General features: G+C 39.4%; 3 protein-coding genes and 2 long non-coding RNA genes across 5 annotated transcripts; 4 read left to right on the forward strand and 1 right to left on the reverse strand.

Moving 5' to 3' along the window:
• Positions 1-392: 392 nt before the first annotated feature.
• LOC23687409 lies at positions 393-56,760 on the forward strand. The gene is made up of 7 exons (XM_021847108.1): positions 393-798; positions 37,373-37,572; positions 37,844-38,036; positions 38,104-38,375; positions 39,043-40,634; positions 55,362-56,298; positions 56,363-56,760. The coding sequence occupies exons 1-7, from the start codon at positions 613-615 to the stop codon at positions 56,559-56,561; spliced, it is 3,579 nt and encodes a 1,192-aa protein (XP_021702800.1). The 5' UTR covers positions 393-612; the 3' UTR covers positions 56,562-56,760.
• Positions 5,366-5,974, forward strand: LOC110676971. The gene is made up of 2 exons (XR_002500859.1): positions 5,366-5,628; positions 5,686-5,974. It is a non-coding gene; the product is annotated as an uncharacterized LOC110676971 (long non-coding RNA).
• LOC110676972 lies at positions 30,765-37,270 on the reverse strand. The gene is made up of 3 exons (XR_002500860.1): positions 36,907-37,270; positions 36,400-36,574; positions 30,765-31,366 (listed from the first exon to the last, which is right to left on the reverse strand). It is a non-coding gene; the product is annotated as an uncharacterized LOC110676972 (long non-coding RNA).
• Positions 56,761-56,840: 80 nt separating the features above from the next.
• Positions 56,841-59,132, forward strand: LOC5577542 (cyclic AMP-dependent transcription factor ATF-2). Its single transcript, XM_001656508.2, has 2 exons — positions 56,841-57,997; positions 58,679-59,132. The coding sequence occupies exons 1-2, from the start codon at positions 57,147-57,149 to the stop codon at positions 59,040-59,042; spliced, it is 1,215 nt and encodes a 404-aa protein (XP_001656558.1). The 5' UTR covers positions 56,841-57,146; the 3' UTR covers positions 59,043-59,132.
• A 5,744-nt stretch (positions 59,133-64,876) lies between these two features.
• Positions 64,877-100,637, forward strand: LOC5577541. Its single transcript, XM_001656507.3, has 2 exons — positions 64,877-65,084; positions 98,874-100,637. The coding sequence occupies exons 1-2, from the start codon at positions 65,076-65,078 to the stop codon at positions 100,542-100,544; spliced, it is 1,680 nt and encodes a 559-aa protein (XP_001656557.3). The 5' UTR covers positions 64,877-65,075; the 3' UTR covers positions 100,545-100,637.
• Positions 100,638-101,198: the final 561 nt, after the last annotated feature.

The raw sequence follows: 101,198 nt of genomic DNA on the forward strand, positions 1-101,198 counted from the left end.
GGTCAAAATCATAGTCACGAGGACATGTGCGCCTAATGCTAGAATTATTGTATTTGGCCGACAGGCCAACAGATGGCGGTAGTGTGCAAACGTCAAACGCGAACGAAAACGATGCGAGCGCTGCGGGTGGCGGATTGGCCACCTACCATATTTTTGAATCGACCGTTAAAAAGGTGGTCGATGGACAATGATGAGAGTGTGACGTCTGTTTGTCTGTGATAAGATTTCATTACAAATTTTAGGACCCAATTAGCGTGCACCGCCATCTCAATCCACTCAACGAACGTTTCAAAGCTTACACATGTGTTCACACGTCACACCCTGAGACGTCACACCTAATGTTTGGCTCACTCGTCAATTCGACCACGCAGTCCGCACCCCATTCACAAAATTTCAAACTCATCAGCCATCAGCGGCGCAAAAAAAGATCGCAGCAAGCCGTTCTCTTTTCCTTCCTGTTCCTCGCGTGTTTGGATCGCTTTTTAAATGTGTGAATATTCGTAATATCGTGAAATTCCAGTAATATTTATTCAATAATATCATTGTGCGTTATCAAGTTCAATCGTGTGTGATTTGTGTGAAAAATATTGTGCAAACAAATCCGAAAATAAAATGGCCAACATCAACTTTGATCAGCTGAACGGCCGACTGCGAAAGCGTTTGGATCAGCTGCGTCAGCACAAGGATCCGGCGGAACGGCTCCGCATTCTGAAGCGCTATCTGTCCCATTTTGTAAAGTTGGTTCAAACCGGGCACCATTTCGAGACGTCGTTCGGTGAACATTTGCGGCTGGTTGTGGTAAGTTTTGATCAGTAAGAGGAAGGATCAGGAATCGTTCCGTTTTTTGACCAAATTTGTCAGCGTAACATTCGAAAAGGGCCTATCTGCAAAATGTAAACAATCTTGAATTGTCATTATTCTAGTCAAGATCTACGTAAACTACCTCTACATTTTTGAAAGAACCCGCACAATCCATTTTAAGGAATGATTTACCGTAAATTTTCAAAGGACCTTACTGATAATAACCTAATAGTTGCTTACTGGACATTAAAGGAACTAATAGTAAATTTATCAAAATCAAATTTACATTTTTAATTTCTTTTTTCGGTTATTTGCTGTTTTATTTGCTTTCATACCTAATTGTTTTGGAATCCTGCATATAAACCTCAAGAATCCCTAAAATAAAAATAAAGGCAATAAACCTAACTAATCATGTTTGAAACTGAAATCAATGTTCCAACAAGGGTTTAACTGGAGGAGCATAACTAGTTTGAAGATTCGTGAAAGGTCCAATCTGCTGATGATGTTTTATAGTCAACTCTACCTTACACGACAACCGCAGTTAAAATTGGTTTTCATGGCTACCTTGATGGTCCCTTAGATCGCAGTTGCACTGGTTTTGTGAATAGAAATAATAAACCATAGAAGAATAATGTCGCTGGTGTTCCCTTTGTTCTCGCTCAGAAAGATGTTGGGTACATAAGTGTCAAACTGCATACATTTTCGCGTTGACATTTATAGCCCCGCCTATCTCCTCCAGCAAAAGATGTTCCTACGGCGACGCCAGCGACATTCTTCTTCTATGGTTTATTACTTCTATTGTTTTGTGTTATGTAACTCGATACCTCCCTAACTCGATGGTCCCTTCAATATCGAGTAAGGGAGTGTTGACTGTAATTTTATTGTTTTCAGTAAATTGTTATTTATTTATTTATTTATTGTAAGATGTTTAAAATGTTTTGTGCTAGGTAAAGAGTCGAAGGCAAGTTCAGCATAACTCAGCAAGGCTGGTAGCGAGTCACTTTTTAGTGACTTGGTCACTTTTTTGAGGCCAGTCACTTTAAAGTCTCTTTTTCGAAGCCATTTCAACTAAAGTCACTTTTTACGTCAAAAAGTCACTTTTTTCAACTATTTTGAGCTAAATTTTCGGGAGAAAATAATGGACCAGGCCGGTTAATTTAGGCTAAGTTTTAAGTTAGGTCATCACCAGAACATCTTCTTGTCGGTATCAAAATAGTGGTTCATGGTTTCCATGTGAAAAAAACGTGTAAAAAAGTTAATCTTTCATTGAGTTCCACGTAATTTGTAATGCAGGTCGGACTCGAATATCCGGGGACTCGATTATCCGAAATTTTAGACTCGATTATACAGAGTATTTTTTTATATATTCTTTGTGTTTAGTTTTTATGCATATGCATTTGAGATAACTTAGTATTGCAATAAACAATATGAATAGTTTAGCTGTTTTGAACGTAGGTAAAAAAGAGGGTTTTAAGAAGGTTATGTTTAGTGTATTTTTCTTTTTTCTTCTCAAGACTCCTAATATTCCTACAAATAATTTCTGGCTACGCCATTGCATCATATCAATAAAATAAACATGATTATATTTCAGTTATTTTATCGCAGATATTAATAACAAAGAATAATTATTCAATGTTCTATTTGAGAGTAAAAACTTATCATGCTTCCTAAGACAGACTTTATTTGCAAACCAAACCTTTAAAAATGGTCGGATGGATCTAAGCTAGAGCAAACCCTAAGGTTTTTTTTTACGTCGGTCGACGTCCCGCGTAAAAAAACGCGTTGTTTCAAAAAACGGCGTAAAACCGAGTTGTTTTTAAAAAACGACGTAAAAAAGACTTGTGTTTTTCGACTATTAATTTATTATCATTTTATCGTTTTCTTTGAATCGTTCATGAAATCTTGCATGCATTCTTCAAAGAAATGTGGGGCCTCCTCTTCTTGGATTTTTTGATTCACTTGGGCAGGAGGTTTTTGAGAGCCACAGAGTTTATACTTGACAATAATATGCGCGGTATTGAAGTATTTTTTATTCCAATTCGACCAACTATAACCCTCAATGTCAAAATGAATCATGAAAGTGTCCAAGTAATTTTGATTGAAATATTAGAAGATTAGTGCTATTAACTACTTTAAAAGAATAGCTCAAAAGAACAGCCTGTTAAACCTATCGTCTTTATGCTAAATGTCCATTCAGCCAAACGTACCTCCCATTAAACTTACTGATGGAAAAAATTCCAATGTAACTTATATCAACCATTTGTTCTTTTTAAGTCGGCGTTTGAAGGACGCGGTTTTAAGAAGTATTTTAATCATATTCGATCTTCTATCATCATTTTTTATTTGAAATATTGATTATTGCCCAAGTATAACATTTTCCGTAATCTTGATCTGGTTACATAAAACATTAACCTTATTAGGTAGGAGAGATTGGATGGAAATGTGAAACGACAAAAATTTTATTTTTTCAAATGTTCCAAATCGTATTGAAATTTACAAAATAAAATACTTTGGTGATACTTAGACCTAACATTTTGAAAAGATTGAAAATTTGTTAAAAAAGGAATATTTATGCAAAAATAAACTTTTCTGTTTGAAAAATTGTTGGGAATATCTTAAAGTTTTGGAAGTAAAATACAAATTTCCAAATATGGTACTCAACTAGATTTACTACCTGCAGAAGATCATATTGAAAATTCCCAATCTATTGGATATTGATCGTAAAACAGTAATATATTAGAATTGAAATAAAACTGATTTCGGTTGGATTTTCAAGTCACTTTTTCGAGAATCGAGAGTCACTTTTTAGTCACTTTTTTCTCAAATCTGGTCACTAAAATAACTTTTTTCGGTATCAATTTTTGCTACCAGCCCTGCATAACTCATATCCACGTAAATCCCCTACATCGGAAGGCCGGCTCCAAAGGCACGTTCCCCGCCAGTTGGGAAATTTGTGCCATCTACAAATCCCCTACATACTCGACGCCACGTGCAAATGATCTGTGGGAACATGTTTTTCAAAGTGATAGATAGATTCTTTTATTGGAGATTAGATTTTTTATCGTTTTTTATCCCCCGTTCGTGTTGATTCAAAAATTGAATGTGATTCGTGGATGCTCGTTTCGGGATGGATTAAGAATTGCAGTGCGTGCATTTTGATGGGCAGTGCTAAGTTACGGCTCAAGCTATTGTTCATTATTAGAGGAGCGATAGACTGCGGAGGATTTTCGAAAATGGAATTTGGTGAGTTTGTTCTGATCAGCAGCGCATAATCACAATGCGTAAATACTAACCATTTGTCGGCCAGAACGTCTACCGAACGTATCCTTTGGCACTACCCTTTCCATCAACATTCCACAACATCCCGTAACATCTATGAGAGGTCGTAGAGTTCTCTGCATCTTTCTTAAGTAGGTGTTCAATCAATCATCCTTTCCCATTCTCCAGCTTTCGCAAGGACGTGGCCAGGACAGCTCTCGATTATTGGAGGATGCGTCAATCTTGTCTAAGAGTTAGAGGTTAGTCCCAAACCTCTGACTTTGGTAACGGACGGGAAGGAGGCTACCCTCATACAATTGTCTAGGACTGTACCATCTACGAATTTGTGCGAAATGCTTAATGCTAATGCTATCTAAAAATCCCCTACATACTCTGATAAGTAAGCAAGAGCTGATTTTATTCAATTTTTTTTTTCAAAAGGCCTCCTTATAATCGGATACCTAAAAGCACCTTACTGAAAATTTCCATCAAAATCAGATTCGCCCTTTCGTATTTTTAAATGTATTGCTGTTTGCCATTGACGTGCAAATCTTGTCAAACTGAGCTTCAAATACACACTTAGATTAAATTACTGGGGTCGGTAAAATTTTACTGGGTTTTGGAACTACCGAAAAAGTCAGTAAAATGAAAACTGTCGCCACGCGTAATTGAAAAGCAAATTTCACCATGTTTTATTTTTTATCAGAGGCGTCGCGTCCACCTGTGCAACATGTGCACTGCACAGGTGGTCTAAAATTCATTATGAAGCAAATTCACATTTTACTAGATGAATGCTTAATTAGCGCTTTTACGAATTCTAAATATATGTATCTTCATTAAATAATATATATTCAAACGCGCACGCCAAAACTTGCGTGCAAAAAGTTTGTTGAAAATATGCGTATCAATGAAACAGCTAGCAACACGCAAATCAGAACCGGGAACGCTTTGCAAGTGCATGCTATTAAAGGAGCGATTTCAGTGTGGTAGTCTTCAGGCGATAGAAGTTGATAAAGTATAGGTAGCCAAAGCGTCGCATCTCTGCAGTGCACCCGGTGCTCATATCGCTTGGCCGCCAACAGCAACATGGAAACCTCGATCAGAAACGCTCTGGCACTGTTGCACATTTGCGTGGTCGTGTGATAGTGTTAGTTTTTACTGAGTGAAACATTATGTGTATAGGTAGCCAACGCGTGTCATAGCTTCAGTGCACCGAAAGCTTTTTCGCAAATTCCACCACTCTAGTCTAGTATTTCGCTCTCTCTCTCTCTCGCGCTACACAGTTTTGCTCTCATTAACTGTAGAGAATAGACATATAATAATTAGACCGCTATTGTCGCTGCAAATCGTGTGACAAACATCTAGTATGCGAATTTTGAAGATGGTACTCAAAGTGTCAAATTTTCTTCAATAGAACCATAGTAACCGGGTTTTAAAATCAAAATAAACATTGTCGCAATTATTGCCACCTCACGTCCGTGTTGTGTGTTTTCGTAAGAATCAGGTGCATCATGAAGAATTTAAATCCATATGCAGACGAAAGTCCCGTCTAGCCGTGTCCTTCGAAAGGTGATTAATTCCTCCATATACACGATAAAATACTAATCTAACTGCTTTTCAACTTAGGTTCCCCACAGTGACGGTGTTTCAATGGATGGCGTCGAATATAAGAAGTTTAAAATGCCTCTTGTCCCCACGGATTTTTATATTCTAACAGAGAGGAAAAATAAGAAGTAAATCATCGATAATAGATTCTGATAAGCAGTTCAACTGATTTGCCCGCAGCCGATCACAAAAGTTTGTGGATCGTTCAAGGATGAAAAAGGGTACAGGTTTTGTAAACCATAATGTGATTAATTTTGCTGCAAATAAATATTGTGATGCTCAGAGGAAATGTAGTTTTTGAGCCTCCAAACAATTTATCCAATTACGCAACTGTAAATTTCAGGTTTGACTCTGTCGTTTAATTCTTGGTCAAATATTGCTATTAGAACTAGCTCAGAAGTACACAAGCTCACATACAAGTTGAATCACGTATTGAGTCACACCAATGCTTGTTAAATATTTCCAACTAAAGGCATTTCAAGCATCGATTAGAAGTTTCTCTCATCGCATCGGTTGTTCCAGCAATTGAATATAGGATTAACTGGCTTCACTTGTCGCACTTTGCTTTTCAAAGAGTTAAAAAGAAAACAAATCAAAATAATGTTCCTTGACACTTTGAGTACCGGAGGAAAGCGTTAGTAGAAATCAAGGCTACTGTGGTCGATTTATCTCCATCACAACCAATGTATGGACGTAACAGCGCCTCTAGCGTTCTAATTCTAATATTTCTATTCTGTAGAGCGATCGGGAATCAGGCGCTTGTTTGTCAATGACACGATTTGTGAATAAAAACGGTTTTCAGTCCGTAGTGCGTGGAAAAACGATGGCATTGTTGGAGGAAAATAAGTTTGATGTCGTAGAGGATGTGCTAAACCGACCCTTTTCCGGCCGGTCAATTGAAGAGAAGATGCAGTTAGTGAAATTAAATACACCCCGACCGAAAATGGCAAACATGATTACCACTTGCGTGAGGAAAGGAAAAACCGCTCAAGAAAATTCAATACGAATTTGTATGAAACGAAATGGTTATGCGGATCCGAAAATTTAGATCGTTTGTTCTGTTGGCCCTGTTTATTATTTAAAAAACGGGTCAAAAGGGAATGTGGAACGGAACCGGGTATAACGATTTGAACCATCTTGGCACTGCTATCAAAGTTCACGTTGCGTCGCGCGATCACATCGACAGTGCGATGGCATACCATACGTTTGGAAAAGTACGGATCGACGAAGCGATTGATCATGGCAGGGAAGTTCAACGGAACAATCATAATATGTTAGTGAAGAAAAATCGCGAAGGATTGACCAATTTAATTGAAATCGTATGCTACTTGGCGACACATGGTTTAAGTTTTCGTGGTCATGACGAGAGTGAGCAATCTTCAAACCGTGGGAATTACCGAGATCTCTGTGCTTTCCTCGCGCATCACGACATAAATTTCAACGAATTTGTCAGCAAAAGTAATGTGTTCTCGGGAGCTTCCGCTACTACACAAAACGAGCTGATTATGATCATAGGCAAAACGATGATCGACGAAATGATTGGAGAAGTACAGGAAGCAAAATGTGCAGCAGTGATGGTGGATGAAACGACTGACAATTCCAGAAAATCCCAGCTTGCCACGACACTTCGGTATTGCTTGAAAAATGGTAAGGAATCTGAACAAATGTAGGCATATTAAATGACAACATGTTAACCTTTTCAGGGAGAGCCGTTGAACGTTTGGTACATATCGAAGACGTGAGTGATGATAAATCAGCAGCATCTATAGCTGAGCATGTCATGGAAACCCTGAACAAGTTTAAGATTGGTGCAGAAAAGCTTATAGCACAAACATATGACGGTGCAAGGGTTATGTCCGGTGATGTTGGTGGCACTCAAGCGCTAGTAAGGGAGCACTTTCCAAACGCCCACTATATTCATTGCCAAGCACATGTACTTAATCTTGTCCTTCTCCATGCATGCAGTAATCATCCTCAAACAAGAAAGTTTTTTTCAACGCTGTCATCTTTGGCGTCCTTTTTTTCGCAAAGTCCAAAAAGGGATAGCGAGTTGAATAAGTTCATACAGAAAAAGATACCCAACGTATGCAAAGTGAAATGGGCTTACAATTCGCGTATGGTTAACGTCGTCGAGAGTCATTATTCGGACATCGTCTCATGTTTAGGTGAAATGTATCTCGGAGAATGTGTTTGGGATGGCGAAACTTGCTTGATGACTAGGGGTCTTCATGGATTTTTGTTAGATTTTGACACAATATTTTATCTCAAAGTATTTTCTACGATAATTTGTTTTACCGATATTTTGTACCTTACATTGGAGTCTAAGGAGTTAGATTTTGTTGCATGTATGAAAAGCGTAAACGAGACGAAAGAGAATGTTACTAAATTGCGATGTGAATCAAGGTTTAATGAGATACTCTCATCGTGCTTTGAGACAGCGGGTGTCTCAAATGATCGTCGACATGAATATTCAAAATATTACAAAGTTTATTGTACTTTGATTGATCGCATATTGCATCAAATCGACGTTCGTTTCAAAGACCTCCATAATTTTCAGTACTCTGCGTTGCTAGATCAATCAAAGTTTGAAGCATATGATGAAGCATTTCCCAAATATTTGGTTGACAACTTCTGTGATCGATTTAAATCGCATGACAGAATAAAGCTAACAAATGAACTGAAAGTTTTGTATGTCAAAAACGAATTTAAAGGTAAAAGTGTTACGGAAATCGTTTCGTACATTCATGAGACAGGACTAGAAGATGTGCTTTCAGAAGTATTTAATCTTGGAAAGCAAATTTTGTGTCTTCCAAGCACTACTGTGTCCGTGGAAAGAAGCTTTTCGGTCTTGAGGAGGGTCAAATCATATTTGAGAAGCACAATGAATGAGGAGCGACTAAAATGGCTAATGATAATGTGCGTTGAGCAAAAGTTATTGCAAGATATGCAAAAACGAGTATGCTTTTATGATGAGATTATTGACAAATTTGCTAAAAGAAGTGACAGGAGAATTGCTCTAATGTATAAATAAGTCTAGATAAGACCCTTACGTGAAATGTATACGAACTGTTTAAATAAAGTAAAATAAATCAATTAAGTCGTTTTTAGTTTTCTTGGAAAAAAATCTCTATCAAAATTGTGTTGTTTACTTGTTATTTTTTTTTTTTTTGAAAACTGCATCTTTGAGTGGTTGGTGCACATGTGGCTGAAAGAGCCACGCGACGCCTCTGTTTTTTATAGATATATGATATAAAAAGAAAGCTCTCTGCAAAATTTCAGTGAAAAATCTCTGTTTTTCGATTTCTGACATTTTTTTAAAGTTTACTGACTTTTTCGGTAGTTCCAAAACCCAGTTATTTTTACCGAACAGATTGAGTGTGTACGGTAACAAAAACTGACCAAAGGATACTTAGCAACCATGATCCATATCACCGCCAACCTAGCAAAGAAAAACGAAGTTTGGCTTCGCCTTCTTAGTGAAAACTCTTGCCGCATTTGATATTACATCGAACCTCTCTTCTGTTATTGGCATGTTTCCACCTCAGGATGCAAGATTGCTTTGCTTAGCGCCCTGAAGTGAAAAATTCGCCCTGATTCTATCCCTAATACCTTTTCGAATATTATCCTAAAAATGTCCAAATTGCAGTTCTCGAAAACTCGAAATAAACCGTTTCCCTACACTTCCATTCTTTCATCACGCCTTTCCTTACGCCTGATACATAGGCAGTCTTTTAACCAAACCAGCAAGCCTCCCTGTCGTAAAAATTACCCCTTTCCTTCACCCTTCCCGCTTGAACTGGCGTTGACGCAGTGGTATATACGGTCTACCGTGGGAGCCAGTTGAATGCATCATCAACTCCTTCCCCTTCCCCTCATTGGTCTGCATTCTGACGTGGCAGGCACCATTGTTGCCTAAAAATAGAAGATCATCAGCACATACACTGAGGGTGTCTGTAAAATCCCAAGCAGTCATCTGGTTGGTTCCTTGTGTAAGTGCAGCTGATCTGGCGATACTGGAGTAGCAACCACGGGCGGCCAATCAAGCTCAAGCACAAGAAATAGAAACCGATCATTGTAGATACCCTATACGATATTATTGCGAGAAAATCTACACGTTCTACTCTGAACTTACGCGATTTTCACTTTTATAATGCTTGATTTTCACAGTTACAAAACAACGTAAGTAAGATTTTCAACTTTCAAAACCTACTTTCACCGTTCCTTTATGTGGAAATTGAATAGAACGGTGTATCATTTTATCCTTAAATCTTTGTGGGAAATGATAGAAACTACCAATTTTTGAGCGCGAGCTTATTGAATGCAAAATAATGCGAAATACATGGCGAAAAAATGTTAAAAAGGGAAACAGATTTAGAAGGCATATTGTGATGCTTTGTCATTGATTTCCTCAAAATCGTATGAAAGTTACTTACGTAGATATGAAAATGTAATCGAGAATTGCTGGATAAATTCCGTGGGAAATTACTGGAAGAGTGAAAATACCTCTGAAGCAAGTCCGAGAAATAAGAGATAGGGTAATTCGCTAATTGTTGAACGCTACCCAAATGTTGAACGATCTGTACTGCCCATAAACGCATAATTGTCCCATGTGAATAGGAAATCCAGCAAACATGGGACTGACATGCGTTTATGGGCAGTGTAGAAACCATGTTAAAAAAGGAAATTGAACCATTTTCAAACAGTTTCAATAAATTATACAAATTATTTTATAAGTTAGCTGTACTATTGGACACAATAAATTTAATTAGCACATTAATTTCTTAAACGAAATATTTATTGAAAAATTTTATCGGTAGGAGAAACGAAAATTCCAATTGTCTTAGAAAAAAACTTAAGCTGGGGCTGCTATGAAATAAGCTGTGTAGTAAAAGATACTACGTATATTGGGTTAAGCACCTATTCACGATATCAGTAAAAGTCTACTTTAGTTATTTTCTAAACATCCGTACAATTTACTCGTACCTTTTAATTACATAAAAACATTTTCAATTGCACTTTCGTTTCACGTACATTTTCCATTTGTTGAACACCAGATTTTTTATTTTCGTAGCAAACACCTATGCTGAAATGGGATATTGCATTACACAATATAGTATATAATGGTGTCTGTTGCAATGATGAAAAACGCGATTCAGCAAAGTATAATTAATAGCATCCCTGGCTATATCCTGAATCTTTTTCGAATTTCACTATCTTCACTATGGCATCAATGCCATCACCGTTTGTTTGTTTACATCATGATTAAAATTACGCATCGGCTGCCGATTTATCCGGAGTATAACCTCAATCTCGCGATTGATGCTGTAATGTCGAAGGTAATGTACATTAGGAGAAGCCGCTAAAATCTATGGAGTGCCGAAGGGGACGATTCACTTCCGTCTAAGCCCAGAGTGGTCAGGAAAAGTACTTCGCGGACCTTACCCTTTCCTCACAACCGACGAGGAGCGCGAACTTGCAAGATGAATGAATGCGGAAGTAAAGCGGTCAACATTTAGCGACAATCGTTCAACATTAGGATAAGATGGGTTATGTATGTGTTCAACAATTGGGTATAGAACTATCTTTTTAAATACAGTCATCTCTTCCTTTGCTCGATATTTTGTATCTCGATATCGAGTTAGAAAACCATAGTAAAAGTTGGTTTTCATGGCTAACTCGATGGTCCCTTCAATATCGAGTAGGGGAGAGATGATTGTATATATATTTTTTTATTTCATAATGGACATCACAGTGCCAAAATGTAACAGGAATAATGCTAATTGAAATCAAATAACATAAAAACGTCTTTCTTAACCGTTCAACATTTGGAGATTTACCCTAATTCCTAATGTTCTGAATGAAAACGAAAAAAAATATCTTTGGAAGAATTTTTGGATAGATTCTATCTATATTCCTATGATGATAGTTTTTATCTTTGTTCCAAGGCTGGTAGCGAGTCACTTTTTAGTGACTTGGTCACTTTTTTGAGGCCAGTCACTTTAAAGTCTCTTTTTTTAAGCCATTTCAACTAAAGTCACTTTTTTCGTCAAAAAGTCACTTTTTTCAACTATTTTGAGCTAATTTTTTGGGAGAAAATTCTTAATTTAGGCTAAGTTTTAAGTAAGCAGGGTGTCTACTACCTGAAAAATCCAGGAAAACCTGGAATTATCAGGGAATTTTATTCAACCTGGAAAAAACCTGGAATTATCAGAGAATTTCGGCTATACGCAGGAAAAAAACCTCGAACCAGTAATTATTATGGCAGGATATGTCCTTTTTGTAACACAACATTTCTTCAATCAGGAAAGATTTCGGCTGCGCCGCTGTTACAACTTGAGGTATTCATTCAATTCACTTTAAGTTATTTTTAATATTCCGAATTACTTGTTTAAATAAGGAAGTAGGACTTAGGATTGCTAAAGTGGGAAAGGCAAATACGATTCCCAGTTCTAGTTGGGTATCTTTCATGAGCATATGAAATAAATAATATTTGTAGAAAAAGATTAAAGCTAGTAAAAATAGTATATTTTCAGGTAAGCAGATCTTTTTTAAAGGCTTGGATACTATTTCATTGCATATCTCTAAAAAGTGTTTATTTTTAGTTAAGGTATCTAAAGACATTATAATCAATATGGTATCTAAAGTTACTTTTTTGCCATAACCGAGGAAGTCTGTTTCCCATGGTAGCTCCAGAGCTCAATTATTTTTGACGAACTTGAGGCAAACCGAACCAGAGGAATACTATGCATTAGTTTCTACTAGAAATCCTTTATAAGAGAGATTCGCGGAAGCTGACACTTCTGTCAAAGTGTGAGCCAATCGAACATGCGTTATGTTTGTTTTGAACTTTTCTTGAGAAGTAATGTAATTCGTTTGAAATTATTTCGGTAAAAGTAATTTTGCACGAAGCAAAAATATGAAATATTTTTCTATTTTAAATTTTTGTCAATTCAATTTTTAGTTGCTGATTGTAACGTTGGGACGTTTTTTTCTTTTTAAGCAAAATAATTTTGCTTTGAATTCGTTGATTTTAAGATAATATTTTGAATTTTAGTTTAAATTGAATTAACAGAAAAACGGGTTGACGTTTTTCTCTTTTTAAGTAAAATTATAGTTAGAATTGTTAAAAAACATTTGTAAAATTAAATAACTATTTGTAAATATCGACGAAAAGTATCTTGGATTTAGTTTTGAATGCTCATTTTGACTTTACCTCATGGGAACTTGCAATAGAAACTGCATGTAATTGGTTTGTGTCTAGGCTAAATGTATGCCATAAAAAGACGTAGTGAGTGCAGTAATGGCTCCTGAATATATGTAACTCATTTACACCATCTTGACGAACCTGAAGAAGCGCTAAGATCGCCATCGAAAGAGTCGTTGGCGCGATTTATAGACAAAAAGGGGATTGTTCAATGTAGATTTCTTTAAGCAAAAAAGACTTAAGCTCAGTCATTTCGTTCTTAACAAGGCTGGAGTATAGAAGTTATCGCGGTTTTTAAGTTTCGAGTTAGATTTTTCTGTGCCCTTCGTTAACGTACCGAAGGTAGTTTGTGTAAAGAGGTGAATTTTAAGTGAAGTGTTTAAAACGGTTTTTGTGTCTTTTGTGTATTTATAGTAAATTGTACGTGTTTCCGGTCCCTTTGACCGTGGTTCCGCGAATATTCTATTCGTTTATCCGTAAAATCGTGCAAAAAGGTAAATTTTAGACTTTTAAATGATTTAAATTTGGATTTTGACTAATTACGCCATTCGCGTTGGACTTTCCAGCGCTTAGGCGCTTTTTGTATTACGAGCTGGTTTGAGAGTTTCGACAAGTGGAGTCAGTTTGGGGTTTACCCGTGGCGTCTTCGGCGCCATCATCATCAAGCATTCGAGCTCGAGATCCACTAAGGCCCGCCTATAAGGTAGTTAAACGGAGGGAGGTGAAGTTCGTCAACCCTTCGAACGAAATACTCCGACGGTCGCCAAAAACCGTCGTAAGTTCACCTTACGCTACAACCCCGGTGAACGGAGACCGAGAGCGCGATCCCGTACGTAGCCAATTATCGTACGCCGGATCGGACCAAATCTGAAGGTGACGGGTTCATTTCATCGCGTGCGGTCAGAGCCCCCAAGGCAAAGCCGTGCGAAGGTACGTTGGCCTCGACCCTGAAGAGGCGGTCAAACCCCGGGAAGCACGACAATCCGTCGTTGCGGCTCTAGTAGCAGACCAAATCGGAAGCCTTCCGTCCAGCCTCCACCTCCTCCGCAACGTTAATTCGGCCATACTCCCCGAGCTCAGACCCTTCGTCGCTGCCGCCATCACAGCAGCGTCAGCGGACAAGCTACGTTCCCGCCATTGCTCCGAGGAGCGAACAAAGCGACGACCGTCCTTCGCCGGCAACCGCCGGATACGTCAACCGTCATCGAGTCACCGAAAATCCTGCGCAGGTACGTGGAAACCTTTTTCATGGCCATGATAGTTTCCCTTAATACCCGTCAGTAAATAGGTCCAACCCGAATGAGTTTCCGTGAATAAAGAGTAGTTGAAGTTCTGAAAGCTGATTGATTTTCCGTTTTGGGCAATTCGAAGAATTCACCCATTTGGCGCCCAACGTCAAAATTTCAGTAAAATTTTATTGCAGTTGATTCAATTGAATCGAAACACATTTTAGTAGCATTGCAGCATTAAATTTGAATTTCATTTATTTTTTTTATTTTTTTTCGGTCGAGTTTGAATTTATAGTACGTTGAATTAGAATTTTATAGTGGTTTTTATTTTATATTTTGCTAACTTGAATTTTTATAGTAAATTGAATTTTTTATAGTGATTTGAATTTGAATTTTTAGGTTAAGTAGCGCGTAAGGAATTTGAATTTTTAGGTTACGGTTGAATTCGGTATTTTACTTTCGTTTATTTTTTTCCTCTTTTTAATGGTACATTTATTTTTATTTGAATTGAATTAATATTGAATTTCATTTGAATTAGAATAAATTTGGGAAATGAGTGGTCCGTATATTTTACCGGAAGCCGAGCACTTGCTGGCTGACGAAGTGGATTTTGATTTGAAGCTTCGTGGACAATTAGTCGATCGTAGAGAGACTTTGGAGGACAAACAAAGATTCTTACGTCGGTTGTTGAAAGAGGAGAAGAAATCGAAAGTAGGGTGTAGAGGAAAACATCTTTTCAGAAACGAAATCGAAAATATAAACAGCAAGGTCCGGTTAATTCGCGCGGAGTTAAATAAAAAGTTTGATCGAGCGTTAATTTCAAGATTACGACATTATTTGATCCGTGCACAAAGTGCAATTGTGGAAAACGAGGAGGAGAAGACAAGTCAAATTGATATTTGTAGGAAAATAGAGGAAATTTTGAAATCTTTGATCAAAGAATATTTATGGAAACTGAGGAGGCGTTGAAAGATCCTGTTGATCCACAGCAGATTCAGGAAGGAATGAAAAATACAACTAGCATCAGTAAAGATAAGGAAATTGAAGATGAGGAAAAGGAAGATGAGTTGGAAGAAGAGAAGAAGAAGGAGTTAGAAGCAGAATGGAAAGAATTCATAGTTTGGAAGCAAGAGAAGTTAATTAACGAGGCTAAAGCGAGTCGTAGATCAAATGAAGATAAAGTGAACGTTGATGAAAGGCCACCGGAGAGTCATAAGAGCCGGAAGTCTCGTTCAGTTAGTAGAGATTCAAGCGAGGTTGGTGACAGACGGTCGCCGGAGCGCAATAAGAACCGAAAGTCACTTAGGGAGTTTGTGAAAAAGGATAATTTGGATAGAAACAAGGTTGATAGCTGGCCGCCGGAGGGCAATAAGAGCCGGAAATCACGGAGAAGTAATAGTAGAGAAAGGAGGAATAAATGCTTTAGTTCAGAGAGTAGTGTAGAACGACAAAGACGAGGAAATTCGAAAGGAAAATTAAGGAAATATGCGCGTGATGACTCAGAAGATTCAGATAATGGCGGTAGAAAATTGAAGAATTATCGGAAAAGTGACCGTCACAGGAGAAACCGCGGATACTCGTCATCATCAAGCGAATCAGAGTACAGTAGGAAACAATACAGGAAATCAAGAGTAGAGAATTGGGACCTCAACTTTTCAGGAGACAGTAGGTCAATCCAGGTTGAAGATTTCCTCAATCGAATTCAGAAATTGGCTCGACATGAAGGAGTCAGCAAGGATGAATTGCTCATGAACATTCATCGTAGATTGAAAGGAGAAGCGTATGACTGGTGGTTTACGAGAGAATCTCATCTCACCAGTTGGAAACGATTCGAGCATGAAATTCGATTCAGGTACGGAAATCCGAATAGAGATCGAGGAATAAGAGCACAGATAAGGGAGTTGAAGCAAAGGAAAGGTGAGACTTTCATTGCTTATGTGACGGAGGTCGAGAAATTAAATCAATGTTTGCAGCGTCCTTTTTCGTCAAGGACATTGTTTGAGTTGATATGGGAGAACATGCGCCCGCATTATCGCTCAAAATTATCGGTTCTAGATATTGAAGATTTAGATGATCTAATCGAGATCAATCACAAAATTGATGCGAATGATCCTGGCTTTTATAGGACAAACCAGGGCAACAGGAACGATCTTCATCATCTCAAGGTGGAAAGCGATTACTCGAGTCATGAAGATGAACCAGTATGCAACATGAAGTCTGGCCAACGGGGTGTTAAGCCAGCACCACCAGCTAAAGCTAAACAGGAAGCGCAGTATCAGAAGCCGTCGACTGACCGTGCTGCACAACAACCGCAGCCAAACAAAAGTTCAACTGTAGTATGTTGGAACTGTCGAAAGACTGGTCACATTTTTAGAGAATGCAGAAAACACATCAAAATGATGGCAATTAGCGAAAAGAACTAAAGCTAGAGTTAGTTTACATAAATTTCCTAGCCTTACAATAATTCAAATCTACTTACTGACTATGTAAATGTTAAATCTATATTAGTAATAAAAGAGGGATAGTTCGAAAGTTATAAGTTTAAAAAAAGCACTCACCAGTTTTTTTTCCGTTTGTCATCATTCGACATTCGGGTCGCCGGGATGATTTTATTGCGCCGTAGTGTTTCCGCTTCCGCGTCCGGTACGGACAGGAGTGTGAGAGTGGGAACACGGAGTGGTACGTCGCGACGTCCACTCCCACACTACCTGGGTACATCCCCGGGGAAGAAGATCCTCACTCCCGTTCTCGTCGCGCGTTGAGGTTAGGGTTGGTCATTCGTCGGACATCAGCGCCGTCGTGGATGCGTTGGACATCAGCTCCGTCGTCGCGTTGTTGCTGGTGGCTCAGTTGCTGGGTGACGTCCTGCGATCCTGGAAGCACTCCTGGGCGGACGCATGCCGGTTTCTCCGACGAAAAAGTTGTCATCCGCGTGGTGATTGCTTTCGCGATTTTTACGTGCGCAAACGTCTGCGCCGGTTTTGGATTCCCTCGCTGACGATCTGTAAAAGAAACCACAAAGCAATTAATTACTTACATAAGAGAGAGTAATACTGAATACTCCCCCCGTTTTCGAGAATTTCGGCTTGAATTTCAGAAAAACGGGTTGACGTTTTTCTCTTTTTAAGTAAAATTATAGTTAGAATTGTTAAAAAACATTTGTAAAATTAAATAACTATTTGTAAATATCGACGAAAAGTATCTTGGATTTAGTTTTGAATGCTCATTTTGACTTTACCTCATGGGAACTTGCAATAGAAACTGCATGTAATTGGTTTGTGTCTAGGCTAAATGTATGCCATAAAAAGACGTAGTGAGTGCAGTAATGGCTCCTGAATATATGTAACTCATTTACACCACCTTGACGAACCTGAAGAAGCGCTAAGATCGCCATCGAAAGAGTCGTTGGCGCGATTTATAGACAAAAAGGGGATTGTTCAATGTAGATTTCTTTAAGCAAAAAAGACTTAAGCTCAGTCATTTCGTTCTTAACAAGGCTGGAGTATAGAAGTTATCGCGGTTTTTAAGTTTCGAGTTAGATTTTTCTGTGCCCTTCGTTAACGTACCGAAGGTAGTTTGTGTAAAGAGGTGAATTTTAAGTGAAGTGTTTAAAACGGTTTTTGTGTCTTTTGTGTATTTATAGTAAATTGTACGTGTTTCCGGTCCCTTTGACCGTGGTTCCGCGAATATTCTATTCGTTTATCCGTAAAATCGTGCAAAAAGGTAAATTTTAGACTTTTAAATGATTTAAATTTGGATTTTGACTAATTACGCCATTCGCGTTGGACTTTCCAGCGCTTAGGCGCTTTTTGTATTACGAGCTGGTTTGAGAGTTTCGACAAGTGGAGTCAGTTTGGGGTTTACCCGTGGCGTCTTCGGCGCCATCATCATCAAGCATTCGAGCTCGAGATCCACTAAGGCCCGCCTATAAGGTAGTTAAACGGAGGGAGGTGAAGTTCGTCAACCCTTCGAACGAAATACTCCGACGGTCGCCAAAAACCGTCGTAAGTTCACCTTACGCTACAACCCCGGTGAACGGAGACCGAGAGCGCGATCCCGTACGTAGCCAATTATCGTACGCCGGATCGGACCAAATCTGAAGGTGACGGGTTCATTTCATCGCGTGCGGTCAGAGCCCCCAAGGCAAAGCCGTGCGAAGGTACGTTGGCCTCGACCCTGAAGAGGCGGTCAAACCCCGGGAAGCACGACAATCCGTCGTTGCGGCTCTAGTAGCAGACCAAATCGGAAGCCTTCCGTCCAGCCTCCACCTCCTCCGCAACGTTAATTCGGCCATACTCCCCGAGCTCAGACCCTTCGTCGCTGCCGCCATCACAGCAGCGTCAGCGGACAAGCTACGTTCCCGCCATTGCTCCGAGGAGCGAACAAAGCGACGACCGTCCTTCGCCGGCAACCGCCGGATACGTCAACCGTCATCGAGTCACCGAAAATCCTGCGCAGGTACGTGGAAACCTTTTTCATGGCCATGATAGTTTCCCTTAATACCCGTCAGTAAATAGGTCCAACCCGAATGAGTTTCCGTGAATAAAGAGTAGTTGAAGTTCTGAAAGCTGATTGATTTTCCGTTTTGGGCAATTCGAAGAATTCACCCTTTTACAGATATTTAGTTTTCCGTTTTCTGGTAGGTTGGCCTTTCAGACTTCCAAACTCCATTTAAGGTCAGATCGGGTTGAACGAGTTTAAGGTCTTGGGGTAAAACTGTTTGTGGGTCGAAGGTAAACTTTGAGCGTGAAATTAGGAGGTTCGTCAAGGTGAGAGAGAAGATAGAAAAGCCGTTCACGAGTCCCCTGAGGAAAAAGTCTCAAAGTAGTCGGGCAAAGTTGGAAACGACCGGTGGTCTCTCGGTTTCCGGGAGTGGCGCCTAAGCCACCGAGTTTAAGCAAAACCTCGTGGATTTTGAACGGTTACATGATGTTTTTAACTGTTTATTAGCTTGGATATGTAACTCAAAGATCTATAACGAAACAAAATACACTTTTTAGCAATGAGGAAGTCATGTCCGTGTTACAATATTATTCTCGACGCCGAGCAAAAACAGCACTGCTGGTCTGTTGCCAAATTATTCCATTTTACTTCCGCTTATCTCTCTATAAAGGATCACTAGTTTCTACAGTCAACTCTCCATAACTCGATATTGAAGGGGTCATCGAGTAAGGGAGGTATCGATTTATGGAACACAAAACCAGTGCAAATGCGATCCGAGGGACCATCGCAGTAGCCATGAAAACCAACTTTTACTGTGATTCTCTAACTCGATAAGGAGATACGAAATATCGAGTAAGGGAGAGTTAACAGTAGATTATGATTCTATACTTATCAAATTAATCCAAAAGTCAACTAACTTTTTGAATAGTAAAACTATTGGTCAGCAATCAGTTTACTATAGTAAAACAACCAACAAATTTTAAACTGATTTTGAAAAAATAGACCCCTTGAAATATTGTTTTTTGAATTACTTTTTATAAAAACGCTTTTTCATAAAGAAACTGTCGATTAAAGTCGTCGGAAATAGATGGTTAATCTGCTTGCAATGAATTCTGGTGCAACATTCTAGAGGCTCCAGAGAAACCTTCAGAGACTATTACGTAACTATTTATCCAGAGATTCCTTCTGGAATACTTTCAAAAAAAATTTTCGAAAAAAAATTGACATTTTTACAAGAAACCCTACAATAATTTCATTTAATTTTTCATTTAATCCAGGCATTTTTATAAGGATTCTCTCAAAAATTCATCCATAATTACTCTCCGGAATTTCTCAAAACTTACTTAAGGTATAATTGAATAAAATCTTTTCCAAGAATTGCTCGATGAATTGCATCTGGGATTCCTCATTAGATTCCTCAAGCTAGAAATTTCTCCAGCATTTCTTCAAAACATTTTTACTGCGGCTCAAACACTTCACTGATATTTTTTCAAATACAGTTTCCAGACCTGCATAGATTCTTTAAAATTTCATTCAAGGTTCCAATTATTACAGTTATTGCTCCGACCATTGATGGATTAATATGCTTTTATTATCATAGCAATCTATCAAGAAATATATTCATCAAGAATTCGAAAGATCTATCAGTTATCCTTGTAGGTATTCATCATTATAACTCACACAAGTTTCATCAGAAATTACACTAGCTTTTTTTTCAAATTCCTCGTGGATTTTTAAAAAAATTCACAAAAAATATGAAATTTTTTAAGTTTACGTTTTTTTTTTTTCGTTCGTGGTTTTTCTTTTAAAAAAAACAGATTTAATATTACTTGTCGTTATTTTACGAGGAAGTCTTAGAATGTGAATACCTTCCATTAAACTTACTGATGGAAAATTTCTTCCTTTGCCGGCGTTTAAAGGACGCGGTTTAAGCAGTATTCCAATCAAATTCGATCTTCTGTCATCGTTTTTTATTTGAAATATCGATTAATGCATACAAATATTGACCTTATTAGGAGGAAGAGCTGGAGTTGAAATGGAAATGTGAAATGACAAAAATTCCAATTTTACAAATGTTCCAAATTCTTATTAAAATTTACAATATAAAATACTTTGGTAATATAAAAGACACAAAATTTTGAAATATTGAAAATCTACTAAAAAGGATTATTTACGTAAATATAAACAACCCTGTTTGAAAAAACTCTAGGCGATATCTTGTAAATTTGGAAGCACAATAAAAATGTCCAAATATGGTACTCAACTAGACCTGCAGAAGATCATATGGAATATTACATATCAATATCATGATTGATATTGATCGAAAAACGGTATACTAGAATTGAAATAAAATTGATTACGGCTTGCTTTCCAAGTCACTTTTAGTCACTTTTTCGAAAATAGAAAGTCACTTTTTAGTCACTTATTTCTCAAATTTGGTCACTAAAATAACTTTTTTCGGTATCAATTCTTGCTACCAGCCCTGTTGTTCATTTATTTGCTTATAAAGCAACGCACCAAATGTAAGCACCCGTACCAAATGTACCATGTACAAAACGCTCATCAGGCCGGTACTTCTCTACGGGTATGAAACGTGGACGATATCCGAGGAGGACTTGCAAGAACTTGGAGTCTTCGAATGTCGGGTGCTTAGGATCTTTGGCGGTGTGCAGGAAAACGGTGTGTAGCGGCGAAGGATGATCCACGAGCTCGCCCAACTCTACGGCGAACCCAGTATCCAGAAATAGGCCAAAGCTGGCAGGATACGAATGGCAGGGCATTTTGCAAGAATACTGGACAGCAACCCTGCAAAGATGGCGTTCGCTTCGGATACGGTTGGTACAAGAAGGCATGGAGCGCAGCGAGCTAGGTGAGCGGATCAAGTGCGTATCTAGCGTGAGGCAGAACCGCGGATGGAGAGATGCGGCCACGAACCGAGTATTGTGGCGTGAAATTGTTGATTCAGTGTTATGACTGGCGACGCGTGAGCTGCAGGAAGAAACATCGCTATTGGACCGTTTTTGCCGCTTCGATGAGTTGATCTGTCAGTTAAAAGGAGCTGGAGCTACCGTATCAGAGTACGGTATGCTGTACGTCAGTTGTTCATTTTATTGTCATCGTTGAATAATAACGGCACTACGGCTATGGAGAATCTTGATGGTGAGGCGTCTGGTCAGCCTGTTCAACCTGTTCATTGAACAGGTAGACAAAAAAAAAAAAACAATCAAATTCAACAAATCTTAAAATAGCTTGAGGGTTTTCAATATAGTGTGGATTCATACGCAGTACATAGAAAGAGTAGCATAGCAATTTTCCCAAGGCGCCAACAACGATCGCGTAGTGTGCTGAGTTCTCGCACCATGTAAAAAGCTCGCTTGATACCCACAGCACGAGCGTGGTACTTCACTAAAGACAGCAGCGCAAAAGTTAGAGAGACATGCCGTCGAAAAACACTACTGTGCATTCAGTACTGCCACTGTTGAACCAAATTCCATATCAAGCGTGTGCTAAAATAAGGGCGTAAGTCGCATGATCGATTTCTCTTCATCGATCCCCTCTTCTGTGAATAAAGTTGACAAGATGCGGGTTTGGTAGAATTTTTTCACTTTAAACCGCTTGGCAGCGATGCAATCTTGCGTCCTCTGCATTCATACAATTCAAGTATTGCAACGCTCATTTTTAGAATCCACATCCAGCGACGGCGGTAATCTGCGCGCAATTCAAAAGCAACGTCAGAATTCAAGTAGGTTTGATTTTTTTTTTCGTTCTTCAAGGACGTGAATGTTTCAAATTAGCTAAATCTGAAACATTTGATGATCTTTATTATCACTGCGACGTATACCAACATTTTCAGTTATTCGCATTCTGTGGATTTTTCTTGTCAAGCACAATATACAAAACGCACATATTCACATATAAGTTGCCATGCCTGGCTACCGAGAAAATTTTACCTTTTTTTTCTAAATTTCTGCCGGATACACGATATTAATATGCAGTTGAGTAAATCACTGCAGTTATCTTACTAAATGCAAGGATGCATATTTGCACATTTATACATTTTATTATTTTTGATATGTTTTGTAAATGAAATGTGCAAAATCCAGTTAATCATCAATTCACCGTTTAAATAGGCGTTATTAAAAAAATATAGGGGAATAGCACTAATTTTCGACCCAAAGGAAATTCATTAACAAGTTTTAAAAGTAATTTCAACTATTGAAGTAAATTTTAACAAAAAAAGTAACGCCTGAGTAAATTTCAGATGAATGTGTGTGAAACCTGGAACAATGTCACGACGGATTCATTGAATCCAAATTGTTAGAAGTCCTCTTCTCAAAAATTTCTCGAAGTCCTCTCAAAGAAAAGTCTGCTCGAATTCTCTGAAGAATGTTTTCAAAATCTGATAATATCAAAGCAACCAAAGAATGTTTATAAAATCTTGATAAAATTACTTTTTGATGTATTTCATATTTGGTCTCTTGTTTATTGTTTTTAACTGGTCTCTGTTTGGTTCCTGATTAGTCTCTTACTTGATACTTGATGGGCTACAATTCGATACGATGAATCTGCGCCGAATGGGCTCGGTCTTGGGCCAATCGCTTCCAGTCGCCCTGAATGTTAAGTGTCCTTAAGTCCTCCTCAACCGCAAAAAGCCATCGTGTGCGCGGCCTACCACGAAGTCGGTGGCCTCGCCCGGGTTCTCTGTTGAATATTATCTTTGATTGTCGTTCTTCCGGCATACGGACAACGTGACCAGCCCAACGCAGTCTGCCGTGTTTATGCGCTTGACAATATTCGCCAGATGCCGTTTTCTAGTTTACCGCCGAGTATTGTTCGCAGCACTTTACGTTCAAACACCCTGAAAACTCTCCGGTCGACTTCCTTCAATGCCCATGATTCATGGCCATATAGGACAACCGGAAGGATCAGTGTCTTGTATAACGCGAGTTTTGTTTTCGTTTGCAGGCTACGGGACTTCAACTGGTTACGGAGCCCTAGAAAGCCCGACTCGCAGCTGCAATACGTCTTTTCACCTCGCGGGTAACATCATTATCACATGTCACTAGTGTTCCAAGATACACAAATTCTTCCACCACTTCAAACTTTTCACCGCCTAGCACCATTTCGCTACCACTAACACGTCCGGACCCTCGTTGACCACCAGCTGTCATGTACTTCGTTTTTGTGGTGTTGATCGTGAGCCCGATCCTCGCTGTCTCCCTCTTGAAAGGCACGAATGCCACTTCCACTGCCCGACGGTCAATCTCGATGATGTCGATATCGTCCGCAAAGCCAAGGAGCATATGAGAACGTGTGATAATTGTACCGCTTCTCTGCACATCGGCTCTCCTGATAGCACCTTCGAGCGCTATGTTAAACAGTAAGTTAGAAAGAGCGTCACCCTGTTTCAATCCATCTAAGGTTACGAAAAAGAATGGAAATCTATTGATCATGACAAAATAAATGATGTATCGCCGTTGTACTTTATCGTGCGAGCATAGCAACAACGATAAACCATTAGTCGTCAAGTCCTAACAAAAAACTCCGCTCCACGAAAAATGAGTCGCACAGCATGTGTGCTAACGATCAATTGTTCGCAAACCAAAGTCATAACTTTTGGAGGATTTTTTAATTTTATTCCACGATCTGCCTTCTAGTATGCCATTTCTGATCCGAAAGTTAATCGGGCATGGTTTGGGCGAAAAATTATGCCGTGAAGGCGTTCTGATTCATGTTGATCGCAACATGTTACAACATCCGACAAACAGTGCATCGGATGCTCCATATATCCTTACTATGCGCGCGAAGTGAGCAGTTCAAATCATACTTCTGCAACAACAACGGCCCTCTTAGACCATTCAAATACTATGTTGTTAGTCGCTAGAGGCGATTTTTTCCATCCTTGGTTACGAACGATGACGAAATCTCGTCCACCACCCGCACACTTGATTTCGATCCATCAAGCGTTGTACGAATCAGTCTAATCAGCTTCAGTGCGCATCGTACCTTCGTGTTATGCGTACACGAATTCTCTCTGCTCTTGGAAGTTTTCTTAAAAACTACCTAAAGCAATAAAACAGTACTTTTCAGTGCTACACAAACAGTACTTTTCAGTGCTAAAATTATAAACGGTACTTTTCAGTGCTACTTAAACAGTACTTTTCAGTACTATTTTTTCTACTATTGATCCCTTTACGATCCTTGTTTGGACCCGTGCCTTCGATTTTTCGTTGGACCCGTTGGCGAAAGCTAGCGGTGGTAATCCTTCTTGGACACCGTCTAGGGAAAAAACCTCTCGAAGGTCGCGTCTTTCTCGATTATTAACTAAACATGGTATCAACAACTAACAAAAGGAAGGGTGAATCTCTGAATTCACTACTTCCTTCCAAAAAAGTGGGTTTTAAAACTGTCACTACACGTGGCAAGAATGGAAGAAAGGACGCTTCCCCGGAATGCGAAGTTTCTTCCAAGGGTGAAATGAATAATTGTATCGAAATGAGCAATCAGTTCGATGCTCTAGACAAATTTTCCGAACACCAAATCGAAGCAGCCTCTAGCCCAGGCTCTTTGATTCAAGTGAGGAAGCAAAGAGTGCCGCCTATCGTGATCAGTTGTTCCGAATTTGGAGGATTTAGGAAGGAGATCTTGAACTCCATTAGGGGAATCAAGGTTTCCTTCCAAATCGCAAAGAAAGGAGACTGTCGCGTTTTGCCGGAAACTATTAAAGATCGTGAACTCCCCAGTCCAAGTAATCATTATGAAAAAGAGAACCCAATCTGGCATTGTTCGGAAAGGGCTTTCACAAGAATATTATTTAGTTCACTTCAACAAAAAAGAACTAAATAATATTAAAGCTTTAGAAAAAGCAAGAATTATGTTCGATGTCCGTGTGACGTGGGAACATTTCCAGAAACCTGGAGGAAATTACCAGAACCCCACTCAGTGCCGTCGGTGCCAAAAGTGGGGTCATGATACAAAAAATTGTCGCATGGATGCTAAATGCATGATTTGCGGAGGTTCTTCTCACGCTAAGGACGACTGTCCAGTGAAGGAAGATACCACCAAATTCATATGCTGTAATTGCGGGGCTAACCATAAGTCCAATTTTTTGGAATTGTCCTTCACGCAAAAGGGTCATTGAGGCTCGTGCCAGGCAGATGAAAGATAATATCCGTTACGATAACGGTCGTTTCCGGAATTTGCCTGGTAGAGTATCGAACAATGCTCATTTTTCAGTTAACGATCGCTTGATCATGAATCATACCCATCAGGAAGATCATAATCATGCTCATTCTCAAACAAATTTTAATCCGTCGGGTAGCCGTTCGAATCTTTCAATTTCGAATGTATCTACCCACGGTAAATCCTTTGCCGATATCGTAGCAGGAAATTCGAACTCCTCCCCTGTTCGATCCATGGGTACCCATTCTACTTGTTTCAAATCAAATGGAAAAAACCCTACCGCCACAGGTAATTCCGCTTCTTCGTCTACCGGAAATTCCAATGGGAAATCACATGACATGTCTGCCTCTGATTTTAATTTTCTAACTGAACAATTGAATCTAATGATTGATGCAATGTTCAAAGCCACCACTATGACTGAAGCAGTCCAAGTAGGTGTAAAATTTACAAATCAAATTGTTATTGGATTACGTTTTTCTAATGGATCCAAATAATAATTTAAATATTTTAAATTGGAATGCTCGTTCTCTGAATGGTAAAGAGGACGAGCTGTTTAATTTTCTTACGGTTAATAACGTGCATATAGCAGTTATTACCGAAACGTATTTAAAACCTGGATCTAAACTCAGAAGAGATCCTAACTTTTTTGTTTATCGTAATGATCGACTTGATGGGGCATGTGGGGGAGTTGCAATCATCATTCATAGGCGAATAAAACATCAACTGTTTTCATCATTTGAAACTAAAGGTTTTGAAACTTTAGGTGTTTCTGTTGAAACACAGTTAGGTAAATATACTTTCATAGCTGCCTATTTGCCTTTTCAATGCTCTGGGCAGCAAGTTAATTTGCTCCAAACTGACTTGCGAAAATTGACTCGCAATAAGTCAAAATTTTTTGTCATTGGTGACTTTAATGCCAAACATCGGTCATGGAATAATTCTCAAAGTAATTCCAACGGCAGAATTTTATTTGATGAGTGCTCTTCAGGATATTTCTCAATTCAATACCCTGAGAGCCCCACATGTTTTTCCTCTTCTAGAAATCCATCTACGATTGATTTGGTCTTAACCGACTCTAGTCATCTTTGTAGCCAACTGATTACTCATGCTGATTTTGATTCTGATCATGTCCCTGTTACATTTCAAATATCCCAAGAAGCGATTCTAAATCCTATCAGCTCCACTTTCAATTATTTACGAGCCGACTGGAATATATATAAAACGTATGTTGACTCTAATCTTGATGTTAACATTTCTTTAGAAACTAAACTTGATATTGACAATGCTCTTGAAACTTTAACAAATTCCATTGTTGAAGCCCGGAGCATTGCAATTCCAAAATGTGAAGTAAAATTTGAATCCGTGATTATAGACGATGATCTTAAACTCTTGATCCGTCTTAAAAACGTGAGGAGAAGGCAATTTCAACGCACTCGCGATCCTGCAATGAAAATTATATGGCAGGATTTGCAGAAAAAAATCAAGAAACGTTTTGCTCAATTAAGAAACAAAAATTTTGAAAATAAAATTTCGCAATTGGACCCTGGCTCTAAGCCCTTTTGGAAATTATCTAAAATCTTGAAAAAACCGGCATCGAAAGAGGAAAACAAATTATTACTAACTAATTGCGAAAAAGCTCAAAAACTTGCTATGCAGTTTGAAATTTAATTTAGGACTTACTAGTCCAATTGAAAATGAAGTTACTCAGGAGTTCGAAAATATTCTCAATCAAGAGAACGTTTTCGAAAATGCCTGGGAGACTGATTTGGAAGAAGTGAGAACTATTATTAAAAAATTCAAAAACTGCTCCTCAAAAGCTCCTGGCGATGATGGAATTTTCTACATCCTCATCAAGAAACTTCCAGAAAGTAGCTTATCATTTTTAGTTGATATATTTAACAAATGTTTTCAATTAGCATATTTTCCTGACAAATGGAAAAATGCTAAGGTTGTTCCAATTTTAAAACCAGACAAAAATCCTGCAGAAGCTTCTAGCTATCGTCCAATCAGTTTGCTTTCCTCCATCAATAAACTTTTTGAAAAGGTTATTTTGAACAGAATGATGGCCCACATCAACGAAAATTCAATTTTTGCCAATGAACAGTTCGGATTCCGCCATGGACATTCGACCACTCATCAACTTTTACGTGTAACAAATTTGATCCGTTCCAACAAATCTGAACGCTATTCTACTGGTCTTGCTCTTCTAGACATAGAAAAAGCATTCGACAGTGTTTGGCATGAAGGTTTGATTGTAAAATTAAAAAACTTTAATTTTCTAACATACATTGTTAGAATAATTCAAAGTTATCTGTCAAATCGTACACTTCAGGTTAATTATCAGAACTCCAGATCTGAAAGACTTCCTGTAAGAGCTGGTGTTCCTCAAGGCAGCATTTTGGGACCAATATTATACAATATTTTCACATCTGACTTACCTGAGCTACCTCAGGGATGTCAAAAATCTTTATTTGCGGATGACACAGGCCTCTCCGCCAAAGGACGAAGCCTGCGTGTCATCTGTAGTCGATTGCAAAAAAGTTTGGATATTTTTTCTTCATACTTGCAAAAATGGAAGATTTCTCCTAATGCTTCCAAAACTCAACTAATAATATTCCCACATAAACCAAAAGCTCTTTATTTGAAACCTTCAAGTAGACATGTTGTCACGATGAGAGGGGTTCCAATAAATTGGTCAGATGAAGTTAAGTATCTAGGGCTCATGCTAGATAAGAATTTAACTTTCAAAAATCACATTGAGGGCATTCAAGCCAAATGTAATAAATATGTAAAATGTCTCTATCCCCTTATTAATAGAAAATCAAAACTTTGTCTTAAGAACAAGCTTTTGATATTCAAACAAATTTTCAGGCCAGCCATGTTGTATGCTGTACCAATATGGACTAGCTGTTGTAATACCAGGAAGAAAGCTCTGCAGAGAATTCAAAATAACATTTTGAAAATGATTCTGAGGCTTCCTCCCTGGTATAGTACCAATGAGTTACATAGAATATCCAATGTTGAAACATTGGAACAAATGTCAAATACAATCATTAATAATTTCAGGCAAAAATCGTTACAATCTTCTATTGCCACGATTAATGCGTTATATGTTTAGGTTAAGTTAGGTTAAGAATATTAAAAACTTTTTTTTTCTCTTATAAGCAGGTGAAATCAACTCAGCTGTAAAAAAAACTGAACTGCTACGGCAAATGAAATGTAATATGTTATTAACGAAATGTTAATTAAATCTTAAATTTGTTTTACCAAATTAGGATGATAGTGTTGTCTAATAACACAGAACACCTAGATATAAGAAATGAATGTAATGTTTGGAATGATACTAATAAAGAAATAAAAAAAAAAAAAAAAGTCTAATCAGCTTCGCCGGAAAGTTATGTTCGGACATAATTTGCCACAACTCGTTTCTCTTCACTGAATCGTACGCTGCTTTGAAATCTACAAACAGATGATGAGTCTGCAAGTTGTACTCCCGGAATTTATCTAGGATTTGACGCAGGGTAAACATTTGATCCGTCGTTGATCGGCCCTCTCGAAAACCAGCTTGGTATTCGCCGACAAAGGACTCATCATACGGTCTCTATCTGTTGAACAGAATTCCAGACATGATTTTGTACGCCGAATTAAGGAGTGTTATCCCTCGGTAATTGGCGCACTCCAGTCGATGCTCTTTCTTGTACAAATGGGTAATGAGACCTTCCAACAAACTAGTAGGCATTTGTTCTTCCTCCCATATCCTCGGAATAATAGGGTGAAGGAGTTCGTGCAGTTGCTCACTTCCGTGTTTGAGAAGTTGGATCCGTTTTTCGGCTGCCCTTGTTTCCTTGTGCCGCTCTCTGCTCTGACGGGTACCAGACACCAGCCGGCTTCTAGCTAAGTTCTTCTCGTTCGTCATTCTCTGGCACTCATCATCGAACCAACCGTTCCTTTGTCTTCGTTGAGCAGTACTTACCACTTCTCGCGATACTGTGCTCACAGCTCCGTGGACTAACTCCCACAGATCGCTGAGGTTGACGCTTTCGTCGATTTCGCTAATCCGCTCTTCGAGCTTTTGATGGTAGTCCGCTGCTACACCATCTGCTGACAGGCGTTGAATATTGAAACGCAACGATTGTCGATCTTTAAAACTCGAAGCGGTTGATAATCGCGCTCGAATTTTGCTTACAACGAGATAGTGGTCCGAGTCGATATTAGGACCCCTGAAAGTTCTGACATCGATGACATCGGAAAAATGTCGGCCGTCTACCAGAACATGGTCGATTTGGTTGCAAAGTTCGCCATTTGGGTGTTGCCAGGTGCGCTTGCGGATATCCTTGCGTGCAAAGTAGGTGCTACTGATGGCCATCCCCCTGGTGGCAGCAAAGTTCACTAAACGTAGGCCGTTGTCGTTGGTAACAGAGTGAAGGCTCTCTTTGCCAATGATAGGGCGGAAGAAGTCCTCTTTTCCGACCTGCGCATTAGCGTCGCCGATGATAATTTTCACGTCGTGTTTTGGGTATTCTCCATAGGTCTTGTCGAGACATTCGTAAAACGCGTCCTTCACGCCATCGGGATTGTCGTTAGTCGGTGCATAGACGTTGATCAGGCTGTAGTTGAAGAATTTGAACCGAATCCTCAATACGCAGATCCGCTCGTTGATCGGCCTCCACCTAATAACGATGATGCTTCCCGATCACTATGAAACCAACTCCGTGTTCAGCTTTATCGCCACCGCTGTGGTAGATGTTGTAATTTGAATGCGGTGTTAGCGATTAGTCTCATTTTTGATCATTTTCAGTCTCTTTCATACATGTGATCCCTTCTTTTTTTTTTCTTTTTTCTGGCATTGCGTCTCTACTAGAACAGAGTCTGCTTCTCAGCTTAGAGTTTCACAGATATGAATTTATTGCTTTGTGGTCGGTTTCCTTGTTCATTGTTTGTAGAATTCAGCTTATTCTTATTTTTATGATTTTACAATTCCCGAGACCGGCGGAGGAAAAGTGAACTTGTATTAAGAGACTGATGAAGTAAAAGCGATCTGGTTAGGCTGGTAGTTCAGATAAGACTGAAGCTGTCTTGTTTATTTACTAATGATCAGAGCCCTTCGGCTACTTCGATTCGTTCGTATACGATCGTCGGAGGGACGACCGTCAACTGACATTAGAACGCACTAGGGGTGCGTAGGAAAAATACATCAATTCTCCCCCTTTTACATAGTTTAAACTTATCAGAACGTGAAACAATTCATTACAATAATATCATAATCACGAATTCAAATTTGGTTGATCGAAAACTTTTTTTATCAAGCTCGCAAAATTCAGTTATAGTAAAAATCGTCACTGCGATTAACTTTCTTCGTCCGTTTGGATCTCCGGGGCTCTATCTGGTTGGAACCTGATTCCAGGCGTCTTCTCTTGTTGCGTCCCCTCGGAGCCTGCTGCTGATTTTCTTCGCCAATAGGCGGATCGTTACTGGAGGGTAGTTCATCGCCGGCTGGCGGGTAGTCAGCAGGGGGCGCCATCGAGGTTTCCTTACTTGACTGCGCTCTCGTAATCCAAACGTTCGGCCTTTGCCACGTTGCAGACGGCTTACATGGTCGTATCTGCGTCCTGTGTGCCATGGTGACCACGCTTCCAATGCATATCTGAAACGTATTGCGAGAATACTTTTTAATAAAAGTTGCCTTAATCCATCTAACTTGATTGTGGGGGTTGTGGTTCTTGTACCACACGTCATCCCCTTCCATCAGATTGTCAATATCTTCTGTATTTTTCGGAATATTTCCGCTACGATGTTTAGTGTTAACATCATCATGTGGGGATGGTACGTTAAGATGTTTCTTGTAATGATTTCTTGGATCTATTAAATCTAAAAAAGTTTTTGGTTTATATGAAAATATCCTCTCCGATGGAAAATGTCCATTTTTTGTCAAATTATTGTTTCTAAAATTAAACAGAAACAAATTTATCTGGTCTTCCAAGTCTAAACACGAAATTTCAGGATTCATTAGGAATCTCTTGAGGACTTCTTTCACAGTTCTAACCAATCTTTCAGCCTGACCGTTACTGGCGGGATTATACGGTGGGCTTTTCATTACTTTTATCCCTTGCCTCTCTAAGAAGTCAACAAAGTTTCGGGAGTTGAAAGGAGGACCATTGTCCGAAACCAAAACATCTGGTAAACCAAAACGTGCGAAATAGGCGACCAATTTCTTTAAAACTCTGTTGCAATCCGTACCATGGGTCATCAATTCAATTTCAATCCATTTGGAAAAGCTATCCACAATCAAAAGGTAGGTGCGATGTTCAAAAAAGAAAAAATCAATGTGGATTCTACTGAAGGGCCGCGTTGTTGGAGTCCATTGGGACGATTCCTTAGATTTATGAGTTATTGTCATGCTATTACATGCATCGCATTCAGCCACATGTTTTTCTATGTCGGTATTTATACCGAACCAATACACAGTATTCCTTGCTAACTGCTTCATTTTAATCACACCAGAGTGATTTGCATGTAACTGCCTCAAAATTTTGGCATGGAATATCCTCGGGACAACTACTCTGTCCATAAAAAGAAGACAATCGTCCACTAACTCTAAATCTAAATAATTTGAAAAAACGTCTGTGAATTGCTTTTCCACTCTTTCTGGCCAGCCATTAAGCATAAAAAATATCACTTTTTGAAGGAATTCATCCTCTTTTGTAGCGTCAGCGATTAATTTGGAATCGATTGGAATTTCTTTGCTGAAGTTTATGCTTTTTATAACGTCTGTGTCTAAATCTTCGGGAACATCCTGTTTCAAAGGAAATCTCGAACAGAAATCTGCATTCCCTAATTTGTGTGAGGGCCTATAAATAATGTCAAAATCGTAAATCGCTAAATCCAAAACAAAGCGTTGCAGTCTTGTCACATAAATTGAATTTCTACCCTCTTTTCCGAAAATTCCCACCAAGGGTTTGTGATCTGTATAAACAATGAAATGTTGACCATAAAGAAATTTGTGAAATTTCTTTATGGTGCATACTAATGCTAAAGCCTCTAAATGTAAAATGGGATATTTCTTTTGGGCTGAATTCAGCGAGAAGGATGTAAAACTTATTGGTTTTTCTGTCTCATCTACCACATGAGCAATTAACCCTCCAAGACCGTAGCTAGAGGCATCTGATATTACTACAATGGGTTTCTTAGGGTCATAGAATTCTAAAAAGTTTGTGTCAATCAGCAAATTTTTGCTTTCCAAAAATGCCTTTTGACATTTGTCATCCCAAACATACTTCACATTATTCTTCAGCAAATTGTACAAAGGGTACAGTTTCGAGGATAAATTTGGTATGAATTTGTGATAGTAATTCAACAATCCAAGAAATGATTTAAGTTCTGACTCGTTTTTCGGGGCATTTGCCTTCTCTATCGTTGATATTTTGTCCGGACAAGGCCTAAGCCCTTTATCGCTAATAATATGTCCCAAATGTGTAAGCTCCGTAACAAAAAATTTGCATTTTTCAAAATTTACTTTTATGTTTGCATTTGCTAAACGTTCCAATACCAACAAAAGCTTATTTTTACATTCCTCTGCGGTCTTTCCAGCTATCAAGACATCATCAAGGTAGCATGATACGTTTTCAATCCCTTCTAGAATCTTATCCATTACCTGTTGAAAAATAGAAGCGCTTGAAGATGCACCTTGAGGTAGCCTATTATACTTATATAACCCTTTCATCGTATTAATCACCACAAATTTCTTGGACCTTTCCGTCAATTCTAATTGTGTGTATGCACCTTCTAAGTCAAGCGCGCAAAATACTCTACAACCTGCCAAGTTAGCAAAAATATCTTGAGAAGTAGGCAAAGGATAAGTATTCGGTACAATGGCTTTATTAATCGAAACTTTGCAATCTATTACCAATCTGATTTCTCCATTTTTCTTCATCACGATTATGATTGGTGAAGCCCATTCACTAGTATCAATTGGCGTAATGACCTGTTCTTTCGCTAATTTGTCTAAATACGCTGAAACTTTGTCCTTTAATCTATAGGGAACGTCATAAGCCTTCTTAAATATCGGAGTTTCATCCCGCATTACAAGCTCTGCTTTGAATCCCTTTATAGGTGTCGAAAAGTTTTTTATAAAAACATTTCCGTATCTATTTTTTAGTTCATCAATGGCCGATTCACCTGAGTTGTTAACTATGTTGTTAATTTGCCAAGAATTAGTGAAGAACTGTCTCCAATTTGAGTAAAACATGTCTAGCCAAGTTCGGCCAAAAAGCGGGTAAAAATCATTTTCACAATCAAGTACTAAAAGTTGCATTAGCGCTTCTTTGCCATTAAATTTTACTGAAACTGTAGCCTCCCCTTCAATTTTAAGTTTGTTTCCATTCACTACCATTAATGGCTCGTTATAATTTCGTAAAGGGTTGTCGAACTTCGAAACATATCGCCTTTTGCTTATGACTGACACAGACGCGCCACAGTCAACCTCCATTTCTAGGCCCTTGCCTTCAATATCTACTTGCACTAAACATGGATTGCTAATCTTATTGATGGATGACACATACATACATTGTAGATTACCTTCGTCACTATTCTCGTCATCATCGTCGTCTTTGGTTCGCATTCGCTCCAGCAGCTCAGTAATATGCCTATCCGCTGACGGTCCTGGCCTATACGAGTCGACAAGGTTTACTGCGTCACGATTCAAGTTTTTCAATTTAAAGCATTTTTTACGGATGTGGCCTCTGATTCCGCAAAAATTGCATACCATTTGGGAATAGTCGGGTCGCTGCCATTGCCGGTGTCCTCCAGAACGTCCATCTTGTGGGAAACTGCCAGTTTCACCTCCACGTCTTCCTCTATATGATTGCTCTATCTTCCCTGGAGATTTGAAACCTAATCGACTTTTAACCGGTCCTCTATTGCTGCTGTCTTTAACCCCATTCCCAAAACCTTGATATTTCCTTGATAAATTATAAACTTGAGCTATCCCAGACGCCGCTATTCCCTGTATCTCATTTGGCCTATTAAGTACCGCAGCCACCATACTTCAGATATGAAACCATTCAAAGGATGTCGATTCAAATTTCCAAAAGATTAATATTAAAGTTTTTGAGGAAACGTGTTTTTACTCGGCGTTTTGATAAGTGGACGGATTTGGTGAGTTTGTTCCGATTTAACCGCTGTTTTTAATTCTGGGCTATTTCTGTAGCATGGGGTTGGGTCACTTTATCTTCTCGTTTCAGAGAGCGAGTAATGGCGCTCAAACCAAAGCTTCTTAGCTAGGGCACAAGGTGGAAATACCTGTGTCTCATCCCTGGAAGACGAACACGCATGGAGTGACTTTAACTTTCTTAGCAACGTCACTCCCAACGATGATGAAAACATTACATTCACGCTTACACTCAATTACAAAAAGTATACTAAACTACACATACACTAAATGTCAATCCGGTCGCATCACTCGCTTATAGTGAATCCTAGACCATTACCCTTCCCATCATCCAACTCCTTGACATCTATGAGGGCGTCGGTGAGTCGCTGGCCTCTCTTCAAGTAGGTGTCATATCATCATTTTCCTTTCCTTTCCTCGTAACGGAGAAGATGGGCGTGGCCGGCAATGGAAATTATCATGTCTTTGCATCTCTGAATTCCGATTGGATAACTATTTGATCCAAAATAGTTTTCCATGAGTAATTGGAATAAGTGTTGTAAAGTTTCTAACATGACAGTTTTCAGTATGCAATCTACGAAATACTCCGTTACCACGCAACGCAACGCAACGCAATTAAGTACCGCAGCCACCATACTTGGATGCCCTATGTGTGATTGGTCAGTTGTTCCAGCATTAGCCCTCGCTACCTCCCATGTTGCAATCAACTTTTCAGCATTTGCCAAAGTCAACTTTTCTTCACTCAAAAGTCTTTGTCTCAATTTCTTGTCGCATAATCCAGCGATAAGGCGGTCAAGAATAGCAACTTCTTTAAAATTTTCAAAACCGCAAAATTCAGCCTGAAGCTTTAAATTCAAAATAAAATCCTCGACACTTTCATCAGGATTTTGGACCCTAGTACTGAATTTATACCTTTGTACTAAATCCGGTTCCGTTTTGTCTAGGCGATTTTTGAGTTTTGAGACAATATCATCCAACGCTGCTTCTTCAAAATTACCCGTAGGGTACAATAGTTTAATTTCAGCGAATATAACTGGGCCACTCATTGTGATGAAGTATGCCATTTTGTCTTCTTCATTAATTTTGTTCACCCGGAAGAAATATTTCATCCGGGTAAACCAATCATTAAATGATGTACCCCTACGGTAGGGTTCGAGAGAAAATGCCACGCTAGAGCTCATTGTCTAATAAAACAAAATTAAAAATTTCACACGAAAAATATATAAAACACAATTTGAACAATCAGCAAACAAATTGATTCGATAATAATTTTCAAGCAATAGGCAAATAAGTTAATTAAATGATAAATTCATATGGCATCAATATTATGTAAAATAAATAAAACAGTTGAATAATGAAAAATATAATAAAATGTTTGGAATTAAACCAAAAAGGAAGATAAAAATGAGAAATCAAAGCTATTAGACTTTCATACAAATTAAACAGAAGTAAAACACTTTTTCACTTCACTATTCGTGCAAAACAATAATAAAAAAAACAGAAGGACTCACCCTATTACCGAAAAACCTTTCCTGTTTACGGATTCACAAACGGCTACGGATCAGTCCCGCCGGCAGATTTCCTCACTGCTTCCAAATCCGTATCGGCGAAAGCAATTCCGTTGAATTTTGCTACTGCTTACAATTTGGCGGTTTTCAAGACTCCACAATAGCTGTGTAAAGAATCCTATTGTTCAATATAAAGAAAGAATACAGAATTAATAATGCTATTGTATATGCGATACAACAATGCTGAATAACAATTAAATTGAATCTGAAAAACAAATTATTGTTTTTGGACCACCCTATTGTTGCTGCAGCCCACCAAAATGAAAAGGCCTTTTCAGTGAAATAGAAAAAAACACAATAAAACGACGCCACCAAAACCAAATGGCGAATGGCGCTATGCTGATCCGCTTTTCTCTATAAATTTCAGCACTTTCGAAACACTTTCAATGTTTTACTTACAAATTTACCGTCAGCAACCACTGCAAAGCTATCAGAAAAAAAAAACTTCACCTGATATGTCGTTCACCCTGATCAAATCCACCGCTCCGGTGACGCTGATCCAATTCTGTTGCTGGCGCTTGTCCGAGTCCAATTAAAAAAAAAAAACTAACTCCAATTTCACGCGTTCAAATACCTTTTTCTCGTCGACACTTTACAATTCCCGAGACCGGCGGAGGAAAAGTGAACTTGTATTAAGAGACTGATGAAGTAAAAGCGATCTGGTTAGGCTGGTAGTTCAGATAAGACTGAAGCTGTCTTGTTTATTTACTAATGATCAGAGCCCTTCGGCTACTTCGATTCGTTCGTATACGATCGTCGGAGGGACGACCGTCAACTGACATTAGAACGCACTAGGGGTGCGTAGGAAAAATACATCAATGATGAGATATCAATAGAGTTACATCAAATAACGATTATTAAATCTGATTTAGTTAATTATAACTTATTATCAAATACCTTCTTTTTACTTGACCAGATCTATCTCAACGATCGCCGGGAGCAACCCCTGGAAGAGGAGACACTTGGGACGATCGTGAAAACCCTTTGCGTGATTTGCTGCATCGCAAACGTTTCGCACCAGACGGTGATGATTGCTCTCCATGGTCTGTTGGACATTTTCGAGCGGATTTCTTGCAAGGAAACCCTGGCCGCCATCGAGTATTGTGGAAATCATTTGTAAGTAAATTGTATTAATCATAAAGCGAAGTATGCACTTCAACAGAAAAGTAATCGCCTATCTCGATGCGTGGGAAATTTCTTGTAAGAAATGCTCAAGAAAAGTATTTTTCTTTGATAGCAGTACGCAGTTGAAAAGAAATGTCATTTCAAATGGAGCTCACTGTAGAAAATTTCTTGAACATTTCTTTCCGCAGAAATTTTTACTTTTCTTGAGCTAAACAGCATACCTAGCTTAAGATGTTATTTGTCATCATTTCCCTCTTTGTAGTAAAAAACTGATTGTCCAATTCAAACGATTCGGATACTACAAGATCGAACGACTTTTGGTGGAATTGATCTACATCACATCTTTGGCATTCAATAAATCAAAAGATCGTAAGAATTACGTGCTGGAGTTAGGACGGTTGATCGGCGGTTCTTGGGAAAAGCTTCTGGCCTGGAAGTCTATCGCAGTGGAGAAGGTACACACCGTATTCTCTAATCTGCGTGTTGAGATTTGACTTCTATTGTTCGTTTTTATATTTACAGGAAGTACGCATTTTTATCAATGAGATGCAAAATAGATATCCGATGTTCGCTGCCTATTCCGTTCCCGTTGAAAATTGCCAAATTGGAGAATATCGTTTGGAACAACCTAAAGACTCGAATGGCCTGTGGATGGACATTAATTTTAAACCGGCGACCGTAAGGTTTGCGGGTTGTTGTGTTGTGCTGGCCCGTGGTGGAACAAAACGTTTGGACATGAACGTGGAACTGGAGATTAATCACCGAAATGTGTCGAAAATTGATTGGAAGATTGAGTAAGTATAGGACTAGATATTTCGAATAAGAGTAGTGTTTGATCCGTTGAATCTGTTGCATGCTCCTTTGAGAACGAGCGATGACACCCAGATCAATTGTGTCCGATTCCGAGAGAAAAAAAACAAAGCTGCTTGGTCTTCATTGTACGCTACTATCTACTTACGTAGATATTTTCTCCGTTGTCATAAATTTCATTTCCTGCGGTTTCATCACCGTTTAAGCGTTCATTGAAATTTTGCTTTCATCTTTCGATCACCTCATGTTCGTCCATCAAGATGATCTCTGTCTTAACCCAGTTCATATTGGAGTGCGTCATGAAACATTTGCGTGATGTGTTGGGTTTCTGACAAAATTCTGCTTTACTTGTAAACGGTAGAACAACTCCATCTCCTGACACTACGCTTCTTTATGGCTCCTCCCGAATTTAATGAAAGTTATCAAATTAATCGTCGATGATAAGTTTTTGCAAATTAGTGTTATAGATCTTCCGAAATGTTGCCCTGTTGGGGCTGTCCATTAACAATTAACATTAACCCTCCCCCCTCGCACCATTTGTTCACACAAACATTTTAAAATTTGTATGGAGCCTGGTTATCCTCCCAAAACGACCACGTGGTTCATGGACTACCCCTATGATGTACCTAATATCAGCCTTATTTATTTCAGTAACGACAAACATCTACTTTCGATTGAGTATCAACGTATCACCTTTCAACCAGATGTACTTAACATCGAGCAGAAGGGAACCATAACGTTCACCGTTTCACCATTGTTTGACTGGGATTACCTAGTGAAAGAAGTCATTCCGGAAGTACGGCTGAAAGCTGATCGCGAAGATGATTCGGCCGTACAACCAAATATAACCAACATCGAAGGCTTGCTGAATGTGTCTCTGTTGGAGTCGGTAGTGTCGGGACCTGCCAACAGCCACAATTTTGACCAATCTCCTCGTCTGCGCGAAAATCGTGATGCAATCGAACAGCACCGCAATATGCGCTGCCAAATGTTGGACACCCCTAGCTCAGCTGGAAGCAACAAGGAGAACTTGGAGCCCAATCGTTCAGTGTCCGATGTGCGAGTCGTTCTGCAAGATGTCCAACGCTTGCGAGTATTCCAATCCCTTCAGCAAGACTGCCAACAAAGAAGATCAAGCCGCGCATCAAAGCAAAACTCGCCGCCGAAACGCAGCGTTGAAGAATCAGTTGATTTGCAATCGAATGAGGGAAAGAAGCGAAAACTGTTCGATAAGCAAACAGTTCCTGATGTTCTGAACGAAAGTGTCGACTCGCAGATCCAACGCAACAAATACGTCGAAAAGAAGTTGGTCAATACCGTAAAACCGATCCAAACGTTGGATGTAAAGCCGTTGGCGGCCACAGACAATATTCAAAACGCTTCGGATGTGCTAAACGAATCTTCCGCAACAGATATGATGTCCACCGAGGAATTAGAGCAATCCCTGCAGGCTTACATTGACAATAACGGGATTTTTGGCATTAACCAACAAAAAGTTTTGGACAAAAAACTTGAAAAGAACATTCGAAAGATAAATCAAATGGTTGAACGTTCCACCAAAAGGTTCTTCAAGCGGGAACCAACGGCAGACAATCCGTACGAATTTATCGATTCGGAGGGTAACAAAAAATCTGCCAAAAAGCAAGCAAACCGCAAAGGAACTAACTCTTCCAGAAAGCGAAAACCCAAAACCACCAACGAGAACACGTCGGCAAAAGCAGCCAAAAATGCCGCCAATCAATCTCTGCGCAACAAAAACTCAAATAACGCCGCAAAAGATGACATTAAAACTCCTACGACACCCGCAGAACCGATTCCACCACGAGCGTCGCTTCCTCGTTCCAAGAAACCTACGCTTATAGTCGATTTGTCATCCGACTCAGAAACTGAAGCCGTCGAGATAGGCAACACGTTTCAAAATCTGGACATTTCAACCATCGCGTCGGAAGCCAAATCGAAGCATCCACTTCCGTTTGCCAAACGACTGTTCGCCAAATCAACTCCAATCGATGGCGCCAGGAGCCAAAAACGTCCACTTGATGAAACGTATCCGCTCTCAGGACAAACTAAACGACAAGAAGCGGATCGCACTTTCTCGGTCAAGAAGCAACGTGTTCCGCTGTTGGAAGTGGATCCCGAATGCAATAATGGTGTCTTCATACGGCGTGACTACAAGAAGCAGCATCTTCCCGAAGCCCTTCAGCAGAACGTTGTCGATTTGCTTGGAGAGGACAAAGACAAAGGTAAGCGGAATGGGCATTATTATTTGGGACATTGGTCATCCTGAGTAGGGCAATGTGATCATACGGAACTCTATGAGCTACCCATACACTTCCGTGCAAATGTTTGGGATCCGTGGTCCCAAAAAACACATGTTTTTGTATATATCTCTGTTATTACACGCAAGCATGGGAAAATTCACTCACTCACCCGAACGCTACCGAAAAAATATCTGCAAAGTATCTGCTGCCACCGAATGTTTAGTGACTACCGAACGCTACTAGGGTGAGCGCAATCCCGACGAGTCGCAAACGATTGAGATAAACCGAAAATGCAAAGATATAATGAGCGGAGAGAGCACCTATTCGCTCTTAAATAGGAGACACGAAAGAACGCGTTCGCCATTCAATCACTGAATGCTTTCTGTGAAATGTACAGATTTTGCGTTCACTGAATCCTTTCGCCTTGTGTATTCCCAGTCAGTGAACGCTCTTCAGCTCTCAAACACGAATGCCACTCGTGCGGAATCGGAATGTAAAGAATAATTATTCGCTACAGCAATCGGATACCTTCGGCACAAGGAGTCGGTAGTGAATCATTCTGTTGCCGTTTTTGTCTAACTTGTCGCTCGGCGAACAAGAAGAAATTCACGCTAAGCCTACTCAACGCAGCGCATGTGTAAAAACTACACAGAATGAGGCAACCAGTGCAGGACTCTCTGGCTGAGTGAAAATTCTGTGTAACGGTGCGGCCATAGTAACGCGTCCGCGTCCGCGAACGCGATGCGATCAAAGGATTTCCTGTTGTTGATATTCTGCTTTGCGGGCTCGCACACGCGCACGCATCGCTCGACGCGTTTACTATGGCAGCGCCCTAAGTCGCACTCATGCTGTGTGTAGCCGATGTGTTGGCCTTCGGCTGTGCGCGGATCGATGGAAATGGAACTGTCAATCTCACCCGCGCGGCAGCAAACAGTTGGCCGTTGGTAAGATGGGGAGTTTTCTGTGATTTTTTCAGGCGAAAAGCCGGAAGATGGTCGCAAATGTGGAAGTTTTTTCCCCATTTGCTTCCGCTTCGGCTATTCGAATGAAAAAATCTCTGAAAACTTGAAAATTTGAATGTTTTTTTTTAATGTTTCAGAAGCAAAACAAAAATGGAAGCGAGTTCCGCATTCCAAGCGTTCCTCCTCTGTGCGCATTTCACTCATTCGGTTTGTTTACCACCGTTTGCACAAAACTGTATACAGCCCCCTTTGCACAGAATCTGTGCTGCATGAAGAGAGGCTGATTTTGTGTACTCGGCACTCATTTCTGAGCGTGACAAGTTTAGCGTGAAGCGCTTTGGAAATTGAAACACTCAGCTTGGTTGCAGAAATGGCAATCTCGCTCTTGACCGCTTACACGCTAAACTTGTCACGCTCAGAAATGAGTGCCGAGTACACAAAATCAGCCTCTCTTCATGCAGCACAGATTCTGTGCAAAGGGGGCTGTATACAGTTTTGTGCAAACGGTGGTAAACAAACCGAATGAGTGAAATGCGCACAGAGGAGGAACGCTTGGAATGCGGAACTCGCTTCCATTTTTGTTTTGCTTCTGAAACATTAAAAAAAAACATTCAAATTTTCAAGTTTTCAGAGATTTTTTCATTCGAATAGCCGAAGCGGAAGCAAATGGGGAAAAAACTTCCACATTTGCGACCATCTTCCGGCTTTTCGCCTGAAAAAATCACAGAAAACTCCCCATCTTACCAACGGCCAACTGTTTGCTGCCGCGCGGGTGAGATTGACAGTTCCATTTCCATCGATCCGTGCACAGCCGAAGGCCAACACATCGGCTACACACAGCATGAGTGCGACTTACACAGAATTTTCACTCAGCCAGAGAGTCCTGCACTGGTTGCCTCATTCTGTGTAGTTTTTACACATGCGCTGCGTTGAGTAGGCTTAGCGTGTAAGGAAGTGAGCGAGAGAAACGTAATATTCGAGAGAATGTTTCCCATGCTTGATTACACGTTGAGACTCCACACGCAGCGAACTGGACTATCGAATTTCATACATTTTGCCTTATGAAAGGTTGATCGATTATTGCAATACGAACGCTTTATGTACCGTTTTAGCATCACTTCTGATCAAGGCGTCGATTGGCGCGTGGTGTACGCTCGGGCCTATCGATCGCAAGGTTCTTGGTTCGATTCCAGGTTGCCGGGTTAAACGTTTTTTGTTTACAAATTCTGGTTTCATAAGGCAAATTTATGAATTTCAACCCGATTTCTTGTGGCGAACTTTCATAAGGGGTTCCTATGTTTATCGATAGTCCATTTGCCTGAGTGCATAGCTCATTCGAAAGGCAATAAGTTAAGGTGAAGATGTGCCGAAACCAAACCTCAAAAATTCAAGAGCACAAATTTGGAGAACCAGACATTCGTTTGAGCTGAAACTTAATCGATTGGTCACTCGCTTGTGGTGACCATTGGGACACATTGAGGAAAAGAGGGAAAAACCCGGGAATTACACATTACTGGGAAAAAATACGAAAAATACCCGAGAATTTGAAGAATACATCAGGAAAATATACATTTTGAATATAAGAATACCGGGTAGTTTCAGTTTCAATCACCATGGGCAAAAGGTTTATTTTTCAGGAGTTGCACGACTGTCTGTCGACTCGTAATCTGCATCAGGACTAAGTTGTGGTAAGTTGGTAGAGAGGTAGTAAACCATTGCGTCCCTGACCTATTTTTGCAACCAAATTTTCGTAATCTTTTGGCTCTAATTTCCGTAATTTTCGATCGATTTCAACAAAATTTCGACACAACACCACATAACTATTCAAGTTTTGTGGCCTGGAAAAGGACACTAATCCGATGATTGCAAACCCCATAATGCGACCAGCCGTTGCAGAATTCGCTCTCATTTGAGTATGAAGCACGATCAAAGCAAGCAAAGAAAAACATCCCATCTGTTGCGGTTCACGATCGTCATTGTATCGCAAGGTGTAACAAGTCTGATAAATGGAAGCAGCGAGCGAGAGCCCCAATGAGAGAGCGATGATAAAATCCATTTTTCTCGCTTGTTTACCGTTGGGGATAGGTGTTTTTCTTTACTGGCACGATAAACAATCCACGAACTTCCAATAGCAATAGTGTCCCCTAGGCTTGGAGCATGTTTAAAGGGGTTTTATCATGCACTACTATCCCCCCAATCTGATCAAAGTTGTAGCAGTATACGATAAACAGTCACTCATAATGTGCAGCATGTTATGATAGTTACAGAGAGCGATACGTGAGAGATTCTCTCAATTTTCTCTGGATTCAATCCCTGAATGCGACACATTAATCTTCAAGTTTTTTTCACTGGGAGTATGATATGATGCAAATTGAGTAATTTCTCGCAACATAAGGTTATTTACCAGTACCGTGAAACGGGGTGAATAGAAAAGGGGGCGAACAGAAACAAAGCGACCTACAGTTAGAAATTCGACTATTATGTAATGATAAACATTAAAAACCTCATGAAATATATTTTTTTTTATAAGTTCAATAGCAATAGAGTCAGAGTATCGATAGACTTCTTCTTCTTTCTATGCCAAAGTTGCCATTTTCGCATTCGTATATCGTGTGGCAGGTAATATGATACTGGGTCTACCCCGTTTGGCATAATGCCATTTGGCATAAAGTCGTTTGGCATAATAGTCGTTTGGCATAACAGTTGTTTGACATAATAGTCGTTTGGCATAATGGTCGTTTGGCATAATTTGAAAAAGGAAGTTACTGCAGTGTTAAGTAATATGCGGAACCATAAGATGCGTCATAAAATGTCATGTTCCTTTTTTTTTCAAACGGCAGGGAATAACTTAGGCGTTGGATACATTTTTGTTAAAAATGCGCTGTAATATCCCGGACATAATGACCCTGGAAGACATGTATGCTGGATTCTATCACACTTCCCCGAAAACCATCACCCCGAAAGTCAATACCCCGAATGGTCAAGTACCCCGAAAACCAATACCCCGAAATCCATTACCCCGAATAGTCCGTTACCCCGAATACCATTTCCCCGAATGGACCATAACTCCGAATTTTCTTGCCCCGAAAAACTCAAAATGAAGATGCGACAAATACATATTTTTTTTAAAATAATTGGTTGAGGTTAAGCACGTCTTCTCTTGTTCGTTGGAGGTCATTGTCTATCAAATTGTCGCTAATGTATATGACAAAAAGAATCTAAAGATTCGGAAGTAAAAAAACTCCTCCTATGACAAAGTGTTCCCTACTTCAAAATATACTTTACTCAATGATATTACATAACGGTGCTAGCCTGGAAGCCGCTAATGGAATACAATTTACTACTTGATTTTTATTTGATTCCGTGTTCTTGTTATCAATGGTTTATTCTTCTTTTAATCAACAGCTATTCTTTAAGGCTCAAAATCTCACTCACAGGCATGCACTTAATTTTGTGAGGATAGCTGTGTTCACAGATTCATTGCTACATTTTTCGAACTGCTAATAACGCTGATACCGCTGATACGCGGATTTCGTTTTCGCATGTTAATGTTAGAGACCTCTACCGCCCTATTTCAAAAGCGTTGATGGTAATGCATAATTGATGTTCAACATATTCTGGAATGGCACTAGAATATTATACTGACAACCATTTAAAAAATGCATCGGTAAAGAACAGCCGATGATAAAAGAAGAAAAATTATCACTTTCCAAGTGCAACTTTTGAACGAAAGGCCGATAATTAAAAGAAGGACGATTCTCTTGATGGAAGTTGTAATGCCTACAAGATTTAATACAGACAAGTAATGCAGGAGTTTATTTTCAAGGTCGCCTGAAGTCACTGTCAACTTTGATTTTTGCTCAAGACAATTGTATCAGTCGATTTTTTTTGGCAGCTATCGCTCAAACTTTAACTCATACAGTACAACTCAAAAGAACAGCCTATAACTCAAAGAGGGGATAATCATTGGTTAAAACGTTCACATTGGCATTATACAACCTCGAAAGAACAGCCGATTCTTGAAAGAATAAAAAAATATTGATAGAAATGTTAGTAATTATTACGCCGACAATTATTTTAACACTGCCAGGTAAACCTCGCTTGTCGTACATAGAACGAGAAAGATGGAATTTTTGGCTCAAATTCGCGAGCGTCTTTGAAGAATTTCTTAATGTGCATCACTGACTTTCGGGGAAGTGTCGCACTCGGGGAACTGGTTTTCGGGGTAATTTGCCATTCGGGGTAATGATTTTCGTGGTAATGTGTCATTCGGGGTAACGTTGCATTCGGGGTACTGGTTTTCGGGGAGATAGTTTTCGGGGTCATGGTATTTGGGGAAGTGTTATAGGACCGTATGCTGCAATTCCAAAATAGCTTTATTGGATATTGGTTTCCTTGAAAAATGAAGATTAGAAGTATGTCCTATCAATAACTGACAACGGAATGAACGATCGTGAGCAGTTTATCCACACCCCTTAATGGAAGGAATTTGATCAAATTCAATGTTTTTCACAATTATGTCAAATGGCTATTATGCCAAATGGTGGTTATGCCAAACGACCGTTATTCCAAATGGCATTATGCCAAACAGCTATTATGCCAAACCACTGTATGCCAAACGGCATTATGCCATACGGCATTATGCCAAACGGGTAGACCCTATGATACTCTATGCCCAGGGAAGTCAAGGAATTTTCCATTACGAAAAGATCCTGAACCGACCGCGAATCGAACCCAGACACCTTCAGCATGGCTTTGCTTTGTAGCCGCGGACTCCAACCATTCGCCTAAGGAAGGCCCCGATCGATAGACTGTTTTCAAATAAATTATTGTTGAGGACAACCCTATCGCGGTGTACTATGAAGTACTACGCACGCCGCTGGGCTCGCACTCGGCAGCATAACTGCTAATGTGTGATGCTGGAGAAGCGCATCAATGAATGATTTTAATGTGGTTGTCATCGTATTGTATCTGTGTACTTCAGTTAGTTTGTTTACGTCCCGTATATCGTTTTGTACTTTTAGCGTGTCGCAATAAATTATGTTTTATTAGTTACGTGCGCGTTTAATTCCCTGATGTAGGGACGAGTATAGAGAACGACCATCGGGGTATTTCCACGGTACAAAAGTGGCGACGAGAATTCGCGAGTGAGGGTAGTTTTTCCGTCGATAAAAACTCACCCAACATTTCGTCACCCGCGCGGAAGAAAAGAAAGTGGAGTGCGATGGCTGACGGTGATAGTGATCGAAACGGGCAAAATGGTGTTGACCCCCCGGGAGTGATAAATCGGCAGCAATTAAACCAGCCGATTATCCCCGCGCCGGCGGCTCACCAGCAGCAGCAGCAAATTTTCGTCCCCGTTGTGACTACACACCAGCAGCAGCAGCCATTCGTTCCGGTTTCTTCAGCTCCACAACAGCAGTTCTCAACCTTCCAATCCCACCAAACACCGCAAGCCCAAGTAAGTACCGATATGCTCATGCAAATTATGCATATGATGCAGCAATCGATGACCCAGAGTCAGCAGCAGCACCAACAGCTTATGGGGCAAATTATTGCGCAGCAGCAGCAGTTCCTAAGTAGCGTCGCGTCGTCAATAAATGTTCAAGTGCCACCCAATCCGGAACAAATCCTTGACTCCTTGGCCAGTAATATCAAGGAATTCCGGTACGAGGCCGAAAGTAATGCCACTTTCGCGGCGTGGTACTCTCGCTACGATGACCTCTTCGAAAAGGATGCTGCCAGGCTGGACGATGAGGCGAAAGTTCGCCTACTTATGCGCAAATTGGGTTTATCTGAGCATGAGAGGTATGTTAGCTATATCTTGCCTAAATTTCCGAAGGAGTTTAGCTTCGCACAGACAGTTGCCAAACTCAAAAGCCTGTTTGGAGCGAAAGAATCGGTGATTAGCCGCCGATACCGATGCCTGCAGATTGCGAAAAATCCCACGGAGGATCATGTGGCGTTCGCATGCAGGGTAAATAAGGCTTGCGTAGAATTTGAACTAGGAAAGCTCACAGAAGAGCAGTTCAAGTGCTTGGTGTACGTTTGTGGCCTGAAATCGGAGAATGACGTCGAGATCCGCACTCGTCTCCTCACGAAAATCGAGGACAACAACGACGTCACGTTGGAGCAGCTCTCCGAGGAGTGTCAACGCCTGTTCAATCTCAAGCATGACAGTGCGATGATCGAAGCTCCATCTCCGTACAACCAAGTGCAAGCGGTGAGGAAGTTTGGTGGGAAGAGGTTCGACAAGCGTGATCGCGAGGCACAAACACATTTTTCCAGTGACGCCGTCAAGAAGCCAACGTACCCGTGTTGGCTCTGCGGTGCATTACACTACGCCCGTGATTGCAGCTACAAGAACCACAAATGCTCCGATTGCGGCCAATTCGGACACCGTGAAGGTTACTGCGAAAGTGCCAAATCCCGGAAACCGGGAAGCAAACGCAAGAAGCGAGTAGTCTCGACGAAGGTGGTGGTTGTTGACGTGTGCAGCGTGCAGCAGCGACGCAGATTCGTTTCCGTCGTCCTTTCTGGAACGAATATCAGACTGCAACTCGACACCGCCTCAGATATCACGGTCATCAGCAGGGAAAGTTGGCAGAAACTCGGCAGCCCAGCATTATTGCCTGCAACGGTGAAAGCGAAGACAGCATCCGGCAACATCTTGTCGCTCGATGGGGAATTCGAGTGCGACGTCACCATCGGAGAAAGCACACGGCGAGAGCTCATCCGTGTCACCGGGAAACAACTTCAGCTACTCGGTTCCGACTTGGTGGACAGCTTTAATCTCTGGTCCGTGCCCATGGACAGTTTCTGTTGCCACGTGTCAGGCTCTCCTGCGTCACCCGCTGCACTCAAGTCGTCTTTCCCCAACGTTTTCAGCGAGCAGCTCGGCTTGTGCAGCAAAACGAAAGTTAAATTGGAGTTGAAAGAAAGTGTTCGACCCGTTTTCTGTCCGAAGCGTCCGGTTGCGTACGCGATGTACGATGCCGTCGACCAGGAACTCGATCGGCTGGAAAAGCTTAATATCATCACCCCGGTCGAATATTCGGAATGGGCCGCTCCGATCGTCGTCGTCCGCAAAGCCAATGGTTCCATTCGAATTTGCGGAGACTATTCCACGGGTTTGAACGCTGCGCTCCAACCAAACCAGTATCCACTTCCCCTGCCCGACGACATCTTCGCCAAGCTGGCTAACTGCAAGGTCTTCAGCCAGATCGATTTGTCCGACGCCTTCTTGCAGGTGGAAGTTGACGAGCAGTGCCGTAAGTTGCTAACCATCAACACTCATCGTGGTCTTTACTCCTACAACCGCCTCCCGCCGGGTGTGAAAGTTGCGCCTGGTGCGTTTCAGCAGATCACCGATACAATGTTAGCCGGTCTGGAATGCACTTCCGGCTATCTCGATGATGTTATCGTTGGCGGCCGAACTGAAGAGGAGCACGACCGCAATTTACGGGCTGTTTTGAAGCGAATACAGGATTTCGGCTTCACCATCCGACCCGAAAAGTGCACGTTTCGCAAGCAGCAGGTGCAATACGTGGGTCACATCGTCGACAGTCGCGGGTTACGTCCGGATCCGGCCAAAATCGAGGCGATTACGAAGCTGCCGCCGCCTACAGATGTGTCCGGACTACGATCCTTCCTGGGGGCCATCAACTACTACGGCAAGTTTGTTCCCAACATGCGTAAGCTCCGATACCCGCTCGACAATCTCCTGAAAGACGATGCAAAATTCCAGTGGACTCCAGAGTGCCAGAAAGCGTTCGAGCAGTTCAAGGCAATTCTCTCCTCGGATCTGCTACTCACACATTACGATCCGAAGCAGGAGATCATCGTTTCTGCCGACGCTTCTTCCGTTGGGCTTGGGGCAACAATCAGCCACAAGTTCCCCGACGGTAGCATCAAGGTCGTCCAGCACGCTTCCAGGGCACTCACGAAGGCCGAGCAAGGCTACAGCCAACCGGACCGTGAAGGTTTGGCCATCATATTTGCCGTCACGAAATTCCACAAAATGCTCTTCGGACGGCACTTTCGGTTGCAAACCGACCACCAGCCTCTGCTCCGTATCTTCGGCTCGAAAAAAGGAATACCGGTCTACACTGCCAACCGGCTCCAACGTTTCGCTCTCCATCTGCTGCTCTACGATTTCGACATCGAGTACGTGCCCACCCACAAGTTTGGCAACGCAGACCTGCTTTCCCGGTTGATCAACCAGCACGTCAGGCCCGAAGAGGACTATGTCATCGCGAGCCTCAACCTGGAAGAGGATCTCAGGTCAGTTGTTTCTAATACGGTAAAGGTTTTACCTCTCAATTTCAGAGCCGTCGCGCAAAGCACCCAAGGAGACCCACTGCTCCGCCAAGTCTACCACCACGTTCAACATGGCTGGCCCCAGTCAAAGCTTTCGGGGTCCGACATTCAACGGTTCCAAGTCAGGCAGGAATCGCTCTCCGTGGTAGATGGGTGCGTCATGTTTGCCGAACGGCTCGTCATCCCGTCGCTGCTCCGCAAGCAGTGCCTCGAACAGCTTCATCGTGGCCACCCCGGCATGCAGCGTATGAAGGCCCTCGCCAGAAGCTACGTGTATTGGCCCAGTTTGGATGCCGATATCGTCGACTTCGTCAAGGCATGTCGACAATGTGCGTCCGTAGCCAGATCGCCTCCTCACTCTCCACCGGTGCCGTGGCCCAAACCAGCCGCTCCATGGCAGCGCGTCCACGTCGACTACGCCGGTCCAATCGAAGGCGACTATTACCTCATCGCCGTCGATTCCTTCTCCAAATGGCCGGAGATCGTCCAAACAAATCGTATCACCTCGGCGGTGACCATTTCCATTCTCCGTGGTTTGTTTGCTCGGCTGGGTATGCCCGTTACACTGGTCAGCGACAACGGTACCCAGTTCACAAGCGCCGAATTTGCCGATTTCTGCGCCTCCAACGGCATCGAACACCTCACGACAGCCCCATTCCATCCACAATCGAATGGCCAAGCAGAACGATTCGTGGACACTTTCAAGAGGGCCGTGAAGAAGATTCGAGAGGGGAGAGGATCGATACAGCACGCACTGGACATTTTCCTGCTCACGTACCGCAGCACACCCAACCGGGCTTTGCCAGACCAGAAGTCGCCATCAGAGATCATGTTCGGGCGCAAAATCCGCACGTGTCTCGAGCTTCTGCGTCCTCCGCCGATACGTACACCAGTGCCAACGTCCGACGACCTCAAGAAATCGAGATCCTTCAGCCGAAACGACCCTGTTTACGCCAAGCTCCACAGTCGTAACGGTTGGAAATGGGTTCCCGGTACAGTCGTCGAAAAGATCGGAGACGTGATGTATAATGTGTGGATCGACGATCGCCGAATGTTGCGCTCTCACATCAACCAGCTCCGGAGTCGTCATGCTGCTGACACGACACCGAAGCCTTCCATCGGTCAAGCCACCTCTAACCAGCATTTGTTGCCGCTGGACATCCTGTTGAGTGCCTGGAATCTTCCCAGCCAACCGGCCGGCACGCCAACTCCTTCGCTTGTTCCGAGCGCCTCGTTATCGTCACCTACGTTAGCGCCTGTCTCCAGTCCCGAGCCTACCTTGCTAGGTTCCACGCCGGCCCGTGCATCGTCTACGCCACGACACGAGGTTCCGGCTGTCGCGTCCACCTCTTCATCATCAACGACATCAACATCACCCGAATTCGAATCCGCAATCGAAGTTGAACCGGTGGTAGATCTTCCTAGGCGATCTTCACGGACTCGAAGACCGCCAATCAGGTTCGACCCCTACCACCTATATTAAGAGGGGAGATGTTGAGGACAACCCTATCGCGGTGTACTATGAAGTACTACGCACGCCGCTGGGCTCGCACTCGGCAGCATAACTGCTAATGTGTGATGCTGGAGAAGCGCATCAATGAATGATTTTAATGTGGTTGTCATCGTATTGTATCTGTGTACTTCAGTTAGTTTGTTTACGTCCCGTATATCGTTTTGTACTTTTAGCGTGTCGCAATAAATTATGTTTTATTAGTTACGTGCGCGTTTAATTCCCTGATGTAGGGACGAGTATAGAGAACGACCATCGGGGTATTTCCACGGTACAAAAATTATTTTGCTATATTTCTCATTATAAAATTAAGAAGAAAATATTGAAATCTCTACCATTTTGACAGCTTGAAATATTCGCCATTTTTGCCGCTTTACAACATGATCAAAAATTGAAATTGTTTTTTTTTTATAATTTTTAATAATACAGGTCGGACTCGATTATCCGGGGACTTGATTATCCGGGATACGATTATCCGGAATTTTACACTCGATTATCCGGAGTTTGTTTTTTGAAGTTCTTTTTTTTCAATTTTTATGCAGAAATCTTACATAATTTGGTATTGCAATAAACAATATGAATGGTTTTGCAGCTTAGAACGTATTTAAGAAAAGGGGGGTTTGAAAAAGTGTTTTTTTGTGTATGCTGGCCAACTTTTTTTTTTCTTGTAAAGACCCCTATTGTTCCTAGAAAAAAAAAATTCTGGCTACGCCACCGCATCATATAAACAAAATAACAAAAAAAGATAATATCTAAGTTCTTTTATCAAAGATAATTTTTTTTTCTTAGTGATTCGATTATCCGGAGGATTTGATTATCCGGAGTGAAAAAAAAAATCAATAATCCGGATAATCGAGTCTGACCTGTATAGTTTTTCTTCATTAGGTAAATACATTGAGATATTTCTTTGAGATGTACTTGAAAAAGTGTTCATTATTCGTTTACAGTCGCCTCTCCACATCTCGATATCGAAGGGACCATCGAGATAGGGAGAGATCGAGGCAACGAACATTAATTCAATGAACACTAGATTGAAAATCACTCCGTTACTACGAAAATAATAAACAAACAAACTTCATTTCGAGTTTCCGAATTGTTCTGAATCGCTTAAATGTGGTCTAGGTAGTAACCTTTGATAATGTTCATATCGACATATGAAGAGAAAATTAGGAACAAAAATCAACAGGAACACATCGAGATATGGAGAGAGAAATCGTGCAATCGTATGCGTATGCAATCATCGACATAGAGAGAGATATTGAGATGTAGAACATCGAGATGTGGAGAGTCGACTGTAAAATGAAAAAAAAAAAGGATTGATATTTACTGCATAGTGTTCCTATTCGCCCCATCGCGGGGTGAATAGAAACATACAACTTTTTCATAAATCTCTGTACGATATAATTTTTATCTTTTAATAGCATTTGGGTCTCAGCAAAGGAAGAAGCGAACCATATTTGGGAACATTAAAATTGGGTTTTATCCACACGGTTCAAGTTTTACACATTCAAACATGTCGGAGAGTGTTTCATATCTGCCAATTATCTTTCAACTGCACTAATGAGACAACTCGTTTTGTTTAGGAAAAAATAAAAAAAAATAAATCATCAAGTCGAATTTTTCCATAATAGGTCTGTAGCCTTGAGGTTACGCTTTCGCTTCATAAGCGGAAGGTCATGGGTTCGATTCCCAGCCCCTCCACAAAAAACCCGTCCAGCCAACAGAAGACGCCTCACGGAGGACCGTGCATCCATCCTCCGTCAGTATCAGATGGTGACTGAGACAAATTGTCCCTCTTCGCAGGCAGCTAGCCTCACTAACAACAGAGCTCTCTCCTACCTACTCGATGTGAGAGTAAAAGAGTACACTGAACGAAGAAATATCATAGATTATGGAGGGTCCATAATAGGCACTCGGACAACAGTTTCCCGAATGCATATTTCGCAGGAAAAATCAAATGATTTTGTATGTTTCATATGCGTACTATGAAGTAAAAATATTGAACTTGTTGTTAGACTCCATAAAACGTATATGCATCTGAGATATCATTGCGGAAAAGCGTCGGTAATGAATTTCAGCTACTAAGGGGTCCATTACTAGCATTGAAACCCAAGGAATACATATTTTCAAACAATTTTCAAAAATAGAAAAAAGTTTCAAAAGTCATAAAATTTTTTTCTTATATGCATGTTATAAGTCAAGGTTAAAGCCACAAATAGCATCATTTTGATTTCTGAGCTACAAAAAAAACACACACAAAATTCCAAAGTGTACCCCGTCTAAAGGCGGGGTTGGGTATTAGAGGGTTAAAGTCTAATACAGGTCGGACTCTATTTTCCAGAGTATCAATTTTTTTCACTCCGGATAATCGAATCCTCCGGATAATCGAATCACCAAGAAAAAAATTATCTTCGATAAAAGAACTCAAATATTATCTCTTTTCGTTGTTTTATTTATATGATGCGGTGGCGTAGCCATAAATTATTACTAGGAACAGTGGAAGAAAAACAAATTTTGATCAGCATACAAAAAAAAAACAGTTTTTCAAATCCCCCCTTTTTTATAAAAACGTTTAAAACTACAAACCTATTCATATTGTATATTGCAATACCAAATTATCTCAGATTCATGCATACAAATTGAAAAACAAGAACATCATAGAACAAATTCCGGATAATCGAGTTTAAAATTCCGGATAATTGAATCCCGGATAATCGAGTCACCGGATAATGGAGTCTCCGGATAATCGAGTCCGACCTGTATTTACAATCCATATTTCACTTCACCGAAGCATATTTTCACATTTCACATTTTCATCAAGCATGGACGGGTAGGAATTTGTTATGTTTTTACAAAAAAAAATCCCTTCCGAAATTCTTGTGTGAGTATCTGTTAAATATAGATTAAATACAATATCTACGAGCAGAAACTTTGTTTTTGACATTTGTTATAAAAAATTTGATGTAAATATCACGCTAAATGCTCCGGAATGTCAAAAATCTTGTGTTTATGGAAAGTGCTTGGTGAACTTTTAAGAAAATTGCCATTTTCATGCCAAACTGAAGGTAGTTCGTCTTAACCCGGCGGGTGCTCTTACCCCGTCTTCCTCTACATATTGTGTACTTCGGTTCAAATAACGGCACAAAGCAGACAGACAGGGAATGGTTGACATCCACGCGGATAAATTTCTACGATCATATATTGAACTTCTTGGTTCAAATCGCAAGACCCTTGCGGCTTGAATACAATTTTTATTGAAGCAGATCAACTAAGATCAATATTTTAAATAACATTTAGCGGTAACATTATAAAAAAACTAAGGATTTTACTATATCATACAACAAGACACGATAAGTAGAAATTGCTAATCGTGGATATCAACTGTTTTCTCTCTGTCCGTTTGTGCCATCGTTCTGAACCTCGGATGCTACCTAAGATTGAACCACGGTTGCATACGAGGTACAAATGGAACGGCGATTGAACCGATGTTCACTTTACACAATGTTGGGTTTAGGTTCAGGATCGAGCGTTCCGGTTTGCACACGAGAATAGAGTGCAAGGAGAGTATGAAATCGCCTGAACCAACGTGTTCGGTGTTCCTTTGGGAAGCTCTCAGTTAAGCTCTCAGTGGCAGTGGTCATAAGAACACTAAGCTGAGAAGCAGGCTCTGTCCCAGTGAGGACATAATGCCAAGAAGAAGAACATTATAACATCCTCTGTCCAAGTAAATCAACAGTACCAATAATAGGATTTGGCTCCATATTTAACGAAGAGCCAAATGGAGCAACAAATCAATTAATATGTAGGTAGCCTTAGTTAGGTATATACTGTATTATCGTTTCCAAAACGCTTTTTTTATCGTCAGCAAGCAATCCTTTTATAATTTATTATAATCTAGCATCTCATTTTTTATCACAGCCTCATCATCTGCTGCGTCATTCTCGGACTCTCACAGCGATGATACCAGAGTAACGGTAGACATTCCAAAAGCCCATGTTGAAGCCCCAACCAAAACCTCGCTGACCAAAGCTATGGTCCTCCAACATCAGACCAGCATGAGCGATGCGTCCATTCCGCAGTCCCTTGTTGTCAATCCTAGTCCGCCACCAAACACCACTGTTCCGGTTCAAAAGAAACCGAAACCATCTGCTGAGCCAACTCCGTCTAACTTCAACATGAACTACGCCAAAAATCGATACACCCTGAAAAAGTTTATCGCAGATAACGATCAAACATTCGTGACCGAAGAGGAAATTCTTCCACATTTGGATAACAACACAGCAAATGACGGCAATGATACAATCCTCAGCGATGAAATCCGCGTAGGGCGCGATGCAGCGGCTCCTCCATCATTTCGAGATGATGATTCGAGTGACATGCAGTTTGCTGGCAATATTACAATGAATCAGGCTTCACCCACGCGACACTACCCTACTACTCCGAAGCCAGAGCGTTTCCAAGAGAAAACACAGAATGCTCAAGCTCCAAATAACCTGAAAGAGGACCCGAGCGACGCAAACCTTTCACATACCGTTACGTTCAATGGTGCAGCAGATCAAACCAAAGCAGATGAAAACACTATGCCCAGCAGTGCAACCAATGCATCAGCTGCGCTGCAAACCCTTATGATCGAGCAGTTCCTCAGCAGAATCCATCAGGAACTGGATCCATCGCTGACCGAGTTCGAAACCAAAGTGCAAAATTTGAATAAAATGATGACGGATTTCGAACCCCATCTCTTGGACCATGACATTGCCGAGTTCAACCAAAAATGTGAGGAAATCCTCGAGGTAGAGGATAAACTGGATCAACTGTTTTCCGAGCTGACCAAACTGTGTATGGACACTTTGGACAGGTAATCGAGAGGAAGCATAACTATAAAGTGAAGGAGTTTAAACAATGTTCTATTTTTATTACAGATCCGACAAGGCCACCGTAACTGCCAAGAAGTTGGCTCGATATGCTGAAACCAAGGTGGTCTTCTTCAAGGAACAGAATCAGATGGCTCGTCAAGAAATACCCGGCATCGTGGATGAGTACGTGAAGAGCGTTTGGAATGAGCAGGTGCAACTGCGACTCAATCAGGTGCAGCTTCTGATGACGAAGATGCTGATGTGAACTTGTCATCCCGATGTAATCTAGACTGTCCTTGAACTCTGTTGCTTTTGATTTTTAATGTTTTAACGATAAGCTCCTAATTTGAATTACGTGCCTACAACTCCTATGAATTCCCATGAAACGTGTTCCATTGAAGATTGTATTATGTGTCAATCATATAAAGAATTATAACTGCGCGCAAATGCGTTTTGTTTTAAAAGATCTTGTTTTAAATGTTGTAGACTGTTGTTGACTGTGTTGTAGACTTTCCTGCACATTTTTTATGTGTTTTAGGACTGTACCACCTACGAATTTGTGCTAATTGCCTAATGATAATGCTAATGTTTTAATGTACTCTTTTTGCTTATATTTATCACGCCTTAAAGTATACAAGTGTGTAAAGAAGTATGAAAGAAGATGTGAAGCGATATAACAAGCAAGCAACACACAGAAACTCAGGGAAAGATTGTTGATTGTTGTGTACCTACGCGGAAGTGCATCGCATATCTCATAGCTAGTCAACATAAATTAATTTCTCATAAAGGTATCCAACTTATATTCTTATACGTAAAAGTAGTGCTTTAATGAACGGCAAATCGATGACCCATGGATCACGGAGAGCGACCTTTTCCTTGCAAATTGGATGGCTGTAGGCTGAGTTTTACCACCGAAGATCACTTGAACGTACATAGGAAAAAACACGATATGCTACTAAATTTGGAACTGCCCAACAAGTCGAATCTGTTTGCGGATCAAACTCCCACACCGACCCGTCTCATTGGCAAGTGTGAAGAAGTGGGTCTATTCGAGGATCTACAAAAGGTCAATCCATTTGATGAGACCTTTCGGAGAGCTGTCGAAGAGAAGAGTTCCGGTTCTGGTGAAATCGCGAATGGTAAAGCAGTCCCTTCGCTCGGGCCTGTGGGAACCGGAGATGAAACCTTACATACTCCCCATGTATTTCCTCTTCTTGAAAGACGAGACAGTCAGAAGCTGTCGAAGTTGATAATTTCAAGATCTACCTCTAAAAGAGGCGAGGATGCGGCCATCCAATCTGAACCGGTGCTTGAAAGCAGACAATCGTCAAAACGAAAGAAGCAAAATCAAATCTATTCCGGCAATAAGAAGCCACTTGTGAAAGTGCTACCCAAAAGCACCCCTGCTACGCAACCTGTGATAATAATTTCGTGTGAGCAAAATGAAGCATTGCCCTGTATAAAACCATCTACCCCACTGCACCCAGTGAAGGCTAAGTTGAAGAAGTACCTAGCTAGAAACGGACAGCTTGAATCTACGGATGAAGCAACGCAACAACCATCGACATCAGCTACCGCAAGTACCTTAAGCACTGAACAGAGCATCAAACCTGTTGAGTCGAACGAAAAACCAGCTCGGCTTCGTGAGGAATCCACGGATCAAAAACATGAACGATGGAAAATGGCAGCTAAGCGTTATAGGTACATTAACATTTTCATACTGTAATTAAAAAAAACTCATAAGGTCGATGTGGCAGTATGGGCCACCTATGTAAAACATCTTAAAAAGCATTAATGATACACATAAATTAATCGTTATTTTGCAACTTATTGTATAAATAACTATTTCAATACTCACGAACTGCAGCGTTAATTAAAAAAAAAAATACTATTCAAATTTTAGTTTACCTAGAAGTGTGCTGTGAGGCACACCCTCGGGCTTCAAGAACCACTGCGGCCCGCCTAGGTAGTGCCTAAGATTATCACAGTCAAAATCTGTTCAAATCAACCGTGGCTCATAATGTCCCGTACACTCAGGCAAATGGACTGTCGATAAACATAGGAACCCCTTATGAAAATTCGCCACAAGGAATCGGGTTGAAATTCATAAATTTGCCTTATGAAACCGAAATTTGAATACAAAAATAGTTTTCGCGGCAACCTGGAATCGAACCAAGGACCTTGCGATTGATAGGCTCGTGCGTACACCCTGCGCCTATCGACGCCTTGGTGTGGAGTGATGCTAAAACGATACATAAAGCGTTCGTATTGCGATAATCGTTCCATCTATCATAAGGCAAAATGTATGAATTTCGATAGTCCAGTTCGCTGCGTGTATGACCAAATTGCCCCGCACTACCTCAATATCTGTTTTCCCCACAGGACACGCGTGAAGCAGAACCAAGACAAAATCCATCAGAAAAACCTAGAACTTGAAGAGGAAAACCTGCGCCTGAAGACGGAGCTGGCTCGAATGCGACATGTTCTCTCGCTGCACAAGGACTGCTCAGTGACGCGAACTCTGGCAGCAGGAACGAAGGATATTCACGCTGGGGCGGCTGGTCTGTCTACCCAAGCAGTGCTCGTTCCAATGGTAGCGCAAAACTCGCAGCATTTGTTCGTTGAACCTGTTGCAGTGGCTCCGTCAGCGAATCCTGTTGTTAACGCTGCTGGGAATAGTGGTAATCCAGTTTATATAATTTTGGGAAAAATTAACTCGATTCCAGAGTCGGTAAAACCAATTTGAACCGTTTATACAGTTAGTCAGAGTTATGAATGCATATTGCTGCAGAAGAAAAAAAATATTTAGTAATACAATTTTAATGCTCCAAGTTTACTTCCCTATTTTGTATTTATTGACTTCATTGAAGGATGCATTCGTCGGAAGTAAGGATGAAGATATGATGACCTATGGCTTGTACATTAATTACTATTGACTAGGGAATAATCGACCGTTGAGCTTTATTAGTTCGACGTCAGATGGCACCCGCACCACTAATCCTGTGGCACTAGTGGGAATAAAGGTAGCAAGCAGAATTCTGTATCTTGTGAACGAAACGCGTAATCCTTGAGAAAATACCTGTATCTTATGTAAAATTATCTAAGAAATTGGATAAAATTGGTTGATGATCGCAAGGATTGTTATAATGCCCATTTTATTCAAATACCCCATTTTTTAGTTTTTGATAGGATTTCTTGTAGTAGAAGTAGAAAGCAAACAAATAGCATTCCTCAACATGTCTTTTACAAGAACGTGAACGCCGAAACACCATCTGATTCGGCAAATCTGTTCTCGTCATTCTTTCGAAGTGTGCCAAGTAACAACCGATTACCTTCGTCTGAAGGTTTTCCTGTTTTCAACTTTTTGACGAGGGATGCGTGCTGCAAGTTGCGAGGAATAGGCGACTCAAACACCGCTGAACCTGACCGTATTCTCCTCTCTTCGTTGGCAGCAACACTGCGTTTAAAATCTTCACAGTAAAACAATTTGCACTACTACTCTTCAATATTCAGTTTAACGTATTAAATGCCGTAAATACTCAAATTACTGCATACATTACTATACATAAAGAAAACTGGAAATTCTTCAATTTGACGAACGAAAATTTTACATGTCCTTTATTGTTGAGCGGACGATTTGAAATTAGCTATTGAAATAACATTTTCTGAGCGATAACAGTCTGAGTAAGTGAGTGCAAGCGTTAAAGCTGACCGCACGAATTGTTATCATGCCCGTTTCACCAAAATTTCCCATTTTATAAGATTTTTCATATGATTTATCATATTATATGTAAAGAAACCGTTTTTAGCTATTGATAACGTTTTCTAAGCGACAATAGTCCACTGAAATGCGATTATCTGGAAATGTCCATATACGTCCATAAAAACACCACATTTTTCAGATTCAGCAGATTTGCAAAATCGCGTTCTTGAACAACGAAAAATCCAAGCCTACATGAATTTTTACGTTGCGTTTGAATTGCACGCATATTATCTGCGCATTACCGCCGCCGCTGAAGGTGAAATTAAAATAGGCGCCGCAAAATTAAACTAAGGTGACGCGGGAGACCGTGTTATTTTCCCTATCTTTCGTCTCACTCTAACAATTATCATCAAAACTTTGTGGAAGCAAATCTCGAGTTTTAGTGAACCGATGAAGCTGAAAATTTACTACATATATAAATTCACAGTGATAAATTTTCGCATCGATACAGTTGTGTTCAGAATAATAGTACACTCAAAATAATCCAAACGTCATTGTTACGTGAAAACATACGTGATTTTTTTCCATCGCACTTTCCACGTAGCTCTTACGTTAATCATAGGTAACCCAGAATGAACGCATGAACTTTTGAAGTTCGTCCATTCCACCGCCGCTAAACGTAAGAGCTACGTGGATATTCCGGTAGCCTTTACGAAGCGTTTCAATAGGACCTAGATGGTTTTGCATTAAATTTAACTGTAATAAAGACCAATCTTATTTCTAATAGGCTTTGGAAGAAAACTAATTCCCAATGTAAACAAACTTAGAAGATTGTAATATTTTTATTGTCAGAGCATTTTGAATCCTGTTTCCCCAATTTTGTGAGTTTGGTCTGTCATGTTGAAGCCTTCGAGTGCTATAATTGATAGAAGTTATAAATCAAAATCACGTATAAAATATGAAGTAATGCAGGGATTCTTCTGTATTCAAAGCATATTTACCTTGAAATCAATCTTACACAGTGTTTAAAGCAGCAGCAGCTTCTGAAGTTCTTCAAAAATCAAGCGGGCGCCATCTTAGGATTTGAGCTCAACAGCGAATGTACGTACACTATGCAAATGTCAAAATGAACTCAGGCACCAACGTGAATTCCACGTGAGCGCGATAGGTAACCTCAGTAAACATTACCGAGTCACTATTTGGTGGTTATGAATGGTTTAGTGATCTTTATCTTAGTCAGGTGAAGTGAAGGTAAAATGAATTTGGAATGATCTACGTGATTTTTCACGTAGCAATGACGTTTGGATTTTTTTGAGTGTAGTGAAAGCCGATTTTCATACAAAATGCTCAACTTTGGCGTGCTGTAACTTTGTTTCCATATGAGCAATCGACATAAGATTTTGACAGTGAACTACAAATATACTCAAATTTAATATCACAAGATTTGAAAATTTTCACACTACCGGCTAAAAAGTTAAGCACCAGGTGAAATCGCTCAAAATAATAGTAGTTTTTCTTTTGCAAATTTTTGTTCAGCAACAATTTTGTAAAAAATTGGGTTGTTTATATATTTATAGCTTGGGTGGAAATGGTTGAAACGATGAATAAAGAAAAAATCAAAAAAATAAAATACAGCCGATATTCAAATTATTAAAACTACTATTATTTTGAGCGATTTCAGCTGGTGCTTAACTTTTTAGCCGGTAGTGTAAAAATTTTCAAATCTTGTGATATTAAATTTGAGTATATTTGTAGTTCACTGTCAAAATTTCATGTCGATTGCTCATATGGAAACAAAGTTACAGCACGCCAAAGTTGAGCATTTTGTATGAAAATCGGCTTTCACTACTATTATTCTGAACACAACTGTATATGGAGTAATTCTTGGGATTTTCTCTTGAAATGGATAGGGTGATTATGATGACGTTTTGTGTGGCCTTAACGGAAGTGACTGCAGGAATTACAATATTACCATAATTAATGATTTCGCCCAAAAAGCCATTAGTAAACAGCTTGTTAGTACTGAGAAAACTAATGAATTTTTCACGTTATTGAACAATGCTACGATGCAAAGAAGATCTTTCTCTATCTCACAACGGTGACGTTTGTGCATAATGATAATGACCATCACGCCTACCAAATATTTTTTCGAGTAATCCTTTTATATACGAGGAATTTGAAGTTAGATGTCTTTCCCCATACAAAATAAAACGAGAAAACATTTACTGATCAACTGTGAACAAGAGCAAAGCAGGTAATCAATTGAAGGCTTTGTGTGAGAAGTTTGTCAAATATTAAGATATATTTTTAACACTTCAGTAATGGTGATTTTGTATTTTGTACAACGCAGGTGGAAAAACCTCGCGTTTCGCACTCAGCAATCAGCATCAGCGTGGTGTTTTTGGCGATCGTCAACGGAAGGTTGACATAAGATGCAGCATCCGAAGCATTTTACGTGTTTCAGTTAGCTCAGTATTTGATGAAATTTTACAACTTTTTTCAGGCATATGAATTCACGTATAAGTCATTCGTTCGGTTTTAAAGTTTATGGCAAAATCAGAATTCTGTCGAAGCAAATCTAACCCATTAGGATTTTCAACAATTATGAGATTTCGAAGGTGTTGATTATGAATTACAATAGTTAATCAATCGAATTACGAAATCATCCACAAACAAAATTTCATGGTCTCATTGGAAGAAATATTATGATCACATATATTTGGTCATGAAATCTTCACAGTGGAAGCAAAACTCGTTTTTAACTTTCATACTCGGTTCTCTGGATTGCTGATCCTTTAACATGAAACAGCTATGCTTCCATTGAAAGTTAAGTGTTGCAATTTTACTTTCGACCGACCATAACAATAGTAGCAATGATTTCTTTTGCAAAATTTCACCCTAAAAATCATTTTCACCATTAAAAACTTGAAATCATATTTAAAAAACCACACATATGGACGACAAAACAGTATCACGTCAATGTATTTTAATCTCCTTTAATGAATTTTTACTATGCGTGTCAAAAAAGTGAAATTTACTTAAATTTTCAAGTCGATTTTTTCTATTAACAGATACCGTCTCAAAGTCAAATTTACAAAACCACCCCCAGAACCAGATCCTGGTTGCGCTACTGATCGTTTTCATACCCTTTATCCCAATTCCCCATCTTATCAAGTCAAATATGATTTATCATATTATTTGCAGGGAAAGGTTTCCGTATGCAGGGAAATAATAAACGGTTTCCTTGCATATAATATGATAAGTCCTAAGAAAAACCTGATAAAAATCAGGAATTTGGGTAAAATGGGCACGATAATTATCTCATATCGTCTAGAAAACGTTATTTAAATAGCTACTACCTACACAAATGCAGCTTTTCTGCATATAATGTGAGAAATCCTATTAAACACCTAATAAAAATGGGGAACTTCGATAAAATGGACATGAAAACAATCCGTGCGACCATCAGAACCTCTTTCATCCAATTTCTTAGGCAATTTTTCAAAACATACAGATATTTTCTCGAGGATTACGCGTTGCGTTCACAAGATACAGAATTTTTCGTCGGTTTATTACCTTTTTCCTACTGTTGGATGGGCGAACGGATGTGTTGAGAATTTATCTGTCACGTTTTCATCGTTTCCGCCAACTTCTAGATTCGGTTGGTGAAACCAGTGAAATGGCTGACGCAGTTTGTGAATATATTGTCTATAGCGAAAATGTGTTCCGTTAAAGCCCAAGCAGAAGGTGAAGATGCATCGTGGCCGGACCTCAAATTTGCGATAAGGTTTTCTGCTTGGGCGGCTGTCTGGATCTCTAGATTTGTGTCTTGAGGTTTTGGGTTTCCTGTTCACTAGAAAAATCGTTTTTATTGCGTTTTAGTTTTAGTTTGCACGCGTTCTGAGCGCAATCGAGTTCAGTTTCTCGCGTCGCCGGAGTGATATTTTCGTTAGTAGCTCCAGCTTCTCCATCAAGGATGGATGATAATCAATTTGGTGAGTTCGGTTCATGTTTTTATTTTAAATGTAGAATGGAACATCTATTTATTATGACAACGGTGTTACTTCAATTAATTGACTTAAAAAAATATGAACAGTTCGTCACTGTTAGTGTCGACATAGACTCTTGTACGTTAATATTGAAAAACAAATGCCTTTCCTTTTACCTGATTTTATCATTTAAAAAAAAATACCTTTGAATGGTTCGGCGCTAGAAGAGTCGACTTATCGTATGTTCACGTTATCTTTAGAGTACTTATTGGTGATTTTATGAACTGAGGTTGCATGAATCGCTTCACTTACCAAGGTGAATCCTGATCATGCAGCTATGATCCCTTCCCATGACAACCATGGAGATGCAGAGGTGATCTCGGTCTCTAGTTACAATGGATGTCACACTAACATTCATTTCCTTCCCCCGATGACCGTAAGGACGTGGCCGGCGCCGTTATTGACTTTTCAATGTCTGGAGTTCTTGAAAATGTACATTGAAGATGGAAAGCTACACCCAAGCTACATCTCTTGGTTCCTTGTGCAACTTCGATTGTTCTGGTCAATCACGGAGTAGCAACTACGAATTGTATGGTCATCAATGCTTATGCTTATGCTTTTTCGTACTGTTGGATGTTTGGAACCCACGTTCGTTAGTTGCCTCAATTTACATGAGAAAAATCATACATTTGCTAGTTTATTGTGGTAAATTACTTTTTATCAAAGGGCGTGCCTGGAGCATAGCAAATTACGCTCGTATGATTATCACCGCTAGAAAATCTCCCACACATTCGAAGCGGAAAATCTCGTGGGACTAGCACAGATTTTTCCTCTCTCCAAGATGGTGCGAAGACGAAAACGTTTTTCTCGCTCAGTCAAGCAGTAAAAGCCGGTTGATTCGTACGGGAGTCCACGAACACGCTCCGTTTTGAATAACGCAACAGTGGAAATTCATAATAAATAATTCAGTGGTTTTGTAGTTTTGTCGTAATCGAGTCGCGCGTGTGAATCCACGTATAAAAATAAAAGTAGGATCAATAAAATTCATCACACATATTTCGGAACTATCGCCTAACACACCTAATTCATGCAGTTGGTAAGTAGTTCATCAAATAATCTATGCCACGCATTTGTGCAACTGACGGTGGTCCACATCTTGCGGTGTGAATGGATCTATATACGCGACGTTGGATGTTGTTGACCACCAACAACTACGCATTCCTCGCGATTCGGTTTGATGGGGCCAGCGACATAATTGATGGGTGTTGTTTTGCTGCTCATTCGACTTATAAAATTTGTGAAAGAGGAAGTTGATGGTCTGAATTATTATCGGCGGGGGGTACGGCGTGCGTTTGTATAGCTATAAGTGGATGCTTATTACTACGAGCAACACGAAGAAGATCAGATTAAGTGGAGCATAATTGGAATATTCAAGTGGCTGGAGCACGGATTGTGGGAGTTAAAAGCGTTTCTGCTTGGAAAAATATATCCATCATAGCTTGAAGAGCTGTCTGGCGTAGAACAAATTAATTTGCAGTTTTTTATCGAAGGTGCTAGGGCACACGAGAGTTGTGTCGTGAATGCGTCAAAGAATTTCCTCTTCATGTTTTCCTATGTGGAGTCTGTAACTAATTAATGAACCGGGCAATCTCTCAGAAACAAGAGATCCCTCGAGCTGGGTCTCAGGGTCGGCTTGCTACTGGGTAAGCTGAGGGGCTACGCGATCAAGATGTGCAGTGTATCGTCACCTGACTAGGGCTATTGCAGTGTGTGAATTGAAAGAATGGACTTGATGGGAATCTATAAGGTTTTATTGGGCAAACTGAACTATTGTGGGTTTTAGGGTTATCTTTTAGTGGTTTATTGCAAGCTACTTGTTTTATGGGCGTGTCCTTGATGTCCTGCGAGCGCTCGCTGTTGCTGCCGACGGAGTTGTTGCTTGACGGACAGGTGGTAACGTTGACGGCACTGTAGACGTAGTGCCGTACTTAAGGGGTTGGTTAAATAAGGCGTCGTCCCTCTTTGACGGCAATCGACACGGACCTGGACGGTACCGGAGAGACCGTGCCGAGAGGGGAAAGCTCTTTTACAGTTAGGGGTGAGTACCCCGAGCTGTGGACCTCCTTAAGGCGAAGTAGGCCGTCATTGAAATTTGTACGCGTCGTTGATGATTGTTGCTAACTTATCTCACGATTTCGAATCAAAGAAAATCAGTTGGTTTTGCACTGACACAGCTGAAAAAGTATCAGCATACTTTATGCTTGTAAGCGCGTACAGTGATACTTTTTCAAGTCAATATAAACTATCAAGACTGAGTATTATTACTTTGAAAGGCAAGCTGAAAAGTCATCATTGTTTCCAAAACGAATGACGGGCTACTTAGCCTTAAGGTGATTATATAACGAAGCCACACCTTAAATTTTGAAGAGCACAAGTCTTGAGAACCAAACAGCGCTCCGCGTTGAAAATTTATCCCATTGGTTACCACCAGCATGCAAGCAATTTGATTGATTTTCGACGTGAACTGTTGTCAGATTATCCAGTCTTGTGCTCCTAAATATTCAAAGTTTCGCTTCGTTTTATAATCACCTTAACGGTTATGACCGAAATAGCCAGAGGTCAGCGATGATCCTTGACGGGTTAGGCTTAGCAGACTTCCGTCTACTAGGCCGAAACGTGTGCTGCTGGTAGGTCACGCCACACCAGCCAAGATGGCAATATTTTAACGGTAATATAAAAGGTCCTGATGAAATAAACTTCTTCTCCCAATTTTGAAAATTACCACTCACTCACTTTATTTAAAACTTTGAGGACACTTTCAAAGAGATACTTGAACACACGTACGCCTTTTACGGAATGAAGAAATCGCGATTCCTGAATTTGGCTTGACCTTCTTATCTGGTTTTCCTCCCCTCCCCAATTTCCTCAATCGTGAGTTGGTGGGTTGTTACCACCTGTTGCGTGTAATACGCCTGCTGGCCTACTTATCGTTTATGTTTGTACTTGTACCCACAGCTTGCATGCAATATTTTCATGTTTATAATTCAAGTTTAACAATTCTTCTAATTTACTAACAATCATATTTTATACATTTTGACAATCTACTAACATTGATAACATTTACTAACCCTTTATCTACTAACCCTATATTAATCCAACACCACTGAACATTAGAAACGTATCAGTATACAAATAAAAAATAGCACGAATTAAAAAAGGATTAACAATTCGTAACAGACGGTTACAAGTCTAAGGATTTGGGAGATGATGGTTATTAGAATAAAATTTCTATAATTTGGCATTACTGATTGCACCCCAAGTTAGACCGCATCAAAAGTGTACAAGCTCCTTCAAAGTGTGACGGTAGCTGAGTGTTAGTGTGTTATATTGAATTCAAATAGTTTCTTTGGTGCACTTACTACTTGCAGTTCAACGACCGAATACGTTGTGATAATCTAATGCAAACGTGCACTTTTATCACACTTTTTCTGCAACCTACAACTTCTGTGATTAGTTCAATTTGAAGTGAACTGCGCTATACATTTTTTTGTAATTCTTTAAACTATTTGTAATTCTGCTGAAGATGCGTAGAGAAACCCGACCGAAAACATTATACCTTTCCATGAACGTAGCCAGAGGTGGGTAGGAAGGAGGGGGAGTATTATCTCCCCACTGGTCCAGATTTTCAAATAGCTGGCAAAAACCCCATTTCCAAACTTAGTTTTTAGTTGAAAAACAAAGTCAAACATTAATCTACTATATCAGATAGTTGAGAATACGTACGAGAAGTTAAAAATAAACATGTTACAATACATATTCAGATGTTAAATAGCTGCACTTGTCTAAAAACCTAAATTTAAGCTTCAAAACTCAACTAATCAATTTTCGCCAAAACCCGTGCAAATTTTGGTTTCAGCATATTTTTCAGGTTGATAACTTATTAGCAAATAGATTCAACATCTTCCGATGCAGATTTAAATTCAAGTGTCGTTAACCTTATTAAATTAATACTTATTTTCGTAGGTACTTCAAATATTTAAAGAAGAGCTTCGCTATACCGTACAAATCGCTCCCCGCCACTCCCCGCGGAGATTTGCTCAAACGCACGTTTAGGACTAAGAAATCGATTGAAGAAGATTCTTTTTGCCTAAGTTTGCCTAAACGATAGTTGTTTGAAAAAGTTGAGAGCCAAAAAACGTATGAAAAACAGCATTTTTGTTTGAATTTTGCCCTATGACAATCAACAAATTCTGACTATGCCCAAAATACAGTCTTCCATCCTAAATCATTTTCCAAAACACTTGTAATGGCTAAAAATAGTGACATATTGAGACTTCTTTCAAAAATCTTTTCAGAGATCATTCAGAGAATTTGGCGTTGGCTTGCCCTTCTAACAGATAGAAACAAATCAGCGCCGATATAATTATTGATTGAATTTCTCAAAAATGGTCTTCTGCATTGATATTTATAAAATAATTGCGTCCTGATGGATTCATTCAAAAAAATATGGAACTCATCAAGCCTAATTTTCTGCCAAAGATCTTATCACAAATCATTTGAAGGTTTCATCAAGAGTACGCAATATACCTCTAGAGGAATGTGCTGAATAGCTTCATAAACTCCTCCCCTTCCCTCTTCTTGACTTTTTTTTTTAGAAATTATTGATGAAATGTAACCTTAGACTAATAAAAAATCGATCAGGGAGACCTCTAAGAACTCTCATGAGCTTTTTCAGAGATTCGTTCAGAAATTTTACAAATTTTTCCTATGAAATTTCCACAAAATTTTCATCAATATGATTTTTTATAATCTTTCTGAACTTCTGAGAAACTGTTAAGATTATTGAAGAATTCCAGAATTGTTTCAATGATTCGATCAGAAATTTCAGTAGCAAGATCTTCAAGTATTGCCTTAGGCAGGATTTGTACAAGAAATTGCTCCAGGGTTTCCTCAAAGTAGTTTGTCTAAAACTGGTTTTGGATACTATTCTTAGGATTTTCCCAAAATTTAATAAAAAAGATTGGTTTAGTAATCAACTTCTTGTCTTTATAGCACTTATTCCCGGATTGTTCTAGAAATGTTTCCAGATATGACAAAAAATCCATTGACGATTCCTGCAGGAATTTCTCTTGTCAATTCTTTGGGATTTCATAAACAAATTCCAATAATTTAATATAGAAACTTTCTCTGGAGATCTCTTGAAATCCTCTCAAAAAGTTCCCCGGAAATTCTTATAATAAATTTGGAAAGTTAAAAAAAAATCCTTCGGATAAATAAACAAACATTCAACCATACAGAAATTACATCTGAAACGTATCACACCGATTTGTCTAGGAATAAGTTCATAGAGAGATCTTTAAATTACTTCCTGGAAGAATTTTTGGAGTGTTTCTAGAAGCTTCTTGAGAACATTTGTGTAAGCACTATGGATGAAATTCTTCTAAATTATATTCAAAGAAGAGTTTATGTAAAATTTATTGTTATTGTTTTGAGAAAGTTTCTATAGAAATCTGTGAAGAAATTTTCAATCAATCTCAAAAGAAGTTCTCGAAATCTGAAAAAAATTCTTAAATGTATGGTGTGGTTGTCGCTCTTAATTTTATAAGGTATGTCATACAGATTTTTATAGGCAATACGAAAAGCATTTTTAGAGTTTTTTCAGATATATTTCAGAAATAATTTTTGATAAGATTCTTGCATAGATTTTATCAGGAATATAAAGAGAAATTCCTTAGAAAATAAATCTATACAAGGATTCTTAATGGAAATCGTGTACAATTTATGACAAAAATTGGTCTGCTTTCAAACGTAGAGCTCATGAACTCATGCATTGTGCCTGAAACGCAATCAATTTTATAGAATATATTGAGGAGTTTCTTGAAGAATGTAAATTATCAGGGGGAAAAACTAGGAAAATCCTTGTAAAATCTCTACAGAATTCCCTAGACATTTTCCTGGAAGATTTTCTGTCAGATTCCTTGGAAAAGTACTTGCTAGTTGAATTGTCGATGAAATACAGTTTTCAATAACTGGTTAAGCTAAAATTGCCGGTCAATAAGACTTCTATCAACCGAGTCTTCAGACTTCTTCCAATCTAAAATTTTGCAAGACGTTAATCAGTTGAACCAAAAACTTGAACCAAAATGCGTTTCATTCTCCACTCCGAAAGAAAAAGAAGGGTGAATTTCCTTCATAGTTTCACGCCATGTCATGCAGAATAGTCATGCAAAAATGTCTCTCTTGGAGAATATCTTGATCAAAACTAACCAGAAAGCATTGATAGGGTTGAGTTACAATATTTGTATAGTTTTCAAAGATTCCTGGAACCTCGAGCAAGTTTCAATATTCTAGAAGTCAATCTTCAAAAAAAAAAAAAAAAACTGGAACGTTTTAAAAATATATGAAGTTTCCGGGGTTTACATATGATATCTTTTTCAATTTTAAGACCTATAAAACATAAGAAAGAAACACAGTTATCGATTATAAGTATTGCTTAGGGATGGCATGCAAATTATATCAAGCTAAATTGAGACTTATTCGACCGCCTCCTCTAACCCCCATTAACAAGTTTTTTATATGGGACATAAAAAACATAATTAAGGCTTGATACGCTATGCTTAACCTCCTCCCCCACTTGGTGTGACATAATATGTGCTGGACCCATTAAGCATACATGTTTATTGTAGCGATGAAAGAAATATTTACACAACATTGTTGCATGGCAATCGTAAATGAACTTATAATGATGTATGTAACGTCCTTCCTGATAGAAATCCTAGCTACACCCTTGGCTTGTTGTACACGAGAAAGGCCAAAGCGGTTAAATAGCTACGAATAGAAAACTATTTGAATTGTAAGGGGCAACATAAAACCACGTTCACCTATGGAGTTGAAAATAATGGATCATTGGAGTAAATAAGAGAGGGGGCTAGGAGAGTCTAAGCCCATTTAGAAACTGGAAATCTTGAGGCTAATTTTGTATTTCGCTATTGAGAAGTTTCTTGTTAAAATGACTCTAGCCCCTCTAGCTTCGAACTCAAGTTACGCTAATGTATAGATGTTTCATGAATCGTTTTCATATAAGTAATTGATAAAACAAATAAAATTTTCATCAGTTCAGGACAGCGCAGGGATTCATCTATCAATTTCGCATGTTGGATAGGCGTAACATCTTAGTGCGTATGTCTTATGATAGGAAAAGCCTATCCACTTACACTCTGGCTCTAAAAATATTTTTTCATCTCAAGCACTGCAATCCTCGGCATGAAACCAGAAATGATATTTGCTCAGCAAATACCAATCGATAAACTGTTTATGTTTACCAAATCACCGCGTGAAATCTTTTGGAGGAATTTTCCTTTCCAAAAGCGCCTCCATAAACAACCCAAGTGCGCGGATTCTAGCACTTCTGCCGCCGTTTCCCTCGATGAATGCCTATAACACCCTGGCACAAAATTAAACAGCAGTTACGTATGAATGAATTTAAAAATAATTAGTAATGTAAAATTAGCCGCCAGCGTAGACTTCACCTATTTAATGCATCGAGTGTGCCAATTTCGGAAAACGCCCTGAGAAGAAGCGCGGGAAGCTAGATCCTCTACAACTAAATACAGTCGACACTCCATATCTCGATGTCTCGATAGTAATTCGGAAAAGGACACCGGGAAAAACATTTTCCGACGTCTTTTTTCACGGGGAAGGATGATATCAACAATATGCAATTGTCAAAGTTACGTGATATTCATATTATTGAACAGCTCTGATTAGTATTATTCCAAACATTACAATCTTTTCTTATATATAGCTGTTTTGCGTCAGATAACACTATCATCCTAATTTGGAAAAAAAAAATGTGGGAATGGACCTGGTGTAGTGGTTAGAACACACGCCGCTCACGCCGAGGACCTGGGATCGAAACCCATCCCCGAGATAGTCACCAAAAATTTCAGTGACGATTTCCTTCGGAAGGGAAGTTAAGCCGTTGGTCCCGAGATGAACTAGCCCAGGGCTAAAAATCTCGTTAATAAAAGATAAAAAATTAAAATAAACTGTTTTGCCTCTGGCGATGATGGATTTTTTTACACCCTCATCTAGAAACTTCCAGAAATTAGGTTATCATTCTCAGTTGATATATTCAACAAATATTTTCAGTTGGCTTGTTTTCCTGACAAATGGAAAAATGCTAAGGTTGTACCAATTTAAAGCCGAACAGAAATCCTGGTTTTTTTATTATTAATTTGAAGATTCTCCAATCTATATGGAAGAGACTTCAACAAACCGGAAGTCTTTTCGTTGAGATACAAGAAAGTTATACCTAGAGAAACTAACATTAGGTTCCTCTTAAGTTTGTTCCTCCTGGGTTGAACTATATGAATAGAAAATAATATTCGTGATGATGATCATAAGTTAATAAGTTATGATAAGTTCGAACTTATTTGTTTGGTCCCCTTAATCGCATATGAACTAATATCTTGTTCTAAGTCTCGTTGTCCCCTTCAATATCGTGTTATGCAAAGTCCACTGTATCTCAACGGCTCAGCATCCTCCTCATCAGAAGACGACGACGACGGAGATTGCCAATTGGCGCGAATGTGTTTTCCAGACCAGACGCGCATGGTAAATTGCTTGTTTACTCTCAATCAGCATTTTCCCACTTTCCTTCCCATTAGGGCCAAAGCCAAAGTCAGCCAGCACTCAGCAGCATCGCGTTTGAGTGAGCAGAACAGGTACGTGTGTACCTTCTCATTCTGCGATATAATTTGCTCATTTGAGACTTGGCGCGGACTGATGGCCGTGAAGTTTCGTGAGCCGCGATATTTCCTTTCTTCAACGAATGTTCAATGTTTTTCACACCGTGTCACACTTTGCCTCACTTCTTTATACTTCCGCGCTGTGATCAATCCATGCAGTTCGGATGATGCAAACATGTTTTGCTATTTTCTTGTTGCGGGATAGATCTTTTCCAAGAGCACACGAAGATTTTCACGGAATTTGTTTCTGATCTTCGTGTTTCTGCTTTCGTTGATCCCTGAGGAATTTTTCCTTACATAAAGAACAGCTGCGATGTCGACGTGATAAATCTATGACAAATAGCTTCAATATTTTATGAGACAGCTCACTACCCTTAGTTGGAAATTTTGACTTGTAGTCATATATATCACAAAATGCTCATTTATATTCAACCAAAGCGATGCTCAGCCAACCAAATTATTATTTTCATACTACGTATGGGGCTCTGCACTGTTTTGATTTTGTATGATATTTTGACGTTTACTGGCCTTGTTGTTTACAAATTTTATGTAAGAGTGAAAGAGAGAGAATGATTTTTGTGCAGTGACCCATAGGGCTTTGCACAAAAATCATTGCCTCTCTTTCACTCTTTCACGACATTTGTAAACAACAAGGCCAGTAAACGTCAAAATCCCATACACAATCAAAACAGTGCAGAGGCCTATATGTTTCGTTCAAACTATTCAAAAACAATCAAACTATCTTGTTATGAGCAAACAAAGTTAAATTTATTTTATTTAAAGGATGGAGCGAATGTTCTTCTGTCGGGGGTCCATAATACGCAATGGATGAAAATTAGAACTAGCTAATAAGTGCCAATTGTCTCAAGCACTACTTCAACCTACATTGAGAATGAAGGAGACGCACGGTTATTTACTCCGCCCGAACCGTGATCTCAAGCTGAATCATCTCCTCTCTGTGAAGGTCAAACAGCTTGACAGGTATCCAAGAGTTCTCCACACTTTCCCACCATTTGCCATTGGTGCTCCCTCAGGAGCATAAGATCGCCCCAAAAACGATTTGTTAATGTCTTTCAACTGGTTCGGCTGTCAGTTCTCGAGCGTTTCGCCACTTTTGGTTTCAAGTGGCGTTTTTTCCCTCATCTTGCCCAAATTGCTATCCAAATAGGAGGTGCCATTCGAGCATCCGCACCATCTTAACCCATGCTGATGGGGAAAGTGATTGATGAGTCGGGCGAGAGTAAAATTGAGTCGCATATAAGCGCACGGTGTGCTGAAACAAACGTATTATCGAACTTGTATGAACCTCCGAGAGTATTCCATTAAAAGTTAATCATAGTAAACTATCGAAAAACTAAACATTACATATACTTTGCAGTTAGGGGCCTTCCTTAGCCGTGTGGTTAGAGTCCGCGGCTACAAAGCAAAGCCATTCCGAAGGTATCTGGGTTCGATTCCCGATTGGTCCAGGATCTTTTCGTAATGGAAATTTGCTTGACTTCTCTGGGCATACAATATCATCGTACCTGCCACACGATATACAAATGCAAAACTGGCAACTTTGGCAAAGAAAGCTCTCAGTTAATAACTGTGGGAGTGCTCATAGGAACACTAAGCTGAGAAGCAGGCTCTGTCCCAGTGATGACCTAAGAAAAAGAAGAAGAGTACTTTGCAGTTGGATTAAATGGCCACATTGATGTTAAGTTTGCGAAAAGTTACACGTCTTCTCGGTGAGAATCGAACTCACGACTCCCTGTTCTCTAGATAGAGCGCGTTACCCCTACGCCAAAAGAGGACTTATAGACGCAGAAGTTAACCTGAATTTGCGCCCTATCTAGTGAACAGGGAGTCGTGAGTTCGATTCTCACCGAGAGACGTGTAACTTTTTCGCAAACTTCACATCAATTTTTCCATTTAATCCAATTGCAAAGTATATGTAATGTTTAGTTTTTCGGTAGTTGTCAAACTTCCTCTCGGCTGATTAGCCGTAAACCACGAATCATAATTAATTAAAACAAGTAGTCTTAGTAGTCAAGAAAAGCATGCGGTATATTACAAAATCTTTCATCTACAAAAATTTGAAAAAAGTCGATTTATCCTTTTTTATGTTTATGAGTTCATAGAATAATAATATAGTTACACTAATTTTAATGAACTTTATCAACCGCTCGACCGAGTTTCACATATATCAACGGCGTTCTTTCAAAATGTTCATACTTTTTACCTATATTCATATTAAATTACCTGCCCATGACAGTTCGCCACATTTTATGCAATCAAAAATTTCACTATCGCTGTAATACTAGAACAGTTTGATAATCATAAGAACCTTTTCTATTGTATATGAAAGTTTTCTATTAAATGGATACATTTTATTGAATTTTATATTTCTGAAAATGTGGGTGTTAAAATACGACAAAGTTATGTACCGTAAAATGGGGTGTTAAGGACTCGTGGGGTTTTAAGGGATTGAACTTCTCAGTCAAGTTTGACAAATCACAGAATCGTGGAAAATCGATATATAAATCATCTGAAATGCTCAATTTGTTCGGAGGATTGTGAGCTGCATTACGTAAAAGGAGCTATCTAATAATATGAAGTATTGTGGTTGCTGGATATTGAAAACTTTTCAAAACATTTTTGTTCGAATTTTATGGGCTAAATACATTTATCTACAAAACCATGAAATATATTTGAGAAAAAATCGCGAGTAACGTAGAAGAAAAGTAAATTTAATTGAGATCAAAGTACAGAAAAAAATCCTTAAAATTATATGTGGGTTTCGATTTTGAGAAACTTTTATGAAAAAAGTCTTGTTTTGAAAATAAGTGGGGTGTTAAGGGATTATCTATTCTAATTTTTCTAAGTTACTAAACTCATTTGTTTATGCCGTTATGTATTTCAATATAGCTTAGGGTTGTTCCGTGAAATTTACCTGCATGGAAAGTTAAGGGATCTATTTCGTAAGTCACTGAATATCACCAGAAAAGACTTATCTCACAATTTGGTAAAATTGTTAGGAAAATGTAGATTAAAACTGAATTGGGGATACGACTGTGATAGTTATGTTCTAGGTTATGGCTTTCACTCTATTATGCTCAAAAACGGATTTTAAGTGTTCATGTCCGAAACGTCGGATGAAGACTTAAAATCCGTTTTGAGCATAATAGACTGAAGGCCATAACCTAAAAGATAAAAACTGATTAATCTAAATATGGGGTTTTCATGATAGTATTTTCAAAAGTTGTTCCATCGCATTGGTGAAAAATTTGGAAATAGGAATGGTTATCTTATATGAGATGGTTTTGGACTATTGATTTTTTTTTAAAACTACCTACGTCCTAGATAAACAATAATAATATAAGGTTATTCCGATCTCTTTTTGGAAAACTTTTACTCGTGGTCATGTGTTAAGTGTTGTCGAGCATTGAGTACATTGTAGTATAGTGTGTGCGATTTCCGCTTTATATTGGAAACTTTACGTTAAGATTTTTTTTCGATCATGCCATTGGCTGTTACATGCAAATCCATTATTCGGGGTGGTGCTTTATTGAAAAGGCAAATTGGACACTTACTCTATTCAAACTGAAAGCTTGTTGAAATTATCCTTCTTTTGACAAGTCATGACAAGGTTGCTCTGCACTATTCTAGGATACGAATACTGCATAAAAGTATACAAATCCTTTCAAGACAATTATGCGATGCATTTATAGCTTGGTTGAAAAAAGAATCAATATGTGTGAGAGATTTAGTAGGTAAATTAAGAAGTTGCTCAAAATTTAGGTAGAATTTTTTTTCATCCCTTAACACCCCATTTTACGGTATTATATAAGAAATTCCATATCATCATTTAATACAAGTACAATTTTGTCTTTTACATTCCTTCGGTGCTCCATCTGTTTTCCGTGCTTTAACCAAGACTATCTTAAGTTGTGAAGATGCTTGATTTAGACAATACTTTTCAGCATCTCGTGTAAGCCATTTTAATGATTCCTGCCTAATGTACACACTTAAATCAGATTCTTGAGCTCGGCAGAAAAAAATGCGGATCTTGATCGGCATTCCGTTGTTTTTTCTGATAGTTCGGCAATAAAATATGTTTGCTGATATGCATCACATAAAATTGCAGAAATACCAGAAACCTTAAAAAAGGTGCAAGTTGAAACGGCTGGAGCAAGATGGAATTCAAATTTTTGTATACGATGTTCGGCATACATTTCTTCTCTAAAAGTTTGCTTCATTGGTTAACTTAATTTTCCGATTGTTCAAATTATCATCATTATAGAATTTCACTATGATACTATCTTACCCCAGCCGATTCTAATGGCCCCTGTGTACTCTACTGAAATTTGGTAAGAAATATTGCTGTACTCATCAGCAAGAAGCCCTTTCCTCAAATCAGTAAACGTAGGTATTTGCTAAATTTCGATAATAAAAGTGTCACTTTTCTCTTCTGCTAACCATAATGAATCAAAGCAAAACGACCTAAGATACATCTGCGTAGGTAAGATTAAAACCACACTTTTCGTGGTGCCTTACGGGGAAGATCTACCAATCTGAACACTAGCCTCATCTTGTTTTTCGGGTTAGGGTAATATAGTATATGAGGATTCGCGGTACAAAGTACTTGTTACTGGCAAAAGCTTCTGAAATTGAATCTAATTTACTTAGCAGATGGTTAAAGACTCGGAGTTTGTCAGTCTCGAGACTACACTCGAAGCCAGTGCAACAATCCTGAGTATTAACTCATCAAGGACTGTTAAGCACTGCTTGATTCGGTTTTGCTGCTAGTGCCAATTCTCTTTTTTCTAGTATTTCTCTGGAACTTGTAATTGTCGTTAGCTCAGAGGGAAGCCTTTCTGAGACTCCCTGAAACATTGACCATCTCTACAGTCTTCCGCGAGGCGGGGAATAATCGCACTGTCATGCATAATCAAGTCCCACTGGTTTCGACACAAACTACATTTATTCCAGTTTTTTCCGGCCTCTACTTCCATAGTTTTCCCACTTTTTTTATCCTACTCTAACCTGTCCATTTCTTCCACCATCCATCACAACGACCTTCTCCATTGTGGCATCTGCGCTGATCGTCTGCTTCTCTCCTACTCTGGCTACCATTTTTGGATGGCGAAGACGATACCTTTGGACTTCGTCCATTCCCTGGGAATGGCGACAAACTCGGTCATCGGCGTATCTTGCCGGAACACCCTCCCTTGTCCTTCCGACTGTTGTAACCTCCATTTCTTCTTGCTACTCTTCTCCAATCTCTTCCACTTTCGTTTTTTTTTTCAACTTTTCAGTATTCTGAATTTCTCCAATGTTCTTCAGTTGATGGCTTGAACACAAGTGAAATCTTTTTCATTGGGTCACTGTCCTTAGACGTCTGATCGATGACCCATCCATCTCGTAGAGTCATCGTGCCCATTAGATCATCCATTGCATTGTACCATATCGCCACCCGTTAAAGGTTACCAACTACATCCTGACTGCCACGATTAATGCGTTATATATTTAAGTTAAATTAGGTTAAGTAATATGTTGGTCGTTAGCGTAACTTGAACTCAAATCTAGAGGGGGCTTGACTCTTCTGAACGAAAAAATCCCTTAAGGACATATCCCCATGAGTACCAAAATGGCCTCTAATATGGCACCTTACTTTCCCCTTCGCTTTCCGCTCCCTCCTCCCACACTTCTCACAGTGTTTTGGAGAGCGATCACAAACAATGAATATTTGAAGTTACTTACTTACTTACTTATTTGGCTTTACATCAATTATCTTGATAAAGCCTCGCCAACAATATTTCGCCGATTCCCTCGGTTCATGGCCGCTTCTCTCCATCCTCGACTGTGACCCACGCTCTCCAGGTCCTGGTGTACCTGGTCAATCCACCTAGCTCGCTGCGCCCCACGCCTTCTTGTTCCGACCGAATTCGTGGCGAACGCCATCTTTACAGGGTTGTTGTCCGGCATTCTTGCAACATGCCCTGCCCAGCGTATCCTTCCAGCTTTAGCTACCTTCACGATACTGGGTTCGCCGTAGAGTTGAGCGAGCTCGTGGTTCATCCTTCGCCGCCACATGCCGTTCTCCTGCACGCCGCCAAAGATCGTCCTTAGCACTCGGCGTTCGAAAACCCCAAGAGCTTGCAAGTCCTCCTCGAGCATAGTCCACGCCTCATACCCATAGAGGACTACCGGTCTTATGAGCGTTTTGTACATCGTGCATTTGGTGCGGGGGTGAATCTTTCTTGACCGCAGTTTCTTCTGGAGCCCATAGTAGGCACGACTTCCGCTGATGATGCGCCTTCGTATTTCCCGACTAACATTGTTGTCAGCCGTCAACAAGGATCCGAGGTAGACGAACTCGTCCACCACCTCGAAGGTATCCCCGTCTATCGTAACACTGCTTCCTAGGCGGGCCCTGTCGCGCTCAGTTCCGCCAACCAGCATGTACTTTGTTTTCGACGCATTCACCATTAGCCCGACTCTTGTTGCTTCGCGTTTCTGGCGGGTGAACAAATCCGCCACCGTTTCAAATTTTCTCCCAATAATATCCATGTCGTCCGCGAAGCAAACAAATTGTCCGGATCTCGTGAAAATCGTGCCTCGACTGTTAAGTCCGGCTCTCCGCATGACACCTTCAAGCGCAATATTGAACAACAGGCACGAAAGTCCGTCGCCCTGTCGTAGTCCCCGCCGAGACTCGCACGAACTGGAGTGTTCGCCCGAGATCTTCACGCAGATTTGCACACCGTCCATCGTTGCTCTGATCAATCTTGTGAGCTTCCCGGGAAAGCTGTTCTCGTCCATGATTTTCCATAGCTCTATGCGGTCGATACTATCGTATGCCGCCTTGAAATCGATGAACAAATGGTGCGTAGGGACCTGGTACTCACGGCATTTCTGGAGGATTTGCCGCACGGAAAAGATCTGGTCCGTTGTCGAGCGGCCGAAGTTTGAAGTTACTAACCTTATTGTAGAGCGGTGGTTTCTTCACTGAAAGCATTCCATAATATGTTTTTCACAAATCACCAGTTTTTGAATGCAAATACGTAGTAATTGCTGTGATTTGTGTTGTAAAATACCGCGCACTTCCGAATCACTTCTTCTTCACGCACCGAGATATTGTTTGCTGGCTTTTCGGTGCTCGCTCTACAACTCACTTTTAATCGTATTTCTACTCACCGTATCAATTCAAAAATCTAATGCGATACTTGAAACACTTTGATTATTAACGCACGATGCTCCCTGGAGCAATAAATCACTTATATTAGCCAATTTGTGCTCGAAAACAGCACCGGAACGCGAATTCACTGAGCCAACATTGTTTATGATTCGGATGCGCCGCTCTCACTGATTGGAAGTGATGCCAGTTTTTATGTTTACAAATAGAATGATTTGGATATTCATACACTTGCTACAACCACGTATTTTACAATTTCATAATACTCAAAAAGTGTACAATGTCACAAGTGTTGCAAAACATTTTTATGCGTGAGAAAAACAATGTACGACGCAATTTAACAGCAAAAATGAATATAAGATATTATACAGTACAATTGACTGTAGAATTCAAATGTATACTGATGGCAACTTTCTCCGTCCGAGAGAAGCGAGAAAAGAGAGGAGAAAACTGCCAAAAATAGTAAACAACACACGCATGGTGTGAAAAATGCTTATAATTTTGGTCAAAAAACATGTTTTCACTACCAAATGAAATAAATTGTGATTTTGAGTTTTTATGAAGTTGTTGATGAATTCATATCGATAATAATACCTTTGTATGAAACGTGTGCAAGTAACACTACCTACATAATTTTGTTGGTGGAGGTATACATGAAACATGATGATTTATTTTTGGCCGACGCACATAACATTGTGCTTCGCCTTGTTGGGTGGCTCGAGAGGGTGCTTTAGCGGGTGGCTCGAGTGGGTGGCAACATTATGTTTACGTGCTCAATGAACCTTCACCTTAAGTAAGGTGTATACTTAGCATGAGAGTCAAAATTTTCTAGGGGGGGCTTGTACTTTTCTAGGGGGGTCTAAGGCCCCCCTAGCCCCCCCCCCCGTATTTGCGCCAATGATGATGGTAACAACATGTTAATAAGGTCTTAAATTTGTTTTACCAAATTAGGATGAAAGTGTTGTCTAATAACACAGAACACCTAGGTATGAAAAATAAATGTAATGTTTGGAATGATACTAATAAAGTGTTGATGACGGATGATGGCATAGTACGGTGAATTGTTCTACTATGGCCTAATATGAGACTTAGTGACAGAGAAAACTGGTCAACAATTGATTGTTTAACGAGAAATTTGCGACGATCGACGCGCCACTATAATTCATATAATGGAGGATATTAGAACTAAGTTGGAGGTGAAAAACATTCGCGAATGAACCAATTCTGATGCGTCAATTGGAAACTTCACAATGGACCGATGCACGAGTTTACTAATTTGACGTTTGAGCGGTGCCGAATTCACTGGTTTCCATGGACACATAAATAACACGGCACCGCTCAAACATCAACGAATGAACGCGTGTACAGGTCCATGAACCTATGCACGAGTTCACGAATTTGGCGTTTGAGCAATGTCGAATTCATTTGTTGCCATGGCGCCGATGAAACATCAGATAGTGAACTCGTGCATTGATCCATACGAACTTGAACGACGCAAGAAAAAAGCAAAACTGAAATTGCAAATTATTTTTCAATTTTGATATTTATATGGCAAAGCTAACTAGATGGAAAATTATTGTAAAAGGATAAAATAAGTTTAAATCTAAAGATACCAGGAAATATTACAATATTTTTGTTGAATTTCACTGATAAATCAATAAATACTGATTGAGTGTCCGAATATTTATCCCGTCCGGATTTTGATTCATCACGGTACATGAATTGCTTAATATACTTCGCCTTTTCAATTAACTGACAGGCAAAACTATTTTTCAATTTAATCTAACAAGATCATGATAAACATTTTCATACATTCCTGTATATTAATTACTGAGTTAGCAGTACTCGAACATAATCCTAACAAAGAAAAGGATTCTCACAAAATTTTGAGCAGGATTATTGCATGAATTTAAACAGGATTACACAGAACTACAGAACTACTGGATTCTCAGCATGAACAAGATTTTCGCATGATCATTGGTTTCATTGTGACAGACAACTAGAAATAATTTTAAGTTGGATTTTATGAAAATTCTGATTGACATGCTCATGCTCATCCTGCACAGAATTTTCAAAATAAAAATTCCGATTGAATCCTTCGTTCAGTTCTCACAGAAAAACCATCAGGGTTCTTAAATCATTTTTAAAATTACATTTTCCTAAACTTTTTTGAAAGAATGTTTTACACTGACCTATAGCCATTTGAACTCATCGACATTTTGGAATGATGACCTCAACTATAAGGTCGTCGACACTGAGAACGGCCTTACAGTTGAGGTCGAAATTCGCGTATCTGTTAATGGATACAAACTCTATTGGAATCAAATGGTACAGTACTAAATTTGGATTTTTAATTTACTTATAGGTATTCCACTAAACAGCTCGAAGACTTATTATGAATTTATTTATGTTGAATCTATTTCTAAACTTGAATATCAATCGACATCTTTTAACAAATATTATTGTGTACCAATTCATACAATCTTATAATGGTGTTTGTCATGCATGTTTGTGGTAAACACTTTTGTATAAGTTCTGTTGTTTTATATAATTTCTGTTATTTTATGAACAAAATTCAATTCACGTTCTTTCCGTTAAGCAATTTTTCAACTGCAATCGATAACTGAGATACCAGTATTTGTTTTTAAACTATAAAATAAAAATCTTCAAAACAGAATGCAGAAATATTCAGTATTCTTTCCAAAAAATTATCAATGTTTCCTCGTTTTACGGTACTGGTATCGCTCAGTTATCGATTGCAGTTGAAAGATTGCATAATGATTCATTTCGAATGGATTTATTGGATTATATTATTGAAAGTCATTTTTCGGTGTTAGGGTAACTTTGATAATAGATATTTAAATACATGAAAATCAACAACAAAATAACTGTTTGGCATCATTGCAGTTGGAACTTGATTGGAGAACGATTATAGAAAACGTGGATTAAATTTTCTTCATAAAACAACAGATTTTGTAGAAAAAATATCTACAAAAGTGTTATGTTCAAACAACCATGACAAGCACCATTATAAGTCTGAATGAAGTTGTATAAAATAATATTTCTGAAACGATATCGATTGATTTTCGCATTTTGACATTGAAATCAATATAAAACAAACGTTTTCAAAATTAAAAAAAAAAAGATATTTCGAACAAATTTAGAGCAAACAGGCCGTTGCATACCTTTGGTGTTTAACATTATATGGACATTTCAGATTTTGATGACAAAAATGACCCCAATTTATAAAAATGATTTTTGCTAAGAGATGTTCATGTTCTACTACAACAGGTTTGTTAGGGATAAGTGATGAATTCTTTAAAATTTCATCGAATAATGATCGTAGAACAGATCGTCTGTAAAGTTTACAAAAAGCTTAAATTCCATTATTTTTTTTTAAATTCGGATATCCAGCTTCAAACGTTATTGATTCCAACGAAACTAGCTCTAACATTAAGTATTATACTAATAATTTTTTACTTTTGCATTCGATTTGCTTAACTGAATATCAGAAATTATATTATGTTGTAAGTCCTCTACCATCAAAGTTACTCGCATTATCAAAGATACCCTGTTTTACGGTACCTACTTTTTGATTCTTCAAACAAAGGGTTTTGTTTCTAGTCATATCAACATTTTTTTTTTATAAATATCATAAATGCTGTATGAGGTAGCCATAGAATAACAAAATCTGCATGTATAGATAGGTGTGTTTAACAAAACCTTGTTGAATAAAAAGAAAAACGTGGACAACTAAAAATAAGGTTTGAATTCGTCCAGGGACCCATAAATGGAGGTTCGCCAAGGGCACCATGATGAAACGCTACGGATCTGGTTGTATGGTTCAAATGTAACTTGTTTGCTGTTTGAGGTGTTCAGAAAAAAAAGGGGGGGGGGGTTGTTAGGACTTGAACGAGAGGTCCGAGGCAAATGTTCCATTTGCCCTCTCCAATCCCTGACTGCACTTGCTCAACATTACCTTATTTGAAGAAATCACCTAAAAAAATCCAACTTTTAACAATCTTGTCAATCTTAGTAAGACAGCATCCCCCAAGTAACATTTTTAGTTTTTTCATTTACTACAAGCTGTTGTTACCACCATATCGTTAAAACTCATTTTAGAACTTATTAGTCTTAATAACCTTAATAAACCTTTGATAAAACTCTGTTAAGCCCGAAAAGGCCCACACTACAGGAGGTTGTTAAGACTATACCTTAAACCCGTTTCTAAACTTCTTAGTTTTGTATCGTATGAATACATCCACCCTTGTAGTATGCTATAAAACATTCATAAGAGCTATTGTATAGCCTTATTGAGCTCAACTAGCAGTATTAAATCTTTTACGATATCCTAATACACAGAATAAAACCAATGTTAAGAGCATATGATTGAACAAACACCAACCAATAATTTGTTTATAAACCATAACCTTTTTTTTGATATTGAAACCATCATGATGTCTGCCGACTCATAATAATAAAATAAAATAATCATTTTTTGCGTGGCAGAAAATTTCCTTACTAGCGCGTGAAATTCCTGCCAACAAAAATTTACTGGTGGAATGACATAAAATTTTTCGATTTACAGCAACGCGCCACAATTACGACATCATTATTGGCTATCCAATATTTTACTCCATTCCATTTTCAGAATGATTTCTTGCTCATCTCAATCATAAATTGGAATTTCCCACGCATATTGTAATTATCAATCCGAAACGGTGACAATGAAAATGGATTCCATCCAGTTAAATCTTGCTGGTCTTGTCTGGGATGGTTTAAGATCAATTGGTGATTATTCCGAACAATATAATCATTCATAAACGCTTTTGATCTTAAGAACCCGTGCGCAAAACCCTCACTGGCTAAAATATTCCTAAACCAGAATATTTGTTCTGCACTAAGACAAATTGGTTTTTTGGGAGCTTCGTTAGCTTCGCTTTCCGCTCCCTCCTCCCACACTTCTCACAGTGTTTTGGAGAGCGATCACAAACAATGAATATTTGAAGTTACTTACTTACTTACTTATTTGGCTTTACATCAATTATCTTGATAAAGCCTCGCCAACAATATTTCGCCGATTCCCTCGGTTCATGGCCGCTTCTCTCCATCCTCGACTGTGACCCACGCTCTCCAGGTCCTGGTGTACCTGGTCAATCCACCTAGCTCGCTGCGCCCCACGCCTTCTTGTTCCGACCGAATTCGTGGCGAACGCCATCTTTACAGGGTTGTTGTCCGGCATTCTTGCAACATGCCCTGCCCAGCGTATCCTTCCAGCTTTAGCTACCTTCACGATACTGGGTTCGCCGTAGAGTTGAGCGAGCTCGTGGTTCATCCTTCGCCGCCACATGCCGTTCTCCTGCACGCCGCCAAAGATCGTCCTTAGCACTCGGCGTTCGAAAACCCCAAGAGCTTGCAAGTCCTCCTCGAGCATAGTCCACGCCTCATACCCATAGAGGACTACCGGTCTTATGAGCGTTTTGTACATCGTGCATTTGGTGCGGGGGTGAATCTTTCTTGACCGCAGTTTCTTCTGGAGCCCATAGTAGGCACGACTTCCGCTGATGATGCGCCTTCGTATTTCCCGACTAACATTGTTGTCAGCCGTCAACAAGGATCCGAGGTAGACGAACTCGTCCACCACCTCGAAGGTATCCCCGTCTATCGTAACACTGCTTCCTAGGCGGGCCCTGTCGCGCTCAGTTCCGCCAACCAGCATGTACTTTGTTTTCGACGCATTCACCATTAGCCCGACTCTTGTTGCTTCGCGTTTCTGGCGGGTGAACAAATCCGCCACCGTTTCAAATTTTCTCCCAATAATATCCATGTCGTCCGCGAAGCAAACAAATTGTCCGGATCTCGTGAAAATCGTGCCTCGACTGTTAAGTCCGGCTCTCCGCATGACACCTTCAAGCGCAATATTGAACAACAGGCACGAAAGTCCGTCGCCCTGTCGTAGTCCCCGCCGAGACTCGCACGAACTGGAGTGTTCGCCCGAGATCTTCACGCAGATTTGCACACCGTCCATCGTTGCTCTGATCAATCTTGTGAGCTTCCCGGGAAAGCTGTTCTCGTCCATGATTTTCCATAGCTCTATGCGGTCGATACTATCGTATGCCGCCTTGAAATCGATGAACAAATGGTGCGTAGGGACCTCCCAGTAAACACAAACTCGTATACAATAGCGCATAAGAGTACAAATGTGGAGGTGATATACGTACATGCGCCATAAGGCTGAATGCAAGATGTACGTATATCGCCTCCACAATTGTACTCTTATATCTCATCATAAACGATGGTGTGTTTACTGGGCTGGTACTCACGGCATTTCTGGAGGATTTGCCGCACGGAAAAGATCTGGTCCGTTGTCGAGCGGCCGAAGTTTGAAGTTACTAACCTTATTGTAGAGCGGTGGTTTCTTCACTGAAAGCATTCCATAATATGTTTTTCACAAATCACCAGTTTTTGAATGCAAATACGTAGTAATTGCTGTGATTTGTGTTGTAAAATACCGCGCACTTCCGAATCACTTCTTCTTCACGCACCGAGATATTGTTTGCTGGCTTTTCGGTGCTCGCTCTACAACTCACTTTTAATCGTATTTCTACTCACCGTATCAATTCAAAAATCTAATGCGATACTTGAAACACTTTGATTATTAACGCACGATGCTCCCTGGAGCAATAAATCACTTATATTAGCCAATTTGTGCTCGAAAACAGCACCGGAACGCGAATTCACTGAGCCAACATTGTTTATGATTCGGATGCGCCGCTCTCACTGATTGGAAGTGATGCCAGTTTTTATGTTTACAAATAGAATGATTTGGATATTCATACACTTGCTACAACCACGTATTTTACAATTTCATAATACTCAAAAAGTGTACAATGTCACAAGTGTTGCAAAACATTTTTATGCGTGAGAAAAACAATGTACGACGCAATTTAACAGCAAAAATGAATATAAGATATTATACAGTACAATTGACTGTAGAATTCAAATGTATACTGATGGCAACTTTCTCCGTCCGAGAGAAGCGAGAAAAGAGAGGAGAAAACTGCCAAAAATAGTAAACAACACACGCATGGTGTGAAAAATGCTTATAATTTTGGTCAAAAAACATGTTTTCACTACCAAATGAAATAAATTGTGATTTTGAGTTTTTATGAAGTTGTTGATGAATTCATATCGATAATAATACCTTTGTATGAAACGTGTGCAAGTAACACTACCTACATAATTTTGTTGGTGGAGGTATACATGAAACATGATGATTTATTTTTGGCCGACGCACATAACATTGTGCTTCGCCTTGTTGGGTGGCTCGAGAGGGTGCTTTAGCGGGTGGCTCGAGTGGGTGGCAACATTATGTTTACGTGCTCAATGAACCTTCACCTTAAGTAAGGTGTATACTTAGCATGAGAGTCAAAATTTTCTAGGGGGGGCTTGTACTTTTCTAGGGGGGTCTAAGGCCCCCCTAGCCCCCCCCCCCGTATTTGCGCCAATGATGATGGTAACAACATGTTAATAAGGTCTTAAATTTGTTTTACCAAATTAGGATGAAAGTGTTGTCTAATAACACAGAACACCTAGGTATGAAAAATAAATGTAATGTTTGGAATGATACTAATAAAGTGTTGATGACGGATGATGGCATAGTACGGTCAATTGTTCTACTATGGCCTAATATGAGACTTAGTGACAGAGAAAACTGGTCAACAATTGATTGTTTAACGAGAAATTTGCGACGATCGACGCGCCACTATAATTCATATAATGGAGGATATTAGAACTAAGTTGGAGGTGAAAAACATTCGCGAATGAACCAATTCTGATGCGTCAATTGGAAACTTCACAATGGACCGATGCACGAGTTTACTAATTTGACGTTTGAGCGGTGCCGAATTCACTGGTTTCCATGGACACATAAATAACACGGCACCGCTCAAACATCAACGAATGAACGCGTGTACAGGTCCATGAACCTATGCACGAGTTCACGAATTTGGCGTTTGAGCAATGTCGAATTCATTTGTTGCCATGGCGCCGATGAAACATCAGATAGTGAACTCGTGCATTGATCCATACGAACTTGAACGACGCAAGAAAAAAGCAAAACTGAAATTGCAAATTATTTTTCAATTTTGATATTTATATGGCAAAGCTAACTAGATGGAAAATTATTGTAAAAGGATAAAATAAGTTTAAATCTAAAGATACCAGGAAATATTACAATATTTTTGTTGAATTTCACTGATAAATCAATAAATACTGATTGAGTGTCCGAATATTTATCCCGTCCGGATTTTGATTCATCACGGTACATGAATTGCTTAATATACTTCGCCTTTTCAATTAACTGACAGGCAAAACTATTTTTCAATTTAATCTAACAAGATCATGATAAACATTTTCATACATTCCTGTATATTAATTACTGAGTTAGCAGTACTCGAACATAATCCTAACAAAGAAAAGGATTCTCACAAAATTTTGAGCAGGATTATTGCATGAATTTAAACAGGATTACACAGAACTACAGAACTACTGGATTCTCAGCATGAACAAGATTTTCGCATGATCATTGGTTTCATTGTGACAGACAACTAGAAATAATTTTAAGTTGGATTTTATGAAAATTCTGATTGACATGCTCATGCTCATCCTGCACAGAATTTTCAAAATAAAAATTCCGATTGAATCCTTCGTTCAGTTCTCACAGAAAAACCATCAGGGTTCTTAAATCATTTTTAAAATTACATTTTCCTAAACTTTTTTGAAAGAATGTTTTACACTGACCTATAGCCATTTGAACTCATCGACATTTTGGAATGATGACCTCAACTATAAGGTCGTCGACACTGAGAACGGCCTTACAGTTGAGGTCGAAATTCGCGTATCTGTTAATGGATACAAACTCTATTGGAATCAAATGGTACAGTACTAAATTTGGATTTTTAATTTACTTATAGGTATTCCACTAAACAGCTCGAAGACTTATTATGAATTTATTTATGTTGAATCTATTTCTAAACTTGAATATCAATCGACATCTTTTAACAAATATTATTGTGTACCAATTCATACAATCTTATAATGGTGTTTGTCACGCATGTTTGTGGTAAACACTTTTGTATAAGTTCTGTTGTTTTATATAATTTCTGTTATTTTATGAACAAAATTCAATTCACGTTCTTTCCGTTAAGCAATTTTTCAACTGCAATCGATAACTGAGATACCAGTATTTGTTTTTAAACTATAAAATAAAAATCTTCAAAACAGAATGCAGAAATATTCAGTATTCTTTCCAAAAAATTATCAATGTTTCCTCGTTTTACGGTACTGGTATCGCTCAGTTATCGATTGCAGTTGAAAGATTGCATAATGATTCATTTCGAATGGATTTATTGGATTATATTATTGAAAGTCATTTTTCGGTGTTAGGGTAACTTTGATAATAGATATTTAAATACATGAAAATCAACAACAAAATAACTGTTTGGCATCATTGCAGTTGGAACTTGATTGGAGAACGATTATAGAAAACGTGGATTAAATTTTCTTCATAAAACAACAGATTTTGTAGAAAAAATATCTACAAAAGTGTTATGTTCAAACAACCATGACAAGCACCATTATAAGTCTGAATGAAGTTGTATAAAATAATATTTCTGAAACGATATCGATTGATTTTCGCATTTTGACATTGAAATCAATATAAAACAAACGTTTTCAAAATTTAAAAAAAAAAGATATTTCGAACAAATTTAGAGCAAACAGGCCGTTGCATACCTTTGGTGTTTAACATTATATGGACATTTCAGATTTTGATGACAAAAATGACCCCAATTTATAAAAATGATTTTTGCTAAGAGATGTTCATGTTCTACTACAACAGGTTTGTTAGGGATAAGTGATGAATTCTTTAAAATTTCATCGAATAATGATCGTAGAACAGATCGTCTGTAAAGTTTACAAAAAGCTTAAATTCCATTATTTTTTTTTAAATTCGGATATCCAGCTTCAAACGTTATTGATTCCAACGAAACTAGCTCTAACATTAAGTATTATACTAATAATTTTTACTTTTGCATTCGATTTGCTTAACTGAATATCAGAAATTATATTATGTTGTAAGTCCTCTACCATCAAAGTTACTCGCATTATCAAAGATACCCTGTTTTACGGTACCTACTTTTTGATTCTTCAAACAAGGGGTTTTGTTTCTAGTCATATCAACATTTTTTTTTTATAAATATCATAAATGCTGTATGAGGTAGCCATAGAATAACAAAATCTGCATGTATAGATAGGTGTGTTTAACAAAACCTTGTTGAATAAAAAGAAAAACGTGGACAACTAAAAATAAGGTTTGAATTCGTCCAGGGACCCATAAATGGAGGTTCGCCAAGGGCACCATGATGAAACGCTACGGATCTGGTTGTATGGTTCAAATGTAACTTGTTTGCTGTTTGAGGTGTTCAGAAAAAAAAGGGGGGGGGGGTTGTTAGGACTTGAACGAGAGGTCCGAGGCAAATGTTCCATTTGCCCTCTCCAATCCCTGACTGCACTTGCTCAACATTACCTTATTTGAAGAAATCACCTAAAAAAATCCAACTTTTAACAATCTTGTCAATCTTAGTAAGACAGCATCCCCCAAGTAACATTTTTAGTTTTTTCATTTACTACAAGCTGTTGTTACCACCATATCGTTAAAACTCATTTTAGAACTTATTAGTCTTAATAACCTTAATAAACCTTTGATAAAACTCTGTTAAGCCCGAAAAGGCCCACACTACAGGAGGTTGTTAAGACTATACCTTAAACCCGTTTCTAAACTTCTTAGTTTTGTATCGTATGAATACATCCACCCTTGTAGTATGCTATAAAACATTCATAAGAGCTATTGTATAGCCTTATTGAGCTCAACTAGCAGTATTAAATCTTTTACGATATCCTAATACACAGAATAAAACCAATGTTAAGAGCATATGATTGAACAAACACCAACCAATAATTTGTTTATAAACCATAACCTTTTTTTTGATATTGAAACCATCATGATGTCTGCCGACTCATAATAATAAAATAAAATAATCATTTTTTGCGTGGCAGAAAATTTCCTTACTAGCGCGTGAAATTCCTGCCAACAAAAATTTACTGGTGGAATGACATAAAATTTTTCGATTTACAGCAACGCGCCACAATTACGACATCATTATTGGCTATCCAATATTTTACTCCATTCCATTTTCAGAATGATTTCTTGCTCATCTCAATCATAAATTGGAATTTCCCACGCATATTGTAATTATCAATCCGAAACGGTGACAATGAAAATGGATTCCATCCAGTTAAATCTTGCTGGTCTTGTCTGGGATGGTTTAAGATCAATTGGTGATTATTCCGAACAATATAATCATTCATAAACGCTTTTGATCTTAAGAACCCGTGCGCAAAACCCTCACTGGCTAAAATATTCCTAAACCAGAATATTTGTTCTGCACTAAGACAAATTGGTTTTTTGGGAGCTTCGTTAGCTTCGCTTTCCGCTCCCTCCTCCCACACTTCTCACAGTGTTTTGGAGAGCGATCACAAACAATGAATATTTGAAGTTACTTACTTACTTACTTATTTGGCTTTACATCAATTATCTTGATAAAGCCTCGCCAACAATATTTCGCCGATTCCCTCGGTTCATGGCCGCTTCTCTCCATCCTCGACTGTGACCCACGCTCTCCAGGTCCTGGTGTACCTGGTCAATCCACCTAGCTCGCTGCGCCCCACGCCTTCTTGTTCCGACCGAATTCGTGGCGAACGCCATCTTTACAGGGTTGTTGTCCGGCATTCTTGCAACATGCCCTGCCCAGCGTATCCTTCCAGCTTTAGCTACCTTCACGATACTGGGTTCGCCGTAGAGTTGAGCGAGCTCGTGGTTCATCCTTCGCCGCCACATGCCGTTCTCCTGCACGCCGCCAAAGATCGTCCTTAGCACTCGGCGTTCGAAAACCCCAAGAGCTTGCAAGTCCTCCTCGAGCATAGTCCACGCCTCATACCCATAGAGGACTACCGGTCTTATGAGCGTTTTGTACATCGTGCATTTGGTGCGGGGGTGAATCTTTCTTGACCGCAGTTTCTTCTGGAGCCCATAGTAGGCACGACTTCCGCTGATGATGCGCCTTCGTATTTCCCGACTAACATTGTTGTCAGCCGTCAACAAGGATCCGAGGTAGACGAACTCGTCCACCACCTCGAAGGTATCCCCGTCTATCGTAACACTGCTTCCTAGGCGGGCCCTGTCGCGCTCAGTTCCGCCAACCAGCATGTACTTTGTTTTCGACGCATTCACCATTAGCCCGACTCTTGTTGCTTCGCGTTTCTGGCGGGTGAACAAATCCGCCACCGTTTCAAATTTTCTCCCAATAATATCCATGTCGTCCGCGAAGCAAACAAATTGTCCGGATCTCGTGAAAATCGTGCCTCGACTGTTAAGTCCGGCTCTCCGCATGACACCTTCAAGCGCAATATTGAACAACAGGCACGAAAGTCCGTCGCCCTGTCGTAGTCCCCGCCGAGACTCGCACGAACTGGAGTGTTCGCCCGAGATCTTCACGCAGATTTGCACACCGTCCATCGTTGCTCTGATCAATCTTGTGAGCTTCCCGGGAAAGCTGTTCTCGTCCATGATTTTCCATAGCTCTATGCGGTCGATACTATCGTATGCCGCCTTGAAATCGATGAACAAATGGTGCGTAGGGACCTGGTACTCACGGCATTTCTGGAGGATTTGCCGCACGGAAAAGATCTGGTCCGTTGTCGAGCGGCCGAAGTTTGAAGTTACTAACCTTATTGTAGAGCGGTGGTTTCTTCACTGAAAGCATTCCATAATATGTTTTTCACAAATCACCAGTTTTTGAATGCAAATACGTAGTAATTGCTGTGATTTGTGTTGTAAAATACCGCGCACTTCCGAATCACTTCTTCTTCACGCACCGAGATATTGTTTGCTGGCTTTTCGGTGCTCGCTCTACAACTCACTTTTAATCGTATTTCTACTCACCGTATCAATTCAAAAATCTAATGCGATACTTGAAACACTTTGATTATTAACGCACGATGCTCCCTGGAGCAATAAATCACTTATATTAGCCAATTTGTGCTCGAAAACAGCACCGGAACGCGAATTCACTGAGCCAACATTGTTTATGATTCGGATGCGCCGCTCTCACTGATTGGAAGTGATGCCAGTTTTTATGTTTACAAATAGAATGATTTGGATATTCATACACTTGCTACAACCACGTATTTTACAATTTCATAATACTCAAAAAGTGTACAATGTCACAAGTGTTGCAAAACATTTTTATGCGTGAGAAAAACAATGTACGACGCAATTTAACAGCAAAAATGAATATAAGATATTATACAGTACAATTGACTGTAGAATTCAAATGTATACTGATGGCAACTTTCTCCGTCCGAGAGAAGCGAGAAAAGAGAGGAGAAAACTGCCAAAAATAGTAAACAACACACGCATGGTGTGAAAAATGCTTATAATTTTGGTCAAAAAACATGTTTTCACTACCAAATGAAATAAATTGTGATTTTGAGTTTTTATGAAGTTGTTGATGAATTCATATCGATAATAATACCTTTGTATGAAACGTGTGCAAGTAACACTACCTACATAATTTTGTTGGTGGAGGTATACATGAAACATGATGATTTATTTTTGGCCGACGCACATAACATTGTGCTTCGCCTTGTTGGGTGGCTCGAGAGGGTGCTTTAGCGGGTGGCTCGAGTGGGTGGCAACATTATGTTTACGTGCTCAATGAACCTTCACCTTAAGTAAGGTGTATACTTAGCATGAGAGTCAAAATTTTCTAGGGGGGGCTTGTACTTTTCTAGGGGGGTCTAAGGCCCCCCTAGCCCCCCCCCCCCGTATTTGCGCCAATGATGATGGTAACAACATGTTAATAAGGTCTTAAATTTGTTTTACCAAATTAGGATGAAAGTGTTGTCTAATAACACAGAACACCTAGGTATGAAAAATAAATGTAATGTTTGGAATGATACTAATAAAGTGTTGATGACGGATGATGGCATAGTACGGTCAATTGTTCTACTATGGCCTAATATGAGACTTAGTGACAGAGAAAACTGGTCAACAATTGATTGTTTAACGAGAAATTTGCGACGATCGACGCGCCACTATAATTCATATAATGGAGGATATTAGAACTAAGTTGGAGGTGAAAAACATTCGCGAATGAACCAATTCTGATGCGTCAATTGGAAACTTCACAATGGACCGATGCACGAGTTTACTAATTTGACGTTTGAGCGGTGCCGAATTCACTGGTTTCCATGGACACATAAATAACACGGCACCGCTCAAACATCAACGAATGAACGCGTGTACAGGTCCATGAACCTATGCACGAGTTCACGAATTTGGCGTTTGAGCAATGTCGAATTCATTTGTTGCCATGGCGCCGATGAAACATCAGATAGTGAACTCGTGCATTGATCCATACGAACTTGAACGACGCAAGAAAAAAGCAAAACTGAAATTGCAAATTATTTTTCAATTTTGATATTTATATGGCAAAGCTAACTAGATGGAAAATTATTGTAAAAGGATAAAATAAGTTTAAATCTAAAGATACCAGGAAATATTACAATATTTTTGTTGAATTTCACTGATAAATCAATAAATACTGATTGAGTGTCCGAATATTTATCCCGTCCGGATTTTGATTCATCACGGTACATGAATTGCTTAATATACTTCGCCTTTTCAATTAACTGACAGGCAAAACTATTTTTCAATTTAATCTAACAAGATCATGATAAACATTTTCATACATTCCTGTATATTAATTACTGAGTTAGCAGTACTCGAACATAATCCTAACAAAGAAAAGGATTCTCACAAAATTTTGAGCAGGATTATTGCATGAATTTAAACAGGATTACACAGAACTACAGAACTACTGGATTCTCAGCATGAACAAGATTTTCGCATGATCATTGGTTTCATTGTGACAGACAACTAGAAATAATTTTAAGTTGGATTTTATGAAAATTCTGATTGACATGCTCATGCTCATCCTGCACAGAATTTTCAAAATAAAAATTCCGATTGAATCCTTCGTTCAGTTCTCACAGAAAAACCATCAGGGTTCTTAAATCATTTTTAAAATTACATTTTCCTAAACTTTTTTGAAAGAATGTTTTACACTGACCTATAGCCATTTGAACTCATCGACATTTTGGAATGATGACCTCAACTATAAGGTCGTCGACACTGAGAACGGCCTTACAGTTGAGGTCGAAATTCGCGTATCTGTTAATGGATACAAACTCTATTGGAATCAAATGGTACAGTACTAAATTTGGATTTTTAATTTACTTATAGGTATTCCACTAAACAGCTCGAAGACTTATTATGAATTTATTTATGTTGAATCTATTTCTAAACTTGAATATCAATCGACATCTTTTAACAAATATTATTGTGTACCAATTCATACAATCTTATAATGGTGTTTGTCACGCATGTTTGTGGTAAACACTTTTGTATAAGTTCTGTTGTTTTATATAATTTCTGTTATTTTATGAACAAAATTCAATTCACGTTCTTTCCGTTAAGCAATTTTTCAACTGCAATCGATAACTGAGATACCAGTATTTGTTTTTAAACTATAAAATAAAAATCTTCAAAACAGAATGCAGAAATATTCAGTATTCTTTCCAAAAAATTATCAATGTTTCCTCGTTTTACGGTACTGGTATCGCTCAGTTATCGATTGCAGTTGAAAGATTGCATAATGATTCATTTCGAATGGATTTATTGGATTATATTATTGAAAGTCATTTTTCGGTGTTAGGGTAACTTTGATAATAGATATTTAAATACATGAAAATCAACAACAAAATAACTGTTTGGCATCATTGCAGTTGGAACTTGATTGGAGAACGATTATAGAAAACGTGGATTAAATTTTCTTCATAAAACAACAGATTTTGTAGAAAAAATATCTACAAAAGTGTTATGTTCAAACAACCATGACAAGCACCATTATAAGTCTGAATGAAGTTGTATAAAATAATATTTCTGAAACGATATCGATTGATTTTCGCATTTTGACATTGAAATCAATATAAAACAAACGTTTTCAAAATTTAAAAAAAAAAAAGATATTTCGAACAAATTTAGAGCAAACAGGCCGTTGCATACCTTTCGTGTTTAACATTATATGGACATTTCAGATTTTGATGACAAAAATGACCCCAATTTATAAAAATGATTTTTGCTAAGAGATGTTCATGTTCTACTACAACAGGTTTGTTAGGGATAAGTGATGAATTCTTTAAAATTTCATCGAATAATGATCGTAGAACAGATCGTCTGTAAAGTTTACAAAAAGCTTAAATTCCATTATTTTTTTTTAAATTCGGATATCCAGCTTCAAACGTTATTGATTCCAACGAAACTAGCTCTAACATTAAGTATTATACTAATAATTTTTACTTTTGCATTCGATTTGCTTAACTGAATATCAGAAATTATATTATGTTGTAAGTCCTCTACCATCAAAGTTACTCGCATTATCAAAGATACCCTGTTTTACGGTACCTACTTTTTGATTCTTCAAACAAGGGGTTTTGTTTCTAGTCATATCAACATTTTTTTTTTATAAATATCATAAATGCTGTATGAGGTAGCCATAGAATAACAAAATCTGCATGTATAGATAGGTGTGTTTAACAAAACCTTGTTGAATAAAAAGAAAAACGTGGACAACTAAAAATAAGGTTTGAATTCGTCCAGGGACCCATAAATGGAGGTTCGCCAAGGGCACCATGATGAAACGCTACGGATCTGGTTGTATGGTTCAAATGTAACTTGTTTGCTGTTTGAGGTGTTCAGAAAAAAAAGGGGGGGGGGTTGTTAGGACTTGAACGAGAGGTCCGAGGCAAATGTTCCATTTGCCCTCTCCAATCCCTGACTGCACTTGCTCAACATTACCTTATTTGAAGAAATCACCTAAAAAAATCCAACTTTTAACAATCTTGTCAATCTTAGTAAGACAGCATCCCCCAAGTAACATTTTTAGTTTTTTCATTTACTACAAGCTGTTGTTACCACCATATCGTTAAAACTCATTTTAGAACTTATTAGTCTTAATAACCTTAATAAACCTTTGATAAAACTCTGTTAAGCCCGAAAAGGCCCACACTACAGGAGGTTGTTAAGACTATACCTTAAACCCGTTTCTAAACTTCTTAGTTTTGTATCGTATGAATACATCCACCCTTGTAGTATGCTATAAAACATTCATAAGAGCTATTGTATAGCCTTATTGAGCTCAACTAGCAGTATTAAATCTTTTACGATATCCTAATACACAGAATAAAACCAATGTTAAGAGCATATGATTGAACAAACACCAACCAATAATTTGTTTATAAACCATAACCTTTTTTTTGATATTGAAACCATCATGATGTCTGCCGACTCATAATAATAAAATAAAATAATCATTTTTTGCGTGGCAGAAAATTTCCTTACTAGCGCGTGAAATTCCTGCCAACAAAAATTTACTGGTGGAATGACATAAAATTTTTCGATTTACAGCAACGCGCCACAATTACGACATCATTATTGGCTATCCAATATTTTACTCCATTCCATTTTCAGAATGATTTCTTGCTCATCTCAATCATAAATTGGAATTTCCCACGCATATTGTAATTATCAATCCGAAACGGTGACAATGAAAATGGATTCCATCCAGTTAAATCTTGCTGGTCTTGTCTGGGATGGTTTAAGATCAATTGGTGATTATTCCGAACAATATAATCATTCATAAACGCTTTTGATCTTAAGAACCCGTGCGCAAAACCCTCACTGGCTAAAATATTCCTAAACCAGAATATTTGTTCTGCACTAAGACAAATTGGTTTTTTGGGAGCATTGACTTAAACTTAATGCACTCAGGAAAGCTACTGCTGTAAATAAATTGAAAAATTCAATATTGTGATGTAATTAATTTTATTAAATTTGTGTCGTAATGTATCTAACTGTTTTATTGGAATGAATTGTTATAATAAAGCCAGTCGTGCTTGATCGGTTGTATTGATGCAGAAAACGGTAAGTGATAAGTGCCTGAAAAATAAAAGCTTTTTTCGTGTAGCTCAGCTGTTGTGTGCAGCATAGTTGTCCCACTAGAACGGGAAGTTCAGGCAAGTATGGGAAAAATATGCGATATTTTGTTAATTCTTCGAGAGGAATATTTGTCATTTCTATGTTTGCGTTCTAATTAATCCATAATTAACTACGTGATTATCATTATCAACATAATGATATTGATACCCACACGCAGACTGCATTCCAATAACATGCATCAGACAGTCGAGATTTAAGAAGGCTTTAACATGACTTAGCGTAGTCTTAGAAGTTTTACTTATGCCTTGACAAGACAAGCATGATGAGGTTTTAAGTATAGGTTTTAATAGACACTACACAGCTCCTTCAAAATACAGTTTATTATCAAAAAAGTGGCCAGCAAATAAGTTTTAACAGTAGATCTTGTAGATATCTACAAAGCATTTTAAAGTGGGTTTTACCGAAAAGAACGTTTGGCACTTTGCAATGCTTTATTAAATCTGTTAGGAATGGATACATCTCTAATAAAACCTCCATAAATAACATCTAAGATCAAAAAGCACTGAAATTGTTACTTGGGGCCATTTATCACGCATCGTGAAATTTTCAAATTTCTTAATTTTGTATGGGCCGAAACGTTTCATTTCAACTTTTGAATGGAGAGGAATCACTGTGCACCGTGACGCGGTTGGAATGCGTAGTTCGAAAGTGTTAATTTCAAACATTTCAAAATTCTTTTCTCGTTTAATGTCTCACTTTTTCTTCTCGCAACAGGCGGAAATGATCCACGCGGCGAATGGCGGCGACACGTTTTACGATCTGGATCGCATCTATGCGACCGTCGAGCGGATGCTGGTGTTGATTCGGCAGCTGTCCGGTGTCAGCCGTTTGGGCGAAAGTGGTCGCTCGATGTCTGTGGAGTTGCAGCTGTTGAATGCGATTGACGACCGGGGATATCAGCTGCAGGAGCTTCAGGATGCCGTGCAATATCTGTTCAGTCAATTTCGGAAGATTTACTTGGTCAATAAGGATTTATATGTGCAGTTGAACAAGCGGGGTGGGAGGGTTTTTGAGTTGGAGAAGCAATTTCGTGAACAAGAGGATGGAAGCAAGTGTTTGTACTACATGGCTGATGTCATTAAGTATGAGCCAGCACTACTGGCTATGCAACGAGTCTTGGACCGCACCATGAGAGAAATACGGATATTCAGAAAGCAAAGGAACAAACACAAGCTGGAACTTTGCGTCAGCCACATTAGGAACGAGAACTACGACAAGGCGTTTGATGAATTCTTTTCCTTTGAAGATAACATTGAACAGCTACCACAAATCGTGGAGGGAGTCTTTGAAAGGTCCACAACTAATCTCATGAAGATGCTATTGTTCTTGAAGGGATATTTCTCACTGCATAAACCTAACTCGGGAGAGACATTTGTTGCTGGATGCGAACACATAGTTCAGCACCTGAAGCGCTCAGTCATGTTTTGTCGGGTGGAAACCTTGATGATTTACAGCACAATTACCGAAGTCCAAAAGGAAGTACCTCATTTGGAAGATTTCTTTCAGAACAGATTGGATCTATTGCTAATAGATTTGTCCGCCAATAAAGAACTTGCTGTCCAAATGATTCTCACTGATCCCGATGAAGCTGTAAATTTTGCCAAGTTGTTCAACCACATGTCAGACGATCTTCTTCTGGAATTGATAAGAGAAACGTACCAAGGATCAAGCAAGAATCTACGACTTACTTTGAAGTTTATTTCTGATCTTCCTTGCGTGAACCAGCAAATACTAAGCTATCAAGAAGTTCACAATGAAATGCGCCGTCTAGGGCAGTCGAAGTCCTCGTGTATCTTCGTCTTTGCATATCACATCAAAATAACTATGCAGAATCCGAAATTCCTCCACGCTACACGATCCCCGGAACTGGACGACCTGAAAGCCATCCTTCCCCCAAACGTCGTCAGCATCATCTGGAGGCAGGTCAGCATTTCGCGGTACGAGTCCAGAATTCTGATGAAATGTGGTGCGGTGGGGAAGGAAGTTGGCTTTTCGCGGTACACGGCCGATAAAAATCGCTTCGAGTGCGAACCCGTGGACGAAGGCGAGGCGTTCCGGATTCGAGCCATTGCAGTTCATGGATATCTGGTGGAGCAGGACCGGAGACCGGTGATTGTGTCGACCAAGTGTGACACTTCCTGTGCCTCCGGTCATTGGAGGTTGATTCCGCACGATGATTGCAGTTATTTCCGAATACAGAACGTTGACAGTGGTAGGTTTTTGTATTCAAAGTTTTCCGAAAGTGCCGATTATGATTTTTATAATAGTCCGGAAGTGCTCAAGCTGAGCGCTGAAGAATCAGTTTTGAACGAGAGCAACTCATACTGGAAGGTGGGTGAATTTATTCGAGGCACACGAGGAGACACAGATTGCACGATTTTATAGATTGTATAGTATTCTATAAAAAGTTGAAGTATACCTAAGTACAAATTTGTGATATTGTAAATACTCATTATTTAGGACTTGAATAAAATATGGTAACTATTGATTTTGGTTTTATTTTTCGATGACGTACCTACCTTGATACCTTGATGGCAACATCGTAGCGTCAAGCCATTGCCATCTTCGTCGGTCTTGGGTCTTCTCCAGTTGCCCCGAACGTTTAGGGTCGCCAGGTACAGCGCCAGGGGCGTACAGTCAGCGTATTCGTGGCCTTCCCCGAAGTCGCTGACCTCTACCTGGTTCCCTGTTGAATATTATTTTTGCAATTCTTTCTTCTGACATTCGCACTAAGTGTTCAGCCCACTGTAGTCTGCCGTATTTTACACGCTTGATCATATTCGCATTTTTGTACACTTGATACAACTCGTGATTCATGCGTCTGCGCCACAAACCATTTTCGAGTTTCCCACCGAGTGTTGTCCACAGAACTTTACGCTCGGAAACACCGAAAGCTTTCCGGTCTGCCTCTTTCAACGTTCACGCTTCGTGCCCGTTGAGAGCCATTGGAAGAATCAATGTTTTATACAGGGAGAATTTTGTTTCTGTTTGCAAGCTGCGGGACCTTAGCTGGTTACGTAATCCGTAAAAGGCCTTATT

This window comes from Aedes aegypti, chromosome 2, assembly GCF_002204515.2.
Source record: "Aedes aegypti strain LVP_AGWG chromosome 2, AaegL5.0 Primary Assembly, whole genome shotgun sequence".
Classification (NCBI taxonomy): Eukaryota; Metazoa; Arthropoda; class Insecta; order Diptera; family Culicidae; genus Aedes; species Aedes aegypti.

What these genes read in the sequence shown, in the direction of transcription:
- LOC23687409 (XM_021847108.1), top strand. Translation starts at nt 613, where the DNA reads ATGGCCAACATCAACTTTGATCAGCTGAACGGCCGACTGCGAAAGCGT. An exon ending in GAGTATTGTGGAAATCATTT is followed by an intron (nt 37,573 to 37,843) that starts GTAAGTAAATTG and finishes CCCTCTTTGTAG; the next exon opens with TAAAAAACTGATTGTCCAAT. An exon ending in TGTATGGACACTTTGGACAG is followed by an intron (nt 56,299 to 56,362) that starts GTAATCGAGAGG and finishes TTTTTATTACAG; the next exon opens with ATCCGACAAGGCCACCGTAA.
- LOC5577542 (XM_001656508.2), top strand. Translation starts at nt 57,147, where the DNA reads ATGGATCACGGAGAGCGACCTTTTCCTTGCAAATTGGATGGCTGTAGG. An exon ending in ATGGCAGCTAAGCGTTATAG is followed by an intron (nt 57,998 to 58,678) that starts GTACATTAACAT and finishes TTTTCCCCACAG; the next exon opens with GACACGCGTGAAGCAGAACC.